This window comes from Syngnathus acus, chromosome 3 (genome assembly GCF_901709675.1).
Source record: "Syngnathus acus chromosome 3, fSynAcu1.2, whole genome shotgun sequence".
Lineage (NCBI taxonomy): Eukaryota > Metazoa > Chordata > Actinopteri > Syngnathiformes > Syngnathidae > Syngnathus > Syngnathus acus.
Window position 1 is genome coordinate 4,597,192 of NC_051089.1, and position 130,466 is coordinate 4,727,657.

General features: G+C 42.9%; 2 protein-coding genes and 2 long non-coding RNA genes across 12 annotated transcripts; 2 read left to right on the plus strand and 2 right to left on the minus strand.

Moving 5' to 3' along the window:
* Positions 1-41,545: 41,545 nt before the first annotated feature.
* chd9 (chromodomain helicase DNA binding protein 9) lies at positions 41,546-85,721 on the minus strand. 9 transcript variants are annotated; one of them, XM_037248450.1, is made up of 40 exons: positions 85,298-85,721; positions 80,937-82,501; positions 69,234-69,661; positions 63,953-64,055; positions 62,233-62,379; positions 61,533-61,601; positions 61,397-61,452; positions 60,992-61,109; positions 60,705-60,791; positions 59,770-59,907; positions 59,396-59,517; positions 58,204-58,447; positions 57,350-57,526; positions 57,046-57,189; positions 55,126-55,381; positions 54,839-55,049; positions 54,570-54,765; positions 53,832-54,026; positions 53,531-53,716; positions 53,341-53,451; positions 52,427-52,626; positions 52,125-52,324; positions 51,886-52,045; positions 50,250-50,339; positions 49,653-49,756; positions 49,426-49,543; positions 49,288-49,345; positions 48,816-48,864; positions 48,448-48,721; positions 47,997-48,202; positions 46,899-47,750; positions 46,420-46,589; positions 46,125-46,349; positions 45,410-45,590; positions 45,198-45,328; positions 44,876-45,100; positions 44,653-44,802; positions 44,353-44,457; positions 43,817-44,209; positions 41,546-43,780 (listed from the first exon to the last, which is right to left on the minus strand). In XM_037248450.1, exons 2-40 carry the CDS (start codon positions 82,398-82,400, stop codon positions 43,310-43,312), a joined length of 8,814 nt encoding a protein of 2,937 aa, XP_037104345.1. In that variant the 5' UTR covers positions 82,401-82,501; positions 85,298-85,721; the 3' UTR covers positions 41,546-43,309. The 9 variants fall into 9 exon arrangements, with proteins under 9 accessions (XP_037104345.1, XP_037104344.1, XP_037104348.1 ...); XM_037248449.1 differs by having other exon boundaries at positions 41,546-44,209; positions 62,233-62,376; XM_037248453.1 differs by having other exon boundaries at positions 41,546-44,209; positions 45,410-45,587; positions 46,176-46,349.
* On the plus strand, positions 54,674-55,474 carry LOC119121067. Its single transcript, XR_005097611.1, has 2 exons — positions 54,674-54,761; positions 54,835-55,474. It is a non-coding gene; the product is annotated as an uncharacterized LOC119121067 (long non-coding RNA).
* On the plus strand, positions 72,567-73,492 carry LOC119121068. Its single transcript, XR_005097612.1, has 2 exons — positions 72,567-72,695; positions 73,028-73,492. It is a non-coding gene; the product is annotated as an uncharacterized LOC119121068 (long non-coding RNA).
* A 368-nt stretch (positions 85,722-86,089) lies between the features above and the next one.
* On the minus strand, positions 86,090-90,053 carry LOC119120790 (akt interacting protein). Its single transcript, XM_037248001.1, has 10 exons — positions 89,882-90,053; positions 89,147-89,305; positions 88,798-89,006; positions 88,652-88,716; positions 88,453-88,553; positions 87,817-87,905; positions 87,643-87,741; positions 87,379-87,486; positions 87,246-87,306; positions 86,090-87,065 (listed from the first exon to the last, which is right to left on the minus strand). The coding sequence occupies exons 2-10, from the start codon at positions 89,192-89,194 to the stop codon at positions 86,958-86,960; spliced, it is 888 nt and encodes a 295-aa protein (XP_037103896.1). The 5' UTR covers positions 89,195-89,305; positions 89,882-90,053; the 3' UTR covers positions 86,090-86,957.
* Positions 90,054-130,466: the final 40,413 nt, after the last annotated feature.

Consider the following 130,466-nt stretch of genomic DNA (forward strand, 5'->3'; position numbering starts at 1 on the left):
ATGCAAAAATAATTCAGTATCTTAATAATGTTGTTGATTGTTGATTCCGTGCAACACCTCATGAATTGCTCTTCAAATTTAGACAATAAAAAAATAATTTGACCATGGTTGTATTAACCACGGCAGACAATAATCATGATTATCGTAACTTTTTAAGACGGTGAAAGCTAAGCAATATGGGTTGGGCTAAAATTTGGACTACCACTAAAAAGGGACGATATTGTGTCACATTTTTCCCACAAAAAAGTCCAAAAAGTTGAAGACATACAATGTCTGGTTCGATGTTAGTTCAAGTCTCTTGAGATTGTCGAATTCTTAAACGAAATGTGACGTCTCATTTGACTGTCGCGACGTATTTTATTTCAATTGCAACATTTACGAAATTCATCACGTTTGAGGTTTTCCAAAGTATCTTTTATTAATATAAAATCCTGTGCAATGGATTCTGGTCTTTTTACTGCACTCCAAGCAACAAATTGATCCACAAGGGGGCAATTTCTAATGTCGGAAGATATTGCAGTAATAAAGAAGTTTAATGACTTTTTTTCGAGCCAATAATGTTACTGCTTTTCTTTTCAGTATTAATATGAAAAGCTCACCTAAAGCTCACCTAAAACCAATACGTTTAGGTCATATGTGTCAAACCCAAGGCCTGGGGGGCCAGATATGGCCCGCCAAATCATTTTATGTGGCCCGAAAAGACAAATTGTGCATCAACTTTTGAAAAATAGAAAAATTGCTAGAAATGTTTTCATCTTTTTTAAAATATTTAAACAGTTTTTACTAGACCCTGATTTCAAAACTAGTTATTCAAAACTGTTTGTTGTGTAGCCTATACTGGATATAATACAAGGCATAGTCATAATGGCCCTTTGAAGGAAAATAATATTCGGTAGTTTCTCACAAACAGCATTTCCAGGGCCAATTATTTTAAAGGAAATATTGTTCTCATTTATTATTATTTAAAACGTTACAGTTCCCAGATGTCTTAATGACATCTGTGGTCAAAATATTCCAGAATGACAGAATATCGTCATACTATGATTCAAAACAGTTCCCAGTCATCTTAATGTATGTAACATTTTATGGTCAAAATATTCCATAATAACAGAATATCTATATACTTGTCACACTGTAGTTCAAATCCCATATTTCATTTTGGGGGAGTGTTCCGTGTGTATTTTTAACAATGTCTGGTTGCTTGCCGCTTTTCATATTGGTTACACCCCAAGTATAAATATAGTCCGAATGCAAAACCCAAAGAGGCTCCTAAAGGGATTTCGTTGTGTTGCCGTAAAATGATTTCCACATTGGCCTTCGGTGGCCAATAAGGAGCAAGGACTGCACAATGACAAATGTGCAGGAGACTTCATTACATTACTCCCAATTAAATATCCGTCCTCAGTCACGTTAGTCATCTTAGCGTTCGCCATTCATACTAATTAGTGCTCGTCTTGCGTGCTGGAAGGAGGACATTTCAATATCCTATTAAGCCATTCCAAGATAGAGCTTTTGATTGACGTTCAATTTAAAACCCAGGAGAGGATTGAATCGTGCTTCACTTTTTCCTTTTAATAATTTGAGTTTTTTAAGGAGTTCAAGTTGTGATATTTCACACCGTGATAAATCCATTACTTGTGCTTACATCTGATTTATACTGCTTTTTCTTTTTTCGTTGTCAAACTGCAGCCGTTTTGAACCATCCGTCGTTTGCTTTTCATAAGCGTATCAAATAAAAAAAAATCATGTTGAACAGATACTTGGATGCGAGTCTTTATTCCGCGTGGCAGTTTTGGTGTTGGGGAAAGAATTGTGTGAAATTTTAATGATTTGCTGATTTATAAAGCGGTGTAAAGTGACTCCTCTGAGCTGCAGTTCACACTCAGAACATAAATTAAAAGCACATGCAAGCGCACACACACACAGACACACAATGTGTAAAATATTTATTCCATTGCCACCAAACATTAATTAGCTTACATTTTGACAGTACATCTGTTATTGCAGAAACGTTGGCTCGCGAGGAAACATGATATGCGTCTCCTGTGGTTGTGTACGTACTCTAAATGGTGCGGCTGTAATGAGTTTTTAATAATGAAATTTCAATGTGGGATGATTAATAGCTCTCAGCTACAACAGTCAATTATTCTGCAGGAAAACATTTCTTTGTATACTTAATAGAAAGGACAAGGAGAAAACAAGGATTTTTTTTTCTTGCATCTATAACTGAAAATGAGGACCTAAGAAGATTGAGATTATGAAGTGATCATTTTTAAATCCTATCAGGTTGTTTTAAAGACCTGCTGAGATATCCTTGGCCACCCCGTGCCCCCCCCCCAAGGAAGAAATCCTAGCGCCGCCACTGCTTCTGATGAAATGTGTTTGGGGTCATTATTTTGCTTGTCCAGTCAGTTTGAAGTTTTTTATGCTGTTCTGTTAATCAGCACTAGTGATTGTTTCTATAACACATATATTGGACACACATTCTAGTGTTTCAATACTTTTACTCACAAATTGTTAAACTGGTAAGCGATGCAAAAACGGTCCATAATAAAAATAAAGTAATTGGCCTCACCATTGGACTGCTTTTGTAGAGGTGTGTACATGTGATGTAATCATCACAGTACATTACAGCATAAGAAAAGGCGGCAAAGCGGCTTTAACGAGTCCTATTTATGCCGCATACGTTTTGTGTAATCACAGTAATGACGCCGACGTCTCTGTAGTATCAAAGACAGGTTATTCTATTTGATCCACTGTGGCCCGGCTCACTAATGCCTGTCGCCGGCCATATTCCCGCGTTTATATCATGGGAGATCTCCTCATGCATATGTATGCCCTCCAGCTCGACTGAATACTCAACGTGAAATGAAATAGCGCGCCCCTTAGACAAATCGAAATCTACATATGGCCCGATGCATACAAATGGATACAGGCAGAACCTGCAGGGTCCTTCAAACAGTCGCCATATCTGATATGAAGAAATAGCTTGTGTTATTTTTGAATGTGCTCACTTTTTATCTGTTGTGTTTCTCTGTTTGTGTGGCAATAAAAGACGTTTTAGATAGGCAGGCGGTGGGCAAAAAAAGAAAGACATTTTGCCAATGCACATTTACAGACAATCGTGTTTCTTGGCCGGCAATCACATCAGACTCAGAGTATCGAGACAGACACTATGAACACAGTGCACTTTTCCCAGCTACATTAAAATAACTGCATTTTCGCTTCCATGCTCCAATAACTGAAGAAAGGAGCTTGATTTGTTTTCCCCCATGGCTGCAAATCTCATTTTTATAGCAGCCCGATATTATGTGCAAACCAATTCCAAATCCACTTTTCCAGTCTACTTTTCCATTATCACAATAAAATTGGAGCTCTTTATACTTCTTTTTTTTCCCCACAACGACTGAATGTTGAAACACATTAAAACGGCTCAGAGAATAGCCTTGCCCTCTTGAACGTTGTCTTTTGAATTAAATGTCAACAAAGGTGTCAAACTAAATGTAACCTCATCTCTGACGGAATATAAACGTGCCACTCTTCTGCCATAGATGAGATGTCCATCGCGAAGAGAGCAGGGCTCATCTGCCTGCTCATGAATTAATAAGAGAGGGTGTCAGCACTTGAGTGACACATCTTTGATTTGCAGCAAAAAGTTCATTTCAATCTCTGCTGTAATTCCTCACGGCCTCTCATCCCCCCCCCCCACCGCAATCATTCAGGGAGAAAAGTAATATGCCGACATCTAATAAGTGAAACTTATTTGCTAATGCAAGCCGAAGCCGAATCAAGGCGACGTAGCGTAATTTAAATCAACCTCGTTTAACCAGTCAAAACAAATTGCTGATGGCGCTGATGATAATATTTCTCTAATATAATTGATTTCTGCTGCTTAATTATGCCAGAATACATGCAAATCTTTTCAGGGGGCTTACTATGCATTATTTTTCACAATTTAAAACAGTTTCCAGGAATCTAACATATGCGTGATTATTTTAATTTTTTCCCAAAATACCACCAAGTCCCAAGAATTATTGTATAATTGACACTTTTTTTTTTCCGGGCTGGTATTGTCTCATGCAAATGAGCCACTGCTCACCTCACTTGCTCTATGACTAACTGAAGACGAGTACAGCTTTGGTTACCATGACGATATGAGCTACTACTAGTCCAGAATGAAAAGGGAAGCGCATAAAGGTTTGCCTTATGGAAGCAGCTTGGCTTGGCTTGCCCAACGAGCCTATGCTAAGCTAAGGGTACCAGGGCTCCAGAATGTACCACAAAATCAGGAAAAAAAAAATTAAAATACAGTTTCGTCATTTTTTTTAACTAGTTCTCACTACTACTAACTCTTCTTACAAATTCAATCGGATAGAATTTTTTGAGGAGATAAATTGTTTTAGCACTGGCCGATGCTAAGCAAAGGGTACCAGGGCTCCAGAATATACCACAAAATCAGGAAAAAAAAACAAAAATACAGTATGGTGATTTTTTTTAAACTAGTTCTCACTACTACTAACTCTTACAAATTCAAACGGATAGATTTTTTTGAGAAAATAAATAGCACAGTAAGATTAGCGCAGAAGCTAGCACTACCGCATCAACCTCTTAAACGTCTGACTACATTTCAGTCACAGGTTCGCACTTTTCCTCAAAAGATGATAGTATGTCATCTAAATTATTTTCATTTCAAGTTATTTGAAGGTCAAGTTACTTCATATTGTGAATTGAATTGCTCGATACGGCTGAGCGTCGACAAATAGGAGCCTCGACCCCTTTGCCGTCCGTCTCTCTCCGAAAGCTCCATTAGTGTAGAGCCGCCAGTGCCCTGACAAACTCTCAACTCGCTTCGATTGGACTGTGTCCTTTAAGCCTTCATGAATGACAGGATTGTCTTCTCCGTGCTGGTAAAAGCAATCGTACACTGTACACAGCGGTTTAGCAGTGAAGTTTCTCTTTCGTCATCTTTCGTAATACAATAGCTCTTGCATCACCTCGGTTATCTTAGCCTTTCATGTTCAGAGCATTGAAGACGCAATGCCGTGTTCTGGCTCTAAACTAACAGCATGCCAGTTGTATAACATGCAGTTGTATAAAAGAAAGGAGAGAGGGGGTGAAAAAAATGGCAGTGAGATTGAACAAAGCTGAAGAGCAGGAGGATGAAATGTTCTCGCAGACAATCCGTTTACTCCCCACAACACACCTTGGAGATATTGAGAACGATAACAATGCAGCCAGTGCAGTTTGCCGTACTGCTACACGGCACATAATTGCCCCGCTCTTGTTATATTTTCTATCCGGGCAACATCAATCTCTGTTGCAGCTCTTGTCAGAGCTGTCGGGGAGACTCGCGGAGTGAACTCAGATCTCCTGTGTTGGGCTTTGGGGAAAGTGTCAGAGTGAGGATGAAGCGCCATGCAAGCGGCTCAGCTTAAATACTTGCTCGTCCTCTTTACATGGCATGTCGCCGTGCGCTGACAATAAAGTGCATGATAAATATATCAATTTAGTTGTTAGGAGTTCTGGACACCCCCTTACACACACACACACATTCCCATTCATCCATTTTCTATGGTGAGTAACTAGAGCTTTTCTCCGGTTGACTTTTGGGAAGATGGAGGGAGCCAGCAACCTGTCAGTCACAGGGTAATACACGTCGGAGGTTCATCGTCACGATTTGACTTACTCGAACCGCTTCCCTGCAATTCAGTTTGTGAAATGCCAAGATGGCGCCAAAGCACTTTTTTGTTTGAATATGAAACTAATTTGAAATCATTTGGGCAAGGCATATATTAAAAGGATGAGTTTTATTTAAGGAAATGAAGTTTTTCTATTTCCCAGTCATACTTTGCTTTTGTACTTGCACGAGAGTAATTTCACACTCGGCGGTTGCTGCATTTACATAAGCAAACGCACATCTGAATACTTTTTCTACATGTGCATATTTGCATGTGCGTCTCACCCTAATAATGTGCAACCTCGAGAGTGAGCATAGACTCAACTGTTTGCAAACACCTCTCTGAAGTTTTTTTTTTGCCTCAAGAAAAGATGGTTTGAGGGCGAGCGAGGCAATATTTCAGTGGGCCAAAGAGGTGCAGGCAATCTGCCTTTGGAGTGGAAAAGGCAGCAGTGTTTTATAATGGAAAAAATTCAATGTGACATGTAGAGAATGAATTGCTCAGTCAAGCAGAAATATCCCTTGTTCTAATGGCTTGGGACACTCACTGGCATGTACTCCCCTCCTCCTCTTCCTCGATCTACCCAGCCCCCCCCCCCTCCCCCTTCTCTCTATCTCTCTCCCCTTTCAGCAGCACAATCACAACACACTGTCGTCTGCATTGGATAAGAACATAAACAGACTGACTGCAGATACGTATAGAGAGACGCCGAGGGACCAGGGAATGTATCTGTTGAAAAGAAAACATGCTCAGATGTGAACCTTGATAGCACATAAGCAGTGACAAAGTGCTGATACAAAGTGCAAATACAAAGTACAAAGTGTATTATTACCTCAAATAGTAGTGCAGTCCACTTTGGATGAATAAAGTCCTCCCTCAAATAGACGGGTAGTAACCAAACGTATTTGTTTTTATGTAGACAAACAGTTCATTAGAGCTCTGTTACGAGTCAAAACAGCAGCACCTACAGCGATATATAAACACCTAAAATACTACATAAGTCCACTCAACTTGTATAATGGGATGCTAATTGTTACTGATGATAATATAGGATGATAATTTGAGCTCGAAAAAAAAATTTGGTGTATTTTTACAAATATATAATACTATATAGTAATATAGATATATATGACAATAAAAATGAACCATATTTTTTTCACAAAATAGTAAATTTTTTGGTGTATATAAAGAGCTAGAAAATACATAGATTTTTTTGTGTATTTTTACAAATATATCATCATATAAATAAATATGACAATAAAAATGTACCATATTTTTTTCACAAAATAGTATCAAGGCATAATATGTCATTCACATTTTTTTTGTTTAAAAAAACAAGCTACATTAGCATTGAACAATGTCGTTAGGAGACGTGATCAAATGCATTAAAATAATCCTCTATGATCCAGAAGACAACTGAATGGCACCAAAAGACCAAAACTAACTCAATGGAGATGCTGTGGCATGACCTCACGAGAGCAATTCACACCAGACATCCGTAATATTGCTTGACTGAAGCTGTTTTTCATATTGCTAGTATGAAGCATTCAAACTTTGTCATGTTGTCATATTATCTGTCAAGTGCTTTGCATCAACACAAACGTATTTTCTCGGGGTCAGGCCTATCCACTACATACCCCCCCCCCTTTGCCCAATCCACCGCCGCGATTTTGTCGGCATTCTTGACTTTGGAGTGTTTACACTCTGCGATTGGCACTTTAGATATTCCGCAGAGCATGTCTTTCCTTACATGAAATATGATTTCTTGGAGAAGTGTGAGCCCGGACGGTAGGAAGATTGCTTTCTATTATCCGGGTGTGAAAATGATAAATTGGTGCTGGTAATATTTCAGATGTCGCTCTTGCCACACACATGCACACAAACACACACAGACACACACAGACACACACACACTCCCATTGTGTCTGTCTGAAGATTCTCACCTTTTGATCAGTCTGTTTCACAAAAGCCGACATGTCACGCAATTTGCGGATATGATACAAACATTCTTTACACCCCTCCCCCTCCGGTGCAATTTAACCAGTCATTATTGTGCAGACAGGAAATCACTCCTGAGAATGAAATATCGCAACCATGAGGGTATCTGCTGATAAACAGGTGACAAATTATGTTACTTATTAACCCGGCAAGCATGCCTGTCGTTTTCAAGGCACAATGTTTTCTATGTTCTTGTCCATTATTCCTTAAAAGTCAAACACCGCAGTAATGCAAAGTTTCTCAGAAATGATGATTCGCCTCCCATCCTACACCTGAACATACTCAACTCACCACCCTAATAAGAAAAAATACGCTCAAGAAAATGAATGGATAAGAGTCAGTCTTTATCAATGTTTGCGTCACGCCGCACAACATTGACTTGAATGTTTAGCTAGTGAACAAGTTGAGGTTGATCATTAACACCGAGGAGGACGTGTGCATTGGTTAAACTACAGGAGATCGGGTCTGTTCCAGCCAAACAAACAAACTGTTCGTTCTGCAATACTTCACGTCCCGAGCAGTATCGGTGCGAAAAATAAAACGCAATGTGGGGTTTCAATCATGCAGAGAGTTTTGGGAACAGTAAGAAAAGAAAAGTCAAATGTCCTTTTCTGCCATTGTGTGTGTTTAACCGATCTTGACAGCCAGTCGTCAAGGGTGGACTGCATCTATGAAGTGAAGCAGGGAAATCTTTGAGGTGTTTGGTCCCCCTAATCCCCCCCCATTCTAATAAGAACCACGCCTCGATACCACACTGCTGCTTTCTTTTTAGCTGGTCATTTGTCATGTGATTAGCACTGGAAGAAAAGAAAAAAAATCTGAATTAAAGCAAAATAACAGCATGCTGAATGACCTGGATGTTAGCTGGGGGGGGGGACGGGGAAGATTTGGGGGACTCGACCCCCCCCCCCCTTCCTTAGAGTAACCTTGCCCACCAGGACCCAGACAATGGATTTCGTCGGCCCTGATGCGGCTTGACAAGTGAATGACATACTGAATGGTTGCCATGGGAACAAATGTGTTGAATTTAATGCATGCATATTCTGTTTTTGATCCCCCCCCTTCCACCACCCGCCCCCTTAGCTGACTAATGTTGTGCTGACTCTTCACAGGGAGCCCCTTCTTACCTCACCCTGGTCTGAGTGGACTGGCTCAACAGTAAGTATTGGCGTAGCACTGCCAATTATTTATTACAAATAATATATCTGTGCTTTCATTTTTCATTTTATCTGTTCATCCTACCACAAGTGGATGAGTTCCAGAAAATTACAATCTTACATTACTTCTTGCTTTTTCAGCAATGATTAGCATTCCAGTTGACTCAGGCACTCACACAATTCTGTCTGCGCCAATTTTTAATTAGCTTCACACTTCACTCTAACTTATATTAATGAATACTTAATAAATGGTTCCCCCCTAAAGAATGTCCTTGAAAGTGTTTTAATTATCTGATATATATATATTTTTTTTACATTTCACAAGTTAGAGATGAGCTGAGATGAACTGAAGTGAGTTTCTTTATTAATCAAAGAAATCATTTGTAATTAGTTCTTCGTCTTAAATGAGCTTGTGAAATGAAATTGCTGTCTTCCTTTTGTAAAATAATGAAAATAAGAAATTTATCTGAATGTGGTAATTTTTTGCTACTAATCAAGTTGTAATATTCTATAAACGATCCCTTTAAATTTACGAGGCGAGCGAACGTAATTTGTGGAATTTCACCCAAAAATAAAACGCAGCATGAATAAATTCACAGTTTACTGCAAGATAATGTGCAGTGATTTTATGAAGTATATCAAGTCACAGTAAAGATTGTCATAAAAATTGAAAAAGTCAAAAAGTTCAGGACCCCTAACAAACTTTTTCTTCTTACAAAACCTAAAATGTTTTCTGTTATGCAGAGCTCCCCTAATTGAAAGTTATTCCGCTGATTTCCTCAATTCTTCAATAGAACATTTGTATAAAAGAGTGGAAGGGATTTCTAATTAGCTGAACTTAAATGAGCCATTTTCCCTTCCCTCCCTCTCTCTCTCTCTTCCCTGTTGCCATGAGATGAAAAGCACATATTGAAGCTGTCTTCCTGTGCAGGTTTATTTAGCTTAAACAAATCCCAAAACCCCAAAGGAGAACTTGATCTTGAAGTTTGTTTGAATGAACGTATTTGCAGGAAATGAGCAAAAAAAAAAAAAAAGTTTGGCCTTCGTGTGTGGTAAAAGCTTGACACTTGTCAACCCCCCCCCAAAAAAAAAGGTTTGTGCTATGAGTGCATAGAGCATTGGAGAGACTGAGGATAAGTGCTGGCCTTTTTGGAGAGGGGAGGGGGAGGGGGGCGTAGTCATTTTCCAATTCTCTGATGTGGGAGTGGCGCCCCAAATGCTCACAGCCAGTGTTGGGCCTAATCAGGCATTAATAGGAGGTGTGGGTTGTCGCTTCATGGCAGAAAGCGCCGGAGTAAGCAAAGCACAATGGAGTACAAAAGACGGAGATGGTGGCGTCATTCACAACTGTATGCTCAGCACTTACTTCAAAAACCAAGAGTACAGTGTTTTTTTTTTTTTTAATAATTCTGTTGAGCCACAATTCAAAAGAAATGTCTTATTTTTTCTTGGTTAATTTTTTTTATTTTAATTAGGTTAAATATTTTTATGTATTATTAATTTGTGTTTTTTTTTCCCTGTGACTACAAAATAAGTAATAAGAAAAATATAGATATGATAGAGAGAAATTGTCTCTATATTTTTATATATTTTTTTTTTTTCGCTGACTATAAAATAAATAATAAGAATAATAAGGTCATATTTCAACAAGTAATATTCTGAAATATTGAAAATTGAGTGAAAAAAAAATGAAAGCAACTTTATATATCGCTAGCTTGGTTGCGAAAATCCACGAACCTCTGAAAGCATCACTTTTCAGCAGACTGGTTTCAACGCTTTAGAAAACAGTAAATAGTCAAATGAAAGCAAAGTTGAGCGAGCTATAAATACGCAAGGCAACAAGGAGCATTTGCTGCCACTGTGTAGGTGTTCCGCCATCTGTTAAGACACCACCTCTTACTATTCTTTCTATTTCTATCTATGCTATTCACATTTGTGCCCTTAAACAAGGCTTTGAATAGTTCACATATGAATTCTATGTGCACTGAGTCTCAATTTCTTTTGGCAAAAGCACAGATTCATTCCTATTGACACATTTGAAAAAGCATTCATTGTAGTCAATATCATTTCACATCATTTTATATTATTTATCATGATCATTATCATTCTGTATAGTTCAAGGTCATTCCACATTTCATTTTTTTTCAGTCAAGATGTCATTTAATTTTATAAATATGCTCTGAAACATCCGTTTAGTAATTTCCTTGTCATCCTGTGCAGGATTGTATAGTGCTGTTTGTTCTTCAGAAATATACGCCTTATTAAAAATAACTTAAAGTTTTTTTTCTCTGAAGTTTCTCATCCCCTCTTTTTCTTTCCAAAATGTGATTAATACTTATTTTCTTGCTGTAACAATATAATAATATTGCATGCTTGTTGAGCCACTAAGATGTCGTCATTTTCAACACTTAGTATTTTATAAAATAATATTAATAATAATAAAATAAAGGGCCCACGAAGGGGCTTAGATTTATAAATTAAAAAAAATAAAAATATGGAATTTGAGTGTAGGATGTTTCTGCCTGACAGCAATATGCATCACTGCAAAAACAAAACCCTAAAATTGTCAACATCCTGCATTAATAGAACTTGGTAACTGCATCTTTTGTTACAATAACGAACAACCCGCCACCGCTTTTCATGTCACGGTCACATGCTTCCGTAATGACTTGTGTATGTATGCCTCCGACGACATGCTCTTTAAAACGCAGCCAGATTCGCATTTAGTGATCCCATCTTGAAATCCATTAGGTGCATGCAAAACGAATCTGATGGGAAAACTAAGTGACAGAAAGGGGGGGTGAAAACATATGCATTTTACAGAGAATAAAAGAAGGTAACCTAGGCATAGATTGAGTGATTATAAAGGATAGACCTAGTAGGGTTGGGGGTGGGGGTGGAGGGGTTGTAGTAATATCCATTAGATTTATTGTGCCGCAATTCCCAGTCCCTGCAGTCGTGCCCGAGGGTGACTATATTACATTTCATCACACTTTCATTTTCTCCCGCAGATGAGAAATGGGACTTGTGTTGTGTTGTAATGTAGCATGTATGTGCTAAATCTCGCCGCTAATAAAATCAAACACAACTCCTGGCACTCTTTGACCACAAAATGAAACACCATCTGTTATAGCATCGAGAGCGACTTATGAGGACATAAAGACCTTGCACACAAGATGAATAAAAAAGAAAAAAAAAGAAAATGAGTGTAATAATGAATACGCTTGATAATGGGAGCTGATGGCGAGTGTAATGTGAATAAAAGACCAATGACAAAAAAAAGGATGCATAATTTTAAAATTCAAATTATTTCACATTGGCCACACACAGGGGACATATCCTTAAAAAAGAGCACATGGTATGCACAGTCTTTACATAAACAGTAGACTAGTGTGAGGATTTAATGGCCACCCTAACTATACCGTCATTATCATCATCATTGGATTGAAATGTATAGCAGCTTGCTGCCACTTGCCCATAATGCAGCTCATTAGTAGGTAGCAAAGCGACATGGTCACCCACCTCACTTTGATATCGCGTGTCAGTATCAAATGGCCATGGGCAACAGGTGGGGTGGGGGGGTTATTATAGTCATGGCTGTGCAACTAATAATACCGACGCCGTTGGCGTATCGTTTACCAAGAAACAAAATGGACAATTGCAGTAATCCTGGCAACCTTGTTATTGTTGTGTGAATGCTAAACAGCATGTTGGGCGGAAAAACATTGCCGATGTTTCCGATGATGAAATGTTCTTCTTGCGCAGAACATCCGGGCCCCTATTTTCTCCCCCACATATATAAATTTGCACTTAAAATTAAATGATCTCTCACTCTTTATCTCTCATTTAACATTCCACCAATAGTTTTAAATTCACAAATTTGATTTCTTTAATTCATTTCTCATCAGAATCAAACATTTCACCTTCAGATTGTTGAACACACTCAAATAGAAGAATCCTACTTTTTGACAGAATCATATATTTTCTTAAGAAATTTTTCCCAAATTTTCCAAATTCTGTCATGTTAAATTTTTTTCCAACATTTGAGCATTTATATGCAATTTGTACAAAAATTACTACTGCTACTACTACTTGATGTTGCTTCTTTGCATCTACAGTACAGATTAACTAACTAGAACAAAAAACACTTTCATGCAGTAGAAAGGGATATTTCTTTTCACCCTCACCTTCCGACAGTCTCCCGACAGTCGTTAAATAAGTTGCGCTCTTGTTTTAATTGTCAATAGTGAAGCAATCTGTTCATAATTACAAACGTTTGCTTGTGGCAATTACAAAGGAGTGGCTGCGAGTGCTTTCATTTGCCTTCCCCCCTAATCTTGTCTGTAATTAGAGCACACACAAGCAGCGAGACCACTCGCAGGCAAACAAGACTGGAGCGAAATTCCCATTAGAACAAAGTGCTGAGTGCCTGCAGCAAATGTGCACACACACGCACACACACACACACACGCGCGCAACATTTCGTACAGCGCATTCTAATCCATTTGTTTAGCTTTACAGCATGGCAGGATCTCATTTCAACCTCCCTGCAAAAACAAAGTGAACCGAAATAGAAAACATGTTTCACAATATGACAGCAAGATGGACGACCGAGCATGTGCGTTTCATACTGTACGGTACATGTTTTTTTATAGAAACCCAAAGATTGCGGTAAATGCAAAACTGTTCTATGTATCCCACGGGACACTTTCTGAATTTTGATTGTCTTCCAGTACATTAAGTAATCAACTTTTACAATTCCTGCGATGTGGATTGAACACTTAATCAACAGGAATCCAAAACAACAGGCGAACAGAGTATCAAAACAAACACTGGCAAAAAAAAAAAGATAAAAAAAAGATTTGGACAGCAGACAAGCCGTGATAAAGACAATTAACAACAAGGTCTAAAAAAAGCAAGGAACTAAATACAAACCAGCTAACAAGACAACAGGGAACACCTAGACAAGATGCAAATGGTAGGAGGAGGCTGATTGGGTAACACAAAGGAACGAGCAAATGAGCACAGGTGTACACGGCATTAACCACAGGGACACAAGAAAACAAACTAATATTTTTCAGTAAATGCTCATAAAGAGTCATTATATGTTCCATAAGGGTGGAAGTATTGAAAATAATTCCTGAAAGAAAGCAGGAAAATACCCAATTATTTGGCCTGAACCCCCCCGGCGGAGGTCCAATCATATTTCAGGGGTGGCCAGTGCTCCTGTGGCCACCCTCTAGCGCCGCCAGTGGCCAACGCTTGCATGAACAGTTACTAACAAGATGGCCACAAATTAACAATTTTTTTTTGTATTTTGACTCTTTTAAGAAAAGGAGAGAATTGTATGTCTCGATTAACATGCGTGAGATACGATTACCTTTTTTCTTGCACTGGCAATAACTATAGCTGCAACATCATTCACCGTCACTGTCTGAGACCCCCCCCCCCCTCGCTCTCTCTCAGACCATAGCTATTAATTCTCCTCAGAGTCGGCTTGATGGAAGGCTAACAACATTTTATATTGTTGATACACTTCTGACTCAAGCTGCATGTTCTCAATTACAGATGAGAGATAGTCTGTAACCTGGTTACAAATGGGCTTCACTCTGCCGAGATGATGTCAGGCACCTTTATCAAAGTGGCGTGGAAAGAGCAGAAAGGAGAAGCTCCTCTTTCAGGAAGTACTGATTCTCTCGGCTCTCTCTAAATTCACACAGCTTCTTCTCCCTCCAGTCTAGTCAATTAAAGAAGCAATGTGTAATTTGCCTCTGGAGAGATGTTGTTTGGATGTGTTTGCACGAAGCATCTTTTCCAATCTTCTGCTTTGTGAGGCATGAGGGCTTATGGGATTGTTTTGGTAAAAATTTGTTTACACATGTGATGTTTTGAAGAAATGACAGCTTCAAAATTGGAAGGGGAGTTGATAACGTAAACAACACGAACTTGGATTGGCAATTCCCTAAGAAATTGAGCGGGATTGCTAAGAGATGCTGTAAATAGGCAAACATATATAAAAAAAAAAAAAAGGAATTAATTCAGGACTATAATAGAATAAATATTTTTGGTCTGGTTTTCAAAAGAGGTTGTCAGACCTTGGCAAACATGGCCGTGAACAGCACTTGCAGCCTGTATGAAGTCAAAATGTGCTTCAATGTCAGTGGATTGTTAAACATTATTTCTATTTGATTAATGGATGGCTGTTTTTAAAATAATATTTTTGTTGCGGTTTTAGCTACTACACAATATCCGTGATGTAATTTGGAATTTTGTATTAATTTTGAATTTTTTGTAATTTGTAGTTTTGCACACATTTTTATTTGAAGGTGGGGGGGGGCAGACTGCTATCTACCAGTAGTTAGAAAAATAAATCAAAACAAAATAAAAAAACAACTATAATAAAAATTCCAAAGCTATTATAACCCTGTGACATGACTATTGATTGACTTAACAAGCAATAATCAGTACAGTGAGAGTCCTGTCCGCATGAAGAAGCACTTTATATGAAAACATAGTATATCGAATGTATACTGCGGCTCTGTGGTCTGAATTCAAATGAATGCTGTGTGTTACATAATGAATGAGCACTTCACTCTGGGAATAAAGTATACTCGGCTGATTCCCCTTTACATCATCCTTTTTCAAGTTCTTAGGCACAACGAAAGCACAACTTTAACTTTGCGTCATACCGAGTGACAAATAGCCGAGGTTTTACTTACAATATGATATTGAAGATGGCGTGGTCGGTTTGAGTGTCTTAACTTAGCGCTGAGGGGTCAACAAACAAACACACTGAGCTTAGAAAGTGCTGAATGATTTATGACTCCTACCCGTAATGCTAAACATACACAGCACGCTTACACATCTGCTACCAGCACCAAGGATTTTGATATCAAGGTTGGGTTTTAAATAAGTTCCTTTTTAATTTTGCTATCGAGAAGGGAAGAGCAGCTTGCAGCTATTTGTAATCAGAGGAACGCAGGTGGAGAAGGTCAAAACCTTCAAAGTCTTCATCGCTATGTTGTGTTTTTACTGTGCTTATTAGAAATAAACATCTTGAAACATCTTTGGCGAAAAAGCCAACACCCTCAGAATAAAACATTCACACTATCAATAAATAACATTCATCACGACAGGAATCTAATAACAGCATGTCCCACACCAACATGGCGTCATGATTACAGGCGGCAGCTGTTGGTGACGAGAGCGTCTAAATCAGTCTTCTTATTACATTTGTCTCCCTTTCACAACCTAATTACTCTCCCCATCATGAATATGATTATGATGCTATTAAAGCCTCTTGATTGTACATCACCATGGATCGCAGAAATTGATGAAATCTTTTATGCACCATTTCTCACTTTGCATCTCAACTTGACTCAAGTGATGACTACAAGATATTACGACAATATGAATAAATTCATGCTGAGGCTTTAAGCGGCAATTAATAGTAGAGTGAACCCTGGTCGTCACTGGTATAGTGATACAGTGCGGGAATACTGCACATTCCTATTTTCCGTTTTTTTCCCCCTGTGGAAACGATCTTCAGCTATTCTATGAGGAAAAAAAATATTCACATTTTTTTGTGTTCCTCCTCTGTAGCAGCTCAAAATATCCACAAGAAACCACAGTAGCGTAGACTTTCTATGTTAGCATCTCATGTTAGCCGATAGCTAGCTGTTTAAGCTACATAATACTACAGTAAATATCACAAAAATGGCAACTACAATAACATATAGTAAATATTCAGTAAATGTAAAATGTAATAACATAACATAATTAGTAATGTAAAAACATAACTAGCAGTATGTAAAATTGGTACGAAAAAAATCTTTCCAGTCATTTTTGGCAAAGACCGAATCGCAAATAACAGTATACTCAGTGAGCATGTTTGTTATTTCCGCATGTATGCGTAGCTATCTTTATTCCGCTATGAGTGGCCTCGTTCCGTCCTTGGTGCCGCATCGAAAAAGCTCCCAGAGTGATGTCAAATGGGACCCAATGATGAAAGTATGCTTTGTCTTTTCATCCCACAGCATGAAAATACAATACGTCTCTTTGCGAGACCTTACAATCAGGAAGAAAAAAAGATGAGTGAATTACGGTCAGGCGGATATGATTTATTAACTGCATTGTGCACTGTTGCTATTGAATTTGGAATTGATTAACACTGATCATATGAAACATGCAATAGTGCTTATGCAGTGAGTTGTTGAAGATTTACAGTTTTTGAAGAGGAATTAACTCATCATCCTGTTAAGATAGGCATGTCCACCCAATTTTGAGTCATTAGGTGAAACTGGTGACTTTGAGAATCAAAAAAGCTGTTTTGTGTGCCTAATTTCGGCTCATTTGGGCCAATTCCGTGGTAAAAGTCTGCCAAAATACAAATGCTACAAAATGGCTGCTTCAAACAAAAATGGATGACTTCCATTTTCGGGCTCTGGTCTTCCAGATGTTTTCATGAATTCTGTTATGATAGATATGTCCAACAAATTTGAGTGTTAATTGATGAAACTCATGTTGATTTTTTTTTCTCAGAGCATTATGTTAGAGATCACCAAAATGTTAATTTTCATTAAAATGCACACCGTTCTCAAGAGTGATGACCCTCCCCCTAAAAAAATCGGAATCATTTATTAAACACATTTATAATCATCACAGTAATTTAAATTCCATTCAGGCCTTGATAATTTTGGTAATTACCAACGCTGTTAATTTCCATCAGCCATAACCCTGACATCAGGTGCTGGTCTAATACATTTGTCAAGCACCGCGCACAGACAAACAGAACAATTGGCCGTCATTACACACGCTCCTTTCAGGCAGCAGTTAATTGGAATATTGCATGAATCCATCAAATGCTTTGATTCCCATGCCGTCTAATCTCTGTCCAGTGAGTGTATCAGTTTAACCCGATGACCGGCCCAATCTCAGGCACCTTTTTTTTTTTTCATTCCTGTGATCAGAGGGGGACAATATCAAGAAAGCCAAGGCCCATTAATCTCCGACAGAAGTGCTGGGGAAATGAGTTCAGAGCTGAAAAAAGGCATTTGCTCTAACGTCGCCCGAACAAAGCAGCAGTGAGGTGTTGAAAGTCACTTTATTACATTACTTAGCCCCCTGATAAGCAGTTGATACTTATGATAACTCCATCTTATTTTTTTACCGAGACAAGACAAAGTATGTTACTTAATCACACAACTCATCAGTCAACATCCGCTTACCTATATTGTCCATTAATGATTCATTAACAAGATGGTGGCTCCAACGCTAATGGATCACCACGATCAGATTATTTCAATATCCTTCATAACCAGGTAGAATTCAAGTCAAAAAGAAAAATCTAAAGTTGAGGTGGTAACAATACGCAATGAAAAGTAAAAGTAAAGCAGCCCTTCGTGTGCTATCAATGTCATTCTTTTAGAAAGGGTTACTCCAAGTACGCTACTAGAAAGCCAGTAAGCATCCACTCTGATTGACAGACGTATCTGCCGCTACATTCAATTCATTGGACTTTTCAAAGAGCCACTTAAGTGGAGAAACGATAGCGACGCCTGAGGAGAGCAACTTTGACTGCATACAAACTAGCAGTGCGCCACTACCCGATTTTCTGCTCCCAAACTGAATAGCCCTTTGCGAGGATATTATGCTTATAGTTATTGTGCTCGCGTACAATATCGTAAAAACTCAGTCGTCTGAGACCTCAACGGAGGTGTTGGGCACTGAGTTGGCCGCCCGAGGTTTAAGCTTAGTGGTCAGCACACTGCTTCCAGGCCGGTGACTAACCTGGCAAGCCACACCCACTAAGAATGTCGATTGTTACAATCTCAGCTAGCTTCGAATCCCTTTGATTAAAGAAACGCCTTTGATTACATTATCATTTTAAGAACTTAAAAAAAAAGATGAGAAAAGCTCATTTTCGGATTGAACGCGTGCAAATGAGCAGCAAGGTGCGGCTGCTAGGACTAGCTATGCTAACATCTAGCATGCTAGCAACTGGCGTGGCCCTATTGTGCTTTGATGGGCAGAGGCAAAATTACAAACGCATACAAATTTATATGCATTGTAACAGTTGCTGTGCTAACATGATAGTGAGTCCTTTTGAATAATTTGTTCATCCACCAGCACTGTCAGTTCTTATTGTCTTGAAGCAAGTAAATAAAGGAGAGCTTACATGCAATCAATCTTTCCAGGGGATTTGAAATCACAATATTGAGCACAAGTGTCAGCTGTGTCATTAGCGTGATTCATTTCTGCCGTTTTACATTTGCAATTTTCCCACAAGAACATCGATTCCCTTTGTCTCTGTTCGTCTATGTGTGTGCACATGCACGTGTGCGTGTGTGCCTTATAATGCGCACAAGCCACATCCCCGAGTGGCTTGCTCACATATGAGTCTGACACAATTCCGTACCTATTTTCTTCCATAATTTGAATTTGTGAAAATGTATTAATTTTTTTCTGGATGTGAGTAGTCCCAGTAAATAAATTGCCCCCCTATTATTATTACCCACAATGCCCTGTCAGGTCCATACATCATCTCAGCACATCATAATTAATTGCACACTGAACTATTCTGTTCAATTAACCATGAGGGAATAGATGGATGGAGGGTGGTGGGAAGGTGGGGGGGACTTATACATGTGTGCGTGTGTGTGTTGAGACCTTATTACCTCTGCCAATGAGGTCATGTTGTTAGTGCAATTTTGCCACTAAAAGAGCACTGTTGATGAAGCTGTACAGTAGTTCAATTGTGTCATTTTCACGCTGTAAAAGCCACAACATGTAATTATGTGACCGTTAAAATGGCTTGAAACTGCTCTGGGTTGTACAAGGGCTTTTATAAGGGACAATAGTAGATAAATATCTAGTCCGCCCGTCCGTCCAGCCCTCCATCCTTTATAATTAGTAACCCATAATACCAGCCAGGACATTTCTCTTGTGTAAGAACTTGAGTCAACAAGCTCCCATTTGTTGGATTTCAGCATTTGTCATGTAAACCAGCAGTGACTTAACATCATGAATCATCCGTTGCTGTAACTGTTACCATGACAACCAAGTCTAACCTTATCCAGGGGACTCGCTGCCTAAACGTACTTGCACAGTGAGGTCAGATCGGACATGATATAAGATAAGACGTAGTGTACCTGAAGCTCAGTTCAACTTATACTCTTCTTCCACAATGCTGCTTTGTCACACATGTTTAAGGCAATCAAAATAGAACACATATTTGAAATTGTTTTGAGCATAAAAATGACAGCTAGCCAGAGAGCCAGCAAAACTTCATATACTTGGTAATTTTTCTCCCTTTCATTGAAAAACCCACAATTTAGTGTAATGACTCCCCCCCACACACACACACACAATATATAAACAGCACTAACAAATGATGAAGTGTCTTTTAATGAAGTGTAAAGTCAATGCCGCTGTGACCGTGACCTCGTTGATTTCCATTTGAATCGCTATGATTGCATCACATAGTTTCTTTCTTTCTTTTTTTTTTAAAATAATGCTACAAAAAAAATCAAGGTCAGAATACGTATGAGCTGAATTTGAAAGTTGTCCTTCCTCCTTTCTTTGACTGGACCGCTCACTTCAATTTACTGTCTCATTATTCCCAGTGAGGGAGTGGAAATTGAAGCCGGAAGCGTTTGTGTTTGAACAAAGAGAAAGAAGTAGATTATGGATGTTACCCCCCCAAAAAAAATTCCATTAGACTTCTATTATTCTTGTGTTAATCACACATTCATTCAGTATGCTCATTTCATATTCATGTGGCAACATGTAATGTACATATGTGTGTGTTAATCAAACAGCATGTAATTATATCAGAGAGACTGCTAAATTATTATTTTGAAATGACAATATCTGTAAACGGAAACCTACACATCTCCCTTAAATAAAGGCTCATTTTCTCAAAGACGGATGAATATTATTAATGTATGCTGATTCCTCTGGAGAATATTCCATTCAACTCAGGGGGACAAAGTGTCAATTAAATAGGTTTAAGCCTTTTTAAAATAAAAAGTGCACCTTAGCACGTGGCGCATTATCTTAGTGTGGATTTACGATGTTGCTTTAAGGGAAGCAAAGTCATCTCAAGAGAAAAGACTCCAGGACCCTCTTTGCATAAATATTATCTTTTGAATAAATATTCAGAGATACTGTCAGGAGCAATTATTCTTTTCTTTTTAGGGAAAGGGGGGGAATCATTAAACATTTACCAAATGTGATTGAGCCCATAATGTAACATGGGATCTTGTAGCTCTGTTTTGTATCATCTATCCATTGAGGGCAGAAGCTTTATTTATTTATTTATTTATTTATTTATTTATTTATTTATTTATTTATTTATTTATTTATTTATTTATTTATTCATTTATTTAATTAATGTTTTTATTCCCACACATACTTTTTTTTAGTTTTACAATTATATATAACTATTTGGAAGTCATTGTGTGAAATAATGATTCCAACAGAAGTCTGGGTGGAAATGGTCACGATATCCATCTGATGTCAAACACCTGCAGCCAACAAGTCACATCATTGTAGTTATCAGTATTGCTCTGCGCCTACGGCGAGATCTTTGCAATCATTTTGGCTGCATTTTCACATTTACTCACTCACTCTGGAGAGGTGCTGTAAAATCTTCCGTCTTCCATGAAAATATCATCTGCAGTATATTAACGCGGACGGACACGGGCACTCGGACACACTGTGATGCTTACTGAGGTTGCTTTAAAGATCCCCTGAAGCGCAAATCAGAGCTGAGGTCATAAGCTGGGCTTGTGCTGAAAAAAAAAAAAGAAAAGAAATATGAGAGAGTGAGCTGTCGGCCAAAACTGAGCTCAATTTCATCTCATAAGTGTCAAGCAATAGTAGAATTACTGGAGGAGCCGATAATGAAATATACTTGGGTGTGATGAAAATATTACGCTCCATAAAGCACAACTATTTGTACCGCCTTAAATCAGCTCTGTGACAAAAGCTTGGATGTAAACCTTTGGAGAAAATATGTTTCTCATAATTCTATTTTATTAAATATTGATCTCAAGTCGGACACCAATATTTTCAACCGTTATCACATTTGGGTTTATTTATTTAGGTAAAATTAGTGAGGTAGTATAGAAAGCAAAATTGGTTGAAAATTATGGAAGTTTTGGGCCGTTCAGTTTTAGACACAATATAGTTTTACAGAACAATTCAAATTGCTGTGTTGTGACTGCTTGCTTCACACAGCAGCAGCTTCCCACAAAGCTAAATCATTCATCAATGTTTACGTATCGTTCAGTGCAGCAAATGCTCCGCAGCGTCATGCTTGACACGCCTGACATTGTCACCGCATCGCTACGCTAGGCCCAACTTCACAGATCCATCAATAATGAAAAGCTACAAAGCGAAGTCTAAGGACCTCTTGATGCATAGCCGCTGGACAACATATGTCACCGTGCCTTAGCAGCAAACCTTCGACCTATTTGTTGTCCGCTAAGATAGAAAAAACATTGTGCAATGATTACTCAGGGGCGACTAATAGTCAGTCACTCGGCTCGACCACTTTCACCTGACGCGTCCAATAAATTTCCACACGGAAGTCATGGTGATGGATCTCGGGAATGTCTTCTGAGTCGATGCGTTAGTGCCACACAAACAATCAACAAATGAAGGTCGACAGCATCTGTCCCGCCCGAGGGTCACATTTCAATTCTTTAACAAGACACAAGTATTCAAAGTATTGCACAATACGATTTTTTCAAATATTGTATTCATCCATTATGTCCATATACTGCATCACATTTTTTTCTAGTTTTTACAGTACATTAGTATACACGTACTAGTTATTTGCGTGTTTGTTACTTCAAATTATCGTAAAATTAATGCTAATTCGTGTTTGCGAGTTTGTGATGTTTCATATTATGGTAGATATGTTAGGAATAAACTAGTCAACTCTTGCTAGCCTAGATTTGGTAGGACATTTAAAAAATATATATTAATCATAATACAATTTGATTATGTATAAATTTAATAATTAATATAAATTGTTATGTTTGTTTGTCACATCTTACAACAGCTAAAAGAGCATTTTTCTTCATATTATTGGGAAAACTGCCAGAAAAAGAGTGAGAAGGAATAATTAAAATGGGTATTTTAAATAAGTTTGATTCTGTTTAAAGCATGCTTGAAGTGTAAACCTCGAAAATAAAAACTTGTTTGAAGTCCTTTCTATACTCCAGATTTTCAGGTGAGCTTTTAGTTTCCGTTTAGTTGTATAAGGTAAAATATCCCCCGCCGATTCCAGTGGAAAAATTCCCAACATCCATGCCTTAAGGGCAGGTATTAACTCATTAGTTTAAGGCTCCGTAATCACTCGAGTTGCGAGACCACTGCTACTGACAAGGACACCACGTGTGGAAATCACTTCATAAAGCAAAAGTAATGCTCAATAAAACTCAAGAGCGACGGTGTAAAACCGAACTAGCTGCGTGGTAAACACTGTAGCCTTGCGGCACGACATTAGCACAAGACTTCGATCGCTCATTTTCAAATGAGAAGTGAATTCAACTAGACTGCTTGGGAAAGAGGCTTTAAAGCATTCAGAGTAATAGGGAAAAAAACATCAGTCTTCATGGGAGGAGCAGCAAATTGATGAGGCGACGGGAAAGGTAATTTTGATATGCTGCCTTGAGACAGGAACAAAAGTATCTTGAAGTTATGGCTCGTCATCTCCCGTTGTACACTCCAACTTAACACTTAAGATAAATTCAACGGGAACGTGGAATTAATCTTCCGAGACCATCGTACTTCTTGTTTTGCTTGACAACAAATGAGGAATGGTTGCACCATATATCTTTTTCTTGGAATATAGCTGTAGTCTCATCAATTTTCTATCCTGCTTATCGTCACTGTTTCCAGCACACTGAGAATTAATCGTCATTCATTCGATTAAGCAGTGTGTATAAACAATAAGACTGCAAATATGAATGGCACTTCAAAGCTAAGCCGATGTAGTGTCAAAATAATGATATACAAGTACCATGTCAGTTTTGAGCAGGCACGTGGTCACTATGGCAACGTGTCACATGGTTCAGTTTCCATCTTGTTTTCCTCATCTATTTTGCCATAAAAATGCCATAAGGCGTTGTCAAGTATCGCCATAATTTACCACCTAACCATGTCAGTGTTTCATGTTCTTCCTTCGAGAAAAGAATAAAAAAAAGACTTTTACAGCGGCAGTGGCTAGAGAATGCAGTCAGACTTCGAACAGCACAGTCTATGAAAAGCTCTACATCCAAAAAATGTGATTGATCCTCACCAATATGTATGTGCACAACTATACCCATGCTTACTTCGTACACTAAAAATATTAGAAAGATCATTTCAATATTTTTGATTTTATGCAGGCGTTTCTGCTTCATATGTGCTCCTAAAGAAAAAATATTAATGTCACCTAATATTCAAAAACTATGAACAAAAACTATATTCTGAAAATATTACAATGATCGCCCCAATTTTTTGGATTTTGTAGATGTTCCCAAGCAGTGCCTTGGTATCGGATGGAACATCTTGCAGTAATAACAGCTGAAGTTGTCCAACAACAAACTAGTTGGCACAGCAAAAGCAAGAAAGTCGTCGCAGTGCACCTTGTTCACCTCTGGATTTACTTCAACACGACCTTATCAAAGTGTACATCTGTTTACCAATTCTTGTAGGAGACATGAGGGAGATGGCAGGCTCCACTTTTTCTCCCCCTCTATATTACTTGAGGCATGTCAGCAGAGAAGAAACATAGCGGGAGCATATATAAATTGAACATGTGTATACTGCTCGCTGAATGATTTATTTGCACTGGCTGCTTTGAAGGAGAGAGAGCGAGAGAGAGCGAGAGCACAGTGTCCCCTCACAAATGAAACAACAACAACAGTCCAAGTGGCTTTTCATGGAGACTTTAGATGCACCACTGCTTCGATTGCACTTTTCCATCCCTCCTCTGCTGGGACGTAACACATAGCACCATCATGACAACAGTGTGTGTCAATACAAGCCCTCCCTTCAAAATTAATAAATAAATATACATACATACACACAAACACACACACTGCACAAAGTACTCAAATAAGAAAGGAAATTAAGTCCTTGAAGGGCAGTCACGAAATAAAAAATGAACTCCTATTAAAGTAGTCGAACATCCAAAAAGAATGTAACCTTGAGACAAAGAATTCTTGTGTGTTTTTCAACAAATCTCATTTAGCCCATCATCCAGGGTGACCTCTACATGCAACATCTCTGCCAATCCATTAGGTCAAAATCACTTGGACCCACTCTGCTGAATCAAAATTGAATTTTCTCCCCTCTCATACTCTTTATATCAGCAACAATGCCTCGCCATTATCCCCACAAGGTCATCTGGGTCATGTAGGCCTTGCAATGATTCACTACACACTATGAGCAGATTGAAATATTGACAAAAAGATAAACACTACGTATTACTAGGACTCATGTTTGTGGCATATACTAGTCTCATGTTTTCCATTTTCATTCCATTGGATATTTGGCTGAATAAACGCTTTAGCAGAAAAATAAATCTTACAGGATATTTGGGAAAAAGTTAACAACGCAGCACATTTGTGGCCTTGATAGACACAATTTTTGTGCAACATGTAGTTTAAATTGGCATTTTAGCAAGATGGATGGGGACAAAAACAGACTTAGTCAAGTCATGTTTAATCTGTCATTGAATATTAGCATAATAAGTGTTAGCATGTTAGCAATCAACATAAAGTACGGATTCCGCCATTTTCATTTGGCCCGTGCAAGTTGCTAGCAAGCTACTCATACTGTCTCACATAAGACTGGAGTGGTTCCACGGAACGACGAGATATTAACAAAATAGGTCTAAACGAGTCATAAGAATCTTTCAATATATAGTGTTGTCATGTTATAGATTTGAGCTATTTACTTGATCCAAAATGGCGCTTCATGGTCGGAGAAATCTGCTCAGCACAAATGAAGCAGCTGTGTTGTGTTAGTGCGTAGGCTGATGTGCAGAACAATGAAGTGGATGCGATGTGGTATCGACTGAATAATGAGCTTCACAGAACAACTCCCTGCCTCCTTCTTTCTCACAAAGACCCCCGCTGCCCCCTCCTACTTTTTCCTTTGATGCAGCTGATACATGCATAAGCAACACTTTCACAGGGTGCCAAGTAGAACAGCGACAAGAAGCTGATTACTTTACACACCATTCCCACCCCACCAGCACACAAATTACAAATACAGTAGAGGCTCGTTAGAAAAGCTTGCAAGATGTGACCCTACTTTCTTTTTCGCTCTTATCTTTCTATCCACGTTGATCATTCGAATGTTTTAAAGACGTTAACCTTTCCGCTGCGGTGGATAGAAGAGACGAAATAGAAAGGGCGCTCTTTTTCTTTCTAATGGCTGCCAAAACCACACGGGGGGTTATGATTCACGTCGAGCAGAGCAAGATGTTGCAGAACTACCGCAGCCTTGACTAGGAGTCCCAGCGCTATAATTAGATTGTTCGCTTCTCAACAAAAGGTGAATCAATGTCTTGAACATTTTTCTTGGACTCGGTCAAAATGAGTGCCGTAAATAGGCCACTTGTGTTATTGTTCTGGAACACTTGCATTGTGTGTGGTGTTTATCTGTACTTGCGGCGAGCTCATCTAAGGGCATAGCTCAAGCCTGGGCGGAGCAAAATTTAGCCTTGTTTCAATCAAGACAACGGTAAATTGCTAGCAACCTGCTAGCTTTTAGCATTGGCAAATGCTAGCATTCAAAATTGGGTGTGTTGTGAAATTCAATCTTCTGAGCGTGAGTATTCCGACAGGTAGAACATGGTCCCCTTTTTTAAATTTACAAATGATGCCTTACAGCTTCCATGCTCTTCCCTGACAGTGCGGCCAGAGTGCCCTCCAGCACCCCCAGTGGTCGGCCCTCTGCATAACCAAATGGCACAGGCCAATAATGCTCAATTTTCGAACAACTACGGAGTGTTGCTGAATCCATTTCGAACAGGTTTGTAGTTGCCTGTAGATGCCACAAGATGGTGGTAAAGGAACACAGTTTCTGTGAAACTACGCAACTCAGCTAAGCAGAACACTTTGTATGCTGACACGTAGCATAGCATGTGTCAGTACCTTCATATCTCAAGACATACTGAAAACCCAAAACTTAATGAGATAATCCAAAATGTAGACATACTGCTGGTTTAAAAGACCCCCTTAATAAAACACACAACCCCCAACACCCGACTCACAGACGCAAAGCAATCCATCATTGTACCATTTAACACTATTTATTGTTTATTTAACATCGATTTCCCTCTGGTGTTTTTGAATAATACTTTATACATCCATTAAGAATACTATAAATGCAGCAAATGAGATATTGATACAGAGCGGCTGAATAATTTATATAGACACAATTCAGCTTGTTCGCACACATAGATGTCTCGATATTAACACAACGTTAGATGTGAGCACAGCAATGGCCGGGGTTAGTGGCAAGCAGTAAACGCAACGGCCATTTTAATCAATCATGCCGTTTTTAATGCGTTTTTTTTTTGTCCGTGTTACAGAGACTTCACCCTTTACACAAGAATTATCACATGCTTTACTAAGCACCCAGTTTTTGCAAAAGACTATAATCATTTATTTCTGCCTTGGCAATGGTGGGAAAGAACGAAGTAATAAAAATATAGTACTATTTTTCCCGTGCTATTCTAGCCAAATGCCTGGTAGATGTCATAGCGAGATTATTATAATGATAATTTAGCATTTTTATACACTGTACTTACATTAAAAAATCTATGGGTAGAAAAAAAATCATTTCTTATGTATCTTTGGAGCACTATTCTTCTATTTCTACGTTTTAAATATTTCTGCTCAAGTACACATTGTGGGTACTTTTACCATCTCTCCTAAGAATCAATGAATCACCACCGGCAGGGGGTGCATATTTCACTCTCCCTAAGCAGCCTAGAGAAACCTTAATGATTTGCTTTCTCTAGCTGGCATCATTTTAATTATGGATTTTCCCTTACACGCAATCGATCTGGCCAGAGAGTTGTGGCAATACCAAGCTGTCCGTTCATTATTAGATATGTGTTAAAATTGGATGATTAATTTCCTGGAAAGAATCCGTTTCGCTAAGGTATCTATTTTTTTATTGCAGATTAAACGAGGAATTTTACTCTGTGTGCATTGGCAGAGAGGTGTGCTTTTTTTTTTTAATGTAGGCTTGATAAATGGAGCAATTTGCCATTGATTGTAAGAGTTCTCGAAAGATTTTTTGGTAAAAGATGGTCTTTGTAAAAGAGAGTTAAAAATGAGGTTTAACAATGCAGTGCTGTATGTCATCGTTCTTCGCGTCTGGTGTCGTTGCTTTACGACGTGTGTTTAAAAGCATATAAATTGTTTAACGCCTCATCTCCTGGTACGTGTGCATACAGTGCTTAACACATTTAGTAGAACGCCTGTCATATCAAAAGAAGATCCACTGCTATCGTGTGGACACTTTCAATTTCAGGGAGGCTCAACGATTTACCATTTCGAGCAGGAATGAGCAATTTTAAACCGACTCCACTCTTCAGATTTTTTTTCCCACCTCTTATCCACAAGACCACAGTCAACATATCACGCATGACCTCGCAAGACCTCAGTTAACCGATGATTAAATTTGTTTTTGTTTTTTTTCTTGACCTTTTTGGCAAGTCTTTAATTATAATGAAAAAACATAGGGAAAGCGGCTACAACACGAGAATAATAAGGCACCAGCAAGAGCAACTGATACCCACTCAGTGTTTCCTTCCCATTATGAAACAGTCAAAAAAGGAATTAATCCGTCAACTGCGCTGAAATGTAGACCAATTTAAAAACGGCTTAATTCTCCAAATCGTTAACTGACCATTTCGAAGCCTATTAACACGTGGGAGGGGTTTTAACGGATAGACAGGATCATCCTCCAATCACTAGAGTGCAATTCCTCTCATACCAGAACTAATTCAATAAATATCAAATTTGAGCTTTAATATGAAAATATAAACCGAATTACAATCAAATGTCAGTCATTGCATGTTGTCCCGGCCATTGGTTGGTGATATAATTAGCATTTTGGTCATGTGATTATTTCTCCACGCAAGCAATTTTTTTAAATCACTTTGCTAGTGCTGAACAGGCTTTTATTCAATCAACTAAACCGTCAAAACAAGACAGAATTGATCACTGTGTCTTTGCAACAGTAAGTTGTCATTGCCGCAACGGGCCATCTTGTGAGCAAACTAGAACTATGAATGTCTTAAAATGAAAGAGACGCGACTACTAGTGTTATTGATTCATCACAATATAGCCTGTGTATAAATGATAGACTTCTACAAATCATCTGAAATCTGATTGACTCGACCCCCCCCTGAAAAAAACCCCAGCAAAGTGGCAAGATGTGTTTCTCGAGGGCCGTTAAGCTTCAGCACGTCTGACCAAATATTTATCTCACTGTGTCACCGAGACATAGATTGCATTTTTATGTCGCTCCATCCACGGCTGGCTCGGCACTAAAACGCTATTCGGAAGAGAGAAAACCTTACTCTGCTCCATTTACTGCTTACTTGAGATTTCTCTCCATTCTCTCGTCTTGGTACGAGTCCCCCCTGACTCCCGTCCGCGCTGCATTCTTTTATCTGCAAATTCATTATCATCAATAAGTCAAGTATTTTCTATCTTTCATCAGCATATCGTGTTGTTTCCCAACAATCTTTTGTTTTCAGTGTAAACCAATTTATTTACCCATTCGCCCCTCCCTTCTACTGCAGATAGTATTAAACAATGCCCTAAGAGTAAAGGCTGTCTGAATGGGAATGATTTATTACGACGAGAGGAATCTGCGCATAGCTTTGCACAGCTCCAACGTGTAAAATAAGCCCATTTATATTCTATATTGCCGGGTCCGCCTCACTTAATATTCCAGTTGGCGTTGGTATGCCTCGTGTCGGTCTCACCCACAATAAAGCCAGTGCCTTTGAGAAAGTCTACAAACACTATTAAGTGTGTTAGAGGGCGTCCGTGAGGAGGCACCTTAAAAGACAACACAATGGGGTCATGTGTGTGAGCGGATAGATTAGATTAGGGTTGTCAAAACGGAGATACGTGACAGGACGCCGCTTGGAATTGTGTCGCTCGTGTGTACCTGACAGCAACTGACGGCGCGACATGTCAGTCGTTTGGCGGGTTACCACAGTCATTCATGTGACGATATGTGTCAGATATTACAAATGGTGCCTGACATTGGTCATGTGACTGAGGGCTTTATGTTCTATGTCTAGTGTGAGGCACAGTTTAAATCTTTGCAGGGTTTTTTGATGGTTTTGCGCCGTTGTGGGTGTGAACACAGCTGATTTGATCCACGAGTAATGAAAGTCAAGTCAAAGTCTGCTCCTTTCATTCCCTTTCAAATTGGCACACGCGAAGTGCAGTCCTTGACATGGCGGAAGAAGAAATTGATTTTTGCTGGAGTCCTTGCTGGAGGTTGAAGTGTGTTTTTAAGGAAGTGCAAGCAGTTACACGGAGTAATGTTGGTTAGGGCGATCACAGAAGCGGGCTCTCGGAGACACGGACGCGGGTGTGACCCCAACTCATTAAAAATACATATAATAAAGATAATAATAGAAATAAAAATGCATTTAATGAATCCGAATCTGTCTGCCCGGGCCCCGATTAAATTCACCCAAATCCTATTACGGCACCTGCGCCAATAGTTTGACATGGTTCCAGCCGGTTTAAGTCAACTTTCAGCCTCATCAGTCTCCCCTAACAATGGAACCATTTTTTTTCCGAGCAGACCCACAACCTCATCACCTTGCCTTTGTCTTAACTCCGGTCTTTCTTTTCACTCTTCCTGATGTAACTCTTGTTACTTTCTCTTTTTGATTCCAAATTTGTCCTATTCACGAACATCACGATTTTGGTGAATTAGTAGTTTGAAGTTGCAGCTGTCCAGGTGAGGGCAGCTGGCCTCTGAGCGAGCAGCTGCAACACAATGCATCACCTTTTCGGCTGCGCAATTCCACACAAGCCACTCGAAGAAGTATTTGGTCATTAAAAAGTGGTCGATTCTTCCTTGCGCTTCCTCTTCAGAATGTTCAAGGAGGCCAAACTGAGATTTCTATTGGTACACAGGAAACAAAGGTGCAATACAGTAACAGCTTTTTTCCTCTCTCTCCCACTACGCTCCCATGAGAGGTCTCACGGTTAGCATCATAATAAAGGCTTTTAATTGACATAAATTAAGATAGGAGGAGAAAAGCAAGTGCCTGAGGGGAAAGGTTTTCCGTTTGCCCGGACCCGTTACAACAAATGCGCTCTGTTAATCAGATGTGAACGCGCGGCTAATGAGTAAGAGGCGCTTGGCTAATTGGCGGCGTTTGTCTGCGGCGAGTTGTGTTTCTCCGAAGACCCGGTCGCTTCCCACCGCTATTCAGGCTTTGTGCTATCGGCACAGGCGTAGAGACACTAGGGGGAAAGAGGACCCCCAGACCTTTCCATTTAGTTAACAAGTGCTACGCTGACGCGCCACAGGAGCTCCCCACAACATGGCCTTCATACCTTGTTTCGCAGCAGGTATGCTGGGATATGATGTGCAGTTTGTAATGGTAGCAAAATTATTAATTTGAGGAGCCAAAGCATTCGCAGAAAAGAAGAGTTTAAAATTCGTGTTGAACATTTTTCAAATAAAAGGAATCGAGTCATTTTTACGCTTTTTGTTGGCCAGTGTGGCGAGTTTTAAATGTAATGGCTACGTTACCAGGGCTAACCGTTTCGCAATTAGCATACGTAGCCTGATGCTAGATGACATGTACACTTTAGAATGATTGAATGAATCTCTTTGGATGAGATGAGTAGACAAGCTGATGTGACTTAGCATAATCTGAATAATGTCTTTCATGGAAATATGCATGCGCGGTGATGAATTTTTAATGGAGCTCCTCCTCCCGCATCCCAGCCTTCTCCAGCAGGACCCCCAGAGTGACACGGATTGTTTCACGACAACCCGCCATGCACCCTCCTTATTTAGGCTTCTTCGTTACTCTGATTTCTCTGCCGTCATTTGGGGAGAAAAATCCACACAAGCCTCTTCTGCGAGCTCATTTTGTTTACTGGAATTGGTTAATGAGAGATGCTGTTATTAGCACAGGCACTTCTGATCTCACGGATGAACTACTTGTGATATAAAAGAGACAAATATTATGTCAACAAAGGCTTCTGATGATGTTAATGAGAGCAGGTCCTAATCTACACATCTACTGATCTTGGAAATGCGACCAGATGTCATATTGGAATGCAAATAGATTTATTCTTCTTATGATGATTAAATCACCTGCGGGGCTTCAACCGAAACTTTTGTAATCAACCAAAACTCACCAAGTTTTGTAAGCCCGGTGAAAATGTTCCAAACACGACCCTCCAAACTCACTCAGTACTTTAAATGTTGGTAGCTTTTGCATGCCCACGCATATTTCTCCATTTTGCAGGTTCCCTTGTGATGGATGGTGTTGAATATCACATAATTGTTAGCAGCAAAAAGATGAAGCGTGTCCACTAAATAAGCTTGCGCGGCGTCAATTATCATGCACATGAATCACAAGCAGAAGATTACAATTTGAAAATAACCATATGTTCCATTTTGCACGGCTGAAATGAATACATTTAAATACATTTTGCTGCTGCATTTTTATTGAGTCATTGACTAACATTGTTCACTGTGTTTTATTCACTGATTCCTTTGCAGGACTTGCATGCAAAAGCCTTTTTGTTTCAATGCATTTTAAAGAGATTTTTTTTAATCACCAGGATGTGCTTGTGATTTTCATATTTACTTATCGTTACATTAAACAGTGCACTTGCCTCCAGCTGACATCTTTAGGCTATTTCTGCATGCATATTTAAACAGTCAATTACAGGATTCGTCAATAAATTAAAATAATTTATAAAATTAAATGATTAACATGTCATCCATTGTATGTTAAATAAATACATAAATAAATACATGAATATATAAATAAATGCATACGAAATAAACATTCCACGTCCGCTAGAGCGGACGCAAGTAGAATCTTAGTTCTTTTATTTATTTATTGTTGTAGTATGCCTTGAGATTTTTCAGAGGTAAACTAGAGGTCTTGGATCAATAAAGGTTGTGAACTGTTGATGCAACCTCGCAGACAAAACAGATTTTAGGTCAAAGCCCATGTGAGGAATCATGCACATTAAATAACAATAAAAATAACACGACTTGAAGGTAGAGCAGCATGTTTAATTTGAGGTGTAACTGGAGTGTATCTTAATGAGGTCCCTCTCTCTGTTTCTTCTCCAGGAGACAAAGATGTGACCAGAGCAGCGGGTCAGAGAACACACGCAGTGCCACGCTGATATCATCTGTATTCATATACTGGCTCCTGGATGTTAAGCAGGCGATGAAACTAATGCACATTGTTGCTAGCTGACTGCATTTATAGTCTGCATACGTTGGTGGTCTCAGCCATTCAAGCAGTTGGGAAAAATGTTTGCCAAGTGTAGCAGTTAGAACTAGTTTAGTAATGTTGATTAGCGCCACCTACAGGGCTGGAGTGGATCCGTATTTATCGTATTATCAACTGGTGGAAATGTTAGGTACCGTATTTTCCGGACTATAAGGCGCACCTAAAAACCTCCAATTTTCTCAAAAGCCGACAGTGCCCCATATAATGAGGTGCGCCTTATATATGGACCAATATTGAGCCACTACAGCAGGCGTGTCCAAAGTCTGGCCCGCGGGCCAAATGTATATATCTTATGTATGGACAAAGTTTTAAAATATTATATAAAATATTATATAAAATATCATATTATGTATTATTTGTGCCCTCTCTGCATCCATTACAACCTGGTGATCCTGAAAGGGGGATCCTTCCATCTGTGGTCCCTTCTCAAGGTTTCTCATTTTCCCCGGGCAGGGGTTTTGAGTTTTTCCTTGCCCTTTTGGGAGCTTAAGATCAGGGGATGCTTTGAGAATAATTGTCAATTTTTGTCTATGTGAAGCCCTTTGAGACTGCTTGTGATTTAGGGCTATACAAATAAACTTGACTTGACTTGACTTGACTTGAAAATGGGACATTCATTGAAGGTGCGCTTTATAATCCAGTGCGACTTATATACGGACAAAGTTTTAAAGTGGGCCAGTCATTGAAGGTGTGCTTTATAATCCGGTGCGCCTTATAGTGCGGAAAATACGGTAGTTATTTACACTGCGAATGGTGTGTCGAATTTACTCAAACTGGTTGGTCAAGTACATATGCACTTAGTCAGTCCATCGTTACTGAGCAGATTGGTCGATTAGTAAGTCATTGAGTCAGTTAGTCGGTCATTGGTGAGTTAATCATGAGCTTAGTAAATCAGTTTGTTGGTCCATGTGTTAGTCAATTTGTAAATGACTAGACAACAAAAGCATTTGTTCAATGTAGGATTTAAAAAGTATTTAAAAAGTTTTAGTTCAATGGAGGATTAACAACACCAGCTTTAATACAAGTATAATTGTGTTTACACGTAAGACGCGTGAATAGTGAGTCGCAGAGCGTCAACAACAGCTTTCAATGCGGCTACGCAATCATTTGACACGTGTGCGGACAGACAAGATGGATGGAGTCCACGGGGATGGTGTGAATGAGGAAAAAGTCAAGTAGAGAAGATGGCTTGTCAGTCATGTGACAAAGCTTGATTACACTGGCACACACAGCGCCGAAGCAGACGTTGGGTGTTGAGCGCACTGAATGCATCAAACATGACAGCTGCGGCCGAGAGCCACGTTGATACCCCCACTCCATTCCAAACAAAGTGAGAGTCATTTAGCCTCGGTCTTTGCTTTTTCCTGGACACTTCATTAGGTCCCTGCACCGTTACATGAGATCCAATAAAAAAGAATCACCCCATACATATAAAAAGGAATACCTACAAGTGTAAACAATAACACCACATCACCCTAAATAAATAAGTTCTATCTATTTATTTTCATCCAATGGGAGTGCATATCTTTTTATATTACAATCTTTCCTACTTGAATGATGGCAGTGCTGTAAAAGCCTGTGCCTGGATCAAGTGCACAAATGAGTGAGCCTGCTGCAGTGCACAGCTGCTAAGCACTTTTTAGCCCCGCCATTGTTCAGCGGGACAAAACAGCCCATTCAGCTCTGCGGCCTCTATAGCTACCAAATGTTTAGCGTTGTTGTGACATTGCACAGGACAGGACAGCATGGGGTCGCCATATAGATGGCCCCCACTGTGTGTGTGTGTGTGTGCGTGTGTGTGTGTATTATAGGTGTCAAACAAATGAACGCGGTAAAAGATCTCATGTTCTTGCATGGCAACACATTTTATCTTATTTTCTGTGAGACATTAACACAAAAAGCGTCCTTCAAATGCACAAAATGGAGCTATTGTTTCGCACAAAGGAAAGAAGTAACAAGATATATGATAATATGAAGAAATAATCAGAACGTTGGATGATCTCTGGTGGATTCCTCCATCCATTTCTTGCTTTTTTGTAACTGCATACTTTCCATTAAAAGAAAAGCTTGTTTCCTTGATTACTTTGATGTCGAAATGGGAGCAAGGGAGCAATTCACATTCATTCTGCACCCTCTCTTTTTCTCTCTCCACTCCCCCTTTTCCTCTTTTGTGCTAACAGCAGAATGCCTATTTATATATTGGCAGTGGAACTAAATTACTGCAAACATCTCTGAGGGCCAGCCAGGCAGAACAGATTGGCAGCCTGCTATGTTGCGTCAGTGCCCCCTACTGGCACATGGGGCAAGTGGAAACTCACAGTGGGACTGGGTGGGTTTTAAAAAAAAAAAGTGAACACACACACACACACACACACACACACAATCACACAAATTGACATAAAAATGCTAGCAATAGCAGAATTTAGCACAGCCCACCAAAATTGACAAGATGAAAAACTGAATAAAATGACCAAGCATAATTACAGTATAGGATTGCCCACAAGTCTGTAATTGCTTGTTCTGTTCAATTCTGCCTCACTGATCTATTCGTTTGCTTTTTCTGTGGACAAAGACAATGTGTCCTATTGATTTGGACTAAAGTGCTATTGTGATATGTGGTTACACTAAATTCTTTTTGCTGAGGCAACTGGCTTGTTGGTGGGGTCGAATGGGAGGATAATGGTGAGGGCTGGGCCAAAGGCAGTCAATCAGAGTCAAGATGATAGTCGCTTGGATAGTCATATCTTATCAATCATCGCAATTAAATAATCCCACTGTCTATTATTGCATACATACTACCATGCATTCATAAATCATACTTTGTTGGACCCTTCCATCATCCATCCATTCATTTTTCCATATTTTCAGAATATACATTAAAAACCACACACTCACAAATTTGAAGTAATAAGCATAAATCCAACCTGTTGAAGTATCTTATAATAACATATCAGCTTGATTATTGCTATTCCAGTGGTGTGACTTGGGTCTCGGGCACAGTTACAAGTGTGTCATCTGCCAAGCTTATTTCATGCTCGGTTGGGCGTGAATCAATTTCACTCTGGGAAACAATTATTGAAGATCGGAGAGGTGTTTTTATTTTATTTTTTTTCCTCCACCCTTCCAATCACAATATTTGAATCAAATCATAGCACACCTCCCAACCTTTCCGAGTTACGATCCAAATTCATTAAATGTTCATCGACCACGTGTGTGACAAGCTGTTCTTTGCTAGAGTTTGGAAATGTTCCGAGTGGTTCTCTCTACTCTGCGGTTGCGGGTCAACGGTGATTCCTTGTGACCTTGCGCGACTCAAGCTGGATAGCATTTCTGTTTCAATGAATGTGGCATGTCAAATACTTCAAAAGAAAGTCCATTTTTGAAAGACAGTTTGAAAGATTTTTGAAGAATTACATTTTGAAGCACTTTACAGTGGCTAACAAAAAAGAAAAAATCTAGCATCACGGCTTTCTATTTAATTATTTTAAACAGATGTAGAACTTTTTGTAAATAGACTCCAACATCAACTCATTAACAAATTAAAAAAATATATATAATAAAATAAAAAATCATGTTATCACAACAAGACCCATCAGTAAAATGATAGGAGGAGCTAAATGCCAAAGACTTGCCTGAGCAATATAGCGGCCACTAGAGGTTTCTCATGGTATTACAAGCATTACCTTGTTGGCTCAACTCCTCAATATAGTGACTCAAAATGGACTCTTATCATTCATTGGTTATGACTTTAAACATTTTTGGAATACCTCTACGACTCGTTAGTCTGGACGTCCGCCTCGAGGCAGGTTATGGAAACCTTCGTGTCCTCTGTCATAAGGAATGCTTTGTCAGGGAGAATCCATCAGAGGTCACTGTAAGGGGGAATGGCATGGGGGGTGGGGGATAGGGATGTCAGGAAAAGTTACGGTTTGTTTGCTTTTAACCCGCGTGGCCCAGCCCTGCAAAGTAATTAAAGTGGAACAAATGTCACGTTGTTGCACTTCATCTGCTCGTATGGTTGTCGTCTGGCCTGGATAGATCATCTCCCCGGCGATGTACACCCACCCCCTCTATCATTTTTTTTGTTGTTTTTCATGCTTGTTGTGCTTTGTTCTGATATGACAACATATGAGTAGAATATGGCTGCTGTGCTGTTTTTGAGATGAAGAGAAAATGGAGCAGCTGCTTTCCAAGGCGTGAAAGATTGGATGGGGATTCAAAGACACACACACTTCAATTCTCTTATGCCATACAGGTCCTAGCGTAAAAAAAAAAAACAACATACTGATAATTGTCTTTTCAGTGGCCACACAAGATGGTCGCCATCTGGCTTCAGTTGTGAGGGGTCAATTGTTAGTTTATTAAACCGAAGTCTGTGGCTGGAATAGGATAAGTGGTATTGATGGACTAAAACAGACAAACCCCCATTCAGTAGGGGGCAGTGTAAACTATAAAGACTGATCTCCAACAGTTTTGTGGCAATGTTTGAAGTCAAGTTTGATCATTTTTAATTGTCGTTCAAGTGTAAAACCAAGACAGACAAGGCATTGCCTTGTTACACTCACAATAAAAGATGCCTTACACTGTTTTTTTTTAACTAGTTTAGCTGACAGTTATAAAAAGGAATACATGCTGGGTGTGGACAGGCTAATAAATAAGAGAAGCACATGGGGAATAACAAGCCTTGTAAAGTGTAACCATGTATTTTTAAAGACAGCAGCCAATGTTGTATTTTATATGACTATCTACAGTGAGGTTTGTGTGTCTATCTAAAGGACTGACTCATCACGGAATGATTGACTTTGTCATACTATGCGGTTGTACTCCACCAAACAGCTCATGGTACTTGGAACAAAACAGAGCAGAGAGCGCCGTGAGGCTCCAGTCTGCTTGTCATATTACATCTCGGCCCGGTGGACATTGTACAGTTCAACAGAATGACTCCATGTCAAATCCAACATGTGTACGACTTACTCATCTGGTCTGAACCGAATATGCTCCTGGTAGTTTATACTGCGACTTCTCGGAGCCAGCTGACCTTTTAAGAGGGGAATTTCCACAGCCGAAAACAAAACATGATGATATCCTCACAGAGACAAAACATACCGATATACAGGATTATTTAAATTTATTTGTCAGGTCCACAAAAGAGGTCCAGGGAATAGAGGACCTGTATCTAGTCTCCATCACATTCCATCTGTGTGATGTTGCTGGTTGCAAGATGGAGGCGAGTGAGGGGGGGGGGGGGGGGACGTCTATCGAGGCAGCCATGTGTCATATCGAACATATGAACCACTTTTGGTGGGGGGAGGTGAGCTGATCCAGGGGGACAACCCAGAACCTGGACACCCGTCCCCCCAGCCCACCCCCGGGCCACATGGCTACCATGGGTCATATGACAAGATTTGTTTCCTTGGTGTCAACACCAACTTGTCAACCCACTAAGCCACTATTTGATTTTAAATAACATTTCAAAAGCAAAAATACTGGTTGGGGTGGCATTGGAGGCGAGGGGGGGGGGCATGATCAATGACTGCAACATTACTTTGCCACGAGACTGACCAAGACTGATTTTTAGCACTTGCAACGATTGACGTGTAGATTGAGAATTAAAAGCCTCATAGCGCCCCCTATGAGAAGGCGCTGACCCTCATCTGAACCCGCATTTAAAAGTGATTAGTAGACTTTAGTACCAGTGGTCATGCAGGTAGGCTGCTGGAACAAAGCCTTTTTAATGAGCCTTTTAATTGCCCCTTTTATAGCACCAATTAGCATTTTAATGGCGGCCATGTAATTAGGTCTGGGAAAGGATATGAGAGTCTAATAATAATGATTATTATTATAGCTCTCAGCTCAGAGATGACTGCCACCTGGCACACTCGGGCAAAATGTACATGATTATTATTGATATTGGATATAAATAAATGCATATAGAATAGCACTCTATGAACTGATGGTGAAGAGCGAATATATAATTCGGAATTCCACAAAAAAATGACAGACTTACACTAGACCACTGCTACACAAATAAACACTTTCCTTCTTTGTCAACAAGTATGATATTTTAGCTCACCATAAAAAGAGAACCTTGTACTTAAATGAATGGCATTCACATTATCTACACATACTAATTTAATCAAGTTGCATTTCTTGTAGGAGAGTTCACCGAGTTACAGAATTGCCGCTCCAAACCAAAATGGCTGACTCTCGATTCATTTTTAAGTATAGCTAGCCAGAACCCAGGGACTTGTTTTTCATGCATCATGTTACACACGACAATGCAACTTTATTGATGTAGCGCTTTTCACAACAGCTGGAGCTGATATGATAAACATGTCCGCCCAATTTCGTGTTGATCGGTCATATTTTTATCACTTTTGGGGCATGTTGAGCCAATCAAAAAGGTGACTTGATGATTGAAAAAAAATAATTCCTGAATAAGATGAGGTTGTTATGCCTGGTTGTATTTTTGTATCCTAAAGGTTAGTCCTGCTAACATCCAGTGGAGGAGGTGCACATGCATGTCTCCTTATATCTGTTGACCTTTTGAAGTCCACTTGAATGGGATTTGCCTTCAGGACTAACACGACCTCCTCTCCACTTGTTCATCAACTACTTGTACATTTTACTCACTTCTAGTGGAGTTTGACATTTGACCCCCAAAAAGATCCACCTATTTAATTAATAATTATTTGTTTATTTATCAAATTTCCACCTTAAATAATGAGACAGGCTGTATGATTGCCCTTCATGGCACTGTCGGTTTTGCTTGACAGCACAATTGCGTGTTGCCTGATATTTGTACAATTGATATTTAATGTAATTAAAAATGTAAAAAAGTAGTTTTTTCTATGGACATGTCACATTTTGATATTGCTCGTTTTCCTACTTAGTTCAAGGCCCCTGCTACACTCTGGTGGAAGAAAGAAAATTTGCAGCTCATTTTTTTCCTACACTATGTCGCTCTCTAGCGGTGGACTAGCAGAAATACAAAATTGAGAGATGTAAAGGTAGATTCAAAATATATTTACCAAAATATTTCATTGATTATAAGCATCGTTGAAGAATTGGAGAGCAGGACGGGGTTGGGTCTTTTTTTTCTCATTTACTTCTGGATTTCTACAAACAAATAAATAAAATCAATACTATTTCCTTAATAAACAAAATCAATGTAATTTAAAAAATATATATTGTAATATATAATCTGGGAAACCTTTTTTTTTCAAAAATGACAACATTCTCAGAATATTATGAGATTTTCCTCATCATACTTTGATTAATTATGACATACTTGTGTAAGCATATACTGTTGGCTGATGTTTGGTGACTTACTTTATTTGATGTATTGTAATGTCATTCTTCAGCTTTCCTCCTGTTCAGCTTTCCCTTTCTCTGTCTTCTCGTCCATTTTAACATTCTGCGAAGAAGCCAACGCCGCCGTTTTGGGTCTTTCGGTTGGCGGTTCTGAAGGGTCAACCCCCTCAGTGGTGCACCTACTGGTGTTGCAGCCCATAACTTTAAAGTTACTGCTTTCTCTGCACGCCAGTAGACTTTAATGCGCTGTCCTAATCTCAGCATGGTGTTATGCAGGTCGAGCTTTTCCATGGGAACCTTGATCACAACCTGACCTGCTGCTGGATCCTCCTCCTTTTGTTCTGCTCGCCTACCTAAACACACCTGGTGACACACTGCAATGTAGGGTTGGGAAGATTCACCGGTATGCATCGGAAAATCGATACGACCTGTAAGAGGCAGTTGCATCGATTTGCAAACGTCTGCATCGGTAAAAACGCACAAAAACTCGAGATGCATCGTTTCTAAATTATTTGCATCGATAAATATCGATTAATATCTACAATTATAACTTTTTAGAAACGGGTCTCTGGGTTTTAGTCACTCCTACTACTCAAGTCTCTGCTCAAGTCTCGGCTCAGGTCTCGCGCGAATAGGCGGGTGAAGAGTCCCATCCCTACTGCAACATCATGTCCCCGTCGCCATCGCAACCAGGAGGACACACGTTTAAATCTCAAGTGATACTGTCATACATAAAGTTTACATCACAAAAGCAGTGCGATCCAAATAAAATAAAACAAATGTAAACAAATCAAACATATATTTTTTAAAATTTATGAACAAAGCTCATACAAATTGACACCTGATGGATAGTCAGAAGAATATGTTTAATAAAAATAATTAAACCTCAGTTTCCTCTATAGAACTTCATAGAAAGTAATCCAATAAATTACAAATGACTCTTGTTTTTTGTCTGTTTTTAAGACACATCCCCCCTCCCCCCTGCTTTTTTCTCCTCCATCTGACTACATGAAATTAGTTTGACTATACAGAGCACGAAATATTACTTACAGAAAATAAGACAAAAACAAATGGTGACACTTGGATATCGTCAAAGCTTGAAATAAAATAAACAACAAAATAATAAAAATGATCTTGTCTCAGTGATGACATGGATGATACCATCTTTTACAGCAGTAGTGTGTGTGTGTGTGTATATGTGTGTGATTGTACCATAATAGTCACATATGTATAAGGGCACTACAATAGGAAAAACAAAAAAATAAGCATATTGTGTGTAAATCACTGCAAGCGTTTCAGTCTGGTTGCATTCACTGACCATTGGAGAACAGAGCGACGGTCACAATCAAAAGTGTTGATGAAATAACAGTCCACAAGAGGGGGGCAAAGGTACTTCGGCTTTGTTGGAATTCCAGTGTTGGCGGTCAAAAACACAATGTATAAGAGGATTGAAAATCAGAGGTACAAGATAAGGGCACTTCTAAGTCTAAGCTGAAGCTCAAAACAACAAGCGAAAACAAAACTAGCGTGAGTAGCGAGATTGTTCGAGCCCTTGCCCGAGCTAGCTAGCATACTAGCACGCTCGCTAGATGTGGCACTGCTGTGTCGAACAACAATCAAAACCATATTTTTTTTCTGTGCTTGTGCTGTCGGAAGGTTGTTGAAGGTAGGCTGGGAAACAGGAAGAAGAGGTACAACGCATCAGGAAGCTCTTGAAGAACGTGGAGAAGGTTGGCTTTTGGCACAGCAGAAGGGCAGGAAGGCTTCAAGGGCTGTTTGCGTGATGCGGCGGGTAAATTTCCATCAAGAAACAACTTCTATTATTCCCCCATCTTGATGCAAGGTCAAACACTCACATTGACACTTTTGGAAAATTTAGAGTCTTCAATAAAGCTGAAATTCATGTTTTGAGGAAGCAGGAGGAAGCTGGAGTAACCAGAGACGTAAGCATGAGGTCAACATGCAAACTCCGCACAGGGAGAGACTCTCGATTGTGAGGTGGATGTGTTGAAAACACTCATCCCACTGTGAGGTCACCTCCCAAAATAAAATACAATAAAAATAAATGAATGACAGGACCAAAGTGAAAAGCCATTTTTGGAACATGACAGAATCTACAGCTTGAGTGACATTCGTTAGCTGCCCGAGTTATTGCTCACATCCGCATGATCTGCAAAGCAAGCGTGCCTTATTTACATCATAACCCCACCATCAAATATATATTAATAGTACAGCTTGACGCATTTTTAATAATAAAATTAAATCCTGACTTCATAATAATTACAATAATGCCTTTTTTTTTTGTTTTTGTTTGAAACAGTACAAGGTGACGGTTCTATTCAAGTCCGACATGCAAAATGTCTGGAAACAAGACGCTACCTCATCCACCAACGTTGACATTTGATTTCAGTTTTCTTTTTGTTGGTGGTGGTTTTTGTTGAAATTTTTGCTTTAATACACAACAATGCAGTTAGTTATTTACATGTAAATAAAACGTAAGTGCTGGGAGGAGGGTGATAGATGGTGGTAGGTGGGGGGGGGGGTCCACATATTTGTGAATATATGAATACATTTGTAAGGGGGGAGTACATAAATAAATGAATATTCCCTCAGTCCTTGCTGCTGGAGTCAGAGTCGTCTGAGGAAGAAGAAGAGCTCCCGGAGTCGGATGAAGACGACTCGGCTTTCCCACTGTTGTCTTTGTGCTCTCCTGATTCTTCATCCTCATCGTCGTCGTCGTCGTCATCATCTTCCAGAGTTTCCGCTTTGACAGCGGGTGCTTGAGGAGGAGGCGGGGGAGTGGGAGGAGGAAGCGGCGTGTTGTCGGGTTGCGTGTTGGGCACGGGGAGGTTAAGGCCTGGAGTGAGAAGCATCCCTGGGTAAAGCATGCTGGACAGCAACAAGGGGTTGAGCGGGAGAGGGGGGCTAGAGGTGGACGAGGCACTTTGGGAGGAGGCGGCGGCGGCGGCGGGGTCGCCGCCTTTTGTCCGTTCCTCGCTGGGGGCGCAGGGCTCTCCTGTAGTGCCGCCGATTCCCATCTCCTTGTCCTCGGAGCCTGCGCCGCTCGTGCCGCCCGCGCCGCCCGCGCCACCCGCGCTGCCCGCGCTGCCCGCGCCTCCTTCCTGATTCTTCCCGAGCAAGCCGCTCACATCCAGGAGGTTGGGCAGCCCCGCCATGCCTGAGAGCATCATGGGAAACATGGCGGCCAGATTACTCGCCGCCAGGTTTCCGGCGTCCGAGGGGGGCAGGCCCATGAGGCCGGCGGTGAGCTGCAGGTTCTGCTGGAAGGCCTGAAGGCTGCTCAGGTCCATGCCCGACAGAAGCCCGTTGGCCAGCAGGGGGTTGAGGCCCAGGGCGGAGGACGCCGCCATCGCCGTAGTGTTAGGCGTCATGGCCGCCATCGCTGCCTTAACCAGAGGATTCTTTGGACGCCGCCCTCGCCGGCTCACCTCCTCGGGAACGATGGGACCCGTCAGGATCCTGTCAAACATGCTCGCTGGGAGGTAACCCTGAAAGAAGAAAGGTATTCCCTCAAACCAACATTTAAGTTGTGTACAACCTGATTTGCTGCTATTACCACATTGAATAATGCAAATGAATAAATATACTTTATCTTGCTCTGCTGTATAGCGTAACATTTTCAGTGACTCACCGACTGTTTGACGACGTCGGCCCATTCGGGCGGGACGCCGTACTCAGGGTTCTCCTGAAGGAAGCGGCACAGATCCTTGAGAGGAGGCGCAAAAGCTCCACCAACCTTGAGGGCAAAAATTCAACAGATGTTATGGGCCTGCTTGGTGTTTGCAGCTACTTTACAAATGACAATGAAACCGATTTCTAAAAGTCTTTAGGATCAACGTAGAAAACAAACTTTAGAAAGAATTTAGAAAAACAAATCAGTAAAATGAAAGCAACAGTCTTCTCCAATCCAAGGCACACATTTGCCGTCTACCTTTCGGGCGTTCCTCCTGTTAATGATCTGCACTCGCTCCTCGCCCGTCAGGCTGTTGACGTCGATTTTGTTGGGGTTCCGGCAGCGGTGCCTCTTCTGCTTGGGTCGCCCGTCCTGGACGTGGAACTGCAGAGGCATCTTGTTCACGCCCTGCGCACCAAGACAAACGCGTTACACCACGACAACATACTCAAGAGGTTGCCCGGTACGGCAGATAACTCACGGGGATAAAAGCGCCCGTGTCGGCCACGAAGCCCGGGTGCTCCTTCAGCCACTGGTCCAGGTCTTTCCTCTTGGGAGCGTCGTCCCCAGCCAGCCGGGTGCCGTCTTTGAGGTTGATGACCGAGACCCTGCTCTCCACGTCTTCCGGTCCCAGCCCAGAGGTCTGGTGGTTGTACCCTGGAATTGCCGCGCCCACTTGGCCAATGCCGCCCCACCCAGGAGCCGCCTGGAAACATAGGTGAGGGTCAATTCCATCCCTGACGCCCTCTAGAGGTCATTCCAGTTTATGCTTTTGTAAATCATATTTTGGTGCTGAAGTTTACCTGTTCGGGAACCTGAGTCCTGTTCATGAAGAGCAGGTCCATGCCCTCCACGTTCTTCCTCCTCCCCCGTCGACGCTTCACCACCGGTTGGCAATCCAGAACCCCGTTCAGCCTCACGGTGCCAGAAAAACCTGAAAGCACGCAGGAATAAATCTCTGCAACAAGCTTTGCTGCCATTTTGTGGGTCACTGATCATCTCATTTTGCACGTACTGTTCTGGAAGCTGCATTGTGGCTTGGTGATGTCAGCCAGGCCCGTGTCAGAGGCGCTCTGCAGATCATGGAGCCGGGCCAGATACTGCTGCTGCTGGGCTTGGGGTGCCTCCTCTGAGTCCAGGGCTCTCTTCAGAGGTAGACCCTGTTTCTGGAAGGTCAACTTGAGACCTCCCTCCTGCTGCACAGAGGCCAAACTTGATTAAGTCCAAAGGGGTTCTTTTTTTGCATGTATTTGGTAAAACTGGAGAATGCTAACATTTCCTATACAGCAAAAGGTTTTGTGATGCCGTTGGTTTGTTTTTGGAGAATATGACCTTTTTAGACCGGCTTGATATATGTTTTTTTTTTCTGTTCCACTGTAAGTGTATTAGTGCAACCAGAAAACTTGACACACAAGACGGTGCCAAGTAGGCAGAATTGATCAGACTGTAAATGGAAGCCAAACAAGGAGAAATCCAAGTGTTATAAGCGCGAAGGAGATTGTGGAACCTTTTACGTTGGGCTAATGTTGTCCTTGGGGGCTATTTTAAAGTAAGCGCATAGGAAAAAGAGAAGAAGGGCAGTAATTACGTTCCTCCCGCTGCGAGAAGAACTACCCACGCCCCCGAAGGAAAGACAGAGCGGGAAAATCAGAGCGACATGCTCAGCGTGGCGGCGGAGGAGCCGGGAGTGGGGGGGGGGGACGAGGCGAGGAGGGGAGAAATCAACATACATCGTTCAGCTTGACTGAGAATTCCTTGCTTTCTGCAACATGCTCGGTCACCTTTGACCCCTGTGGCGAGGCCGAGGGGTCCTCGCACAGGCTGCTGTCCAAAAGCTTGGTGGTGTAGAAGGACGCCACGGGGCCGCCGGGCTCGTAGACGCGCCGCGTGGCCGGCCACTTGCCCTTCAGCACCGCCTGGCATATGCTGTCCAGACGGTTGATGATCACCCGGTCCTGAATTTTGCAAAATCGTCAGATTGCAAATGGGGCCTGTCGTCCGTCAATAAGCGTCACGGCGACTCACCTTCGGCCAGTGGGAGGCAGCGAGCATGTAGCCTCCCGCCTGGAAGGGATGCGACACGCTGTTGGTGACACCGTTCTGGGCGGCGTGGGAGTCTTGCGCATCGTTGAGCACGGTGCCTAACGACGCCACGCTGTCCTCGTCGAAGCCCTTCACGCTTGGGGCTGCAGGCACTGGAAACAGCACACACTTTTTCTCTCATGGCTGACGTGTGAAGAGTGAACAGAATTCACAGTCATGTGCACCAAAAAATAAGTGCCCTCTTGGAATTACATTTTCAGTTTGATACACAGTTTTCAGGCACCCAAAAGCGGTTCCATTTTTTTTTTTCAAGGGACAATAAACACTGATTCCAAGAACTGCCAGGTGCTTGGGTCGTTTGCTATGTGCCGCAGTCGTCAATTAATTCGACCTTTGGCATTCCAGCGTATCTTAGCATTGGATTGTTACCGACTAACACTGTCTGCATCTTGAGTGCTCACCTTTCTTCTTCCCGTCCTCTCCTTCGCTGTCACTGTCATCCGAAGAAGAGGAAGAGGAGGATGACGACGAAGAGCCAGAGGAGCAGGACGATGAAGACGAAGAGGAGCTGGACCCGGTGTGGGACGAGGAAGAAGAGGACGACGAAGAAGATGAGGAGGAGCGCGACGAAGAGCTGGAAGACGAGCGGTCCGACTCGGCCCCTGAGGCCCGCCTCTCCCTGCGGCCCCTCTTGCTGGACTTCTTGGGCTTTCTCTCTGAGGAGTTGGGTGTGAGGGGCTTTGTCCTTGCTGCCACCATCTGTCCCTCGCTGTCGAGTTTGTCCTCGGCGACTCCTGTGGGGGTCTCCGCTGCGAGGGCGGGACTCCAGTTCTCCTTCGCTTTCTCTCTGTTTTCCTCCCCTTCTGAGGGGGGCTCCACTTGCGGGATAACCCCGCCAGTCTCCGAGTCCCTCGGGGCGGGAGGCGGGACTGCCGAAGCAGAGGCCGTTGCCTGGTACTGAGGTTGAAGGAGCGGCGTGAAGCCTAGCGACTGCCGTTGCGGCACCGCTTTTGTCTGACTGTAGCTGCGCTGGGCCGCCATGAAGCCCAAATCGGGGTCTCGGAGTATGTGATAATCCGTGCGGCTGACCCCGTGCTTGGCGGCGCCAATGAGCAGGTCCCGGTCGTGGGTGCCGACCTCCCACCACGCGGGCAAGTCGGAGCTGATCTGGCACAGCGGCAGGCGCTCGTAGAGCAAGGGGTGGCAAAGGACCTGCTCTCTCACCTGGCGCAGCAGTTCCACCCGGTACAAGGTGCGCGACGCCCGTTCCTCTGTGATGGGCTGGATGTTGAGGGATGGGTCCACCGCAGAGTCTGGGCAAACAGATGGGAGTAAAGTTAGCATGTTGGGAATTTTTATTTTATTTTTTTAAAGCTAACTGACAGAAAATAAATCAGGATTTATTTTCTTTCTTTGTGGCTGCTTGCCTTTTTCTTTAAACTGGGCTGTGTGAAAATAAATAGCTTGCGTAGTTGCAACACCCGAGCTATGGCCCGGTTGCCACGGTGACTGAAGCCGTACTATGCACTGTACTGTAGGTGTATACTATATCCTCTGACCTCCTTCTTTGGGCGGCAGGCGGCAAACGCGTCTGCACATGGCAGCGAAGGCGCACAGGTACTTCTGCAGGCTTTCGTCTGTCTTCTTGTGCAGCCGTGCCATTGCCCGAAATTTCGTCCAGTCGAAGCGGCCCAGCGTCGGGTTGAAGACCACGCCAAAGGTGGAGACCACCCGGTAGAAGTCGGCTTCTTCCCGCCTGGTCCATCTATTGACAATGGAAATAAAAATGCTTTTCAAGTTGCACAGCAGTGTCTTGGGAACTCATTTTAAATCCCAGAATGTAAATCATCTCATAATATCATCATGATATACAATTTACATTTTCAAAATGTTAATACACCTTTTGAATTATGGGTGTGAAGTTTCTGTTCATACAATACATACATTACTGTGCACAGATTGACAATATTAATCAGGGCGTATCAGGGCGGACCAATCACTCTGTCCCACCTTTGTTGTCGTTCAATCTTGGCAGCCATCTTGGGGTTAAGCGGGTCACTGAGAACCGCTGGCGGCAGCAGCATCGCCGCCGATGGCGGCGGCGGGCCGAGGGGCGTCGACATCATGGCGGCCAGCTGAGACTGGCACTGTGACTGCACTTGGTGGATTTGCAGGATCTGACGGCTCTTGGTGTAGCGCTGCGAGGCGGTGATCAGACGCCTCAGCCGGGCAGTGAGCAAGGAGGACGGGGGCCAGTATGCACCCGCTGCTCCCGAACCCGTGTCTGGAAGAGGAAAAAGCGTTTGAGCTAATTAATGTCTGTGGAATTTCCGAGACATGCTGACAACGCGCAGGATTAATGTGTGACTAATACTCACCTCCGGCGTTGTCAGTGACAACCAAGTCTCCGGGAGAAGAGGCGTCATCCTATGGGGAAATTGGTGTTTTATTTTAAACATCTCATTTTAAAGGGGAGAAAATGACTTTGTATCATTTCTACACAAATAATTTGGTATCCAGAGTTACTACACTTCACATCAAATGTAAAGTTATGAGTGATTACCAATAACTGTGCTGTGGAGTTAATGTCAAAATGCGTGCAGGCCATTGGTCCTTTCTTTAGGGGACTTTTGACCAAAGCATGTCACAGACAAGACAAAATACCATGGAAAAGTTTTAAATCGTGGGAAAAAAACAACATAAGAACTACTTTGAATGAGTAATGAGAGTAGACGTGAGCGCCACGTCAGTGCTGAGAGTGAACTTGTTCATCTCTGTCAGTCTGATTATCGATCGGCCTTTTCAAAAGGAGACAACGTTGGCCTTTGGCGGGCGGGGTCTGACGTTTACCTCCATGTCGTCCTTCAGCAGGGCTGGAGCGGGCTTGTACTCTGGATCGTCCACATCCCTACACACACGCGCCCAAAATGTCTAAGTTTCAAAGCATTGTTGAATGCTGGATGCCCTTTTAGGGTGTTTTCTACCCACCCGTCCATGAAATCGTTGCTTCTCTGTTCGGCAGCGATGGCCTTGTCGTCCGGTCGGCCAACACGGTCTAGGAAGCACAGCGTGGGGTCCGCTCGGATGGTGTTGTACTTCTCATAACCTGTAATAATAATCCTCATAAGATGTCTAAGAAAGGGGTGTACTAGTAGTAAGCAACTCTGCTGCACACTTGTGGTTTAGGGTTCGGATATTGTGTGGCGGTCGCTCACCATGCTTGTAGACCCCTAGTAGCAGACACTTGTCAGAGAGGATGTCCCACCACAAGGCCGGCAGTTCCGAATGGTCCGGCTCCGGCACCCAGATCTTGATGTCACTGGAGATGTCACAAAGAGGATGTTTTGATGATGCTTTTGTAATGTAGTTATAAAACTTTCCAGCAGGTGGAGCTCAATAGTTGTCTTCAATATTTGGCTGGTGAGTCTTCAACAGGTTGAGGATTGTATCGGTACGTTCAAAAACAACACCCTCTTTTTGTGACATGTAAATATTTCAGTTTGTACTCAGTTGTGCTTTACGTGATGTTGTTAAATGTGTAATTTGATGAATGTGTTAATGTAAGATATATTCAGCCCTTGACATACTGAGAGTGTAATGTGTTATGTTATTCAAGCCGAACGACAGACGCGTGTTAAAGCATTAATGAAATGAATCAAATGTGATTATCACACAAAGATTGCAATTTTCAGAGCAGGTTCAGGTGTGGAAATTAATCATATACTGTTGCTATGCAATTAGTCTCTCTTCATCAATTATTTATAACATCAATTTCACAGCTTTGTCGCTTAACGGTCAAACGGCGTACTCACCTAGCATCCACGTTGTTCAGAACGTTCTGGGCCTCCTCGCCTATCACCTCTTGTTTCAGGTAGTACAGCATTCTGACCCGGAGCAACACCCTGCGCGCAGAAAAGCCGCCGCTTAGAAAAGAAAAAGCCCTGACCTTGCACAATTGTGCAGACTGCACACACACACGTGCTTACACAAACCGTCTGGTTGAACACAATGAACACCAAATGAAACAATGCGCCGTCAATCCTCAATACAGATTTTCTTTTTTTTATGGATAAAATGGTGGAGGAAAACTAAAATGTTGTGTTGCATAAAAACAAGAAAACCCACAAACAGAAAGACAAATTACTGGACAATGTTGTCGTGCAGGAACAGCAACAGGGAGGAAGAGTGAAGAGGGAGTCAGACACACACGCACGGGCACACACAGTTGTGAACAGAATGAAACTAAAGCTGCCATAGAGGAACAGAGGAACCGCACAACAGCCATGTTATACATTTTAGCTCAACACGTTTCCTGGCAAGAGGGGGTCGGAAAAAAGAACTTATGCAAAGTAGGCTACGCCCGCCCACCCTCCACACTCCTGTGTGAGTGAAGCAGCTGCTCCGCTGCTCCACCGCACCTGTCATCACTCCTTTCCAGGTTCCACGCAAGTGCGTGCAGTGTGACTCACTCACTCGCTCGCTCGCTCAGACACACACACAAGCACGCAGAGGCAAAAAAAAATTGCACGCCGTCACTCGCTCGTTACACGGCGAGCCAGCTGAGTTGCGTGACACAGCCGGCTGGCATGCCAGGAATCCCTCTGGGCTCTGTTCGCAGGCACCGGCCCAAGCCGGAAGCAACACGAGCGGGAGGAGACGCCGCAAGTGACAACAAGAGCGCTTAAGCGTGACATGTCACTCCTCGCTTTGGCTTCTATTGAACGCCGGGGAGCGTCCTCCGGAGGGGAAAACGTCATAGTCAGCAAAAATCGCACGCCACAAATTGGACAAAGGCTGGATTCAACACGGTTGGACTCGCAAACAAAGGGGAACTTTCCATGGAGAACGCAGCACAGTTTCAACATCTATTTGGCTTTTGTCTCTTTGGCAGCCACCCTCCTTTCTCCCTCTGTCTGCGAGTAAGGGTGATACATGGCGGCCATTAGGCAAGCCTGAAGTCTCATTAAGATTTCCATCACTCAACCGCTTGCTGCGTCTGATAATGAATCAGCGGCGTGTTTTTGAGTGGCTCGTCATTACCCGGGTGCGTGGCCAAAAGAGCGCGGAGTACATTCTATTTGCATTTGACCGCATTTCCTTTATTGACTGTGAGGAAGATGCAAGCAATTCAGCGCTCAACTAATGCAACACTTAAAGACGTGGCTTCTAGAATACTGAGAGACACGGCTACTCAACTGCTTCGACGCGACTTGGAGATGTGACTACTCTGCTGCAATTAATTGCCTGTTCGGATATGCGACTCATCGGCCGCTTTACGGTAAAACTAATTGACAGCTACAACACATGACTTTTTGACTTACTGACAGCATTTTGACTCGATTAAGTGCTTGTGGGGCTGAATGAAATGAAATCCATACAAAAAAAAACCCTCTTTTTGTCCCATTTTGAGATATCCAGTACTGTTTTAAACATCAAAGCGTGACCTACTTGTTACAGTGATGCTTGAGGTGTTTCTTGTAGCCGTCGTCCTGGAGTATATGCTCCGGGTTGTGCTTCCGTAACCACTCAGCCTTGTGGATGTCAAACGAGCTGGACTGGGTCTTCATCTTCTTGCCCTTGCGGCCCCGAGGAACAGGCGCGGACAGACCTGGCGGCGGCGAAGGATCACAAGGTTTAAATTCAATCCCGGGTCTCTTTGATTCATAGGCGTGAACGGGTTCACATACCCAAGTGATTCTGCAGCTCCTTAGTGCGGCCGTCTTCGGCGGGTGCAATCAGATCCCACATGAAGCCTTTGATTTTGTCATCGCCACGATAGTGTACCAAACAGTAAGCCAGCAGCGCTCTGCAGATGGACTCCACGTCCCAGTCGGTCAGCTGCTTCTTAAAACGACCGTGGTTGAGGATGTCCTTCCAGCGGCCCCACCTGAATAACGATAAAAGGAAGGCTCCGATCATCCCCTGACCTCAACCCTAATGAAACTCGTCGGATAATATTTTTGGAGCAGTCTAAAGTTAATTGGCGTACCCGTATACTAGCAGATTCTTCTCCACGCGGAAGCATTCTGTGCGTCCGTAGCTGTTGGGCCGCTCGTGGGCTCGTCTGACTTTGGGTTTGGTGTCGTCGCTGTCGCTCTCGCCCTCGGACAGCTCCGCCAACTCATCCTTGGTGGAGCTGAAAGGCCGCGTCTGCTTCCTGACGCGGGGCGTGTCGATAACCAGGCTGTTCTGTAGGCGTGACAAGAACGTTGAGATTGTTTTTTAACAGTAAAGGCAAGCGCAGATGCATCAGCTAAATCAATATAACATCAAGCGTCTAATTCCAATATAATGCCTGTGTGTATTTTTTTTTAACAGTATAATCTTTATACAACCCGCATGCACATGTACCCAAATTGCCCATGTGTAATGATAACAATACCAAAATAATACAAACATTAAATGCAACATAAAATTCACTGGTAGTTGGCCTAGGTTGACTCGTTCCTTCATTGATTCAAACGAGGGGTAACCTTGATAATACTCCACTAACGCGCTGTAGGAAATGATATTGCTTGTTTAATAATGGGCAAACCTCTAATGTGTCATATTTAAAAAGCCCACAGTGTCCATAAAGGCAATAAAAGCAAGGATTGTATTTTTTATTCATGGCAATTCAACACTAAGTCACCCAATTATATTTGGATTCAATTCTTACGCAGATCACAGAGTGTGTCACATGCGCCAGGCAGAATTGCACTAATGACAATGAATGAAATTGTCAGACCAGGAGTTGTACTAACTTAACCCCTTGAATACAATCAGATTAGAAGGTTTTCATTATTATTATTATATATTTTTTTAAATCTCATGGAAATGAGCTAAAAAATTCCAGCATAAAAATCCAAGCCCCAAGTGGCTCACTGACCTCTATTTGATGTGCTGTAACAGAAGTATACTTACTCTGCCATTGGCCATTTCCATGTCGATGTCGGCCTTTTTCGCCCACTTGTCCCAGAAGTTGGGGTCATCCAGCGAGATGTCTGTGCGGTTCCCGGATGCTACAAAACTGGCCTGGAAGATGACATCAGACAATCTTAGCGACCAAATTAGGTATTGTTTCGTCTACACATGTCTAGGCGTGTCACGCCACCTTGGCAAAGGTGGACCCTCGGCCCTCGGACTCGATAGTGATGGTCTTGGTTCGCCGTTGGAGGATCTGGTCAATGTCCTCCTCGCAAAACTTGGCCCCCTCGTCCTCCTCGTCCATGATGGCGCCGTAGGCTCCGCGTCGAAGGAGATCCTCAATCTCCTTTTTGGATAACTGTTGCTGGACCGCCTGGAATTACAATTTACAATGTTCCTGGTGTGGATGAAAATCTGCAATTTTCCATTGCACACTTAAATGAAGTTTAATCTTCATGAGTCATTCAAACTAAATTCTCATGACTCACCCCTCCCCCAGTGCCTCCTGCTGCACCTCCTCCCAGGCTGTTGTCACGGCCGCTCATGCTTTGCAACACAGCTTTGTCCAAACCCAGTTTGAGGCTGGCGCGGTCAAACATCTCTCGCTCGTACGAGTTCCTGGTGATCAGGCGGTACACCTTCACCGCCTTGTTCTGACCAATCCGATGGCAACGTGCCTGTGCCTATGAGGAGGCAGGGATGCAAACAATAGAAGAATGCGTAAAGCGCTGCTTCTCAAACTGGAGTTTCCATGAGTCCAAAGAAAATTTTAATTTAAAGTAAGTCCTATAATTTAAAGTACGCATACCCATAAATGGGGACCAGCATGAAAGCTCTGATATGATTGTTATAGGTCACATTATTTAAAGAATACACCATTTCCCAGATTATTACGCAACAAATATTTTTCTCAGATTTTCCTGAGTTCAATAGTCGATGCAAATGACATGCATCATATTTCCATGTCATCAATTAAATTTGAATGTTTTTTGAACAAACCTCCCCTTTAGGCACAAAGGAGTTGCAAGACATTTGGTCGCTTGTAAAGAGGTGAATGATTGTTGACCTGAATCACAGGAAGATTTGCTTAAAAATATTTGAATTATTCTCTTAATAGAATTCAAAACCATTCTTAGAGTCATGAGTATCCACTATTTCAATAGCTAAATAAAAAAAAACATTTGCATAACATGATTTGATATCATGTGTTTCCACGCAAGCGCTACCTGGAGGTCGTTCTGCGGGTTCCAGTCGGAGTCAAAAATGATGCAGGTGTCCGCCGCCGTGAGGTTGATCCCCAGGCCACCGGCTCGCGTGCACAGTAGAAACACGAAGCGGTCCGAGTCGGGCTTGCTGAAGCGGTCGATGGCCGCCTGTCGCAAGTTTCCACGAACGCGACCGTCTATCCGCTCGTACAAGTACCTGCGAAGGGTCAATTAGGTGGGTTAAGTCATTTGATTCCTTGAGCTGCGAAATGGTGTCTCTGAGCAGGTACCTTCTCTGTATGAGGTAGTCTTCCAAGATGTCCAAGCAGCGCACCATTTGGGAGAAAATGAGCACCTTGTGCCCGCCGGCTTTCATCTTGGGCAGCAGTTTGTCGATGAGGACCAGCTTCCCGGCAGACTGCACCATGGCTTGCAAGTGGAAGTCCAAGGCAGCCGGGCTATAAACCTCCCTGAAGTCCTCCAGGATTTTCTCTTCTGCCCCTGAAAAGAACACAAATAGCATTAGCTGTAGGGCCCAGATGATGTGTAGAACTTCTTTTGTGGGATTCAGTCTTACCTTTGATGAGGTAGGGGTGGTTGCAGCACTTCCTCAATTCCATCATAGTGTTCACCAGGTTGGGCATGTTTGCCTGGCCCGCTCCCTTGGCCAGGAAGGAGAAGTTCTTCTCCAGGATGGCACGATAGTACTTCTTTTGAATGTTGGTGAGCTCCACCTCGATGATGGTCTCCTCTTTGGGCGCCAGCTTCTTCTCCACATCTTCCTTCAAGCGCCGCAGCATCATCGGCTTAAGGATGCCCTGCAGCTTCTGGACCTGTTGACCACCCCCAAAGAAACATGGCAATGATATATTTACAGACCAAATTTGGACAGTAGTCCTGATTAAACTGTCAACATTTCACTTTAATTCAGATTTTTGTTTAATAAATTACATCTGTTCACTGTAATATAAAAGTAATAAGAAAAGTGAGAAAAAGGTATGACTGCACTGTGATGTGTGTGTTATGTGTTTGTTTATTTATTATTTATTCATCACTCTTATTTATTCATTGTTTGTGCCTTCTTGTTTTTATTTCTTTGTGTTGTTTACTTGTATGTATATTGTGTACTATGTCTTGTCACCGTGGGATAGTGGGAACGTAATTTCGATTTCTTTGTGTGTCTTGGCATGTGAAGAAATTGACAATAAAGCAGACTTTGACTTTGACTTATTGTGCAGAAGCTCAGTCTCGATCGCAAACAAAAGCCACGCAAATAATTGACTGAAAGGGGGGAAAACACACAGGAGCGAAAATGTTCACTGCTGTCTGCTGTTAGCTCAACAACATATGAGACCTGTTTTTCCACTTTCCAGAAACTATTCGAGACACACACATGCACACACACACACACGCACACACACGCACACACACGCACACACACGCACACACACGCACACACACGCACACACACGCACACACACGCACACACACACACACACACACACACACACACACACACACACACACACACACACACACACACACACACACACACACACACACACACACACACACACACACACACACACACACACACACACACACACACACACACACACACACACACCACACACACACACACACACACACACACACACACACACACACACACACACACACACACACACACACACACACACACACACACACACACACACACACACACACACACACACACACACACACACACACACACACACACACACACACACACACACACACACACACACACACACACACACACATCGTCACCAACATGCATATAAACAAGTCTTATGAAGTGATCAATTTTAAAAAAGCCTGGCGGGAACGGCCAACAGACGGATCTCCCTGACCAAAATCAATATTCAGTTAAGTTCGCTAATTACTAATTTCATGAGGTACTCCCCCCACCCACACACACATTTGTCTATTAACAGGAGCTTTAAGAAGGCCTCACTATAATCTGGGTGATGGAAATACAGTGCAATTACATTTTTATTTGATTTAAAATAATGGAAATTAATCCGGTCTCGGGGCCTAACTGTCACAATCACAAAACCTTAATAATTGTTATGGTATTGTAAATTTGGACAGTCAGCCTACATATATAGAAATGTTTCCATTGCCTCAGTTGCCGTTACAGTGTGATGATGGGATTGAACAGGAAGTTGGCCATTTACTGTAGATTTCAAACAGCCATTTCCTATTCTGCTTCCAATCAGGGTTTATTTGGTCAAGACTCCTAATAGGATATGAATGTTTATAGTGAGATCATCCACGGCTCCTTTCAGCTTTAATTCCATTCGGACACACTGTGTTGATACAGACGTCAGTAGTGTGTTGGTTACAACATAACACCGTGACCTAGTTAGACATAAGCTCCATATTCTCGTCTGGACTGGTTGACATTAACATCAAAGTGGTGGCCGTCTAGGCACTGAAATCCCGAGCTCACCTGTTCTTCAGTCTTGAGGTCTCCAAACTCCTGCATGAAGGTGTTTTCCGACGGGAAACGTGCCGGCTCCAGGAAGTGCAATAGGCTGAAGAGTTCCTCCACTGTGTTTTGGAGAGGAGTGCCCGTCAGCAGGACCTTGTGCTCCTGACAAACACAGATGCAAAGCCGCAAACATATGTTAGGGATGACTTAGCCGTAATGTACCAAGTAGCCTGAACGAGATGTACATTCTCAACAGTTAACTCTGTTGCTTTTTGGTTGATGTGATAAGGTGAAAGGAAGTCACATGGAAAGAGCGGCCTACCAGGCTCATGAGCTTGAAGCCTTCCAGCAGCTTGCAGTTCTTGTTCTTGAGGCGGTGCGCTTCGTCGATGATGACACAGCGCCACTCGATGGCATTGAGCTCCGGACAGCCTCCCAGGATCATCTCGAATGTGGTGATGACCGCCTGGAACTTGTAGGCGCCTCGCAACACGCGACCCTTAAAGCAACAAAAGAAAACATTAGATAGGAGCAGTCATCCCTTTTAGTTGGAAGCTAATTTGACATATTTCAATTCTATTTTGGCCACAGGAGAGACTTAACCCCCCCACCTATCCTCTTTCCACCTACAGGATTGTTTATTTGTCAGCACGCACGGTAACCATCGACTCATTCCGCCTCTGCATTTGTTACCATCGCCTTGACAACCGGCCTCCGGAGTCCCACACGATTATACATCAGCCTCCTTCGCACATCAGACAAGCCCGAGAGGGGCTGAGTGAGTACCCTCCTCCATCCCTCCCCGCCAGAGGCTGTGCTGACATCACTGCTCCTCAACATCTTTCTCTGTTACCGGGAATGCTAAGCCATTACAAGACTGACATTGTCGCAGCTCAAATGCTGGGCAAGTGCCAGTCTGAGGTGTGTCAGCAGCATAATCACCTTAATCCACCCTGAACTGGTCACAGAGGCCCATAAGAATATATTCAGGCACACCATAGAACACATGAAATCATTTGTTTTGTTTGCTTGCTTTTCACTGCAAGTGATTGTTGGTCCATTTGACTCACTTCAAGGTCGTTTGAGTGAAAAAGTTGTGGAAAAACTGTAAAAATGTTACCAGCTTCCAAGCCATCTGGTATGCAAGCGACATCCTTAAACAGCGCTCATAATTACCTGCGCGTCCCTGAAGTACATCTCGTACTGCTGCAGCATCTGCCTGCTGACAACACTGCCGTGGTACACGATGACGTTCAGGTGCGTCCACGTGCGGAACTCGCGCTCCCAGTTGGCGATGGTGGACAGCGGGGCGATGATGAGGAAAGGCGTCTTGATGCCCACGCGGTAGATCTCCTCCAGGAAGGTGATGGACTGGATGGTCTTGCCCAGGCCCATCTCGTCAGCCAGTATGCAGTTTCGCCTTCGGATGACGTGAAAGGCTTGTCAGCGTTTGTTAGCATAGCGTAAAATCATTTGCTCCAATTATCAATAGAAATCATTCCATAAACCATTCCAATAAGAAAGACGAAGTGAGTGTAGGATTATTGTATTACAACACATCAGGAGTTAAAAATAACAACAAAGCCGATGATATTAAAAGATTAAAGAGAGGAGCATAAATAATCACAAGCTCCTTTATGTAGCATTTACACAGCTATCCAGAGGATGGGGCTAACACACTACTCAAGCAGCCTCCCTGCTGCTGACAAATGGCTGCGCGTGGGAACGCAATGCTCCTGTGCGCTCAATTGTAACGCAAGCATAATGGAGTGTGTGCTCCAGGTGTGTTGCGCCGGCTTCCTTTTTCGACAGTGGGCGAAAACTGAAAAAGCATGATACGGAAATGAGGAAATGCCGCAGTTCCTAAATGAGAGCGGGGACACGGTGCAGCAACAACCCAACAGAAAATGTAATTTAATATTTATTATCAGATGTCTGAATCTATATTCAATGGGATGTCTACGTCAACATTTTCCCTAGCAGGAGTCAATTCAGTTCTCTGCAAGCAATATTAAATTCAAGCAACAACAAATGTTTATTGTCAGTATATATGGTGTGAGTTCCAATGTTTATATAGGAGTTCCTTGGGATTTATTTGTTTTGAGGATTTGGACGGTGAGCCAAATCACAAGGTTAGGGCCCACACACAGGCAATACAATCATGGCAGGCAAATTAATCATATATTTTTTGACACTATTTTCAAATGTTGGCAACCAGCAAAATGTTGATATGTATACTATCTGGGTGGGCTTCTTTTCTCTAAATAGAACTTAGACATTTTGGTACAACTTTTCCATTTAACCCTAACCCTAACCAAAACAGCAGCATCTACTGAAGTGTGTAAACAGTCTGACGCTTGAAACTGACCTGTTGTACCAGTTAAAGAGCAGCCAGTTGACCCCCTCCAGCTGGTAGTCCCTGAGGCTGTTGCCGTTCCTGTATTGCCGCGATTGATCCCTCTTCTTCCATAGGTTGGCTGGGGGCCGATCCTGCAGGGGGTTGCATTGCAACGCATAATGCTATTTCTTTACTTTGGCATGGCATAAAACCTTTGAAGATTTAGAATGATGTAAGAGATTTGAATAATGGACAATATATTAAAATAAACTGCAAACGGTCCAAGTCAGATTACTTGTAATTAATTGCAGCCTGATAAAGAAAGTCTTATAATAAGCTATCCAAATAGAAGCCCAAACCGATGTTCCCTTGAATTGATCCAAAAATCATGCAAGCTGTCTCACCACTCTGCGCGAGTCCGGCTTGGCCGCCTGCAGCTGCTCGAACTCCTCTATTTTGCTCTGATCCACGTCGTCCTTCAGCTCCCAGGTGCTGTCCTCGTAGGGCAGGGAGCACCACTTCACCAGGTAGTAGACCACTTCCTACCAGCAGACACGCAGGAAAGTGAGCGCTTTCATCGTGCTGACAAAAAGGCCCGTCAGGGAGCCCATTAGCGTGGCCTTGGGCCTCTCTCGTCAAGCACAAAAGACGGTGCTTGAGTAGAGAGGATATAAGCCACAAAGATGTCGAAGATAAAACTGGCAGAGGTGACGGCTAAATACAGATAGAAGAGTGTGAATATTTCCTATCATGACAACTCGATGAATAGATAGGTGCTGACTGGCCGTGCGAGAATACCGATACGAGCAGTATTTTAAGTTATCTGTACTCGTGGGGGGCGGCTCGGTGGCGCACTGGGTAGCATGTCCGCCTCACAGTTAGGCGGGTGCGGGTTCGATTCCACCTCCGGCCCTCCCTGTGTGGAGTTTGCATGTTCTCCCCGGGCCCGCGTGGGTTTTCTCCGGGCACTCCGGTTTCCTCCCACAACCCAAAAACATGCTTGGTAGGCCGATTGAGCACTCCAAATTGTCCCTAGGTGTGAGTGCGAGTGCGTATGGTTGTTTGTCTCTGTGTGCCCTGCGATTGGCTGGCAACCGGTTCAGGGTGTCCCCCGCCTACTGCCCGATGACGGCTGGGATAGGCTCCAGCACGCCCGCGACCCCCGTGGGGACTACGCGGTACAGAAAATGGATGGATGGATGGATGGATGTACTCGTGGGGGCTGCCGATACCAGCCACCGATACTACATTAAGTACATCCTCCTTAGCAGTAGTTGGCCCAGTTTACTGGTACGACTATTTAATTTCTCCAAATACTTTTTTTAAAGACTCACTTTACCTCTCCTGTGTCTTTGTCTTCGCAATACGACACCTCGAGCACACGGTCCACCTCGACATAGTCCGGGTTGAAGAGCTCTTCTTCCATCTGGGAATCACAAGAGGGAGACAAAGGGATCGAATCAACCGCAGCGCCTACTCGCCATCTGGAGTCAACAGGCAAACACAGATGTGTCCGCCCACCCAGCAAGTGAAGATGCTTCTCAACCTACACACGCTTGCTTCCTACTGTAGTCAAACATGCAGCAGGTAACGCACGCACGCGCATTTGAGTGTATGTCGCCTTACGTCGGCGAAGAAAAGTGCCCGCTGTGCCTGTTTCATCTTGAAGCGTTTGATCTTCTGCTGGATCCGCTTGTCCTTTTCCAGATGGCCCTCCGTGGCCCACTCGCAGTGGAGGTAGGAGCTGCGCGCACACGTAAACACACGCCATAATTATAGAGATGAAACTAGATACAAATGTCACAATGAGATCCTCACGATCCCGATTATTAGTTTCATCACATTAAGGATACGATGCACCTAAAGCAACACGTTTGAAGTGAAATGAAAACAAATCTCAAATCGGACTTGTTCACACCTTTTGATTAAAGAACATTAGATTGGCACAAAACAAAAAATCCCTTCATTGAACAGCAATGATAAAAAGATTGTTTTACATATCGGCTAATAATAACAACAAGAAGAACTTACTAGTTTTTGTACTTGACAAAAAATTCTTCCACTTCAACCAGCACGCCTGGGGAAACCTACACAGAGTAAATCTACAATTTACCGCACGGACAACAAACACATCACAGCGGGTCAAGAGCGAAAAAGCGATGGCTACCTCCTTCTTGACAACACGAGAGGACATGATTTTGTCCACCACGGCGGCGTCTTCTTCACTGGGGTTTTCCTAAAGATGACGGCGAGAGAAAACGGTCAGTGCTCATGCTGGACTTCTGAGAGACTTTGTTTCTATATCGGGAATCTACACTTAGAAGCAGCCATAAATCACGGCGGTCGTAAAAAACCCTTGAGCGAAATTGTGATTTTGGACTATTAATAATTTATGGGGGGTTGTAACATTGTGCCATGGAATTGAGCTCCTAATAAAAGCAGAAACTCCCCAAATAGTTAGTTTCACTATCAAGTTGACTTGCTCACTCCTCCCTTTGAACCTTATGTCATTGATGCGTGGAGTTATTTTTACGCTAGCTTTATCTCCGGAGATCAACTTATTGTTTACGAGTTTTAAAATGGGGTGCCTGAGGTTGATTGCCATCAGCAATGTGCTCCCCTCACATCATGTCAAAGAGTGCATTGTTTGACTTATTTTTGGTACTTATCCAAATTTTACATTCGTGTGACGGTTAAAATGTTAAAAAGCGCCACACGCAAAATTTACTTGCCTCTAGCAATTGACATCAACTGGGGAGTAGTTGAGTTTACTTTGCTCTCAAAGGTAGTTAATCTTTACACTTGTATGACAGTTCGGAATGTGAAAAAGTATAATTGTTTTGGTGATAGACGTCACAGGCGCTCACCACAAAGAGCTGCACTGCAGGCTGCTTGGAGGCCACCGCGTTGGCCTTCTTGGCTTTGACGATCACTTTGCCATCCTCGTCTGACAGTCTGGCCTCCAGCTCCTCGGCATATTTCTTCCTCTTCACCTGACGATTGGAGCGTCTCTTCTTAAAAGAAAAAAGGAAGAAAATAAAGATGTATAACCGTTACCGATCGATCTTGCTATTTGTTAGCACATCAATTGTTAGCGTTTACAATACTGTTTAACTTGTTTTGTCTAACAATTGTTTAATGTTAAATTGTACTTATGAATTTCGCCTTCAATTTAAAATGGAGACAGTTCGATCCTGGAACAGCTTTTTATTGCTTTTTTTATTTGGCTCAGCGTCCCTGGATGGACTTCAGAGGTTTCACTGTATATAATAAACAATATAATGAACAACAATATTGATATTTTCTTACCATGTGACAACTTAGCTTCTCATAATCCCAAGGTTACTATGAATAAACAATAAATGTGACCAAAAAAAAGGTACCTGAGAACCTTCCTGGGTGTGATATTTATAAATAACATACGCGTGGGTGACGGTTTGCCGCATCATCACGCAAGTTGCAAGACCCTGCTCATAATATGTTGTTAATTAAAAAGAAATGCCATTGAGACAAAGTTAATTAGGTTGGTGAAACAATAAAATTCTTCTGTGGAAACATTAACCCCTCACATCTCCAACTAAACTGACCAGAAGTCAATCCCATCACAGACTGTGACAAAATGACCGAGTCGAGCAGAATGTCGTCCATTCACAACGACGCAAATGCAAATTAGCACTCAACAATAGTGTCAACAATATTGACCTAAAACATGTTTTTATTTATTTATTTGGATTGGGGACATTGCGAGCAATGTGTAGAAAATGTTTAGATAAGGAGGAAGTCATGAAAGGAAGATGACACCATATCATGTTGCGAAATTCAACAGATGAGTCTGATTTCTTTTCGTTCTTCGGGTAGCAAAAGTCGGGGGGGGGGGATTGCATTGAAAGACTGCATGTTGGTTGCTTTGGTTAATTAATAAAACTAAATTAAAAAAGCTGAACATCTAAATCCCACTGTCAGCACATTCTTTCCTCCATTCTGTGAGAAAGTGCTGTTGTCATTGCTTTGACTTCATTGATAGCATCAAAAGTAAGCGTATGTGACGTAAATCAATGATTACGATGTTAAACAATTGGTTTATTTGAACCCCGTCTTATGTGAAATACATACAATACAATAATTTCACCATAAGCAAAGTGCTTTACAAACACTTAGTTTAGCTTAGCAATTAGCATAGTTTCTGCATCATTTCCCGACATTAATGGAAAATTAATTCAGTCACTTGTGTTCTTTATGTGGAACTACTCTTGTAACATTAACTGAAAAGGGAACTAAATACAATAGGATTAAAAAAAAAAAGTGGCTAACTACGACGGCAACAGAGCATTTTGAAACCGTCACGTTGTCCTGTTTTTCAGATCTCTAAGACTAAGACAGAAACGCTTGCACGGTTTCCACATTTCTGTTTCTGCATAGCTAGAACCCAAAATATTAAAAAACAACCAGACAAAAGTTTGTTTTCAGTCTATAACCCCACTCGAAGCCACAGAAGGAGGGATCAAGTGTACGGAAACTAAAAGTGGACCAGGTTATACAAAATATAGCCCCATCTGCAATGGTTTTCATCATAATCTCAGTTCTTACCGAGTCTCTGGAAGTGTGTCGAGGCGGAGGGTCATCATCCGACTGCTCTTCAGAAGACTCGGGCTTTCGCTTCTTCTTCTTTCCAATCTTGATGACAATTTTCCTAAGGGAAGAAAAACAACAACCGTAATGAGAAAAAAGACCTTCCATGTCTTCATTGCTATATCCGTTAAGTGGCAAGCTATTCTCTAGCTCTCGAGATTTAAAAGACTGTTTTCACTATCAGATCCTCCGCAAGCTTTGTATTTGTCAGAAAACACACTTCAGTTAAGTACCGCTTTTTCCTTTTTCGGGAAAATGTAACAGCCTTCGCACAACCGCTCAAGGGAGAAAAATAACAGGTTATTGGCAAAGAAAAGTGGGAAAAAAAGAGGTTCTTCTGCAGGCAGTGTCAAAGGTGCAATAAAGCGCCGTACTTCCCCAAAAGTCAAATTCACCTGTTTCCACTTATTGCACCTCATACAACCAAATAGAAAAATCAAATAGCTTTGTTAAAACAAGACCATCATTATTTCTGTCAATAGATTTCTTGAGACGATTCTGCTTAGTGGTGTGCCATATCCCGATTATTATTATTTTTTTTTACAATGGTACCTTGACATAAAAAAAGGCTGGAAAGTACCTTATATAAAAAAAGGCAGAGACACTGGCGAATATTTCAGCCCCTCTAGTGCGCATGTGTGCATGGTGGGGGTGGATGGTGTGGGTTAATTGCACCGTGTTGCCACACGTCAACTCGAACAAAAGACCAACAGAGGAGGAAATGTGAACCTGCCTGTTCTTTTTGTTGTTTGATGTGCTTCTGTTTGCATGGATGGGGGGGTTGACATAGCTAATTTGTTATCACGTTTTGCTGTGTCCCTTTTGCAAGCCAAGGTTGCAGGAATCACTCCCAATATGGTGGCTCTAGAATATTGTCACTGGATTGTCTGGTTATGGCAAAAAAAAAAAAAAAAGCCTAGTCCTGCCACGGTGCAGTGCTATAAAGAGCTGCCTCCTCTTTCCGTCGGCCCCTCCCCTTCCCATGCTCATGATATAACATTTCACAAACCCTCTGACAATGACACATTATGGTTGCCAAGCAACGTGCCCTCGATAGCCGGGGTTTTACAGCCCCGCCGGTGACATCACTTCCTGTGCAAAAGGCAACACTGACCAGCCAGCGCGTGCTTGTTTGTGGGCCCTTGACACCGAGCGTTGAGAAATGTGCCAAGTCAGGGTGACGCAAAGTCTACTGGCCTGTGACACCCACAAAGGTTGCAGAGAATCAGACTCCTCAGAAGACTGAAGAGACACATGGAAGTGATGCGAAGTAAATTGTTTCTTAATTTGAATTTCTTGATGATTTAATTTTCAAATTTCTGCATCAGTTAATAAGTTCCTCTCTCACCTTCCGCGTTCCTCTTACCCATATCTCGACTGTGTGACTCTTCTGACAACATTTTAGTTTACAACTCTCTTCGTGCCCTTTCTTCCTGGCAACCTGTATTCTCACTCCGGTCCATTTTGACACGGTAGATTGATTCTTTAGTTTGCACATTCTTTTAGCCGCTCATTTACTTCCTTTAAAGGTCCCTCGTCCTCCTCGCTGAAACACAAACAACTACATTACTCAAAGGAGTGTGTGGAGAGTATTTGTTTTAGCAAGCTCACCAAGCTGCGTTCATCCTAAAAACTAGACAAATGTCTCGAAAAGAACGGAGCCACACTTTTCTCTCTAATGAATAAATAAATAAAATGATAGCTGCATCAAAGTGACGAGATCCTTTAGAGTGTATATTTAGCATGAAATAAAATAAAAATGAAATTTCAAGCAGAACTGCTGTTCATTTGGCAGGGAGAGAAGTGCAGAAATATGTTTATGTGACAAGCTCCAATTTCATGACGCACACAAGGTGGTGGCAACAATCTTGCTTTTACAACCGGCCAATAGAAACGTTTCTCAAATGTCATGTGACCCAAGACCAGTCTCCAAGTTGCTATTTTCTATATTCATTAGGAACACAAAATTTTTTTGGGGCCAGAAAGTAAAAGGTGACCAAATTTGGATTTTTGTTGCATGAAACATGCATGTTGCAACAATACAACACACACAGCACACCCTGCAAAAGATTAATATACAGAAATAACGTCATTAACAAAAAAAAATAATCGGATATACCGGAGCAAAAATAGAATTGTATGGCAGCAATACTGTGCTATAGTATGCGGTGGAAAACCTCCATTTTCTTTCACGTAAATGATTTCACATGCACCATTTTGTGTTGTATTTTTTTTTCCCTACGACTCTGAGCTCTTTGAAGCATCAGCATATTTAGGAAACAGGCCGGCACACAGGAAACAACAATTCAACAGCTCCGAGCATGATGGAAGAAGCATATTTATAATCAAGAAAGACAAATAAAAAAGGGAGGGGGCGGGGGCGCAATGCTCTCATCTGATAATTATACGCAGTTATTTTACAGCAGGTAGCGCGCATGGAAAATCAAGTTCCAGCCTGCGGAAATCTGAAATCGCTCAAGCCTCCAATAAAAAAACAGCAAGCTTTGCTTGACTAATGGATGCATGTCAGAGGTAAATACTGACAGACAGGAGCTACTCTGAATTGCTTTTTGTTGAACTCAAACAAGAAGTCACAAGCATTAGAAACCAAGAGAATTTACTTCCTTTCAGTCGACAAAAAAGAAATAAATATCTTCAATAAGAGATTATAGGTGAGAGTGTGTTTTTTGCGGTCTTCTTTTTAATGGAATGTTAACTTAAAATCACACTTGAGTACGTACGCCCTGTGGTTTTAAGATCAGTTCTGTTCACATTTTGTAAAGAAAGGAAACGAAAAGCTCAATAGAATTACCTTGTTGGTAAAAGGCAACTCATTTAGAATGAGAAAAAAAAAACAGGGAAACCTGCTACTAGAGCTGGACGATTAATTTAATCCAAATAATGAATCTTTGTAGAAAGCAATTTTCATATCATTGAGGGGGTCGCGAGGGATTATTCTTCACTTATTTTAGTCGGTGGCACTCAAATCTAAAATGTGCTGTCACAAATTTTCAGCTAAGTTTCTCAAACGTCTTTTGCGAAGAGCTGCAAGAACTGCCGACATCAGTATGTCTTGCTAACGTTGAAACAAAACTGATGTTTGTAAACAAAACAAATGGTAGCGTGCCATCTACATGGACTCTTAAGATTGCGGCGACAAGTAAATATGAAACTCTATTCTCATTTTTGGAATGTTATAAAGAGTGAGCGCATGGGAGCTTCCGGAGAATCGAGAGTGGAGGAGCGGCTAGAGCACACCCTCTGCTGAAATGCTTTAATATTTGATGGGGAGAGCCTGGATGGTGTGTACCAATGAGCAGGACTCTCCTCCAGGGCTACTTGTCATCATCCTTGCAGGCTTTCTTCATTAGCGATAGCACATTGAGCGGCGGCAGCAGCGGCTAGCTGGAGATTGTCCGCTGTTCCAATCATAGCTTCGGGACGTCAGCGGTGACGCAACGACAACAAGACCTTGACCTTCTCCAGAGAACATTTCAAAATGTGCTTGTCCCATGGCACTCATGCTAGATATGTTACGCTCGCTACAAACGATCCGCCTCACTTTCTCTTATCCCAACATGAATTCCCTGTGACCAAAAATACTTTTTTAACAAACGTGACTGCAATGACCTTCCATTCAATACTTTTCCAACTTAATTAAAACCACAATAATCTATAAAAGCACGTGTATGTCCTGTTGAGAATTTACAGCGGCGTTTCTCAACTGTGGTAAACCGAACGTAACAGAACCACTCAAACGGGATTAACTCCATAATTTAAAACAACAACAAAATGTAGCTTGCTGTGTATTGTGCTGTTTTCAAGTGGTGACACAATAAGCAATTTAAGTCATTTGCGCCTGTGACGAATCGCCAACGCTGAGTCTATGCGCCTTCAATGCAACATTTCCCACCCACCCACCAGTAGTTCGTACATCTGAACTCGCCATCAGCTCACAGCGAGAGGCACTCACAAGTCGCGAAGGCTACGACGAGAGCATTACTATGGCTAAATTCACCACAACATAAAGGTGTCATTTTCTATACGTTTTAAAACAACGAGAAAAAATGGGTACAATCCCATGATGTCATAATGACTCTTACACAAGGCGGCCCTGGAACAGAAAGCTTCATTCGCAGGCTGTGTGCTCTTTCCTAATGTAGGCCATGCATGGTTACGCTGACTAGAAAATGGGTTATGCAGCTCATTACCCCGCAACAAGGACGCTTATCGGTGCTACCTTTTGAAAGACAGAAATTAGACCAATTGGGAATGCATTTGATTAAACGGTCCGTTGGTCGACTCCGGCGCAGGGGTGCTTGTGGAGGGAAAGCGCTTAAGCTATCTCATCGAGCAATATTTCGCCTTTTAAGATAAATGATCAAACGGTGCTTTCGTTGAAAAATTTGAGGAAAAGGTGGCTTAAGCGGTGCCGCCAAATTAGCACGCGAGTGGCCGAGATAAAAGGGACAGTCTCGCTCGCGATGCATTCCCGCTTCGACTAATGAACACGGGCGACGTAAATGCGCTCGCAAGGAGAAAATTCTACAACACTACCACATTCACTCATTCATTCATGAGCAGATTCAGACTTCACATCTGCGCTGCCAATGGAAACGCGCCGGGGTGCGGCCTGGAACTATTAAGCCCCACTCAAACAGTACAGCAGGGAGATGGGGAAGGCAAATTTCACTCGCTTGTATACACGACAAACCAGCGTCACTTGTGAATGCAGCTTTTGTTTTCTTTCCCGACGGCTCGTGCCTGGTTTATTGTCACGGCACGCTGTAAAAGTCTGAACTTTGAGCAATCGTAAACTCACCGAAGCAAATGTAAATCTCCATATGCAGCAGATATGATTATAGGGTAGCTTCGTATACAGTCTCGTAAAAATCCAGATATAAGCTTGTTCTGTTCTATACGGTGCCTTTCACACTCATTACAGGCTAAAACTGTCACACCACACTATAAATCAAGCAGAGAGGCATTTGATATTGTCTCAACGATAATCCAGTGGAAAAGAAGCGTAGCAGAGTTGACGTGTAAATGCGACCGCCCAGATGGCAGGGGGACACTGTTGACATGCAGAGTACATTGTGTACATTTTTCACACGGAGTAGATTCCCAACATTTTCATTCAGAAACCAGAGCATTGCATCATTTTTACATCGGGGATTAGTGACGTGACTCTATGTTGATGTTATGATGGTCAAAGGAGTAAAAGAAGAGAAGCACGTACCCTATCTTGGGCTTCTGTTTGGATGCGGAGGAAGGGACGATGGAGGCCTTCCTGGAGGCTTTAAATTTGGACCGCGTTTTGCCGTTTCCTTTATGCTCCGTGTGGCTTTTGTGCTGGGACGACGAGCTGGGGAAGCTCTCCGGGCTCATGATCCTCGGGATGTTCTTCTCGCCGCGCTGGCGGGCTTTAGCTATGGCCTCCGATATGATCCGATTGGCCTTTTCCTGCTTGTCCAAGGGCACAACTTCCGTCTGGAGGTGCGTCCGCCGCGGCGTCCTCTTCTCCGAGGGAGAGCTAGACGAGGACGAGGACGACGATGAAGATGACGACGACGAGGATGATGAAGAGGAGGACGACGACGAGCTGCTCTTCATCACAGGACTGAGCGCCCGGACGTGGCTCGCGGGACCATTGGTGTTCTTTCGAGGCTATGTAAAAAGAAACAAGAAGAAATTAGCCAAAGCTGCTGACTTCATTTTGGAAGAATACAATTTGGGAGATTTTTGGGTACTGGCACATCTGAATGGACTCAAGAATATAGTGGAAAGTGTCATTTCTGGAGGGAGACCTGCCTAAACGGGTTCCCCCCCATAGGATTGATGTAAATTATTGAGACCGCTTCACATGGGTGTTGTCACTTTGCAAACAAACTGTTATGTGGACCAACACCTATAGCTTCCAGGGTTTTAAGCAAAAGCGGATTTTTGAATACCAAGTACCAGCCAATATTTGACGGTTGTAAGTAATCATTCCACTTTGGCCATTTTAGCAGTACAGAAAAAGTGTAATTTGCGAGAAGGGATGTTATCAAAGTCATTATCTTGAGTTGAACAATTGTAGTCCATCAATCAATCAAATAAACAAACACCTAAAACATTTTGAAATTCTTTGTTCAAATGGTCCCTAGAAGACCTTCAGCTTAAAAAAAGCCAACATTTTCTCAATGAATCTAGAGCAGGCAGAAAGTAACCTTGAAAATGTGTGCCATGTGAAAAGTCTGCTGAAATGAAGTCACACCGGGAATAAAGGTAAACACCGTCTCGGTGTAGCTTCGAGCCTCGAGGTCGTAAATAATCCAGGCAGGGCTGATACATGATCGTATGTAAATGATAGCGTGACTGCAGTGAGGCCTCGTGACGTGGGCTTTGACTCTCAGAGACCCACAAATGGACAAGTGCCAACCTACACCGAAAACCGACAAGTCTGAGTTCTTTGTTATCATTCCCATCCACATTGCAAACTAAAAACAAATTCAGGGGATGTTCATCCAATTTTTTTTTACCGGATATCCTAATTGCAGTAACCACCAAGGAACCACATCCTATCGTTGCTAAATCTGGGCAAGATCTGCGGTCAATGACACAACAATCATTAACACTCACATTCACAGTGATGGGCAGAATGAAATGAACATCACATGCGTGTTTTTGGAATGTTGGAAGAAGCCACATTACCACAGGAAGAACATGCAGACGCCACTTAGAGATATGCCGAAGGGGATTTGAATCTGTACGATGTGGTCATGAGGCATATAAACTACCCTACTGACCACCTTTGTGTATTTTTTCCAAAACACATGGAATGGGCAATTCAAGGGTCTCTAAAATAGTCTAGAACAAATAATCAACAACAACAAAAGTTATGAATAAGGTGGTGCATGATCTAGTCCAACGCCCACACTACTTTTCTCAAGAAGAATGTTCCATTGGGATAAAGACGTCATCTGAAAGGTTATGGCCATTTCGGAGACTCGGGGAACCCAAACTCAGAATTTGGTGGGTATTTTTAACGGAAACTTGTCAACCAAACAGAGAAGGGGTTGTCTGAGTAGCAGATAGTACTCAAGTTGATTCCAAGAAATGTCAGCATTTTGGAAAAACCTGTTATGTTAACTTTGCAATCATTTTATTACCTGAATCGTAAAGACAGGTTTTTCCTTACACATGCAGCCGATAACAGATCGTAAAAAGAACACGGCAGAAGAAGGCACTTTATATTTAAGGCCCAGAATTGTTTTCCTTTCAAAACACTGCGATTCTAACTTATGACAAATTTAGTTTATATCACCGGTGTAGGAACACTCCCCCGTAACCCGTCATTTTTCCCAGGTCCGTACGTGAAACGTCTTGTTTAACTAGGTTGTTGTGAAAACTACCCCCCTGCTACAAGTTTACCAGCAACATGTGTACCGACGTGCATTGGAGGCAAGCCAACAAAAACAAGGGCACACAAAGGCCGCATTATGAGCAGTCACGTGCGCCACGCCGCCGAGACCATTAGGTCGAAATTTTACCGGATCACACTGGAATGTTCTCATTGAATGGATAAATGGGGGAAGGGTTGAAAGTAATGACTAGGAGTGGAGGAACATGAGAGCACACGCAGCAAGGGGAGGAGTGAGATATAAAAACAAGCTAGATTGTGTGTAAAGGCAGAACGTTGCTGCTTTGTAACACACGGCCATAAATACCTGACAATACGAGCATCAGGTACTGCGCTTTGGACGAATATTACCTCATGGAAACGTAAACAGGTAGAGAGCCACGCTCTGATTTGAGAGCGAGTGAGTGACGAGCCCAAACAAACACATGAATTAAACGAGAAAGGCGTTTAGGAGAGCGGCGAAGGGGGCAGGGCGCGGTAGAGAAAAATGTATCATCGTCGGCTCTATATAAGCAAAGCATGTGAGTATGGCAGGGAAAGGGAAGGGAGGGTGAGGAAGGGGAAGAGGGGGAAAAAAAAGCAGCAATGAGTTCAAGATGGCGGCAGTGCAGCATGAGTCGAGTAGGTTGTTCAGTTCCTGCCGGCTCCTCCCCTCCCCTCGCACCAACCCCTCCCTCCCAGAGCTCACTTACCCTTCCTCTTGGCCTCTTCACTGTAGACATTTTTTTCTTCCTCTTTACCTCCCCCTACAAACTCCCTCCCTCTCGCTCTCTCTCTCTCGCTCTCCTTCTCTGTGTGACCGGCTAACAAAAGCCCGGTTGCCCTTTCGCCGGGTTTTCTCGCCGACGCTCCTTCTCCGGAATAAATACACTTTTCCACAGCCTCCTTCCTGGAGTGGTGAGTGTGTATCCCCCCCCTTCCCCTTCCCCTCCCCACTGCTTTGCCTCCCCTCCTCCACCACCTCCTCCTCCAGCAGCGGCGGTCTACTCGTCTTCTTCCTCAGGCGGTGCGTGAACGCCGGAGTGGCTTGTCTCCTCCTCCTCCTCCCCCAGCGGGCAGGGCTCAAGAGGAGTGCATGGGAGCTCTCTCACCCCCACTCTCTCTCTCTGTCTCTCTCTCTCTCCCTCTTTACTCCCTCCCTCACCCACGTTTGTCTCTTCACGGGGTGATGAGGGAGCAGAGGCAGAGGAGGTGCGTGGCAGTCCAAGAAGCACCGGCTGCCCCTTCGCTCTCTCAGTTCCCCTACCGCCGGGTCATTGATTTCTCCTTCCCTTCTTTTCCTCGTTGTCCCGGGATAAGGTAGGTAAACTCCTTTCAAAAAGGCTTGGGTTCTTTTTTGGTCCGTTTCCCAGTCAAGTGCGGCGTGAACACGGCGATCTCCGGCAGGAAAATGAAAGCACAAAGCAGCAAAATGCATCAGCATGAATATTAGAGATGTCGTTAAAACCCAGTCTCGTTTTTTTCTCTCTCTCTCTCGGTTGCTCCCCCCCCTCTCTCTCTTGCTCTCTCTCTCTCGCGCTCTCTCTTTGTAAAGGAAGTAGGCCAGCAGATGGTGCTAGCAGTTATTATATTAACTTTCACAAATTAACCCTCAGAGTACTGGATAACCCTTTTGTCCCTTTTTTTTGTAGGTTACAGTCATCGATGTGATGATTTATTTAATGTTGGAAAATTTAATTCTCGAAAAAAAATCCTGGGACTCTCCGGCTACCAATCCAAGAGAGGCGCAAGCTATTCCGGCAGTCTGAAGGCGCTGCTGGCCTTTCCACGACAGCCACACACCCCCCCCCCCACCCCTTCAACGCAGGCGGACATGAGCAACAGCTGGCACATGGCACCAGGAAAGACACATGGCGGGCCCAGAGCCAGGTACAGTTAGTTGAGAGAGACCTGGCCTAGGTTAGCAACAGATAGTGAGGATTCAAATCTCCATGAAGAACTAAAGATTCCACATTAATGTAAGTCACATGAAAGGTAAAGGGGATTGGTAAACAGGAACCAAACACATTCAAATATTACCCAGAGCAGCGGCCGAGTTTGAATAATGTGTTGGTATTTGATGAATGTTGGAAAAATAAATAAAAGTTGACTCACTTCAACATTGTCTTATTTTACACTCCAAGGGCCAGTTACTGCAAAACACGTGTACACTTTCAAACAGGAAGTCAGCATTCTACGGACAGACAATAATCCAGACGATAAAAAGACAACGAGAGCAGCAACGGGCATCCGATTCACCTGCCAGGCTGCGCTTTGGAGTTTGGACTTTGAAACTGGGGTGCCACAAATGCATCATTTGATAACACCCGGCTGGTGTTCGAGGGTCAATGCCAATTGCACGCATTGAGAGTGCAACGAGTGCCCACTATCGTTCTGGGAAAGAGACAGAAAGCATCAGAGTCCAAGTCCAAAGTACCGGACAAGATCATCAACATCTGAGTTCTAAGATAACTTTGCTGCCATCTTGTGGCATCTTCGGACATCTCAAAAAGAGCACAGAAACAGCAAACAGGCAGGTTTTTCAGCAAATAGCGCAGGATAGCTAGCAAAATATGTAAGTCCCTGTTCAAAGTAAAGACAGAAATTCAGCAAACAAGCTTATTGATGGACATACAAAAAAAGACAGCCGCCATTGCCAACGTGTGTTGCAAATGTCAACAATGGTGCTTCAGCAGTCACATGGGCTCCAGGCGAGTCAAGGGTTACTCTGCAAACAGGCCTGGGTGCTTTGTACTCAAGGGGGAGCGGCTAACTTGAAACGCAGATGAAGGGAGAGGAGGGACAGGGGAAGCGGCACAGGAAGGGGAGGGGACTGTACGCTCTCAGAGGAAGAACGGGCGAGTGGGTGGCGACACAGCTACAGGTGATAATCTCTTGACACTTCATCCCTCGCCTTCTTCTCTCTCCATTTCAAAAAAGAAAAGGGGCTGAAAACGAGTGACTACGGCATGGTTGGGCAATTTGTGCTCAAGGTCCATTTCCAAAAAAGCCAGGTAGGTATCAAACCGTATCATAGCTCCTCCACTCTAGATTGTGTGGTGGTCTACAGCTGTGACAAAATAACATTTGCTTCAGGTTTTTAGAGTTAACTTCTGGAAAGAGTTCTCACATTCAATTTCCACTCAATGATTGGTGTAGAATTACAAATTTCACGACTGTTGCCGCCTCAAGCATCTTAGATTTGATATCATTACAAGTCTGTCTATTTCGAGTAATAACCTTGGCGACTGACTTCGAGCAGGTCTCGTCATGCTGTAGAGGAAAGTTTCTCGAGATGTTGACACTTGAAAATCCGAATATAAATTCAAGTCAACAAGATGCCCAGCATGCCTTCCTCGGCTAATTAAACACAAATGCACACATTAACGATCCTTTACCCTAAGTCGCGAGGTGCAATATAGCAGCTGAGGCTTACCCCGGCCCCCCTCTGGAGAAGATGCTGAAAAGCTCATCAGTGCATTATCACTGCACCGGACCCCCTGCGCTATCTGGCCTACTGCGCCGTGACCGCCCAGATGGAATCACGGCACGAGTGAAGCAGCAAGAGTGCACGCTCGCAGCGCATGCTCTCCGCAAAATCACATGAAACGGGCTCAGTTGGAACACCGGGCCCATGGCCGCCCGCCAAAGCTGGAATTGTACAGTGCCAGTTTGTGCAGATGCCGCTCGGCCCAACCACAATAAACCTCTCTGTGCGGCAAATTTACATAATACCCTACTACCCACCAGCCATTTTGAGCGCCTGGAAGATGAAGAAGTTGACATACGGCCATTCTTCCATTTTCAATACCGCTTGGCCTGTCCGGTTTTCACACCTACTTCATAGCCTATACATAAATTGTTTTAGAACGAATGTGAGCTCTGATCTTTGGGAAATTTTCAGTTTCAATAGAAAAGGTTGGAACTGCTCAGTGTTATGGTCAAGTTGACCACATCGGACCGTCTATTCAGTTCTACTTACTATTTTGTCAAACAGCCGTGACTTGACTTAAATATCAAGTAGAGGCTCTAATTGGGGCAACTGTCCCTGCGTCGTAAAGTGTCAGCTATGGGGAGGTCTTCAGTCAACAAGATTAAAGGTCTGTCATTTCGGGGATTTGCTAGCAAGACTGGCGATGACCATAAACTGTGCAAATTATACAGAACAGTGGGACCCATTCTGGATCGTTTATTAAACTTTATCACTCTAAATGAAGGCCTGTTTCACGGTCAGTAAAGCCCCCTAACTAAAGCGGGAGAAACACTTTGAGGCAATTAAATGCTTCTAATCATAATCATTAAATTAGAGGAAGGCTCGCAAATCCAAGACTCATCGCTGCCAACGTATAGAAAATCACATCCAGAACAATTTATCTGGAATTTCATATTTTGATAATTCTGTCAACGATATTAAAGCCGAACGACGAATTGGAATTTGGACATACTTCCGTACTTGTATCTATAGCTCTGCCAATATTCCAACTTGCGTCCAGTAGAGCCGGTAACGTTTATTCCCTGGCACATGGCACACCCTGCAAACTTTCAAAGAGACTTGCCAACCTGGCAATTTTCTGCCTTTGGTTGTCATCACAAAACTGGATCAGAGTTGCGATGGGTCCTTTTACGGTCAAAAGACAATATTCCAAGATCTGATCAAATAGAATATTGATCGATTTAGCCAGTGTTTACATGCTGGCAGTCAGTTGTGCTAAACACAATACAACGTTTCAGCTGTTTTAAATTCCTCAGCGGTCAACACAGAAATTAGAGAACTATTTAGCTGGTCAGCTGCCTCTCACAATGGATCTCTTGGTTAATTTATCATAGTAACATTTAATATTTCACATTTAGAGGTGGATGGATGTAAGCCAAACAAGTAATTGAAGCAAAGACAAAACAGTCATCCATTATCTGAATAGTCACATTTTCCAATTATTTGCGTCAAAGTCACTTTGCCGTTAACAATAATACAACGACAAGCTGGTGGCGGGATACAGAAGACACGTAATGGAATCCAGATATGTCTTACCCGCCCCTACTTCCAGACTGACAACAATCAAGTCACCAGTGCTTAAAAACACAAACATTTATGGGGAGTTTGAATACAGAACACAGTTGGGTATACTCAAAGAAAGGAAATGCCAGAGTGGAAAATTCTACATTAGTCACGCATGTGACACTAACGTAGCTTCACAACAAAGATTCTATGTCAACCTGTTTCTCCAGTCGACTTATCCGAGTTGTTTGACACATTTCCCAGCCCGAGCAGCTCAACAAAAAAGGTAACAACCAGCAAATCAGGGAAGTGTAACATTCGTGATGAAATGGCTTTTGAAGAAATTAGGTCCTGATAGTCGTTTGGTTTATATTTATACTCTGAAAGTGTTTTGCCTAGAAATATTTCTTGAAAATATAATTCCAATGTTAAAGACATCTTAGGTACAATTTTATTTGACGTCTGCATTCCTTCAAAAACAAAAGAACTTGTGCACCGTAAGTCTAGACTGTGGAACACGTGATCCGTGGACCATGTGTGACATAGTGCCTGATTGGAAAAAGGTCTCCGTTGTAAACACAAGGGCACGGTGCAGCCATTCACTGCCGGTAGCCACTTTTTCCTGAGATAACACTTTGCATTATGTCCGAGGGTTTTTCCTCATGTTTGGATGCCCAGAGCGAGAAAGTATTTTCTCTCTGCCAAATGGCAGGTCAAACAAAGTTCAGTTGCCTGGCGTCACAATGCTTGCATTCCAACCACACGCGCCGGCGGCACTCCATATTTGTGGCTGCCTCGACTTCAGCCCAAAATAAACGCTCGCTGGCCTTTACGTCTCGCGGAATGCACGCGACGGCAAAAGGACGGACAAGACAAAAGGTGAAAAGTTGAAATTCAGACCTACGGTACAGTAGCTGAAGCTTCCCACATGCTCGGCACACTCTTGTCAAATTCAGCCTCACTCCTCCCTCCCATTTTTTCCCCTTGATAGACCCGCCTCTTCCGCTTCAACCGCCTAACATCCTGTTTACCGCTGACCCTCGCTTATCCCCCTCCCCCCCAGCCGCCCGCCCTTTCTTATCTGTCGGGCCTCCCAGCAGAGGAGCCGATGGGCCGAGTGCAAACAGACAGACAACTTGACACGGCGAGGGAGGGGAAGATTTAGCAAGCGCGGAAGAGAGGCGGGGGTTCACAGAAGCAGCAGGTTTCCACAGGGCCGCGCGGCAGCTGCGTGTAAAATCTGCACGTCGTGTCGCATTAAGCCGGCGCTGGGTGTCGCCTTTCAGGGCCAATCGTGCACCCCCTCCTCCGCCACCACCCGAGCTCGTCCGCGCCGATCGTTCGTTGCCTGCCAGTTATATAAACCTCGTGAGGTCAGCAGGCGGCGAAGCGAGCGTGACGCAGACTGGAGCACACGAGCTTGGCCTCAGTCACCCACAGGCACGGCGAGGTGGGGGAGGACAAGTGGCGGCATCCAGTTAACCAGGCACCAGCACAGTTTGATCCTGATTGATAACAGTGGAATAAGATTGAGACTTAAGTTTCTCTCTTGTGTGCAATTTCCTGTTCACAGCCAAGCTTGTGTGCTAATGTTGATCATTTGTCGCATGTAAATTCAAACACGACAATACCGTGGCGAAGTTCCAAGCCGAAGAACCGGCAAGGATTTACGTGACTCATACCGTAAGAGTCTTACGGAATGGTCTTGTCATACTGGGGATCCCCAGTGACTGCCTAAAAATCATGACGTCAATGGGCAATGACAGCTATGTCATCAATAAAAAAGAGTGGGTACGTTCCATCGGCTTGTCACTTGTGATGACTGTTTTGCGTCTGTCAGATTAATTTCACGCTAGACTTGTGAGCAACAGTTAATACGATGTCTGAGGTTTATGACCACTGATCATTTGTCATTGGTGTTTAATTAGACTTTTATATGAAGTTTTACGGCAAATATCGGTGCCTTGAGGTTTAATAAAAAGGATTTCTGAATTTGCAAAGAAATGAAATTGATCTCATCTCAAAGGTCATAAGCAGGTTGAAAGAAACGTAAACACCTTCCCATTTGTCCATCACTTGTTTTTAACATCAGCCCCCGGGACGATGACCGTCTTGAACCCGAAAGGCTCGTCACACCTGCGAGCTGACTGTTGCAGCATTTGGTGATCAATCCTAATTAGGCAGATTCACTGCGGGGGAGTGGAGAACGGGCCGCTACTCCCCTGCCCAACACCCCTCGATGCCTCGCCTGCTCAGCAAACACGCCACCATCAGCAGGCTCTTCACAAATCACTGCACACGTTTAGCACAGTCAGCCGCCGAGCGTCGACACGGGGGCCGGACAAAGGGTCCAGTCAAAAGGGTCTCGATAAAGGACAAAGACGCCGGCGTCGGCCAGTTGTGCTTGAAAAGAGGTCGCACTTGGACACGCGGCAAAGACCACAGATTGCCATCGACTCCTAGATGCGTTCTGGCCCAAAATGGAAGCAAATGCGGAGCCTTGCGTTGACCTGAGACCATTACACAGACCTTTCAGAGCGTGCATTCATATCTGGTCTATGGCCACATAATTGTAGCAGAGTCAATGCAAACCTGACCTTAGAGGAGACATAGCGGCTAAAAAGTGACTTTTAACAGCTTTAGTTCTTCGGTCTCTGGAGTGCCTCTCCACCCGTCAAGTGTGAAATTAAACAATGAAGTCAATTTTTTACCTGCCCATTTATGACTAGAACGTGCCTGTGAGGAAGCTATTCCGTACTCCTATCCCACCCCCCGCATCGACTGTCTGACATTACAGGAAAGGTTGGGAGGAGATCCAGAGCCACTTTCAAGTGACAGCAATAATCCAGTGATTTGTATAAATTCAAAAGACTAGCCAACTACACAACCTTCAAGTCAACAAATCGGTAAACACGTATTTTTGCCATCTCGTCTTCCGATCCGCCATTTTAAAGAGGAACGTGCACTGAAAAAGACATCACAGCACCTTCGGGTTAAGGTGACGACCAATCACCACTCACCTGTTTTTCCGGGTTCGATCATGTGACAATTCTCAAGATGAGCATCAAGCCGGAGATGAAAGCGAAGCTATTCGGTCGACGGTACGGGAAGTCGGTGAAACCGTGTCAGCGTTTCAGATTGAAACGCAAGGTGAGCATTGTGACGAATAATCGTCGTAACACGATCCTCGCTCTACTCCGTATGAAGCCGAATCAGAAAAGAGACGAGGTGAAATAAACGAGATCAGTGAGATTCGTGTTGATGCACCTGACGAAGATAACGTTAGCCGGGTCTCTGTACATTTCGACCGCCGTCAAAGTTATTTCCATGATGACAAGCGCAACATATGCCTGCCACCATAATTACATCATAAAGGGCGCTTGTAAGTTTTGCTCGGTGTCGGCACCTGGCGCTATGTGACATACGGCCAATCACGACTCACCTGTTTTTCTGGGTTTAAAGATATTTACTCGGCTATCGATTCCAACCAGAAATCAACCTCTGACATTACAGTTGCAAGATTCTATCCGAGGTAAAGTAAAAAGACAGCACCACTGTGTCAGAATTCACATGATCATGCTCAGAGTTGGTCTGATTATGCCTCTCGACATGTGTCACTCACTAGCCAGAGTCTGGGGATGCTGCTCGATAACTCGCCAAGTCAAGATCCGGGATCTGCCTGAAGCCTGTTACAGCCAGCTCAGGCAATCCCCCGGCATCTCCCCACACCCACCCGCCATTTATTTTCTCCCACTCGTGCTCTTCCTTGCTGTCTGATTCCCTCCCTTTCTTTCCTAAGCTGTCCGTCTTTTTCCACTGCTCTCCTCATCTCCCCCTTCCCCCTCCCCGGAGTGCTCTCCTTCAGCCACACTTTTTTTTTCTTTTTTTCCCCCCCTCTTCTTCCTCCGACAGCCTCGCCTCGCTCATGCGTGCGCCAGCACTTGCGGCCACTGTGGCAGCTACCGAAACAGCGTGCAACCTTCCCCCCACACTCCACTCGAGTGCGCTCCTGGCTTGCCCTGACCCACATCTTGATATAGCCCTAAGTATGCTTACAGCTAAGTCCTGAAGACACTCCACTCTTAGCCTAATCAGGCCTGACCTGCTGTCGGTGTACGGGGAAGATAGACAAGTCTGGCTGGACGGACGCTCGTCTTAATCGTGCTTTTCTGCGGGCTTTCTCTTACCCTCCTGCCCAAAGCGAGACAACTCCCCACTTGGCATCAGTGCGTTTTATCTGGGCAAAATTAGTTAAACATTACCCAACTGGTCAGATTGACGTCCATTACACCCGGGGAAGGACAGAAACATTCTTTCAATCTTCATTTGTAATGTTCAAGGTGTAGGAATGAACTGGTATCATACGGATGTTTTTATGTCGCGCTTCCAAACATATCGTAATATTGTATCGCTTAAAGTTGTTTCTGCTCGTATTGTGTGTTGCGCAAGTATGTGTTTTATTTCATGAAACAACTGTGGATGGAGATATTTGCCCGCTAAGCATAAAAAAACTACCCTGAATAAGTTTCCAAATGTATGCTTAAGTAGCAAAGAAACGGTATTACCTTGTCTTCCTTTTGTCCAACAGGTGTTTGTGTCCGATGCTCGTGCCCCCACGCCTGGTTGGAATCAGCCCAGGAACCGTTGGATTGATCTGGTTGGCTGAGCGCGGCCTCCAGCTGGGGCAGAAAGTCCGGCAAGAGGTCAGGGGGCTCCAACCCTGCCAAATCTCCATTCTGAGCCTCCGATGCCAAGAGATTGTCCCCTAGGGATGGGTATCCGTTCGCGTGGCGCTGAGGCTGCTCAGAGGGCAACTGGTGGGCCACGCCCGGGTAGCAGCTCATGGATTCGCCAAACATCTCGGACAACTTGTTGTTTCCCTGCGTTTCTCCGCGACAGCGTAAAGCTAGAAAAGGACATTGCTCTGCCTGGTTAACTGAGGTCTGAGCATGATGCTGACCCATAAGTGATGCGGATGGAAACTGACATGCTGCCCCCGGGAGCTCGGGCAGAGCTGCCGCCAGGGGAGTAGCGGTGGCGGCGGGCCGAGCCACCGCCACCGACGACATAGACGGCCGACTCAGACAGCCCATTTCTGGCTCTCCGGGGTAGGAAGGGTACTGAGCTGGTCGGTAAGTGGTGACAGAACTCACAGAGTAAGTGGGCAGTGAGTGAACCAAAGATGACGAATCCATGGGTGGGTTGTTTTCAGCCATTCCTAATCGGCAAGAGAAGCTGCGCTTCTGTTGCTGCTGCAGGCAAGATCCCGGCATGTGGTCATTTGGACTCGGCACTACTGCTGAATGAAACCTTGTTCCCACCGCAGCTAGCTGGTGTTGAGGCTGCTGTGGACTCTGGTGAACCTGCTGCTGGCTCTGAGGCTGGCTCCCCTGGTGAAAGGGGAACCCGTGATGGTGGCGTTGCTGCAAAGGCATAGCCTGCATGTTCATGTGTTGATGCTGGCTCTGGTTGAACAGCTGTTGCGGGTGACTCGGCCGTTGTTGCTGTTGACGCATCCTGTGCTGATGCGGATGATGTCTTTGTGGCTGTCCGACATGCATTTGCTGGTTGTACAGTTGCTGCTGCTGCTGCTGCTGGGACAAAGGATGGTACATGTTACCGTTCTGGTCCTGATTCCCCCACATCGGGCTGCTACTGTTGAAGAACAACCCATTGGATTGAGGTACTTGGCTGACGGGGCCATTTAGGTAATGGCCCCGTTGCTCTGCCGCCACACCGCCTGTACCACCAGGATTGGAAAATGGCTGCCCAACAGGATTCTGTGCCTTAATTCCAATGTAGTGCCCCATCTGCTGACTGTACGAAGGCACGGCTTGGTGGGTGGACGTGGAAGACACCGGCAGCATCATGTCTTGGTTTTTCCCAGGAGCGAGAGGCTCCACTTGGATAGGCTCAAAGTCTGCGGTGAGATTGAGCTCATCCACAAACGACGGAGCTGACGGGAAGCCGTCGACGTCCACCCCTTCCAGACCTCCACCAAAGAGATTGGGGTCGTCAAAAAAATCCATACTGGAGCTCTGATGGGGTCACGGAACCTTCTGAAGTTCAGGGGATCCGCGTTGGTTATGGTGAACCAGTGTTCGAAGAGCTATGGCATCACATCATGAATCTGTAAAAACAGGGGACAAACATAAACACGGAAGATGTCACAAAACGGTTGCGTCAGGCTTTTCTATCCATCCAGTCCATTTCCTGGTTTGCAGGTAACTGAAGCCTAAGCCATCTGATTCGGCGCAAGAAGAGGCATACGCCCAAGAATTTAACTCGGGTAAATCACTAATTGCAAAGAACTTCTAGCTGACTTTGGACAACAGACATATATTTTGTCTAAAGTTGACACTATTCAAAAAACAATGAACTAAGCCATGACATCCCCTCCTCACTGCATCTATTTTTATCATCCAATCCTTGGGTGAAACATGCTGGTTGACTAGTAGATTTCCATAATGGCCCTCCATGCGGCGTTGAAAAGAAGCGCTCTAAAACCACGTAATAGCTAGGTCAGGAACTCTGCGCTGTCAATTATCTATCAGCAGGCTTTTCATGTGTGTAGCAAAAGCAGCTGGCGCCAGCCAACTGCCAGCCACCGGCAGCAGGTGCCTCTTCGTGCGACCCCTTGAATGCCCCCTCCCTCCTCCCGAGCTCCCCCAAACACAACCCCCCTTCTCCCCCCCACACCAGCACCACCACAACCTTTTCTAAAGTCGACAGCCAACAGAGCTGCAGGGTAGGACGCGCAGGGAGGCGTTGACAGCTGATAGAATTTCAACAGCCCAGGAACAGAGGCAGACGAAGTCCTTTGAGGGCGTGTGCCTGGCGACCACAGACCAACGGAAGACGACAGAGCCTAGCGAATGCTCCGTCCTTGTGCAGACATGCCATTTGGCAATGTCGAGGAAATGCTTTCAGGAAATTTGCAAGACTCAAATGTTTTTAAATTGTTTTGTAAGGGAATCCGAATGGATGTGAAATAGTCACAGTTTGCAATATGTATCAACAAAGTTCACCAAGAAGGTACACCATGGATAATCATGCATCTATCCATCCAGCCTTAAGTGCATGTCATGCACCGGTCACCCAACTCACCTTCGACCTCACAACCACAAGCCGCAGAAACAAATCGAAGCCCGCAGACCTCCGCCAACTTGCGTCAAGGCTAAACAATCATGGCAGATAATAGAAGATTCCTCCTTCCTATCTCTCTGAGGCTAATATTACACAATGGCGGTTGATTATGAGAAAACATGTTCTGCTATTATTATTTAATATACTAAAAAAAAAAAAAAAACAGAACATGATTTATCATAAGTTGGTGTTCCAATCAGACCCTGTACGTGGTGGTAATTTGCCTTTCCATGATACGGAGAACTGTATGAGAAAAGAAAAAAATGGCCGCCATGTTTTGTGACTCGAAGTTTGACAACATTCAAAACAATAATGGCATTGCATAAAACTTAACATCCACAAATAAATGCTAATGCTAAGCTAATAAGGACAAAAAAAGCTGTTGTAACATGACTATGTTTACTAATTTGACAGAGCCCTCATTTTTCAAGCTTTTCCTTGTAGCGTTGATTTTGAGAATGAGTGGCACTTAACAAGTTACACACTGCTTGTATTAGCCAGAATTTTATCTTCCTCTTCATGTCGCTGTTCTGTAAAATGGCCCCAACCAAAGCTATTTCAGAGATGTACCAGAGGAGGGAAACTATTCCACAATGCCGGGAAAGAGTTGTGAAGTTTGACAATCAAGTTCTGTTGGTGTAATACAGTAGAACTACCGTTACGGCTCAGATGTGCTAGTTTTGCGCAGTGTTATTCAATATTTCCCAAGTATCTGACTTGATGTAATTACACTTCATATAAGGATGTTGTGTCATTGCGTGAAAGTGCAAACATCCTGCTTCACTGGGTTCTGTGTAAAAAGACACTGCTGTGTTCTGTGTAACGAGAATACGACGTGGACATTTTGCGGAATCTCCGTGAGAAAGGGGCTTGACTATGAGTAAAAAAGATAACTCAGATACACGTTCAGATACTTCCTCGTTGACATCATGCAAAGTGTGGTCAGAAATGAATCGACAACTGAGGTAAGAGCGTGGGAAGTGACACAAAAACAAGCCAAGCCTTGCACGTTTTCCTTCAAATCGACAGAAAACCAACCCTGAGCCTTCTAACTAACCTTAACACGCTTCCTTCCTTCCTTCCTTCCTTCTTTCCTTCCTTGTAACCCACAGTGAAGGGAACCCTCACATGTGTCGACTTCCAGCTGTTTGCAGCATCACCACGACTTGCCCAATGATATCAACAAACAGACGAACACATAGACCCCCTAATTGAGCCATTTCTTCTTTACCGAGGAAAAGTTCGTTACTATATTCCGTTGTGTTACTTCTAGACAAAATCCTCAAGTCAGGTAGTGTAGCATCCCCAGGACACCGATTTAAGGTTAAATTCTCTAAGAATAAGCCAAACTGCGTCGAATGAAGAAAAGAAAAAGCAATAGTTGAAGATAGTTGATTTTCCACTGAGGAAGAGCCAAAAGGTGGCGGAGATGGGGGGTTGGTGGACGAAAGAGGGTGTAAGTGTAGGTTGGGGGGGTCGATGTCGATGGTGTCCGAGATAACAACCACGCCGGGTGTTATTTCCGGGGCTGAGTTTCAGTTTCAATTGCACACTGTTAATAAGCCCACTACCGACCCACCGAACGGCACCGGTCGCTGTCAGTTCAGGACCCCGGAGCGACCAGCTTCACTTCGGCGGGGGGAAACTACGCCAAGTCCGGTTTGTGTTGCTCGAAAAGTGCGTGGAACAAGTGCGCAAAGAAGAGGCGTTTGACAGCTTCCTCTCCGAAGAGAAGCCACACGAGCGCATTGAAGTGTCAGGGAAGGCGGCGGTGGCTTACCCGAAAGGCAGCCGGTCGAAGCGACGCCAAAAGCGGAGACATGCGTGCGTGTTCTCGGTGAAGTTGGCTGCTCTGCGGGCGACCTCCGCACAGCTGCTTCTGCGTCGCCGCCAAGCCAAAACCCAAGCCCGGCCACCACCACCGCCACCTCCGCGGGCGCTGCTGGTTGCCTGCTTCTGTGTTGCTGCCGCCGCTGCTGACGTGACTGCCGATAACGGCACATTTGCATACTAGTGACCTCCTCCCTGATTGGACGTCCGGGCGTTCACTGCAATTTTACCTCAGAGAAGTGTCATAAAAAAAAAACAATAATAATAAAGTTTAAAGAAACAAACAAACCCGGTGCGAGAGTGCGGGGCGCTACGGCGCCGCCCACACTTGGAGAGCGGTTGATTTGATCACGCTGCCTCCGGGCCAAAGTCCCCGTGTGTTGTGGTGTCGTGACACGGTGCATAAGATGGCCGCGTTGTGAGCCAAAGAAGCCAATCCGGAGAGCTTTTACTTTGGCACATGGACTACAAGTCAGTCCTCCCATGCGAACATGTCAGGCGCCCCGGAGATGAGCTCCACTATTGCGAGACAATACTGACCTCGAGAGGCAAGTCGGGGTATTACATCTTGTGTCGTTCTCTAAATATTTCGAGTAAACTCTCTTTACAAAACTGCAACATGGATTAGGTCAGGTTCATCTTAAAAGCACAACAAAAATGAAATAGCTGCAGCAAGGGAAAAAGAGGGATTTAGTATCACGTATTGTTGCTGGTAAATCAATCAAAAAAAACAAAACACGGCTAATAAATCAACTTTTTTATTAATGTTACAAGAATGCATTGACAGCTTGTCATCTTATGTTGTGATGTAAATCGTTTTGTAAAGAACATATCAAAATAAAATTGATTTGGAGGTGATGCTTTATAAAAATGGTTACCTTTCCCTCACAACTAGATCTAGCAGCTTTTTCTTTGAAAACCAATCAAATGTCCAGATCACAGTCTAATCAAATAAAATTAAAAATACATGTTATCATTGTAACATGTTGGAGAGACAAAAGTGGGGAAAAGCAAATATGAACCTTTGGAGTCACGTGGGATAGCTCTAGTAACTTAAGACTGGCAAAAAAAAAAAGCAAACCCAAAATTGAATTTTTTTTTCTTTAAATCAAAAACCTCTTATTTACACATCAAACTTTTAACAAGCAGACCAAAAAAAAAGATCTCTTTATCGAGCAACGCATTTAAAAGCTATCTTAGGAAAGAAACGATTTTAAAAAAAAAAGACCGATTGGAAGTCTGGTCTTGGCCCAGCTGTAATTGACATTCCTGGCGTGATGAATAAAAACAGTCCTGAGCCGAGAGATGGTGACATCCACTGCATTCTTTTTGGACTTTTCCGACAGCATGTAATCACTGAGCCCAGCCAGTCTGTGCATATGGATCCTGAAGCATCTACGTGAAATGCTAGATTCTACATCAGAGACATCCATTTGTCATCTTTGCCTTATCAACTTGGTTTATGTCTGCTAAAGCTGTTGGTGGGCGAAGCTTTTAAAGCTGAGCAATATTCATAATGTCCTTATTTGTGGATTCGGCTCGCAAATATGGTGCGGCCGGCGATGCGTGTGCCTCCCCACTAGTGGCCAGCGGGGGGTGCGAGCGCAGCCTCAACTCCGAGGAGGACTGTCGTCTTTGCTGAAGGGCTGCGTCGACCCGGGTTTGACCCAGGACAGGCCCGAGCCCTGCGTTCCCTTGTGGTGGTCCTCAGGTCGTCTCTAGTGCAAATTACAAATATTAATATGGCATACAGAATCAGCACTTTTGTATGAAAGCACCAGAACACTTTTAGTAATGCTGATTTATATTTCTTTCGTGCTCTTGCACAAACCTGACTCGGACCCCGGGAAAGCAAACATAAGTACAAGTACTCTTGATGAATTTCGTGATGGACTTACTTTGTATGCGAACATTCGCTCTTTTGCTTCCTCGTGAACAGCTGGGTTCCACGGAGAAAAGCTGCAGCACAATAATAGCCGACAAAGTTAGTCACACACTCAAAATCACAATGCGTGAGGATGAGCCACCAACCTTATTGCGTAGGGATCGTCTATCTTGGGCTGGTCAAACAGACGACTGTTGCATAGTCTCACACTGTCCACCACTTTGCTCTTGAACAACTGCACGTCCTTCTCGTACCTGAGGGGGAATACGATTATGAAAACCGTGTAGAGAGGCTGCGGCTCACCCATGACCCAAATGAGGATAATTAAGGATAAGCTAAGGTACATATGGGCAGGTGCAACAATTTCTTTGTTCCGATTTTTTACAACATCATTCAAATAGGACACTCACAATACAGCAGCTTCTGGATTGATAGGTTCCGAGGTGTTGATCTTATAAAACACAGTACGGGCATACATGAGGAGTTGCCAGATATGGTTGTGATTCCGCCTAAAATACAAAACAGCAAATTATACATTTGATGGACTTTGATGTAAGGTGTGTAAAAATTGCATTTGTGTTCACCTCCATTTGGTGAAAGCTCTTTTGACGTCAAGCTCGCCGGAAACTGGGTCGACGAGTGGATGGAAGACTGGCATGTCAAACACTAATTTCTGTAAAGCAGAACATCAAAACAATAGCATCGTCAAGGGAGTTACGGAAACAGGGCCAGTAGTTTAATTCACATTAAGTAGACCAGCCTAGATCAGAAAATGTGTTGTGGGGGGTTGAGCTGTCATCATAATGTGAAACCTGTCCAGTATTTAAGTTTTTTGTATGTGCAGCCAACACTGTATGTATGTGCAGCCAAGTGAATGAGGATGTGGTTGGGTCGAACTGTCGGTTACCACAACAAAATGTCAAGTACAATAGCAAACCAGATAAGCAAACAGTTAGCCTAGCTTCTTCCATTTTGTCTTCTATTTGGTTTTCTTTATATTTTCTAGCAGTCTGCATTCCCTATGGCACTATGCTGCCTCTCACAGGTCAGTCTTGGTACTATGGCAAAAATTGTTATGCGTGCGGCGGCTCGGGTTCCAATTAGTTATCGAGTACACCATACACGAAAGGAGCAGTAAACACACTTGCTGATTTTCTCTTTGCGTGTATGAAATTAAGATTTTCTTTCTACAGGTAATTACCCGACCAAACATTTCTCACCGGACAATCACCATCTGGATAGTTATCTGGGATATACACAGTGAACTTGAAGACTCCATCCTGGTACAAGCCATGTCTGATGAATATGACTCCAAACCACACTACACAGGAACACAACGGTGGTAAATATGACCGGGAATCACAATTTTTTTGGATTAAGTCGCCCCCCCCTCTATTTTCAAGCATTCTGCATACTTACTAAGTGCTGACTTGTAAGATGGCTGTACGTAAATTCCAGGGAGTTTCTGCTTAATCACGAGTGTGCTGCAGGTCACATGACAAGCAAATCAATTCAAAAAGTACGTAAACTAAAAGATCTTTTCACGCGCTGACACGGCAACTTACAACTCCGCCAGTAGGGAGTATTCCAAGTAAAATGGGCCGTAGGGTGCATGCGGGCCATTTGTGGAGTGGGCGGGGCTTCCCAAGGCTGCAGGCTTGGTGACGGCTGCCGCATTCTTGGGGATGACTGGAAGCTGCTTCTTGCCAAAGGGCAGCCGGGACGGGCTGCTTTTCAACTCCCCTTGCCTGCCCTGGTCCTCACTTTCAGGTCTCTGCAACAAAACAGGAGACACAAAATTTTAAAATATTACTGCAGCATAATTCCACTGTATTTTCCGATATTTTACAAATCACAGGACAGCATATCACATTTCCACCAGTAATAGTAATAGGACCATCTCCTTCACAATACCTTACGACTCGTATTGGCAGACATGCTCCAGAAGGGGTTTAGGTTCATAACTCATGTAGAAGTTCAGTGTGGTATCCCTCCTTTTTCTTTAAGTAGGTCCCATGACAGGTGGTGGGCAGGCCATTCAGAGTGGGCAATTTATGCTAAAAGGATCTGCAACTGAAGGGGAAAAAAAAAACAAGTGACAATTGTGTCTAAGAACATAACAATCAGGTCTGCAGCAGAAAAATATCAAAGTTCTTCCTTTATCTATACCAAAGAAGCATTGTGAGTGGTGGGACAAGTAAATGCTCTTCCACTTGCTATAAGGTACAGTGTGTTTTTAATACAGTTTAATTAAGTGCACCGATTGTTTTACGCATTTTAGTACACCTACTACTCCATTCGTACAATAGTAGGCTGAATACATCAGAGATACATGTAACGTTATGCCAGTTGTTCACAGTGGCACGCCTGACAAGAGATCGGTTTAGACAGTCATTCCCCTTGCTGTGATGTGCTTAATTACGCTACATAGGCGGATAACTTCTTGTCCCTTATTACTGGATGTTATATTTCTGAAGACAATATGATTTTTACTTGCCCAAATGGATTCTAAAGATCTGGGCCGTATTCAAAACAATCTGATGTAACCTCACCTGCCTCTCCCTTAACCCAACCTTTAGCATTAGCATAAGTAAATTCAGCGTCGATGACAACTTACGTGACGGACGAATTTGATCAGGAAATACTCACCGTGCTTGTTCAAGACGCGCAATAACTTTAAAAAGTATTTACATCGACTTGCATGTGCTGAAATGCTCAGCTGATTGCCATTTCCACGGGTGTAAACACGGCTAAACTAGCTATTGGTGTTTATAGCTAACACTGACAGCCGGAGCTCAATCTAACCCGTAACGACGAATGGGCGTTTCTATGGGCGAGTGTGCATTCTCATTGGTCGGTATAATATACGTTATGGCGTTTGATTGGTTCAAATGTGGCCAACTGGGTAATAGGAAAAACAGCTGGACTAAGACAACAGCGACAACCTGTGGAGAAAGCCTGAAAAAACACCCCCTTCCAAAAAAAAACAAGACATCGTGAATTATATTAAACCACCCATCCTACCTGACAAAATTACCATTTACCTAGTGTGAATTATTCATTTATATTCATTTCAGTTTTTCATGTGGTAAAGTGGAAGTAAAAATAAAGTCAACCAAATGGCTCAGCAAGCAGCTGTCTGCTTTGACAGGTGTCTCGTGCCAAGATATAGAATTACGCGGAGTTAGTAACTTTTTGCCAGACAATACGTTCACAGCCATGTCAACACATTGTGCTTATACAGTATTGTTGCTAAAGTGAGCTAAGTAGATTTTTTTTTTTATTCCTAGTGCTGCACAAAGTGGTGAAATAAATAAACAAACTCAGGATTCTATCTAATTCAACCTTTTATGTCCACATATTTCACGTACTTTTTTTTTAAATTCCTAATGATCAGTATGTGGAGCACTAAACTACGGCCATCGTGAAACCTGAAATCAATATTTTTAAGAATTATCAAAGTTGAACAAGTGAAGTTATTCAAGATCCAATTTTTGGGGATTTCAAAATAAGTTTAATAATAAAAAAACAATGATAATTTAATGACTTTGTTCCAGTGTGAAACTGTGGCCAGTCTGAAACCTACAATGCTTATTTTTTGGTCAGTATCAGGGTTGCACTAGATTTCATCCAGTTTATGTCTTTCGCCGCTGGGTATCGCTGTTGTGGCTCTGGCGATGGTTCGGGTTTTGCGCGGTGCGCAAATTAGTTTTGCGTGAATTTATTTTTATTTCTTGTTGTTTGTACATGGTTTGTGGCGATGTCTTATTGGTATTGAGTTACAATAGAAATCAAAAGTAAATCCAACTTCGAGGGCACTTCCTGTTTCTGAGAAAGAAGCGAGAAGGTGGCGTAATGCAACAGCGCGATAGTTAACGGCCGACCTACGACGCGTTATCGCGAAGTTAATAAGTTGAATAGGTTAAGTAAAGTACCCAGTTGTTCACTGGCAGGCCAAAGTGGTATGTATGTTTTACTTTTGTATTTGACTTGTATGTTTTGTAAATCTAAGTTTATATATGTGTTGTCTCACCGTTGTGGCTGTGATGTCAAAGAATTAAGATCACAGTAAACATCTGTATCAAAGAACTCTCGTCTCTTCAATGAACAAACTGGTACACAATATATCAGTGATGTATAATCTGTTGTTCAAAAGAGGCTAAAATAAAAAAAATCAATAATTTTGAATTAACCAAGAACATCAATTAATTGAACCAGCCTTAGGTGGCACTGTCGAATAATACAAGCAGGGTTGCAAAGTTAGAGGCCAAACACCTGCTAAGTGCTTGAGGCCACTCGACAATACGCACTTGCCTCAAATTGAACGTTTCGGTGCGATGCACAGCAAGCGTCCCTCGAGGCTAGCATGCATCCACACCATCTGCGTCTCGGGTTTCTCTTAGTTTTTCGACCACACTTCCTCGGCGTTCCATTGATGGATTGATTTCTTAACAATTACGCCTAATTATATTTCTCTGGGTGAGAAGAAAAAAAAACTCATTTAACGCATGAGCGGTTGTATTAATGGGTGGAGGAATGACATTGTCTAAGTTTGAGAGTAAATAGAAATTATTGACCTCATTATTTGTTATTTGATTGTATATTGTCCCATGTACACTTGACTGACAAAGCTAATTAGTGTCCTGCTTGCTTATTTGAGTAGCGGGGGGGAGGAAGCAAGGTCACTCAGGCTTTTTTTGACACTTACCAATCAAAGGCGACCTCCAAACAAATAAGTTGATGGCGCCTTTGCCTTCCTTCGACATTGGGATCAACTATCCGTCGCTAACAAATGCACACTCCGCTGCTTTTCTAATGAGTTACCTTTTGCTCATCAACTTGTGACCTTGTTTTGGTCAAACAAATATACTAATGACTGCCAGGGAGATTGGATTAACTAATTGAATGTGTGATACGCTGCAGTTTTCTTCTTTAGTCTACAAGTCATCAACTTTTTTTTAAAACTTTTTTTTTAAGAATTCACTTACCAATGTAGACTCCCTTTCAAAACGAGGCCAATTCCTTTTATTTTTGCCGTAGACTGAAGACATTGATGTAAGAGAACCCCGGCTATAATTTCCCTCATTTTAGTCTGCCCGTCAACAACGGCCATTTTATCTAATTGTTTGCATTTTTCAGTCATTATTGCAATCCGGACGGCCAGCCTATTTAACCTGGATATGAAATATGTTCCTTCCTGTCTGTCTTTTTCCTTCGAGAGTTTTAAGCCGCCTATTCACAGCCGCAATTTGGTTTAAATGACAGCCGGCGGTCCCCCATGGAAACCGCCTAAGCGCAAGGAGTGAAAAACGAATGACTCCATATTGGGATAATGCGTAATAACAATGTTAGTTTGAATAAAGAACGCCAGGTTGAGATTCAAATGTAATATTCATTTTAGATATATGAACAACTGGGGAGCAAGGGTTAAAATCCACCCAGCCGGCAGATCCTTCATATACGTAGCAATAGTCTTCTCTCATCCTCGAGGCTACGGTCGGGCTAAAACCTCAATGCGGCAATTATTTGCTGTAATGACTGCACTTCAAATAAACCCAGAGATTTTATTAAACCAAATGAGAGAATTGTCTGCGTATTATCACCCCGTGATTGACAGTGACAAGTGTTGGGCACACTCGCGTGCGAGCAAGATGGAAGAAGCTCTCGGCAAAGCTCTTGATAATGTTACCTCTGATAAAGTTGCTGGCCAATGGCAAAAAACCTCTGGCAACAAACGGAGAGCGGGATGGAGAGCGCATATTAATTCTCATTGTCAGATCACACCAGTAGAGGGTGGGTAATCTGTCAGGCACTCGCGACTGCCCTTCCGTTCATTCACCCGACTGGCATTTTACACAACTAATGAAAAAGAAATCCATTGTGCTGATAATATGCATAGATTCCATTCCATCATAATAATGATGAAATAGAAATATTCATAATAAAAAGGTCACTCGTCGCCGTTGCTAAGCTTCCTAAGCTGCAACCTTTGCAGGAGCAGGTTTCCTGATAAAAATTGGAACAACAGCGGGGACGCCAAGTTTTAACCTCGCAAAGGCCAAGAGGTGAGGCGCCACAGTCCGGCTACAGTACGCCTATACAAACTGGAACGCTAGCTTTACGGTTACTCGTTACAGGACCAGACAAAAATCCTTTAGAGAGGTCCTAACCTTTGTTGTCACTTTCTTTCTTAATTGCACTAATTTTCAATTATCACATATACACCACAAATTGAAGGATAGTTATTTTTTAAATCAGAAAAAGGTCAATAATTGTTTGTACGACTATTCGTCAAATTATTTTAAAGGAGGCATATGCAATATCTCATACTTCAGTGTTGCTAAAAGTGAACACGAGTTTCAAAAATATGAAGTCGACGCACCTGATTTGCCTTTGCGGGCCACATAAAATAATGTTGAGGCCTGGATCTGGCCCCTGGGCCTTGAGTTTGACAAGTGTATACCACTAACCGTTATCTCTCAGATATCCATACTAATGTTGCCGAACAAAACGTCAATATATCTCGCAATACAAAAAAAATCAAAACTTGGTGCTGTCCAACTGGCTTCTGTTATCGGTGTTACCGTGTAGTGGGGATCGAACAAAATATCGATATCGCAACATATTGTATTGTTATCTTTTGTGGCAAATTGTTAATGAACAAAGTAGCTTTCACTGCTAGCATGTCTTGCGCTAGCAGTGTGACAAAATATCGACACGGTACATTCCTCTAAAAGATCGTTACCGCTCACCATCAGCTATGGATACTGTTCCCTATCATGAATTACTCTCCACCTGAGGTGTGGATGTTCTTTGAGGCTTTGGCTTGTCTAGTTAAAGTATGAATACAAGGAAATCAGAAATGCTACCTCCCCTCCTTTCATCCTCCCCGCGGCAGTATGTAGGTCACCCGGGCTTGGTTCAACGCAGCCCCCCCTCCATCGCCGCCACCTTCCCGGTGAAGGACGTTGACGGTATTATTACTGCCTGCCACAACATCCACACAGAGCCCGGCCTGCATATGCATCATACATTGGCATTTATTAGTGCCATGCACTAAGTACAGGCCATGTTATTGAATTTGAATATCAGCTCCTAAGCACATCCTGCGGGCCCCTGGAAATATATTCTATTAAGATGAAGCAATCGTGTTTAATAACACCTAAACTAATAAAAGAAGAGCAGGTCTGAAATCTAATTTATGAATATTGCACGGCAGCTGGAGCAATCCAAAATAAGAGCTTTGTCTCTGATATCAAGGTATTTTAGGGGGGTGGAAACATGAAATCAAATTTTTTATTTTTGCATGTATTGGATGTTTTTCTTTGTTAAATAGTAGTTTGGGTCCTTCCCTAATTGTAAGATGTGTTTTGTTAGCCATATTATACAAAAAGTTACAATTTTGTAAAATAGCATGTGGGCTAAGGTTATGATTACTAAATGCTCTGTATCATTTTGACAACTTCTCATTGATTGCTACTTACATTTAATATACATTACTTCAAATGCCTGATATATTGATATGAGAATCGATTATTGAACATACAAATCTGGTAGCCAAGGTATTGATATTTCTGTTTCGATCAGCACATCACGAGTATTTATACGGTAGTTGATCAATACCAATCGTGCACAGCGCTAATGTCGGGTGGAATACAACTTGCGACTGTTGAGAATTCAAGTTGTTTTTCGAAATGGTGATTCATTTCGTATTGACAGCTTTTTCTAGTTCAAACAACGCTGCAACAAAGACTTGTCCTGAGGTATCACTCATCCAGCCCGAGTCATATATTGTCTTAGCCAACGTTAAATGATAGAATGTCACTCTTCCACTCCAGCGACTTCACTCAGGCCCATAATTTCCCTCTTGTGTCGATGCAGACAACATTCCGCCGCTCACTTTTTCCGCCGGCCTCCGCCCCGACAGACTCGGTGTGTAAATTCGGACTCCCGCCGGAGCTGTGACTGTCACTCGCTGTCCGTCCGGTGCCAGGCATTGATTGCCGTATATATCTTGTTCTCTACTTCCTGAACCTTCATCAACAGATGTGACTGGAGAATTGATTACCGGCGAGTCAATGACGGGACTCTCTTCGGAAACATTTTTATTTATGTATGTGTTTATGTGGATAGCTTAGAGGGCCATTAGCGGGATTACCTTTGAGACTTGGACGGAACAACAGATGTTCAAGGACGGCTCAATCAATTTGAGGCTGCCGTTGCCGGAAAACAGTCGTGCGTTTTCGAGGGTGGTGTTTGGAGTCTTAGGCCGCTGTCCCTGAATACCACTCGGGCAAGTTGTTTGCTCCCCAAAAATTTTCGAGATGGTTTTTCTTCCATATTAAAGTCGAGGGACAATACAAGGGACATTGAGTTCTGTAAACTTTTTGTTAATTTAATTTAATAAACATTTTTACATTAGCAAAATTCAAAATATTTTTGGGGATTGCCCAATTAAAATTTTTATAAAAGAATAAAATATAAATATTTTTTGGGGAAAGAATAGTGGTTATGTAAATAATGCAGCTTCGTTGACCACACCTTTAATGATTTTAAACAAGTTAAACAGGTTCAGCATTTACGATTATTGCCCTGACCGGGTGAAAAAATTCTCATATTTGACCCCATGATCGCTGCTATCATATTTCCCAACAAGAACCAGTAACTTTTGCATATTTTATTTATTTATTATGTAAACCATTAAGTCAGCCCTCAGGCATAACTGTCTTTTTGATCTTTTGTGGCAAAGCTTTGAAGGCAACGACTGTTAGTGCGCCTCATAAACCCAACCGTTCATTTTCCTCCATAGTTGATGGCGGTATCAATAAACCCCCAAAAACTGACAGCACACAAAGCTGTAAGCGTATGTTTTCGCGTCTTGGAAATCATTATCAGCGTCCAACACAAGCACGGCTTTAATATAGCTGCTGTAGTATGAACCATATTTAATAGCCCGTTAATTAAATCACTCCCATTCTGTGCAGAAAGGCCTCAGTTGTAAGTAAAAGATTATCAAGCACCCGCAGCCTCGAGTAAAGACCAATTCCATTTATGCAGAGGAGCACATTTAATTACACCGGCGTCCCCATTAAATTCAAATGAATGTTTTGATATGGATATTTTTCATTATATAGTTAAATAATCTCAATTCAGCGTAAACTGAGAAAATCACGCTCTTTTTCAATTTTGTGAATCAAGAGTGCCGCGCGCCATGTGCCAGTCAAGTCGGCGTTTTCTTATCGCCCGACCGACACTTATTAAAATTAAGTCACGACGCGAACTGGTATTTAAAAAGTTTAAGTGAAACAATTTGCATTGGGAGTGCGCGAAAATGCTAATGCGCCCTCCTTCGCTAAGCCGCCAAATCGCTGTCATCCATTTTGGGCGCTGATTGCTTTCCGCCCGGATGCCTTCATTTCATTATTGCGAAAATTACAAACATAAAGAATATCGCTGTAATATTCCCGCTTTTTGTCAGCGCTCAATCAACCGTAATGTCCTAATTTTTTTCCCGCCGCCAAACTCATTTTATATTATCTTGCCTGGTGTCCCAGAAGGGATTTATTTCATTTATCGGGATTATTGAATTAAATTAAACGAGACACACTTAGCACAAGCATAACAGTGGTACCTTATCCGCAGCGAGAGGCGAGGCCCGGCTCTTTACTGCTATTTAGGCAAACACATTAGGCGGCCGTGCCTTTTGTTGCCTAGCCTCACTACTGAATAATTCATTCGTTTGGAAAACTGTAACATAAGTGCAAAGGTTGACTGTTAGCGAATGGATTTCTTTAATTAAGCAACTTTACAAGCACATTCAGTCACATGACGAATGGCTTTGTTTTACATGTAGGGGAAAATTGAACTTGTTCCCTGCATGTTATTTTAGGATTTAGCAAGAATTCATCAGTTTGAGCGGGTTATACACGTATCATCAAGTGGACTAAATCGGTGGATTTTCCCCCCTATTCATATCAGTAAGTAAAAGTCTGATTATCGAAAGTCTCTAAATAATTCTGCCTACTTCCTAATCTCCTCGTAAAACCGTTGAAGCTTCCTCCCATACTTTACCGTATTTCCTTAGCGCTAAGATGCCAAAAGATGACACAAATTTATCGTTTGGTATTAGACAAGGCTTTGGGCTGAGTACAAGATTAGTAAATAAGTGAGGTTTTCCAGTGAATATATCTTAAAAAACACACAAATCGGTAAACGTGCACATTGGATTACTCTTTGAATTTCCTGGCAGTCTAGATGGCTTCTGGCACCACACTGCCTCTCATAGGTCAGTCTCGGTACTACTACAAGAGACATCTGTTCTGGAAGAGACTCACGATTATCTGTCCAGATATCGTTATATGTGTGCTGTGTTGATAATTTTGAGTCGCACACATTAAAAGCACAAAGGACATACTTTCTGATGTTTTACTTGTCATAAAAGAAGGTCTCTCGCATTTACAAATACTTAACATTCTAAAATCTATATGTGCATACGTCTCTCAAAAGTCTCACCAGTCTGGGAAACCGTATCTCAATCCCGTTTGAAAAACAAAGGACGTGCAATTCCTCCACACAACAGCAGATGGCAGCCTGTTTCCACTAGTGAAGCTTCCAGAACTCCCAGTCCTGCCCGCGCAATGACTATAAAGCCTTTTTCATCTCCCCCTTGCAGGGCCAAGTCTCCACACCCGGGAGGCTGCGAACGTGGCCACCTCTCCCGCCAGGCACCATGCGAACCGCAACCACCATGTGAGGTCTCCAAGACCCTGCACGCCCAGTTTTCATCACTGAACTCCATCACACCTGTGAGTCTACCCTTCATCCTCCTTCTTTCTTGACTGGCACAAATTAGCACACAATCTTGATTCAGCGGCCGAGTGCGGCGGGAGACGGAAATAACAGTGGGGGTTGACGACCATGCCAATCACACACGTGTCCCAGCTCATGTCAACAAGTTCAGGGCTTTGTTTGGAAACCGCCACGCACTCACAAATATATTTTTTCACCATGTGAAGAAAGACAAAAAAATGTCTTTGGTATTTTTATCATCCTTTCCTTTCCATGTTGACAATTTATGGAGTATCCACAAGGCCATAAGAATAGACTTGGTTTCACTGTTCTGAGAAATCTTTATACAAAATTTTGGGAGGATGTCACTCTTGCCACACCTTTGAGAGGCTCGTCATTTACATCGTTTTACTCCACATTTGTTTGTTGAGATTATTCCCGTTTGCAGGAGCAAAAAATGCTTCTACTGAAATAGTTGCAGTAGACTTCATTAGCAAATGCAAAAAAAAGAAAAAGTTTTCAGTTTCTATTTATTAATTTTGTTCTACCTGTACAAATACAGTTTGTGTCCCAATATTGGAAAATCGTCCACAATATTCTGGCTAATCATTTGCGTTCATGTAATTATACAAAATGTTTGCGGTAAACTAAATATAATTGGGAAGTATACTAAAAAACAAACTATTACAAAATACAGGCCTGACCTTCAATAAATGCCCACTACGAGCTGCAACTGAGTAAATACTGTAAATACCGATGCATTCATTTTGAACAATTTGTCCAAATTAATTTTATTCACATAAATGAAGATTCACATAAGACGAGTACAACTATGAAAATATTTCTTAAATAATGAATATCCTCAATGGTAATTTCACATTTTTCTTCATTCATTTTGATCCAATTGTATGAACAAAATAAATACATAAAAAATCTTCACAATAGACGAGTACAACTATGAAAATATGACTTAAATAATATCCTCAATGATAGTTTCACATTTTGCTTCATTCATTTTTATCCAATTGTATGAATAAAATGTGCTTGTAACAACCTGTATAAGTTTAAGTAAAACATAAATGCTCATGTATGACATAATATGAGTTACAAAGTATTTTTCACAAGTGCATGCCTCTAATAAATTCTCCGTAATATGTCATTAAATAAATAATTACCTTTAACTTTTTTTTGAAAAACAAAATTAAAATTGGAAAAAAAATGATCATCTCAATTCACTTGAGGCCGCGCATTAGCAGCATGAGCCGAGGTTTTCCATGGTATCTACGATACTTCACTCATTGTCGTCATGCTCATGCGTGGTTGCCTGCTAAATAATGTGCGCTCATTTGATGGGGGTCATTCGATCGAGATTCTGACACTTGAATAATTAATAAAGACAATCTAAAGAGCCGGCTTCTGTTACCCCTTTTTCTGTTTGGGCAAGATTGCCTGGCAGCCGAGCTTTCAATGTGGACTTTGCCGTCTAATTCATGCGGCTTGCAACCTCCGTCCCAAGAACGCTGTAGGTCGACGGGTGTGATGAGGAGATTGTCCTGTGTGTGACCCACAAGATGAGGAAGAGAGGGAAGAAAAAAGCCACACACGCACACACACACACACACACACACGCACACGCACACACACACACACACGCATCCACAGAATCTATTTCCATTTTGAAAGTAAAAATAAAACAAAAGCCCATTACAGCGGCAGCTTTGTTTAGCTACATAATTGCTTTTCATTATTCAGAGCGCCATTGATACCCGCAGTGTCACTTGAAAGAGGACCAGTTGTAGCAGCGAGGCTGGAAATGAGATCTTTTATTGATACTGTCGTGTCTCAGATCTAATTTTTACACGCTGAGTGATAAAACTGCAAGCTGATTGTCTGTCTGTCCGCGTGAATACTAATGCCAGTCTTCGGGCTGTTGGTCGGGGGACACATGCTAGCCTAGAAATTCTGGAAGGCGGATGGCTGTTGATGGAATTCCCACTCAGGGCGCTACACTGGCTGCAAAAAAATCTGGGGCAGGCAGAATGCAAATCCAAACTCTCGCTTAGCTGCCACTCAAATTCCCCAAGGCAAAACTCTTGTAGTGTTTTTAGTTGGATAAACATTCAGTATAGCGGCAGAAAAAAAACGGACTCTTTGAAATCCAAAGGAATTCAGATAATTTAATAGACTGGAATTGTTTTACATCCATTTTCTGTCAGTTTCACAAATGATCAAGACATGCTGGACTGGCCATCAGGCATAGCAGGCCTATGCCCGGTGGGCCAATGTATCAAGTGCAGCAATTTAATTTTGAATCATTTTTTTTAAATACCAGCTCTAAGAGAATGTCTTTTGAAAAACAAATTTCATGTGTTAATGAAATGTATTGCCTTAGTTGAGAAGTCGTGGAATAAAAGACATACATATCCAAAACTTGCTCAAAACATTGATAATACAAACAGAAACAAACCTAAAGTAAAAAACAGTGTTTAGAATCACAAAGTTGCTAGCAGACACTGGGCTGAAGACACTCAGGAATCATTCCCGGGCCATTCACGCTTATTATGCCCAGGCTGGCCCCACCCCTTGCACCAAATGTCCAATCCCTGTGTGGACATTCCACAAATACTTCACAGCCAAATTCCACTCACGCCCGTAATGACTTATTCCCTGCCACATGTGTTTAAATCCAACCGAGTTGGGTCCTCTCTGGTTGTTTGGAGCGGTGACGGTTGAACGACCAGGCCTTCTACATAATACCCCCAGTGTGGTTGTCAAGACCCGTGTCCCTTCCTCGCAGGCATGCGGGCGGAATAGGACGATAAGTCGCAGGCTCGGCAGTAAAAAGGACAGTAAGAAATAGAGCTCTTTAAAACGGGCCGGCAAGACGGGAAGAATGACACTTAGCCCTTAATCATCTCTCTGTCTGCAGGGATCCCCTGTACTTTTGTGTCTATTGCAGATAATGGCCTTTCCTCACTTGACGGCATGTCTTTGCCGAGCCGGCGCGCAGTGCAACCAATGCTTAAGTGTATCAGGGTGACAAAGCGATGCCAGATTCAGTGGTGTCGCGGCCCGTCATGTTGTGACACTGCTGACAGCTTGCGGTGTTAAGGGCGGGGAGGGCGAAGGGGGAGGGCTGTTGAATGGAGTTAGAATAGATGGTGCAGAAAAGAGCCAACTTCCAGAACAACACTTTCTCTAAGGATCATGATCTGTAACACCACCTAGAACCAATGGAAGACAGAGAAGAGCAGTAGGGGGACACTTAGAAGGGAACTTCACAAATGGTTGTTTTTCTGTGATAGATTTTGGATGTGTTCTAGTGGCTAGTGGACTGAGAAAAACTGAGGTTAGTGAGTCAGCTAAAAAGAGACCCCAATAGTGGCTGGAGTTTCTTTGACGTGTGTCAGAAAAGTTCCAAGACTAATGTCACAAGATACAGTATTTAAAACCCAAACTACAAAATGAGTTTCACCTCAACGTGAGCGAGGGAGTTTCACCATGACAACGCGACTGTTTAAAATGCTCAGAGCATCTGACACTTCCTGACCTGATATTCCATACCCCAACCATACGAACCCTAACCCAAGCATGCAAACCACTATCGCTTGTCCTCACCCCATTAACCATACTATACAAACCTATTTGACTTCTATCATCTCGCCATAAGACCCAAAGACTTATCATGTTTAAAATGCTCTGAGCATCTGACAGTTCCTGACCTGATATTCCATACCCCAACCATACTAACCCTAACCCAAACATGCAAATCACTATCGCTTATCCTCACCCCATTAACCGTACTATACAAACCTATGACTTCTATCATCTCACCGTAAGATCCAAAGACTTCCCACATCTACCTAGAAAACAATCGCTAAGCCAACCATATAATCAATTGTCCGTTTTCAAAATGCCCCCGTGTGTTCCTACTTGGTAGGTATAATAATAGCGAGCGATCATGGTTTTATATCAGGCCGCTCTGTGTTGCTGCTGAACATTAAAGATGATTGTCTGCCTCATCTGCCGGCCATTAGCAGCCTGTGAACACTCATTTTCCAGCTCTGTGATCGCACCAAGCCGTGAGCACCTAATTCACTCAATGAAATGGGGCTCATGATTACTGAGGCAAAGATATAATACGTCACAGAAAATTAGCTGCGGCTTTTAATAAATTATCATCCGCCCGCATACGCTGCTGGTGGACGGAGGGAGTTTGTTTTGCTAGTCTTTAGGAATTTTGTGCTTTCTTACTAAGATGGCAGCCATTTTGTTCAAGCCATTTCACTTCTACTTTGAATAATCAATCGTAATAGATCGTCAAACTTCCTTGACCCTTCCCAGTGGCACATTGCAACTTGTCACACAAAAGCCAGAGTGAATAAAAGATGACTTTGTACATTTTCGCTGGGTTTGCCAGAGTGTATTTTACTTTTACAGCGGTGGATTTTGCCCATGATGGAGGGTGAGTCGCGCGTGGCGTCGAAAGGCCTCCATAAATCATTACGAGCGCCGTACCTCAAAAATAGCACTCGGATGATAGATGCAAGTTTACTGGAAGCGTTTTCACGCCGAACAATGAATCTGTGCGTGCGTGTGTGACAAATCTGGAAGCATTTTCCGGTCAACCGCAGAGCCCTCGGCGATTGGACGAGCTCCATTCCTGCTTTTAAAAGGCTTTGCACAACGGCGAGGGCATCCGCAAGTCATCGCACAATTTGTGGCGTGAGAAATTTATACCGCACAGGTTTATCCACGCAGTTAGTTTCGATTAGGTTATTTGGCATCACGGTAATGAATATCTGCTTATTTTGTGATCTATCATTGAGTTCATTTGGACGTACTTGAAAGTCTGCTCACTGTCAAGAAAATTGAGTCCTCATACCCGAAACAAATTGTTTGTTAATAAATGACATGAGCAAGTGCTACTGTTTATTGTTCGTTGTGAGCTCCGTGAAAGGCACGAGGGACTTCCAGAATTCTTCATATCGCCACATTTCTCCTTCTGTATTTCCTAAACCCACTCCAAACATTCCCCCGTCTCCGCTATTCAAGATAAATATGAAACCAAACTGAGAAATTCACGCTTGAAGCAAAGCGACTAATCTCCCTGCTGCCTGTTTCATTCCTCTGTGTTTAATTGATAGAAATTGCACGCATCAAAGAAAACGCACACTGAGATTTAATGGGCATAAAATGGACATTAGCATTTTAAAGAGGCGGATTAACACATTAATCCGGGCAATTTTCACTCGCTTCTTCCAATGAGATCGTTGCAGCGAGAAGGCTCCTAATAGGGCTTTACTGGCTTCCTCCTTTAGTGCTGCTCACTGGGATAACACCAAAAACTTTTTTTTAGTTTTTCGAGTCGAAGAAAAGAGAGGGAGGGGGAGCAAACCAAGGATCTTAATTTGCGTGATGGCTCTTTTCCTTCGTGAGACGTTCACATGACGTCTTACACAAGTTGCAGCACGTTTTCACAAACTTTGGGCTTTTTAGACGATGAAATTGCTCGTGCCTGAAAAGCCATAATCAAAGGGGCGCCTTGTTGGACGAACATCACGGAGTTGACTTTTCATCCACGCTGAACATATGTGGTTTTCCCAAAAAAGAGGCTCCTTGGGTTACTGAACGCGATCCCCGTACATGCAGTACATGATGTTCGGGGGGCCTGCACAATGCCTCGTGATCAAAGCACATACAAGGCGCTCGCCATTTTACCAGATGAAACTCATTTGGGAGGATTTTTGGAAGGAGCTACAGATGCGCCACGGTTTTCGGGCTCCCATGACCGACCCACAAGTGTCTTAGGCCCAGAGTTCAGCGACTACCATATAATACTAGCTCGTCGTCATTTGACAGTAATGGCTTATAATGCAATGTTATTGGATCTGAAATTGTTGTCACTATTTTTATGTGATTTTTGAGTTAGCATACTACCATTGTTTACGATGGAATTAGCGAGACAAATTATACACAAGTCTAACTTCCGTTGACCTTCTGTACTTTTCACATTTAACTTTTTGAAGAGGTCAATTGTGAAAACAAAGAGATAAACACAATAATGGCTTATATTCCAATATTATTGGATCGGAAATTGTTGACACTATTTTTATGTGTTTTTTTAATTTAGCATACTAGCATTGTTTACGATGGATTTAGCAAGACAAATTATACACTAACTTCCATTGACCTTCTGTACTTTTGACAATAACATTTTTGAAGAGGTCAATTGAGAAAACAATGAAATAAACTGAATCAAAAGAAACACAAGGCAAACAAGATTGCATTTGGAAGTGAATTTTAGATCGCAAAAAGTGGACTTTAGGCAAAAATGGAATCTTATCGTACTTTTTTGGGCCGATGGAGAGTACGCCATGCTCTTGCATTGTCAAACTTGATGGTCTCCCGCACTAACTGAGCATTAGGACAACAAACCCCCAACCAACAACTCCCCTTGTGTATTTCGTGACACAAATGCCTGTTTAGACGATGCGACACCCCTCCCTCCCTTACACTTTCATTTTACCATCTGTGTACGCCGGCTCCTCCCATTTTGTTCACCCCGGTTCCTCCACACGCACAACGTGTAAGCCGCCGTTGTGGAAAATGTAATGTAGGTCGTCAAATGGAGGAAAACCGGCGGCTTTTTAGTGAGCCTCCAGAGTATGACAATGATGCGATTGGAAAAACAACAGCCGGAGGAAACACAATGGAACAAACAAAAGCGTCTTCGACAAAGGGTTAAAACGTGGCGTGCGACTGTTTCAGGGTGTTGTCGAAGACACCGCCGTCCCGCCCCTCCTTCTTTTCCGACCCCTCTGTTGAATAGTTGATGCCACATACCTGCCCGCGCTTCCCTCGCCATTATCGCCCCAACACGAGATTGCACTCAAGACAATGTTGGAATTTTTGATAACACGGATTGAGAAAAGCGAAACACTGTTTTGAATTAATAAACAACACGGACTGATGCTTTTAGAGCGCATTCCATCTCCTTTCTCTCCCCGCCACTCGGCCTAATATTAGTATTATTACTTTTTCATCCGACTGTTGTTGTCTGGTAGATACGCGAGAAAGCTCTCGATCTCCTCGGTTGGGAATTGGAGACGCGCGTTTCCCGAAACGTGCTCTGGCAGCTTGCCGTGATTTTGGAATAAGACGGTCGAATCGAGCAACACAAATGACATGTGAAAAGATGAGATGACGATAAAGTCAGAAAGCGTGATTCATATTTCACCTCCTCCACCCCAACCTCTTAGCCAGCTTTGTTGAAAGCCTCCGTGTGGAGGTGTCGCGCTATAAAATGGCGTGTCTGCACTCTGGCTTAAATCTGGAGCATCTCCGATGCATGTTTTTTGTCATCCCATGAAGGAAATGCAGCAGAACAATATTCGTTTCATATTTCAACATTTTTTCATATTGATAAAACTTGACAAAACTGGAGTCGGTTCACAGGGTTTGTTGATTATAATAGTAAAAAATTTGACATAGAAAATAATCATCATCATAAAATAATGTGCAATATAATATTTCATAATTTCTATGAATTAAGGGTTAAGCAACAATTTTCTTTTTTTTTCTTCTGAAACATTCCGCATGTATTGCCACACGAGTCTTTAAATAAGATTCCAAGTGTTAAAAAAAAAGTTTGTTCAATATGTCCGAATGTCTTCGAAGTGTGTGGGAGAAGTTAACCAAAAGGTTTTATGTGGACTATCTCATCTTTTATTGGCTGCACACTCCAAAAAGAAAAACGGCAGCTGTGATTCGTACCCAAAACTTCAGAACCGTGTTCTAATGACTATCATGATAATGTATATGAAAAATATCCTTCTTGGGCAAAATAGATGCTGCTTTATCTTCAGTGCTGAGACCTGTCTGTTGTTAGGAATCATAATGAGGGGTTTCCTTTTTTTTAAGAAAAAAGAAAAACCACTTGGCTTGTGAACAGGACAGGATTTGATTTGAACCGCCAGCTCCGTTCAATGTGTGCATGTGTGCGTATGGAATAGATCCATCCTTTCCTGATGTGGCTCCCAGCAGTCGACAGCCCTGCCAGCCGTTGTCATTTCCTGGCAGCCAGATTACTACTGGGGCTGGCATTTTCCGCAGTTGTCAAGTAAGGATTTAATGGCCAATTATCCTCAGATAAATATATTTCTGCTGAGAGGAGGGAGACTTTGGGGGCGGCGACGGTCGCTTCTAATTGTGGCGAGCGCACGCCTCCTTGGAGTGGACCACCTTCTGTATCCACACGCTGCCACTTCATCGCCACCAAAGGTGTCAGAGGGACCCTTAAAAAAATAATTCCCGGCTACTGTAAATGTTATGTTACAGCACAAAGTACATGCACTCATTAAACAGGGCGGCGGCGGCGTCAAAAGGAAGACACAAAGGTAGCAGTCATGGCAATAGCGTGATGGTGACGAATAGAATTAGTATAAATATGGAAAATACAACGAAGTAAATATAGTGAGCCTTTATCTAATTGAAGCAAATTACTCATTGATTGTATATTTACCTTATTTTATGCTTGTGAAGTTATTTAGAATGTTAATATTTTACCCTGCCTGTTCAGTTAAGAAAGGTTTACTTTGAACTCGAAATTAATTATTTACTTTAATTGTCATTACGATTAACTTTAATTAAAAACTAATAATTAATAGGAATATGTGATTTGTACAAATATTTTTTAAATGCACAAATTAATATTTTACTCTGACTGCTCAATACAAATCTGTGTGATACCACAAAAGTTGCCTCACACACTCCTAGAGCATTACATTAAAAATCTGGATTTTTCCAAAAACAATTTGAAATGTGGACTCGTCCAACCACAGCACACTTTTCCACTTTGCTTCATCCCATCTCAAATAAGCTGATATACAGCTTTTGTTTTGCCTGGTCGAGTTTTAACTTGCTTTTGTAGGTGTAACAACAAACTGTGTTAACTGTCGACAGTTTTCTGAAGTGTTACTGAACCCACTTAGCAATATCATTTATGATGGCATTTTTTTTTTTAAAGTCAAATACCATCAAAGCAAAGTGTTAAGGCTACAGAAACATAAAGTCAAGTTTACCTGCTAACTATCCATTAACCTATCATCCGCTTCCTGATATATCCACTGTCTGACAAGCTACGTTTTAAACTCACATACTTCTGGCAAATACATTTTTACCTTCTACTACGTAGCAAGCATGCTATTATTTACCATACATATGATTTGCATGTACGGTGTCACGAGTTGTTACGACACGACTTGAGTTATTTAAAGTGATCTCCACATTGGTCCAAATCCCAACTTTGTCCTTTATTTCTTTTCCCCCCGCCACCTCTCCGCTCCACTCGTTCTATTAACCTTATCATCAGTGACACCCTAATGATGGGTGTGATTATGCATTCGGACGGGGTTCGTGAGCGGTGGCGTTGACACGGTGTTGACAGGCTGCTGTGGTGGCGTCTCAGGTGGGCCGCCGCTGTGTTTGGCGCGGGCTTCATTTAGATTCGATTACAGTGATGTACGCCTTATGGGTGTCACTTCCCTTCCGCGTCACAATTTAGAGGGGGAGCCCGTGTGCGGTAATTGTGCTACCTGGGCGCCGCAGCCCTGATGTCAAATCAAGCGGCGGGGCGTTTGGCGGCACGTCATGGCTGCTGCTCATTTATTTGCCTGCACTTGTCAGTGTGGGAAGAAAAAAAAATACTCTAAGAATAAGTTAGCTGAACACTTATTAGACCACCACCCAGTGCAAGGTTGAACGAGCAGCACTGCTAACCAAAACACGTGTTTCTGCAACGGTTAATAATACGGCAATCCCCCGCTTAAATCAATTTGTAACGTTAAGTAGTAAATATCGTAGTGGAATGAAACCTCTAGGTAGTTTTTAATTATTATTATTTAATTTGAAGTGTACTTTTACGGAGGATTTACGTTTCTATTATCCATTAAGGTTTGATCACGAATGAAAATTCGCATTAGAGTGAATCCGCAATTGCGACGTAGCGAAGGTTGACTTCGATATTTTCCACCATTGTATAAGAGTGGTCCCGCATTGGCTTGTGCGGTTGTACTTGATGTCGCTATCACACGTTTGTATATCGTACATCCCATGTAAGCATGCGGTCTCCTGTGAGCGCACTTGTCATGTGACACTCATTCCCTCAGCTAAAGAACATCAACGGGAGAGCGGCGGGGAGATCACAGCCTCTTCTCTCGTCAACACGGCGAACGCTCGTCTTCCGCAGCTGCAAAGCCTTTTGGGTATTGCATATTGCAAATAGCCTCAAGCGCTGCACTTATGTATGGAGGGATGCGGAAAGAAACGTGCTTGTGTGTTTGTGTGGTGGTGGTCCACATGTGAGCGCCACATTGCGTCGATGGCGGCCTTGGTGATTTGTGTGCAGGCACGGCGGCTTGATGATGGCCGTTTTTCATCATGTCACTCCCGCCGACGCCTACGGTAGGTTGACGAGGTCAGAGCCAAACAGACACAGCAACTAGCAATGCTAGCTACGTGTTCCTGGTTGTAACATTTAAAAGAGATTCGCATCAAATTGCCTTAGCTAGCTTGTCCGTCCCTTTTTGACCTAATTTGGATTATTTTTGACTCCACCCACTCGCCCTTTTGGCCCCAATTTTGTTCCGCTGTACTCTGTACCAAGTGAAGGCCGCAAGCTTCCACCTCTACCACAAGCTTCAGCTCCGTCTTTGTCTTTTCCGGATCGTCACATAAATATAAACAAAGGCGACATTGGCGCACCCGAGTTGACTTTTTAGTTGCGAGACACCGCGGAAACCAGGATAAGAGACGCGTCGCTGTTCCGCTAAAACTGCTGACACCTCATTCCCGGTTCTGTAGCCGCCTTTTGTCGTTTCATGTTTTACCCTCTCATCTCTCATCACCACATTTTATCTCTTTGTCTGCACCCTCGTGTTTATCCCCGAATCCACTTCCTGCAAAGAAACAGAGGCTGTTATTTCGACTGGCTGGAGGTGGTGCGATTGCCGCTATCGCTATTCTTTTCTTCCTGAAATGTAAATCTCATGTTTTAAAGATTCCTTTAATGGGAATCAAAGTCTAAATATTTCAATGGCGCCGGTTTATTATTCAGGAGACTTGCAGGCATTTGCAGACTGTGAGGGAGATCCACGTGGATGGCGTCTTAGCGGGCGCAGGTACACGGCTTCAGCCGGCAATATTACACGGATTAGCATGGCGTATGAAATATTTAGTGGATTCCTTCTCCCCTCCCTTTAAAACCCAACAAATCAAATGACTGCCAAATGTCATTACGGTGATGGTCTTTGACTGCTTGGGAGAGAGTGACAGACCTCTTTTCATATTCAAATTTGGGGTCGGAAAGAAATGAAAGCACGAGAGAAGGTTCAGCGCGTGACGCCGAGGCGGTATTCGGGGGTCTTCGGCTCGTGCCAAGAGGAAAGGCGTCTAGCCTGTTCATTTTGGACTAGCCAAAGACTTTTTTTTCCCTTCAACTTTTTAGGGTGAGGATGACCAGCTGTCAGTAACTGTCACTGCCTTTGTCCTGGCTGAACAGATGACAGACACAGATACCCCCCCAGAGGATACCCCTCCCTTGTTTGTGTTATGACTCATCCATATGGAAATGCAAAGTTAAAACATGCAACAACAGTGACCAGCAGATCGCTAAGGATCCCTCACCCTTCTGATCAAAATAATCTGCCACCCTATTGTCAGATGACTAACAGAATCTCCTCTATGATTATCTTGTGGTCTTGGGTGTTTATAGAACACACACAACACACACCACAGGATGACTGCCAAAGATAATCTCTCAGAAACAAGGGAAATGTGGGTGTTTTTTGCATCATGCGGGAAAATGCTCACATTTGGACCGATCGGTGTTACCTGTGTTACGATTGTGGGCGGAGTTAGCATCAGGGTCAGGGTTGGTACCTGAGTCATCTCAAGTAGTAAGCTCAGACTTGAGCACTTATTAAGAAAAATCACTTATCGGTATGTGTATACCCCACTTAAAGTACATCATCCAGACGTGTCAAAGATGAATCTGTCGACCAATGAAAACGTTTGCATTCAGAGAAAAACACGGTTGGCAAAGCTAATATCCATTACACATCAAATTGATCATTTTGAATAAGTCATAGGTGTGAAATATTCATGTCAAGCTGTCCAAACTTTTTCCTCCTTCCGCTCTCCAACGTTGACTTGACTTTCGTCTCCATTAATTATCATGCCCACGAGGTTTTTTTTTCCTTTTGCAGCCATCAGGCTGAATCATCTTGACAAGGCGGCATGGCCCAATTACACCACAGCTCTACCAGACTTTGATGTGGCGGAAAAGCTGGGAGATAGGGGGCAAATTGCGCCCGCCATATTATGGTAATGATCTGACGGAATCCCGCCGCTAAACTTTGCTTGTCGCTTGTTTAAAGGAGATGCTAGCGCTAATTACAGAGGTGCGCCGAGGTGGGACCGGGGGAGGGCGATGAGGGCGACGCCCGAGGGCCCCGCGTGGCGGCCGACGCCCGCGCGCTAAAAGAGCGACTCATAAATGTTGTAAATGAAAACGAGACAAAGTGGACTTATTCCCGTTTAATTATACATCCAAGATGGGTGAACAGGTCAGGGGGTCTCGCTGTTAATGAACACATCTGAGGAGTCGGAGCAGGTTGGGGAAGGCGACCGGCGTCTTATGAAGGCGGCGTTACAAGGAACGCACGATAATATCAGCCTGTAATTAACTTGTCACTTCAATTACAGACTCTCTGATTGGAATTGTCTTGGGTTATGACGCCAACCCCCCCCGCCTTTCCCTCTTCCGTCTGTTTGCTTAATTAGTCTGACGAGTAGCCGCCACGCCCGCGGCCACGGAGTTTATTGTTGCGAATGATTGACTAGCATGAAGCGGTAACGTGATAAAAAAAAGAGCGTGACTGATCGACTGTCAGACGTTGAGAAAAACAACCCAATCGCTACGAGGACGTAAATGGCTTGTTTGCTTTTCTTTTATTCAAATATGAAAACATGAGGAAAATGTAGTTTTGAGTTAGCTGACTAGCATCAACGGCTACATGAGGGGTTATCTCAACGAAATCAAATTAAAGATAATCCATATAAATGTTATTGTGTTTATTAAGCCAGACAGAGGAAACATAAAAGCGAATATAAATATCCCAGAGACAAATTGCAGTCACCGAGATTGCTTGTACGAACAGGCTCGTCTTTGATAGCCCCTCATCTTTTCATAAGGAAAACTTTGTCTGCATCAAGAGGCATAAGAAAGAAAACATAATTATCTGTTTGCATTACGCTCAGAAGCAGATCAAAGATCCTCATCAGGCCTCAGATAGCGTTTTAAACTTTTTAAATGCACGTGAAGCTCTATAAATATACATTAAAGGCGAGAGAGAGCGGTTTGTCCTCGGCGTTACCTCGCGAGGACATCTCCTGGGAACACTGGGGGCCTCTTTTTGTAAAGCGTCGTCGCTTACACTCGCGTCCCGTGTTCTATCAGAGCGCTCGCCATACTCTCGTCTTTGAAATGGCAGCTCGCGAAGGACTTTCAAAGGCACGTCGAACGTTTTTGACACAGGTAGAATCAGCGTTGAGCCACAGCGGATTTGTGTGTAAGATTTTTTTTTCTCCCCCTTGGAGGAAACTTTTAGAATTAATAGAGCGGTTTCGTGAGCAAAGCAAAGCGACATAATTCAAGTGAACACACTGAGCATCATGTCATGTTGATGGTATTAATTATATCTCGTAAAAATCACTTTTTCCTTTTAACCGATGTCATGTTTTCTTCAGCTTGACTCTGAATGCAAACAAGGAAACACGATCGCTGCTTTTCCCGTTTGGTTTTTGCCATTTTGTGGTTTACATGCATATGTGTATTCATGATGTAGCGTGAGGCACTAACAATGAATTCGTCAACAACCGATGAAGTAGGTCACCCTTTGGCTAGCTTTTCCGTCTCTAATTTTTAATGGCGGCATTACAGATGCTTGGTTAATTTTCTTCTGGACGACAAATATGACAACAACTGGAAAATGTTCTGAGGAGGTTCACATTTTGAAAGATGTTGACAGTAGTGATTTAATAGTTTCACAATCTTAGGGTCGGGAACCTGATTGGGGCCCGGGCCAAGGAAAATGTTGTAAGCTTTGTAATTGACCATTAAGCTGGTGCACAATTTCTCGGAAAACTCATTCATGTACATTTCGGCATCGGCAGCATGTGATATATTTTATTAAGTTTGGCGTCCAGGGAGGAACCAAAAGTTTAGGTCTTAAAAAGTTGATTGTAATAGTTGCCATGGAAACAAAATCCAAATGCAATGTTGGCCCTTTAATGAGCACCCATTAAAAATGGGAAAAATCGGCTGTAGAACTTAAATGTTATTTTCTAAAAAAAAAAAAGAAAAAATCATTGAGGTAAATTGATGAGATGTTTGGACCGTCATTAAGACACCAAGCATCTTCAAATGGAGATGTTGTCTATGTGAGAATATACTAGATCATCAACATCAACATGGATTATAACAAAAATTCCATACCGGAAAATTCAAATACAGTAGTTGGAACATTACAACTCCACTTAGTATACGATGCTCGACATCGGCGAAAGCGAGTTTTGTGGCGATCTGGACTTTGAAGCGGGGACATTGAAGGCGCTCGGTCTGCTCCGTCCTGGAGCGTCGCCGGACTCGCCTGCTATTCCTCCCCCGGTTGGGCGTCCGGGCCAGGCTGGCGGCCAACCCAGCTCGCCCGGCCGTGCCTTCCATTCTTCTGGCGTACGTTCGATCGCTGGACATCAACATGCCTGCTGAGTTCTACGGACCGGCCAGTGCGTGACTGCTGTGCATCTGGAGCGGATGGCGTGCTATCGGGCGGACCGGGCCATTGTACGAGGGGGAACATCGCGAGGAGGTGGACTGTGCGTCTACATCCGTGACGAATGGTGCCGGGACTCTGTTGTGGGATGCCAGCACTGCACCACTGGCGAAGTTTGTGATCTCCAGGCTGTTGGGGTCCTGAACTCTCTCCCCCGTTGTTTTACTTGTGTGTTGATCGTGTGCTGTGTCTCGTCACCGTGGGATAGGGGGAACGAAATTTCGGTTTCTTTGTGTGTCTTAGCATGAAGGAATTGACAATAAAGCTGACTCTGACTCTCTGACTCTGATTTAAATTTGTACAACTGGATTGGCCGTTTGTCGTGCAATGTTTGGTATGCTAACCATGAAACATCCCTATTTTAGGCCCCAACCGCTACATTTATTGCTGACGGGTTTGACCAGAATAAAACCAATCACAAGTCACGTACGCTAATCTGTTCAAGACATAACGAATACTTTGCTAACTGTGGATCGTTATAATTAAACTTCGCCACCATGTCCATGTGCTGAAACAATTAGCAACACTCCAATGACCATTTAAAGGATCATACTGGTCCACAAATCCCAACGCAAACAGTGGACATGTGGCTTTGTTTTCCACCGTCAGACTGAAGGCACTGCAAAGGCTCAACGATTTCGAAAGAGGAAAAAAAAAAGACAGAGTGGTTACACCCTTGTATAAAAACATAGCGTTTTCTGTGAGCGCCTGCCACGGGACTATGTCATCCACTTGAGGTTATGCTATCCTGGTCACTGAACACGTCTTGGCTACGAAGGCCCAGGGGTGGCGGCGGCGGCTGCGGTTGCGCAAAGTCGTGATGAGGCTTCCTTGCATGCATGTGTCACTTTGCGGCCCAGGAAACCTTGTGGGGCCTCGTTGTGCCTGACATTGTCATTACTGGACAACATTCGATGGCTGCGGCGTGAAGTGCACAAAACAAACCGAAAAGGTTTGCTTTTTTTCCTCTCACTTTGGCTTCGGGATGGCAGCGCGAGATCTATTTGGAGTCAAAGTGACTTGTCAATCAAATCGGGCAGATGGCAGGGAATAAAATAGTTATGTTCAAATGGATTCATTCCCAAACAAAATTCTGAGCGGAAGTTGAAAGGGTATATTTTAGCTGGTGATAAGAAAATTGAAAAACAAATATATTTTTCAAAAAGTTCCATGTAAAAGATGATGATATAGTTTTATTGTTTAACCAGCCAACAAATATCCCATACATTTAAATAGGAGTGACGTGAGCCGCCATCTTGTGTTGTCTTGCTAACCTTCAATGCCACGCATGAAGCAAAATAACAAAATTTGCTAATCTGGAAGTGTTTATATTACTCTTATATCATTTATCCACCATGCCACCAACAGTAATGTGCGCTTCATGAATAAAGTGGCATGTAAAGACTTTGTTTTTATTCACAAGAAGGCCCAATTCAAATGAAGTGTGCAATCCAACTTCCTTCTACCCAGCGAGCTAGCAAACTAGCTCCAGGAACTGTCTAGGTTCCTACCTCCAGTATCAGTCAAGCTCACCGACGGACTCTTCCTAAGATATCTCTGTATCAAACCCAGGCATTTTAGTCCATACATTAATTCTCTATCATTTAATGTTACTTTTGGACAATACGGCAACTTGAGGGGTAAAATGCTACATTAGGGCTCCAGGCGGGGCACAAACAAGGACCAAATCTTGGTCTGATTGCAAGTGACATTGGCATTAATGCACTGACACAGCATCCGCGCTCCAGCGGGGCATGAAAATGTGCTGCTAAATAGGCAACATAAACACGCTGATACATTCCATTTATAAGCCATCAGGCCGCAACATTCGCTGACACCCGGAATATTTCCCCGAGATATTGGCTCTCATTCCCGAGCTTGTTAATGGCAGCATACACGGACGGTGACCTTTTGTTGAGAACTTTTATCCCGTCCTCTGAGTTGCCGGCATGCTGAGGAAGATGGACGAGGTTAGGAAGGTCGTCGCGGTCGCAGACGATCTTCCGTCGCCAAGATTTACAGCTGCAGACGGCCGAAAAACCTCAGCCTCGAGTCTTCGCCCGCATGCTTGGAACGACTCCGACAAGAGCACTCGCAATTCTTTAATTTGGAATGTTTTGGCATCGCATCTAATGTCTTAATCATCCCAAAAGACATAAAATAAAAAAAATAAAAAATAACCTCCACAAAATTACATTTGTAGTCGACTCATTAGGCGTTGGCTAATGATCCCCCCCCGCCCCTCCCAGACGGATTTTATTGGGTAAAAATAGGTGTGTCCAGAAGCACAATCTTGCTTCGTATCCAGATCTGCAAGCTACTCGTTTTGTGGTGCAAACTTTAAGGACGCAGTGGAAAACAATTAGAGGATTTACAGTCAAGTATGAAAGGAAACCGCCCGTGAACCTTTTGGGTTCACTTGGGTACTTCAATAAATCCTTTCGCCAGGACTGATTTACTGAAGGCCACTTGCTAAGAAGATGATGATGATGTTTGCATCATGTTTGTGCTTTAGCGCTCCTCTGAAGCTTGTCTGCGAAAGGGTCAACGCAATGACAGTCACTAATCAAGATGCGCTGAGTTTTAATTGAGAAGTAATCAGCCTTTTATAGGGCGCTCCTGGAAGAAAGCCACGCACCACTAGAGTGGGAGAACGATTAGATTGGTAGATAGACAGACACATAGATGTATCTAATATTTAATATTTGTACAGCTATATATTTTATCCAAGGAGTATCGAAAATTGATGGGTGACTAAAAACATAGATAATTGAGCTGCAGTACAAATACATGACCTCAATTCCTAATTCCAGGTCACACTCTAATTAATATTCAAAACCAGTTAACTGAACTTGCCTCCACTCAGCACACTTGATAATCTTCTCCCAACAAACTAATGTGGCGTGACACATTGTTTAGGGGTTCGACTTTAACGGTACTGCAAGCTCAAACTTGTCCCACCTTTATGGGTCCTTGACAAGAGTGGGGAAGACCCTTTTGCTAAATAAAGTATGGCCTTGAGAGGACTTTAAAAAAAATCAAAATGCCCCTCTTAGACTCAAACCATCACTGGCCGGTACACATCTGGACCTCCCAGCAGAATCAAACAATTTTATAAATGAGTGTCATGGCAGTCCATGTACTCCAAAAAGATTTTTTGTCAGCTTCCCAGTTCCCTAACAGGTGCCCTTTCTCACGTTCTGGCCGTGACCACATGGACCCGCGCCGCCTCGCCATCCGTCAACGTCCCGTCGCACCTGAGCGGCGTGGGATCAAAGCGCCGCACGTCCCGCCGACAACCTCGCAGCTGCCCTTGTGCGGACCCCCACTGGTCCTATTCGTGACTCCTCCTCACTTCACTTGCACATGTGCTCCCAAGGCTGACCGCAAAGCCTCCATTTATGTGCATTACGGCGTCTGGAGAGCTGAGTGACAGATCTGGAAACTCTCTCCCATGTCCTTGTGTGCTCGGCGGCTGCTTTGTTCACGTCCTGCTCTTCTGAAATTGTGCAAAAGGCACGTTCGTAGAATTACACAGAGGCTTGGGCCAGAATGTTTTGCAGCGAGGTCTAATTGTCAGTGAGAGATGTGCTTGTTGAATAATGCCTACAAGGCCCGCAAACAGCTTGAAGGGATGAGGACTGGCTTGATCTTCCATGTCATTTTCTGCAAATGGGAAGGCCCCAATGCCAATCCCAACTTTGAGAAATGACCTTTCAAACCAAAATGGCAGCCATTCTGATCTTTACTGTTCCATTTCTAGGTCGTGCTTTTTATTTCAGAACACTGATGCTTATCAAGGCCAGAATTTTTATAACTTTTATAATTATCCCATTGCGTAATGCCAGGTTGCAACGTCGCACTTTCCTCATGGAAGGCGATACCTTCTGACGTACTCCGACGCCCACGGGAGGATGTACCCAACGATTACCTTGGCAGTATAATACTAAAAACTAAACACGGCGAACCAATAGCTAACTCGATTTGGGTTATAGTGGGGATTATAATACAGGATTGACGTGTAAAAGAGAAGTGGAATGCTTTTTTTGTCAATTTACAACTTCTCACGTCTTCGGAGAAAAACGGTGCGGCCATTTTGCGTCTGAAAAAGCAGCACAGAAATGCCACAAATGTTGGCAGTCAAAATACAGTAAGGACTCAAACATGGAGGTGTTGGGATTTTCTTTCCTCCGCTCAAATATGAAGTCCAAAATGTCTCGCATTTAGCCAATTTATGCTCATGTAAAGCCAATGCTTTTATTTGTGCACTTTGAATCCTATAAAAGCCAAAAAGCCTGCTTTTATGGGGGATAATAATATTAAATATACGCATTTAAAAATTCTAAACCACAAACAGCTCTCTCCAAAGAAAAACTGGAAAGGTTTAGATTTTTTTATGGCATTGTTTTTCCATGACTCCTGGAACAAATAACACTAGAGCGTTGTTTTATAGAATACTTGGTGTCAAGGAATGTGACGTGTTATTGGACACGTTCTGTGCATGGTTGGCTTTTGCCAACAATAATTGAACAAAAAACACTAGATAAGGAAAACAAATCCACAATATCACTATAATCAAATTTCTCCTAATTTTTCGTATTATTATTATGTACTGTATGTATTTTTAAATGTTACGGTTGGACACCATTCATTATTAATTACAGTATCTCTTTTTCATATATTACGAAACATTCATAATTTAGTCGAATTAAAAAAATATATTTTGATTTATATTATCGTAATGATTTTAAATTATATCCCCAGAAACTTACTGTTGTCTGCCAAATTTTATAATGTACTCCAAAACAATTATTTTTATTGTTGGTGTGTGCATTACGTATGTCATTTATATGATATAATGTTATAATTCCTTCATTATATTTGATCTTTTGTATGACAATACAGTAAAAAATTAAAATATATATATTAAATTCACAAAATTTAAAACCCTGATCACTGCCAATTTTTCTACCCCTTAGATATTTAATTTTAATTTAACATTTGTCTTCATATGTTTTATTTATTTGCATTATCCATGTATATTTTCTACATAATTTATTGAATAAGTCAGTTCAGGCTTTATTTTGAATTGCATGGTTTTAACCTTTTAAACGGAGAGTCGGTCAGGACTGACCGCATAGTCCTGCGGTCAGCCCGTTTTTCGGACCGTAAGCAGCCCGCGAATTTTATTCTTCTCTAATTCATAGATGAAGCACTCTTTTCACGCTGACCACAGTGGATTTAAGGGTGGCTGAGTTACACGGTTGTTCAGTCCCTCCCATATAACTCAATAAGGATCAGATTCCCGGCAAAGCGCGTCCATGCAAAAGGAAGTCTAAAGCGAACATAACGTCGAAACAGACAACAAAAAGATTTCCGTTTTTGCTTGTCATGATCTTTTTTGAGAGCAGCTTAGTCTGTCGCTCGTTGGCACTCGACCTGGAATGGGTGCCAGATGTCCCCGGTGACCAGAAAAAAAAAACTCAGAGGCTGAAAGTGGTACCATTTAACGAGTGGCGCATTTCAAAGTGAAATTAGGCCCATTTAAACCTGTCTTCTACATCACACGCAAAAAAGGCCCTACCTTCAATTTATAGCTCCATGTAAACCACACAAGACAAAAAGTAGGACATCTGCAAGTTATTAACAATACAGTCCATTTTCGTCTGTGATGAGAGCCGCATGCACAAATGTGTGTGTGTGCCCAACATATTTGTATGATACCACACTTTGAAATGGAAAAAAAAAAAAAAATCAAAGGAAGTTTTTTTTGTGAACTCCAAAGCTCCATGTGCAGCATAAAAGCTACATTAAGATGTTGGTAGTGATCGCAGGAAGTTGAAAGACACGTAGAGCTTTTATACTGTACACCACATACTTGTTTCCTTGCCATGCTTGGTGGCAAAGATAACTTTAGTACCAACATATGAGCTATACCCCTAAAAAAGTACAATCCTCCATCTTTAGAAGATGAAATACCGAATGTGACGCCTGGTTTTCATGTCAAACAGCTGTGAAAGGATGTTGACTTGAGTTAAGGCTCAAATTTGGACCTTAATGCCTTCCATGCCTCCAGCCTGCCTCATTGGAGGAGGAGGAAGTAACACAAGGTTCTCGCAGGTGCTACTTCAATGCTGCCTGATGGAAGGAAATTGAGGAAGGAAAGTCTATGAAAGGTTTTGAATCAAATCTTGCTAAAAATGCTACAGCTCTTGTACTGGGTCCAATCTACGATGGCCATTGAGGCTCAGATAAAAGAATCAGGTAAAATGTGACAAATAAATCGTTAAGCTCTAATTCGGTTCTGCCAGTAAGTCTAATGCAGCTAATAAATGTCTGACACATTCTCCTATCATGCCACAACAAGCAACGTATAATTAGTTGTCACCAGTAAATCTTTGTGCCTGGAGCATGTGTTTAACAGGCAGCCACAATGAAAAAGTCGTACTTTTTACAACACATGCAAGCGTGACATGCACGTTGAAATATTTCATCGTGGACCATATCGTACACATGCTAGCAAAAAACTGGACGCGGTGCATCCACTTCACAGCTCTTCTCCTGCTGAGTTTTAAGTGGAACCACGCTGCCCAAGTTGCCCCCCCCCTCCTCCATCCTACACATCTGGAGGACTTCACTCCCCTCCCTCCCCCATCCTCCTACACGATCCTCATCATCATCACCCACCGTTGTAAATCTCTCCAAACTGTACCGGTAATTACGCCACACATGCTTACGCAACAAAGCGGTAGCCAAGCCCAATGACAAACAGAGCGTTGCTATAAATTAAAACGTTTCTCACTCTAATTGCGCTCTCATAATGTCTGTCACTAATTGTGCAAAGGAGGAAAAAAATTGCCACAGTGCACTTTTCTTCCGTGGCAAACCTCGGTTAGGTTACTCACTGGATAAAATGATGGCTTCAAAGACGGATCGTGCAGTATTGTTATAATTAGCCAAAGCTCCACGCGCGGAAAACCAAAATCGGTCATCAGCCAAGAGGAAAGAATGATCTTAGGCTGAGTGGTGGCGCTGTAAATCCATATCAAGTGTCAAGCACTTGCTCAATTATATCCAATTACAGCGTGCCGTATAAATCCTCCCCGTCACTCCCTTCCGTTAACGATGACGTAAACATCGTGACAATTTCCAGTGCTAAGCAAGCCTTTTTGTATTCGGCTAACCTCTGACTCTAATATGTCGCAGCTTGTGACACGTCATGTCGCAGGCACGCTTCGGGCCGCGCCGCCCGAGCCAGCGCACACGTGTCACGGCTTACGTTGATTTAAGACGAGACGGATGCGGCTGCCCCCACTCGGTGTTGTTGGAATGTTTTCTTTTGACGATCGCTGATGACACCCAACGGGCTTAACCGAAAAAGAACCGTGATCCGTTTCAGAGGTTTCCCGCCGCAGAAATAGAAGCAACTTTATTCACGGCGGAGGAAAAGCCCAGAGAAACCAGCAGAACCAAAAAAAGTGTGCGATACTTTGGCTGGGCAATTGAAGTAAGAGTGCCAGTTACGGAATACCAATGTATTGGACGATTAAAACGATTAAAGACGATTAATCGACGTAATGGTGCCTGTTACAGAATACCGATTGATTGTAGGATTAAGACTATTAAAGACGATTAATTGTAGCACTGGTGTTACAGAATACGGATTAATTGTACGATTAAGACGATTAATCAGTGCCAGTTACAGAATACCGATTAATTGGGCGAGTAAGATGATTAATGATGATTAATTGGTGACAAAGCACCTGATTCTATATTGATCTCATTAAATTGTGTTGACATGTACGGGAAGAGTATTCGTCTTTGACGGCACCCGGAAGAGTCCAGCTATGGAATCGATTGTTTCTATTTAATTGACTGCAAAGATTCTCAGTATCCTACTCAGATGAAAATCTGTGAGAACCCAAGGAACTAAGTTGTTCAATTTTCCATCCATCCATTTTCTATACTGCTTATTCTCATTAGTGATACACAATTATATCATTTAAATGCAAAATACCTTAAAAGATTTAAAAACAAAGTGCCTGAAGAAAACCAACGCAAGCACGGGAAGAACGTGCAAAATCCACAAAAGGAGGGCAGAGCTCAGATTCAAACTCGCAATTGTCAGCAAGCTGCGCTAATCACTCGATTGCTGTTTTAATTTGACTTTATTTATTTGTATGTTGCCTTCTCTGTCTGCCTTCTGGCCTTTTTTTCCTTACACGGAGGCTGCTCATGGCGTTGAATGTGTATAATCAAATGTTCCTGGGCCTTGACTTTAGGAGCCAATTGACAGCCTGACAAGTGTTCCACGGAGCAGCACATCTGTTGAGGGTGTCAATAGATGTCTTTGAAATGTAAACTCCTGAAGAAGAAGAAAGGCCTTTGAAACTCGCTGAAGAAAAAAAAATACGGACCCGCCGGTTATTGAAAACGACGGTCCGTATGTAAATCCTCGCTACCCCCTTTTCCCCGTGGCTTCGACTTCTCGGCGAGGTATCTCTATACGGAGCCACTTTATTGCAGACAAATCCTCTTTAATGTCCTCGCAACAGCTGGAGCGGAGATAAAGAACGAGGAAGCGGTACGGCGCCAGCTGTTGGAAAGTATTAATACAAAAATTAACTGCTGTGTGTATGGGTTAATTGCTTTCTGCTTAATGTGCTTTCAAAAAGCCACGATTCCTCTTTTCTGTTACACAAATGGCATATCGGGAGGCCTGTGAAATTAAAGATCCCATTTAATGGGAGCGCTCCAAAAGTGCCCCCCCCCCTCCACCCTCGTTCTTCTCACGGCTCAGCGGCCATAATGGAGTCATGTGTTGAATCGCCGGAATGGTCGCAATAGACAACTGCCGCCCGGCGGATCCGGAAAGGGCCTTTTTTTTTTTAGGTGACACAAGCTGCATGAATCCGTCAAGAGCTCGTGCAAAACATTTCCGTCAGACGCGTGTAGAGAAGGTCGCCAATATCGTACGCCCAAAACTTGGTACTTGTGACCCACAATGAGTCGGCCATTTTGATTCAAAGTGAACATTTACAGGTCTTGTTTTCCATCTACAAAATTAAACCTATCACACAGATTTTGTTGGAATGATTATAAAAGTTTTAACTACAATTACCCCAAATTTAATGGCCCCCAAATTTAATCTTTATATTTATTTAAAAAAAGTACATTATAGTAAATGTTGAGTTTTGCCCTTACAACATTAATGATTATATATGTTGTTAAAAAAAAAAAAGACAAAATGTCTTTCTTTATTTAAAAACAAAACAAAAACAAACAGCCCATTCCCTCGTGTTTTGTATATTTCGGGGTTTTTGATATCCTGGTGTCCACGTTGCTGCAATGAAACTGAACGAATAGTTTTTTTTTTGAATTCTACTCTATCCTATTCTAAAATGTACTTGGAGTTGATCACATGGAGAGAGTTAAGGAAAGAACAGAGTGACAGCTCCCGCAGGTCACGTCTCCGCCACATTTTAATTCCACGTTATGTAAAAAAAAGCACATTAATCAGGACCAGATGACGTGGGAGGAATTTGAAGATGATATGTTTTTATAGGATAATTTTAGGGTTATTTATGCAGGACAAGTGCGAAAACACAGAGACTCCTCCGTTGTCCTCCAGGTGGCTTCGTTGCACTGCGCTCTAACGGCGTGCTGATGACGCAGGCTGCTCTTAGTTCACGATCGGGCCACATCGCCGACATCCTCCCAGGAAACAAGGCTGGATCAGAACGTTGTTTGACACACGAGAGGTCGGAGAGAGGGCTGCCACTCGACTCTACCGGGGCCAAAAAGAACCAGGCACGAAGGCCAATTTGATTTTGATGTACGTTTTGCCTCCAAATGTCTGAAAATATCCTGCGTATGCCGTCAAGGTGTGTCTGGCAGGATTTTGGACATGGATGAGAGCAAACGCAAAGGGTTTTAAATATTCCTGATTTTTTTTTAATCCTTTTCATGTTCTTACATGGCAGTAAAACATTGAATTAGTTTCCTGTTACACTGACCACGTCCACCGCTTTTTTAAACTCGCAGTGAAACTGATAATATAAATAATATTCCGGCCAGTCTGTCAGTCCGACAAACTGTCTCCAGAAATTCTATTAGAACTTGGAAGAATGACGGCAAATAGGAGTGGATTCCACCCTTCTTGCCGAGAGACTAATATAATCCAGTGCCAAAAGAAAACTTCCTTCCTCACATGGGTAAATTGGCATTGAACTTTAATGTGAAGAGAAATTGCCTCTTATACACAAGCAATACAATTTTACAGATTTTTTTCCAATTTTATTATAGTATAAAGTGGATCTTTTACACCTTTATGATAATTAAGAAAATTAAGTGTTAAATTTGTCATTAAACAATTTGTATTGACAGTGAACCCCATTGATTGCTGTGGGTGTGGTTCAGACTCACCCAGGATCGGTGAAACCCACTAGGTTATCAAAGTCTGGTCCGCGGGCCAATTTTGGCCAGCAGTGGAATTATATTTGGCCCGCCAAGAAAAATTCTGCATCGACTTTATTTGTCAATACTAAAATTACAAATTCACTAATAGAGATGTTGCTAGCAAGCTTTATTACCATTGATCTTTTTGAAAAAATTAACAGTTTTTACTAGTCTCAAATTTCAAAACTAGTTATCACTTTGTTGTGTAGACTAATATAAGACATTCATATATTTATTTGGGTTGACAGTCATAATGGCCCTCCGAAGGAAACTATGACTATGATGCAGCCCGTGACAAAAATTAGTTTGACACCCCTGCGCTATCCTAAACCCACATTAGATGTTTTAGATGATGTCGTAACAAACATGAGGAATCCCAGCCTTATCATACAAGACAAAAGTGGTATATGGAACCCCCATCCACCCTTTGCATGTGTCGTGAACACGAAGCACGTATCGGCCACCTCAGACCGATAACGCGGCTTTGCTCTAAAATGCTTTTCTCACAGCATCATGAAAAATGAAACATTGATGAAAAGAGCGCTTTTTTTTCTTTTGCTTTTAAGATGCATATTAAAACACGCGCAAAGCGTCTCTGCAATAAATGTCACTGAAACGTCCTGGCTGCGTAAACAAGTACTGTATGTCTAAATATGTCCGGATCCATTTCAGCAGTCTGAACACTCTTAGGAGTAAGTTAGGGGGGAAAGAAATCAGTCATACTATAGTTGGTTGTCTTTATTATATTTTCGGAACAGACATTATTCTTGGGATTTTTGTGTTCATTTTGTAAAGGAAGTTAAAAAAAGTAAGGACAGACTTTTTGTTGGTTTCACTTGAGTTGAATTTGTCTGAATAAACCTCACTTGATCTTTTTATTTCCTCAAATCATCACCATTGCCGGGAAGACCCTTCGCCTTTTGGCCTCGGCATTGATACATTTTTCACTCTCGCGCTGAGAGGATTTAATCAATTATGCTGATTTGCTATTTACTGCCCACCACGCCAGCTTGTAATTAGCTTATTGCTTTTGATGTGATGTAATGCAATGAAATGGCTGGAAGCTGCCCACCCCCCTCTCCGCCCGCCATTGTCCAAACTGTTGACTCGGGTGAGCGGCCGCAGACAGAGACACCCATTGGCTGGGGGAGACCACCCCGCCGAAAAGGCCTTTACATACATGCGTAATTAGAACGCTCAACACACCTGATACCTGCACCCGGATCATTGCGGACGGGGTCTTTTGTGGTCGACGCGGCGGCCCACCAACATCAATCACACACTCTGTTGGGAAGAGAAATAGAATCGCTGAATTGTTTTGCCAATCGTCTGCATCGTGAAGCTAAACCCGAAAGGATGACGGGTGGGGGAGGGGGTGGAGTGTTTGTAGATCCCTTTGAAACTGCCTTCAAAATTATCTTTACAGTGTTTTCGTAATTCCGGTAAAACTTAAATACAAATTTTCTTTTTTTTCAAAAGTTATTTAATCGTTATCTAGGGTTATTTGCACCCAATATAAAACCAAACACGACTGTGTATGCGCTCCGGGCAAATAGTGAGTCCATTTTTTTGGGACACCCTGATTTTGGCTCGGCTTGAAGGCACGGCACGTGTTGCCTGACGGTTTTAAGGACGGGGAATGCTTTCAAGTGGATTCCGTCAACCTTCTGGCGAACAGACGGATGGGAGCCTGAAACAAGAATGAGTTGGGCCCTCCGTCCAATGCGGCAGTTTCAAGTGCTGCCCGTCTTTTCCCTCAAAGGGGGGAAACGGATCCAACATGACTTCCATTCAAGATCCAAAGCCCCTCACCACCCCACCGTCCTCAGCGCCCTTCCTGATGTTATGTCCCAAACGGGTGAATCAGACAGTTCTGTTTACGAAGGAGGTCACGGTGCCGCATATGGCCACCGCATTAGAATACACAGCTGCGGCAGGCTTAAAAATGCACTGCGGCCGTCTGGACGCGCAGCAATAAAATAAACGCAAAGGCGTGCTGAGAATGGCACCACGGACTTTTTGAAATGATGGGCGCATTTGTATGAGAAAAAAAAATGGTGGGGGGGAGCCGTTTGTTTGACTTGGCATCGAAGCAATGCCCGGGATAAGTGCGTGTCACGGGGCGTCTGGCGGGGGAACGTTCGCTGGTAAGCCGTCGGAAACGAGTGGTGAAATTAAACACGTGCAACGGCAGCCACAGGCACTCCACCGAGCCATCCGTGTGGTGTTGAGTTCTCCAGAGGCAGACACGGCATGGTTACTTTAAAGTGCAGAAAATGGCAATGCAGACATGGTTGAGGTTCGGCACTAGTCATTTTTTTTTTGTAACCTTACCTCTGTTATTTGTTGAAGAACTCACCTATTTGTTGTTTTTGTGCTTGGGCCAAAGGAATAAAATTAGGACTTTGACGCCATCTCGCGACATCAGTTCCAAGGAACTACGTTGGAGTGAATTGAGGACATTTACATACTATGTTTACAAGTTCAACTCAAGCATGTGGTATCATACCAAAAGCTGTTTCTAATATGCACGGAAACATTTGAATAAAATCAGCAATTATCTTGTATGGGTTCGTGTGCAGTGACACTGTAAGACTCAGTTGACTTGTGGCATCATCATGTAGTGAGTAACGGAGGTCGGAGGGTCCAGCAGCTATCAAGCCAAGGCTTGATTTCCTGTTTGTAACCACGACTCAACGCTGTAAATCACGGTTGCTGTACATCGTTCAAAAACCCTTGACTTGCCTTCCAATTAGTCACGTTGGCCCAAGAGCCGAAGATGCACTTGCAACAGGGTCACAGAAACCAGAGTTCACGGCCAAAGGGTCTCATCTCGACGTGGAAAATTTTTTGGTTGGCGTTAAACGACAGCATGTCATCCAAAACTTTTTTTTGTGTCAGGCGCCGAAAGGCCGTGATAAAGTGTCACTGTTTGACGATCCTGGCAGGATGTTAGTCCGGTGCATGACCTCCGTTTCACTGTGCAGTGTGCTTTCATAAAGAAATATCAATTCACCACTATAACAGCATGAAACTAAAGATGATGGAAAGTTCAACAGTGCACAAGTGGGATTCATGGGTATATGTCGTGAAAAAGAGCTTTAAAACAAAATAAATAAACAATGCTTAAAGCTCATCCTCAGCCTGTAGTAAGACACCACATTTGTTTTTATCAGTAAGTGCTGCTTTTTTGGTTAGCAACAAAGCACAAACGGGCCGTATTAGAAATGCATATTAGGTACTGCTGGAGGCAGTAGATACCTGCCACAGATACTTAAGGCAAAACAAAATCTGTCTATTAAGTAAGTCGATTATTATGTATTATCTATCTGATATAAAGTAACGTAGAATGTGTTTTTTAGCAAATAAACGAGTATAAAATCTCCTTCCGAAATTAATAAATTTGTGAATGTTAGACTGTGAAATGTACACAACCTATAAAGCATTTGGTTCTATTTTTCTCCATATATAAAAGCGCTGTAGCATCTTCTCCCCTGAGGATCATGGCCAGTAGTGACTCTATTCTCTGTTGAACCATGAAAAACCTCCCTTGTTGTTTTTTCCTGGCCATAGTCGGGTCGTTTGCTGGCAAAGCATTTGTGGGAGGAGAGGGCTCACCGAAAAAAAAAAACGTTTTGGGGGTCACCCATAAAAAACATGTATAATGAGAAAACATGTGGTGTGTAAGTATTGGAAGTCGTCAAGAGCAGAAAATAATAATTAAAGTGTAGGAGGAAAAAGCGGGTGCGGGGGTTCGGGGATAAAAAGCCAAGCTGTCTTTTTCGTGGGCTGGGAGACCACTGTCATCATGTCTCAGGAATTAGGCAAACACATGCTGGTCTGCTGCTGTTGAAACCGAGGCGCCTCGCTCCGGCTGCGGTTTTGGGAACATGAAAGGCTCTTGTGGGACGAGCGAGGGAGAACTGGCCCTCGTTCCGGGGCCTCGTTGCCAGGGGAAGCTGGCAGCGCGCTCCCATTGTGGCGACGGGCAAAAAGAATTTGCTTCCATATTTCCAAGAGAGGACCGCAGCTCCAAACAAACCGGAGCAACAGGCTGCTGAGCAAATGCTTCTCCTCAACGCCCCTCTACCCCTTAACCCGTCACTTCTACCTGAGCGAACCCCCCCGAAAATCCAAAAATAGACAGTCCACGACTTAACTTGGAACTTCTGTCGTGGTTTAAGAGCTTGGCGGCTCACTCCATTATTTGGTAAACCAAGCTAAATATGATAACTCTATTTTGGAGGATGCACAGAGGTCAAGAACCCCCGCACAAGCTGCAGACTCTGCTGGCTTCGGGCCCCACTGTCCTTTTCCCAGCCACAACGCGCACGCACGCACACACGACCAAACCAGACCTCCAGAGTGCTCCAGACATTCTTGGTGTGTCTTGAGACAGGCAGGGATTAGGTTTGTCATGTCTGTTCGACGGGGCATATGTCATTATGGTCAACTGTTTACAAGCGGCTCCTGCAGGACATGATGGCAAAGATCACGAGTGACGGAAAACAAGAAATTGCAATTGAACAGCGGCGCTTGTTTTAGACTTGCATTGAAATGAAATTTTGTCTTTCAATCGAGACTTTGATAGTTGACCCAAACAACCAATTAAGAAATATAGTGCTGAACAAATGTTTTAAATCAGCACCAAATTGTCTGCAATGCATATAACACATCATACAACATTGTGTAAAAGATTCTTGAACTAAATCTTGTATAATTTTTTTTCTAAATTTCAATCTACTTTTTATTTCAAATTATTAAAAAAACTCTTGTTCAAAATAGTACAACATAAACATTTTTTTAAATTAATTTACTAAAATATATACTGCATTACAGAATATTTATTTAAAAAAAAAAACTTGTTCAAAATTGTACAACTTAAACTACATTTTTTTAAGTGAGCTCTCTATAAGGTCTGTCCCTCCCAATTGCCTGAGGAAAAATAAATATGACAGGTGGTCCGATACATGACCACCGATCAAAGTCAACCTACTAGTCACTATTATGCACGGCCTGTGGGGGGCAGCATAGACTGCAAAATAAAACTATAACGCATCCATACATCCACACACATTTTCTATACATACATAAAAGTGATCATCTCACCCATCCCGGGATGGGGCACCCGACAACACCACTTGTGTCCGGTACGTTTGGCCCGCATGTGGCGCGCAGAAGGCAGAACAGACGGCGTCGTGTGTGCAATCCTCCAGAGAGAAATGTTTGCTTCTGGTTAAAGGCAAACCATGTCCCAACATTTGCATGCACTTAATGACAACGTCGAGGGCCAAACTGTTGTTTTCATTTGCCGACAGCATGTCGACTTTCCAGTGTTTTTCTTTTGTCATCAACGACAGCGCGCGTGTCACACAGAGGCCCGTTGGCCTGGTTCTGATTCATTAAAGCTGTGTTTACACGTACATACATTTTCAAGACCATATAAAGACATTTAAGAGAGAATGTGGATGGATTACTTGCACTTATGTGTGAAAAATGCAGCGGTAAAGTGGAATGGAAATAAATTAAATGGAAGTTTTACTTTTGATTTTTTTTTCCTTCCAAATGCTTAATTGATGTTTTTGGTCAGGCTCATCTCACGATATAGTTGCAAGGATTTTTTTTTTTTTTAGGAATCAAACAAAACTGAACAAAAATTGAGATGAAAACATAACCTTCCTTAGCAATGAAGCTCTGATGAACACAACGGAGTATCTTCACTGTCACTGAACTACATTTCCACGGCGCAAATTCAGCGAGACACAATAGAGCAAACTGCCGTTTCCCGAGAGTTTCACTCCTTGGCAGCTGCCGTTTCAGAACTCCAAGAAAAAGATAAAAACCGCTGCTAAAATGCTCCATTGAACGCCTAGAAATGAATCTGTCATGCGTTGATTTTGAAGGTCTTGCACGGGGAGATAGTAGCTGCACGCGTGTGTGTGTGCGGGGGAGCGTCGATGATTGGCGGTATCAATCACTCTCGTGCGTGTGTGTGATCTGCGACGCTGTGGATGAAGTAACCTGACAAGGTGCCAAGCCCTCATTGATGTGTGTGTGTGCGTCAAACACCCCAGGTGACTCCGTGGTGGCGCTGTGCTATGTGACATGCGGGAGTGTGTGTCTGTGTGCGTGTGTTTAATGCCTCTGTTCATGATGAAGCAGCGAATTATGAAGACAGGGTGTGTCATCTCATTCTCTGCAGCTTTCATCACCGCCATGTTGAGAGAAAAGCTCACTGGAGGCCTTCAGCCTCAATTTCAGCCCGGAACGTCACCGTGGAGAAATCAACCACAATGGCCTACTTCTAGTTCTCCATCAAAACTCACATGCTCGAGAATCTCGAGATACTAATATGTGCTCATTCGCTGTTCAAATCCAATATGATGTACTGCAAATTGAATTTAGCGTTAGCGTCATTGTGGTTGGCCAACAAATATTTGGATCCACCGTGACCTTTGTGAGAATGAAGTGGTTCAGAGGATGGATGGATGGATGGATGGATGGATGTTTGAGTTATAACATAACCAAAGTAAAAGCCGCTTGACAGTTAGTTGCTGATCTTACCATTGAAGCTTATTGAAACTGTTTTGTAAAAGGACTTTGGATGTTGATGATGCATTTTGGGTATTTTTTTGTTATTTTAGTTGGATCCAAATTCCAACAAAATAAAAGTGGCTGGAGCATTACATTTCTGTGCTCAAAAAGGCTACACCGCATGTCAACGCACACTGCTGGCTTTGTTCTGGCATGTGGCCGTCATACTGTATCTGTGAGCTCAGCCCACCATCCATTACAAGGCAATTACGGCCCTGCCTTTAAAATAATTACGCTCGCCGCGCTTTGATTCCACTCTTGGAATAATAAAACACTTCCAACCACAATCTCGCCACTATAGCGACAATTAAAGTTAAAAGTTGTTGCGCAATAAGAGGCCACATGCTTTGGATTGTGCCCTCCCTTCACACACACACAAACCCAGCATGCGATGGAGGTTTATTTATTAGGAATTAAAGAGGAGAAGTCACTTATCTGGTTCAGATGGAGGGCTCCCGACACACACACAAACACACACACACACACACACACACACGCAC

Excerpts from the sequence above, each read along its gene's own strand:
- chd9 (XM_037248447.1), bottom strand. The coding sequence starts at position 82,400 with ATGGATTTTTTTGACGACCCCAATCTCTTTGGTGGAGGTCTGGAAGGG. Across the intron at positions 69,662-80,936 it reads TTGGACAAAAGGAAGACAAG|CCTCGAAAGAACACCAATGG; the intron begins GTAATACCGTTT and ends CTTTTTACATAG. Across the intron at positions 52,046-52,124 it reads GGAGCTGCAGAATCACTTGG|GTCTGTCCGCGCCTGTTCCT; the intron begins GTATGTGAACCC and ends CGCCGCCGCCAG.
- LOC119120790 (XM_037248001.1), bottom strand. The coding sequence starts at position 89,194 with ATGAACCTAAACCCCTTCTGGAGCATGTCTGCCAATACGAGTCGTAAG. Across the intron at positions 87,742-87,816 it reads AGAGCTTTCACCAAATGGAG|GCGGAATCACAACCATATCT; the intron begins GTGAACACAAAT and ends TTTGTATTTTAG. Across the intron at positions 87,487-87,642 it reads AATCCAGAAGCTGCTGTATT|GTACGAGAAGGACGTGCAGT; the intron begins GTGAGTGTCCTA and ends ATTCCCCCTCAG.